This window comes from Ranitomeya imitator, chromosome 6 (assembly GCF_032444005.1).
Source record: "Ranitomeya imitator isolate aRanImi1 chromosome 6, aRanImi1.pri, whole genome shotgun sequence".
NCBI classification, from domain to species: domain Eukaryota; kingdom Metazoa; phylum Chordata; class Amphibia; order Anura; family Dendrobatidae; genus Ranitomeya; species Ranitomeya imitator.
The window spans coordinates 529,903,267-530,047,445 of NC_091287.1; the positions used below are offsets into that span (position 1 = coordinate 529,903,267).

Here is a 144,179-nt window from a genome sequence, read left to right on the forward strand (position 1 = left end):
TTACTAAGCAGGAGGTACCCGTGCTAAAAAGCACTACCAAGGACCGCCTGACGTTGGCGGAACTCGGATACCCAGAAGGAGGCACCTAAGCCAAAGGCTCTGCCCGGAACCAGCTGACGTTACTGGAACCAGGATGGGGAGCAGAAGGTACAAGAGCAAAAGACACTGCCGAGAACCAGCTGACGGTACTGGAACCCGGATGGGTAGCCGAAGGTCCAAGAGCCAATGGAACTACCGAGGACCAGCTGACGTTACTGGAACCCGGTTACTAGGGTTGAGCGAAACGGGTCGAACATTTTCAAAAGTCGCCGACTTTTGGCTAAGTCGGGGTTTCATGAAACCCGATCCGACCCCTGTGCGGGGTCGGCCATGCGGTACGCGACTTTCGCGCCAAAGTCGCGTTTCAATGACGCGAAAAGCGCCATTTCTCAGCCAATGAAGGTAAACGCAGAGTGTGGGCAGCGTGATGACATAGGTCCTGGTCCCCACCATCTTAGAGAAGGGCATTGCAGTGATTGGCTTGCTGTCTGCGACGTCACAGGGGCTATAAAGAGGCGTTCCCGCCGACCGCCATCTTACTGCTGCTGATCTGAGCTTAGGGAGAGGTTGCTGCCGCTTTGTCAGAAGCAGGGATAGCGTTAGGCAGGGTCCATTAACCACAAAACCGCTTGTGCTGCAGCGATTTGCACTGTCCAACACCACCCTCGGTGTGCAGGGACAGTGGAATTTTTTTTTTTTTTTTTTTTCCCCTCAGCGCTGTAGCTCATTGGGCTGCCCTAGAAGGCTCCCTGATAGCTGCATTGCTGTGTGTACGCCGCTGTGCAAACCAACTGCTTTTTTCAAAGCACAAATCCTCTTGTTCCTTCCTTTCTGCACAGCTATCTTTTTTGTTTGTCCACACTTTTTATTTCATTTGTGCATCAGTCCACTCCTTATTGCTGCCTGCCATACCTGGCTGAGATTACTGCAGGCAGGGAGATAGTAGCTGCCTGCCATACCTGGCTGAGATTACTGCAGGCAGGGAGATAGTAATTGTAGGACATTCCCTGTTTTTTTTTTTTTTTTTTTTTTGGTGGGAGATTAAGATTGGCAATTTGGCATTTCTGCTAGAGTGCCATCCCTGTGTGTGCCATCTCTCTCACATAGTGGGCCATAGAAAGCCTTTTCATTTTTCTGTATTTTTTTTTGTGGGGTGTATAAATTCTCCCTGATAAAAATACAGTGGGAGATTAATATTGGCCTTTGGGCTTGTGTGCCAGTCCTGAGTGTGCCATCTCTCTCACAAATAGTGGGCCATAGAAAGCCTATTTTATTTTTTTTTGGGTTTTATAAATTCTCCCTGAAAAAAAGGGAGATTAATATTGGCCTCTGGGCTTCTGTGCCAGTCCTGAGCGTGCCATCTGTGCCAGTCCTGAGCGTCCCATCTCTCTCACAAATAGTGGGCCATAGAAAGCCTATTTAATTTTTTTTTTGGTTTTATAAATTTTCCCTGAAAAAAGGGAGATTAATATTGGCCTCTGGGCTTGTGTGCCAGTTGTGAGCGTGCCATCTGTGCCAGTCCTGAGCGTGCCATCTCTCTCACAAATAGTGGGCCATAGAAAGCCTATTTAATTTTTTTTTTGGTTTTATAAATTTTCCCTGAAAAAAGGGAGATTAATATTGGCCTCTGGGCTTGTGTGCCAGTTGTGAGCGTGCCATCTGTGCCAGTCCTGAGCGTGCCATCTCTCTCACAAATAGTGGGCCATAGAAAGCCTATTTAAATATTTTTTTGGTTTTATAAATTCTCCCAGAAAAAAAGGGAGATTAATATTGGCCTCTGGGCTTCTGTGCCAGTTGTGAGCGTGCCATCTGTGCCAGTCCTGAGCGTGCCATCTCTCTCACAAATAGTGGGCCATAGAAAGCCTATTTAAATATTTTTTTGGTTTTATAAATTCTCCCAGAAAAAAAGGGAGATTAATATTGGCCTCTGGGCTTCTGTGCCAGTCCTGAGCGTGCCATCTGTGCCAGTCCTGAGCGTCCCATCTCTCTCACAAATAGTGGGCCATAGAAAGCCTATTTTATTTTTTTTTTGGGTTTCAGAAATTCTCCCTGGAAAAAAAAAGGGAGATTAATATTGCCCTTTGGGCTTGTGTGCCAGTACTAAGCGTTCCATCTCTCTCTCTCTCTCAGTCAGTGGGCCATAGAACGCATATTTTTGGTTTTATTTGTTTTCTAAATTCTCCCTGAAAAAATCATTTTATTTTATTTGGTTTCTAAATTCTTCCTGATAAAATCATATTTTTTTTATTATTTTTATTTCTAAAGTCTCCCTGAAAAAAAAAAAAAAAAAAAACAACCAAAAAAACAGTGGGAGATTAATATTGGCCTTTCTGCTTGTGTGCCAGTCTTGACTCCTGGGTGTGCCATCTCTCTCTCTCTCTCTCTCTCTCTCTCTCTCTCTCTCTCTCTCTCTCCAATTGTGGTCCATAGAAAGCCTATATTTTTTTTCCTTGATTTGGGTTCTAAAATCTACCAGAGAAAATAACTACATCAATCATTGGTAGAAAAATATTGGCCTCTGGGTTTGTGTGCCACTCCTGACTCCTGTGTGCGTCATCTCTCAGTCAGTGGGCCATAGAACGCCTATTTTTGGTTTTATTTGTTTTCTAAATTCTCCCTGAAAAAATTATTTTATTTTATTTGGTTTCTAAATTCTTCCTGATAAAATCATATTTTTTTTATTATTTTTTTTTCTAAAGTCTCCCTGAAAAAAAAAAAAAAAAACAGTGGGAGATTAATATTGGCCTTTCTGCTTGTGTGCCAGTCTTGACTCCTGGGTGCGTCATCTCTCAGTCAGTGGGCCATAGAACGCCTATTTTTGGTTTTATTTGTTTTCTAAATTCTCCCTGAAAAAATCATTTTATTTTATTTGGTTTCTAAATTCTTCCTGATAAAATCATATTTTTTTTATTATTTTTTTTTCTAAAGTCTCCCTGAAAAAAAAAAAAAAAAAACAACCAAAAAAAACAGTGGGAGATTAATATTGGCCTTTCTGCTTGTGTGCCAGTCTTGACTCCTGGGTGCGTCATCTCTCAGTCAGTGGGCCATAGAACGCCTATTTTTGGTTTTATTTGTTTTCTAAATTCTCCCTGAAAAAATCATTTTATTTTATTTGGTTTCTAAATTCTTCCTGATAAAATCATATTTTTTTTATTATTTTTTTTTCTAAAGTCTCCCTGAAAAAAAAAAAAAAAAAAACAACCAAAAAAAACAGTGGGAGATTAATATTGGCCTTTCTGCTTGTGTGCCAGTCTTGACTCCTGGGTGCGTCATCTCTCAGTCAGTGGGCCATAGAACGCCTATTTTTGGTTTTATTTGTTTTATAAATTCTCCCTGAAAAAATCATTTTATTTTATTTGGTTTCTAAATTCTTCCTGATAAAATCATATTTTTTTTATTATTTTTTTTTCTAAAGTCTCCCTGAAAAAAAAAAAAAAAAAAACAACCAAAAAAAACAGTGGGAGATTAATATTGGCCTTTCTGCTTGTGTGCCAGTCTTGACTCCTGGGTGCGTCATCTCTCAGTCAGTGGGCCATAGAACGCCTATTTTTGGTTTTATTTGTTTTCTAAATTCTCCCTGAAAAAATCATTTTATTTTATTTGGTTTCTAAATTCTTCCTGATAAAATCATATTTTTTTTATTATTTTTTTTTCTAAAGTCTCCCTGAAAAAAAAAAAAAAAAAAACAACCAAAAAAAACAGTGGGAGATTAATATTGGCCTTTCTGCTTGTGTGCCAGTCTTGACTCCTGGGTGCGTCATCTCTCAGTCAGTGGGCCATAGAACGCCTATTTTTGGTTTTATTTGTTTTCTAAATTCTCCCTGAAAAAATCATTTTATTTTATTTGGTTTCTAAATTCTTCCTGATAAAATCATATTTTTTTTATTATTTTTTTTTCTAAAGTCTCCCTGAAAAAAAAAAAAAAAAAAACAACCAAAAAAAACAGTGGGAGATTAATATTGGCCTTTCTGCTTGTGTGCCAGTCTTGACTCCTGGGTGTGCCATCTCTCTCTCTCTCTCTCTCCAATTGTGGTCCATAGAAAGCCTACATTTTTTTTCCTTGATTTGGGTTCCAAAATCTACCAGAGAAAATAACTCCATCAATCATTGGTAGAAAAATATTGGCCTCTGGGCTTGTGTGCCACTCCTGATTCCTGTGTGCGTCATCTCTCACTCAGTGGCCCATAGAAAGCATATAGTTTGTTACATTTGTTTTCTAAATTCTCCCTGCAAAAATCTATTTTTTTTTTTTTGGGGGGTTTCTAAAGTGTTCCTGAAAAAAATAAAAATAAAAAAAAAATAATAGTGTGACATTAATATTAACATTTGTGCTTCAGTGACAGTCCTGCGTGTGGGGCATCTCTCTAATTTGCAGCCACCAAAAAAAGAGTGTGTAACATTGGGCCTGATTTTCGCTGTGGTCTCACCAACCTGTAAAGGGGTAGCTAAATCATACAGAAGTTATAGCTCACCGTGTAAGTTGTGTGACTGCAACAAATAACGTTAGTTTGGTTACGTTTTTAAAACAATGAGGAAGTCTAGTGGAAGAGGTCGTGGCCGGGGGCGTTCATTGTCAGCTGGTAATGAGGGTAGTGGTAGTGGTGGAGCATCAGGTGGTCGTGGGGGAAAAAATATTGCACCTAAGTCTGGAGCTGTGGAGCCAGGTTCGTCGTCCGGCTACACAAGGCCTCGAACGCTCCCTTTTCTGGGATTAGGAAAACCGCTTTTAAAGCCGGAGCAGCAAGAGCAAGTTTTGGCTTATCTTGCTGACTCAGCCTCTAGCTCTTTTGCCTCATCTCGTGAAACTGGTAAAAGTAAAAGCAGCGCGTCGTTAGTGGATGTTCACGGTCAGGGACAAGTCACTTCCTTGTCCTCTTCAGCAAAAACAACAACAGAGAAGAATGCAGCAGGCGACACAACGGGTTACTCCATGGAGCTCTTTACACATACCGTCCCTGGCTTAGAAAGTGAAGCAGTTAACAGTCCATGCCCATTACAAATTGAATCTGACATGGAGTGCACTGACGCACAGCCACAGCCAGACTACTATGCTGGTCCTTTGACTCAGACCACAACATTGCCCTCGCAGGGTGCTGATCAAGAATCAGACCCTGATGAGACTATGTTGCCCCATCACGAACGCTATACCACCGAACGACACGGTGACACAGACGAAGTTGCGCAGGAGGTACAAGAAGAGTTATTAGATGACCCAGTTCTTGACCCCGATTGGCAGCCATTGGGGGAACAGGGTGCAGGCGGCAGCAGTTCTGAAGCAGAGGAGGAGGAGGGGCCGCAGCAGGCATCAACATCGCCACAGGTTCCATCTGCCGGGCCCGTATCTTGCCCAAAACGCGTGGCAAAGCCAAAACCTGGTGGAGGACAGCGTGGCCATCCGGTTAAAGCTCAGTCTGCAATGCCTGAAAAGGTATCCGATGCTAGAAAGAGTGCAGTCTGGCATTTTTTTAAACAACATCCAATTGATCAGCGCAAAGTCATCTGTCAAAAATGTTCTACTTCCTTAAGCAGAGGTCAGAATCTGAAAAGTCTCAATACTAGTTGCATGCATAGACATTTAACCACCATGCATTTGAAAGCTTGGACTAACTACCAAACGTCCCTTAAGGTTGTTGCACCCTCGGCCAATGAAGCTAGTCATCAACGCAACATCCCTTCCGGCAGTGTAGGACCACCATTTAGCGCACCACCTGCTGTATCTGTGCAGGTATCTTTGCCAGGCCAAAGCAGTCAGGGTCAGGGAATCACCAGTTTCGTAGTAGGAAACACTGCATCTAGGGCACCGGCGGCAACAATACCATCTCCCACCGTCTCTCAGTCTGCCATGTCCACCGGCACCCCCGCTAGTTCCACGATCTCCAGCTCTCCAGTCCAGCTCACCCTACATGAGACTATGGTTAGAAAAAGGAAATACTTAGCCTCGCATCCGCGTACACAGGGTTTGAACGCCCACATAGCTAGACTAATCTCGTTAGAGATGATGCCCTACCGGTTAGTTGAAAGCGAAGCTTTCAAAGACCTGATGGACTACGCTGTACCACGCTACGAGCTACCCAGTCGACACTTTTTTTCCAGAAAAGCCATCCCAGCCCTCCACCAGCATGTTAAAGAGCGCATCGTCCATGCACTCAGGCAATCTGTGAGCACAAAGGTGCACCTGACAACAGATGCATGGACCAGTAGGCATGGCCAGGGACGTTACGTGTCCATCACGGCACACTGGGTAAATGTGGTGGATTCAGGGTCCACAGGGGACAGCAAGTTTGGGACAGTTCTGCCTAGCCCACGGTCTAGTAAACAGTTGTCTGTAGCCGTTCGCACCCCCTCCTCCTCCTCCTCCTCGTCCTCCTGCAGAAGCAAGAGCTCGTCCACAGACCGCAGTCGCACAAACACTCCATCCGCACCTGCCACTGTTGCACACCAGGTCTCCCATTATGGGGCAGCTACTGGCATACGTCAGCAGGCTGTATTGGCTATGAAGTGTTTGGGCGACAATAGACACACCGCGGAAGTTCTGTCCGAGTTCTTGCAGCAAGAAACGCAGTCGTGGCTGGGCACTGTAGATCTTGAGGCAGGCAAGGTAGTGAGTGATAACGGAAGGAATTTCATGGCTGCCATCTCCCTTTCCCAACTGAAACACATTCCTTGCCTGGCTCACACCTTAAACCTGGTGGTGCAGTGCTTCCTGAAAAGTTATCCGGGGTTATCCGACCTGCTCCTCAAAGTGCGTGGACTTTGCGCACATATCCGCCGTTCGCCTGTACACTCCAGCCGTATGCAGACCTATCAGCGTTCTTTGAACCTTCCCCAGCATCGCCTAATCATAGACGTTGCAACAAGGTGGAACTCAACACTGCACATGCTTCAGAGACTGTGCGAACAGAGGCGGGCTGTTATGTTTTTGTGGGAGGATACACATACACGGGCAGGCAGTAGGATGGCAGACATGGAGTTGTCAGGTGTGCAGTGGTCGAAGATTCAAGACATGTGTCAAGTCCTTCAGTGTTTTGAGGAATGCACACGGCTGGTTAGTGCAGACAACGCCATAATAAGCATGAGCATCCCCCTAATGCGTCTGCTGATGCAAAGTTTGACGCACATAAAGGATCAGGCGTCTGCACCAGAGGAAGAGGAAAGCCTTGATGACAGTCAGCGATTGTCTGGTCAGGGCAGTGTACATGACGAGGTACCGGGCGAAGAGGAGGTGGAGGAGGATGATGGGGATGAGTATATTTTTAATGAGGAAGCTTTCCCGGGGGCACGGGAAATTGGTGGCGTGGCAAGGCCGGGTTCTGGTTTTTTGAGGGACACAAGTGACGTAGATTTGCCTGCAACTGCCCCTCAACCAAGCACAACCGCAGATTTGACAACGGGAACTTTGGCCCACATGGCGGATTATGCCTTGCGTATCCTCAAAAGGGACACACGCATTACAAAAATGATGAACGATGACGATTACTGGTTGGCCTGCCTCCTTGATCCTCGCTATAAAGGCAAATTGCAAAATATTATGCCACATGAGAACTTGGAACTAATATTAGCAACAAAACAATCAACTCTTGTTGACCGTTTGCTTCTGGCATTCCCTGCACACAGCGCCCGTGATCGTTCTCACACGAGCTCCAGGGGCCAGCAGACCAGAGGTGTTAGAGGGGCAGAAATCAGAAGTGGCGTTGGACAGAGGGGTTTTCTGACCAGGTTGTGGAGTGATTTTTCTATGACCGCAGACAGGACAGGTACTGCAGCATCAATTCAAAGTGACAGGAGACAACATTTGTCCAGTATGGTTACAAACTATTTTTCATCCCTTATCGACGTTCTCCCTCAACCGTCATTCCCATTTGATTACTGGGCATCCAAATTAGACACCTGGCCAGAATTGGCAGAATATGCATTGCAGGAGCTTGCTTGCCCGGCAGCTAGTGTCCTATCAGAAAGAGTATTCAGTGCTGCAGGTTCAATACTAACAGAAAAAAGGACTCGTCTGGCTACCCAAAATGTAGATGATCTAACCTTCATTAAAATGAACCACAACTGGATTTCAAAATCTTTTGCCCCACCCTGCCCGGCTGACACCTAGCTTTCCTATGAAAAGGTCTTGCCTGTGGACTATTCTGAATGACTTTTCCAATCTCGTAATTTTCTTCACCTGATTGTCCAGCATACGACATGTTTCCACCTCACGAAATGGCCAAACTCCCCACACGGGGCCGTGCTATCGCCACTTTGCGCTTGGACCCTTGAGAGTGCTGTTTGTCTGAAGAGGTGGGTGTGGCCGCTTTTGGTCGACGGCACTGCCACTGGGTCCCTCATAGTACAATAAAGTGTCTCTGGCGGTGGTGGTGCGCACCCAACGTCAGACACACCGTTGTAATATGAGGGGCCCTGTGCCTGTACCGCCGGCCACAAGACAGTTCCCCCCCCCAGCTCAAACAGTGCTGTACCACTAGCAAAATTATCTCTCACAGCTTCACCAATGTGTAGTCTAGCCGCTGACATCCTTCAATGCCTGGCACTGACAATACCATTGTTTTGACATTTTTGTTATGTTAGGCCTTCGAAGCCTGTCTGCGGTCCCTTCTTTCTACAACTACTACACTGACCAGGCCACTGCTGGCCGTGTTACCCTGGAACCAATTTAAAAGTGCCTACAGTCAGCCCAATTTTGTTATGTTAGGCCTTCGAAGACTGTCTGCCGTCACTCCTTCCACTAGACTTCCACTGACCATACACTGCTGCCCATGTACCCCTGGAACCAATTTAAAGTGCCTACAGCCAGCCCAATTTTGTTATGTTAGGCCTTCGAAGCCTGTCTGCGGTCACTCCTTCCACTAGACTTCCACTGACCAGACCACTGCTGCCCGTGTACCCCTGGAACCAATTTAAAAGTGCCTACAGCCATGTGTTATTATTTTAGGCCTTCGATGCCTGTCTGCGGTCACTCCTTCCACTAGGCCTCCACTGACCACACCACTGCTGCCCGTGTACCCCTGGAACCAATTTAAAATTGCCTACAGCCAGCCCAATTTTTTTATTTTAGGCCTTCGATGCCTGTCTGCGGTCCATTCTTTCAACTACTACTACACTGACCAGGTCACTGCTGCCCGTGTACCCCTGGAACCAATTTAAAATTGCCTACAGCCAGCCCAATTTTTTTATTTTAGGCCTTCGATGCCTGTCTGCGGTCCATTCTTTCAACTACTACTACACTGACCAGGTCACTGCTGCCCGTGTACCCCTGGAACCAATTTAAAATTGCCTACAGCCATGTGTTATTATTTTAGGCCTTCGATGCCTGTCTGCGGTCACTCCTTCCACTAGGCCTCCACTGACCACACCACTGCTGTCCGTGTACCCCTGGAACCAATTTAAAATTGCCTACAGCCATGTGTTATTATTTTAGGCCTTCGATGCCTGTCTGCGGTCACTCCTTCCACTAGACTTCCACTGACCAGACCACTGCTGCCCGTGTACCCCTGGAACCAATTTAAAAGTGCCTACAGCCAGCCCAATTTTTTTATTTTAGGCCTTCGATGCCTGTCTGCGGTCCATTCTTTCAACTACTACTACACTGACCAGGTCACTGCTGCCCGTGTACCCCTGGAACCAATTTAAAATTGCCTACAGCCAGCCCAATTTTTTTATTTTAGGCCTTCGATGCCTGTCTGCGGTCCATTCTTTCAACTACTACTACACTGACCAGGTCACTGCTGCCCGTGTACCCCTGGAACCAATTTAAAATTGCCTACAGCCAGCCCAATTTTTTTATTTTAGGCCTTCGATGCCTGTCTGCGGTCCATTCTTTCAACTACTACTACACTGACCAGGTCACTGCTGCCCGTGTACCCCTGGAACCAATTTAAAATTGCCTACAGCCATGTGTTATTATTTTAGGCCTTCGATGCCTGTCTGCGGTCACTCCTTCCACTAGGCCTCCACTGACCACACCACTGCTGTCCGTGTACCCCTGGAACCAATTTAAAATTGCCTACAGCCATGTGTTATTATTTTAGGCCTTCGATGCCTGTCTGCGGTCACTCCTTCCACTAGACTTCCACTGACCAGACCACTGCTGCCCGTGTACCCCTGGAACCAATTTAAAAGTGCCTACAGCCAGCCCAAGTTTGTTATGTTAGGCCTTCGATGCCTGTCTGCGGTCCATTCTTTCAACTACTACTACACTGACCAGGTCACTGCTGCCCGTGTACCCCTGGAACCAATTTAAAATTGCCTACAGCCAGCCCAATTTTTTTATTTTAGGCCTTCGATGCCTGTCTGCGGTCCATTCTTTCAACTACTACTACACTGACCAGGTCACTGCTGCCCGTGTACCCCTGGAACCAATTTAAAATTGCCTACAGCCATGTGTTATTATTTTAGGCCTTCGATGCCTGTCTGCGGTCACTCCTTCCACTAGGCCTCCACTGACCACACCACTGCTGCCCGTGTACCCCTGGAACCAATTTAAAATTGCCTACAGCCAGCCCAATTTTTTTATTTTAGGCCTTCGATGCCTGTCTGCGGTCCATTCTTTCAACTACTACTACACTGACCAGGTCACTGCTGCCCGTGTACCCCTGGAACCAATTTAAAATTGCCTACAGCCATGTGTTATTATTTTAGGCCTTCGATGCCTGTCTGCGGTCACTCCTTCCACTAGGCCTCCACTGACCACACCACTGCTGCCCGTGTACCCCTGGAACCAATTTAAAATTGCCTACAGCCAGCCCAATTTTTTTATTTTAGGCCTTCGATGCCTGTCTGCGGTCCATTCTTTCAACTACTACTACACTGACCAGGTCACTGCTGCCCGTGTACCCCTGGAACCAATTTAAAATTGCCTACAGCCAGCCCAATTTTTTTATTTTAGGCCTTCGATGCCTGTCTGCGGTCCATTCTTTCAACTACTACTACACTGACCAGGTCACTGCTGCCCGTGTACCCCTGGAACCAATTTAAAATTGCCTACAGCCATGTGTTATTATTTTAGGCCTTCGATGCCTGTCTGCGGTCACTCCTTCCACTAGGCCTCCACTGACCACACCACTGCTGTCCGTGTACCCCTGGAACCAATTTAAAATTGCCTACAGCCATGTGTTATTATTTTAGGCCTTCGATGCCTGTCTGCGGTCACTCCTTCCACTAGGCCTCCACTGACCACACCACTGCTGTCCGTGTACCCCTGGAACCAATTTAAAATTGCCTACAGCCATGTGTTATTATTTTAGGCCTTCGATGCCTGTCTGCGGTCACTCCTTCCACTAGACTTCCACTGACCAGACCACTGCTGCCCGTGTACCCCTGGAACCAATTTAAAAGTGCCTACAGCCAGCCCAAGTTTGTTATGTTAGGCCTTCGATGCCTGTCTGCGGTCACTCCTTCCACTAGGCCTCCACTGACCACACCACTGCTGCCCGTGTACCCCTGGAACCAATTTAAAATTGCCTACAGCCAGCCCAATTTTTTTATTTTAGGCCTTCGATGCCTGTCTGCGGTCCATTCTTTCAACTACTACTACACTGACCAGGTCACTGCTGCCCGTGTACCCCTGGAACCAATTTAAAATTGCCTACAGCCAGCCCAATTTTTTTATTTTAGGCCTTCGATGCCTGTCTGCGGTCCATTCTTTCAACTACTACTACACTGACCAGGTCACTGCTGCCCGTGTACCCCTGGAACCAATTTAAAATTGCCTACAGCCATGTGTTATTATTTTAGGCCTTCGATGCCTGTCTGCGGTCACTCCTTCCACTAGGCCTCCACTGACCACACCACTGCTGTCCGTGTACCCCTGGAACCAATTTAAAATTGCCTACAGCCATGTGTTATTATTTTAGGCCTTCGATGCCTGTCTGCGGTCACTCCTTCCACTAGGCCTCCACTGACCACACCACTGCTGTCCGTGTACCCCTGGAACCAATTTAAAATTGCCTACAGCCATGTGTTATTATTTTAGGCCTTCGATGCCTGTCTGCGGTCACTCCTTCCACTAGACTTCCACTGACCAGACCACTGCTGCCCGTGTACCCCTGGAACCAATTTAAAAGTGCCTACAGCCAGCCCAAGTTTGTTATGTTAGGCCTTCGATGCCTGTCTGCGGTCACTCCTTCCACTAGGCCTCCACTGACCACACCACTGCTGCCCGTGTACCCCTGGAACCAATTTAAAATTGCCTACAGCCAGCCCAATTTTTTTATTTTAGGCCTTCGATGCCTGTCTGCGGTCCATTCTTTCAACTACTACTACACTGACCAGGTCACTGCTGCCCGTGTACCCCTGGAACCAATTTAAAATTGCCTACAGCCAGCCCAATTTTTTTATTTTAGGCCTTCGATGCCTGTCTGCGGTCCATTCTTTCAACTACTACTACACTGACCAGGTCACTGCTGCCCGTGTACCCCTGGAACCAATTTAAAATTGCCTACAGCCATGTGTTATTATTTTAGGCCTTCGATGCCTGTCTGCGGTCACTCCTTCCACTAGGCCTCCACTGACCACACCACTGCTGTCCGTGTACCCCTGGAACCAATTTAAAATTGCCTACAGCCATGTGTTATTATTTTAGGCCTTCGATGCCTGTCTGCGGTCACTCCTTCCACTAGGCCTCCACTGACCACACCACTGCTGTCCGTGTACCCCTGGAACCAATTTAAAATTGCCTACAGCCATGTGTTATTATTTTAGGCCTTCGATGCCTGTCTGCGGTCACTCCTTCCACTAGACTTCCACTGACCAGACCACTGCTGCCCGTGTACCCCTGGAACCAATTTAAAAGTGCCTACAGCCAGCCCAAGTTTGTTATGTTAGGCCTTCGATGCCTGTCTGCGGTCACTCCTTCCACTAGGCCTCCACTGACCACACCACTGCTGCCCGTGTACCCCTGGAACCAATTTAAAATTGCCTACAGCCAGCCCAATTTTTTTATTTTAGGCCTTCGATGCCTGTCTGCGGTCCATTCTTTCAACTACTACTACACTGACCAGGTCACTGCTGCCCGTGTACCCCTGGAACCAATTTAAAATTGCCTACAGCCAGCCCAATTTTTTTATTTTAGGCCTTCGATGCCTGTCTGCGGTCCATTCTTTCAACTACTACTACACTGACCAGGTCACTGCTGCCCGTGTACCCCTGGAACCAATTTAAAATTGCCTACAGCCATGTGTTATTATTTTAGGCCTTCGATGCCTGTCTGCGGTCACTCCTTCCACTAGGCCTCCACTGACCACACCACTGCTGTCCGTGTACCCCTGGAACCAATTTAAAATTGCCTACAGCCATGTGTTATTATTTTAGGCCTTCGATGCCTGTCTGCGGTCACTCCTTCCACTAGGCCTCCACTGACCACACCACTGCTGTCCGTGTACCCCTGGAACCAATTTAAAATTGCCTACAGCCATGTGTTATTATTTTAGGCCTTCGATGCCTGTCTGCGGTCCATTCTTTCAACTACTACTACACTGACCAGGGCACTGCTGGCCGTGTACCCCTGGAACCAACATCAGAAAATATAAAAATAAGTATTTTGCTTATAAAAAAGAAAATACTGGTGAGATATCAAATGCAGACATTTTAACATTAAAAACAAACACACAACTCTAATCTGGTACAGTACTAAAAATGGCCACCAGCTACAATTACTTTCTCCTGCAAGTAGTTAACTGAAAGTTTTTTTAAATTGAAAACACACATATGGCATCCACCGAGTGTTGTCCTGTCGCGTCTTCTTTATATTATTGCCGAGAAGATGCAAAATAATGAAAATAATAAAATCATTAATTACCAAAATAATAGAGAAAGTCAACACCACATTGCAAATAAACATTCATTCCAAATAAAGAAGCAGGGCGCGTCCGAGGGTGAGTATATACCTAATAAGAATATAATCACCCTCGGACGCGCAATGCTTATTTCCAACAGCCTTCCTTCCTAAGAATCAGCCCTTCCGTCGTGTAGAGAGACGTTGTGTTACACTCCAAGGTGTTCCCCAGGTTGCCTTTCCTGAGCTTCGATCTTCCGGCTCTCGTTTAGTAGTTCTTGGAAACTACTCTGCATTAGGCCTTCAAATTGGGTATGGGGTGTAGAGAGATGGTGTGTTCCACTCCAAGGTGTTCCCCAGGTTGCCTTTCCTGAGCTTCGATCTTCCGGCTCTCGTTTAGTAGTTGTTGGAAACTACGCTGCATTAGGCCTTCAAATTGGGTATGGGGTGTAGCGAGAGGGTGTGTTACACTCCAAGGTGTTCCCCAGGTTGCCTTTCCTGAGCTTCGATCTTCCGGCTCTCGTTTAGTAGTTCTTGGAAACTACACTGCATTAGGCCTTCAAATTGGGTATGGGGTGTAGAGAGAGGGTGTGTTACACTCCAAGGTGTTCCCCAGGTTGCCTTTCCTGAGCTTCGATCTTCCGGCTCTCGTTTAGTAGTTGTTGGAAACTACGCTGCATTAGGCCTTCAAATTGGGTATGGGGTGTAGCGAGAGGGTGTGTTACACTCCAAGGTGTTCCCCAGGTTGCCTTTCCTGAGCTTCGATCTTCCGGCTCTCGTTTAGTAGTTCTTGGAAACTACACTGCATTAGGCCTTCAAATTGGGTATGGGGTGTAGAGAGAGGGTGTGTTACACTCTAAGGTGTTCCCCAGGTTTCCTTGCCATTGCTTCGGTCTTCCGACTCTCGTTTAGTAGTTGTAGAAAAGTACACTGCATTAGGCCATACAAAATGGGTATGGGGTGGAGAGAGATGGTGTGTTACACTCCAAGGTGTTCCCCAGGTTGCCTTTCCTGAGCTTCTATCTTCAGGCTCTCATTAAATTGTGGTTAAATGGAACAACTGCATTTGGCGTACTAGTTGGTTTGGGGCCTACTATCGGTGTCTGCCACTCCTTGCTGTTCTCCTCCACTGAACAAAGCTGTGCCGCCTGTTTACTACGGTTGCCAATTTTGAACTGCATTTCGACTACTTACTGATTTGGCCCTACTCTCTGTGTCAGCCTCTCATTCCAGTTGTCCTCCACTGCAATGCCCCCTGGTTATTCCTGTGTTACCAATTTTGAACTGCATTTAGCCCACTTTCTTCTTTGGGCCTATATCTGTGTTTCCACTTCATCGTGCCCATTGCCCAGCCAGTGATAGATGAGTCTGCTGGTACATTGACCCATAACGCAACATTCCCCGTGCACGCTACACAACAACATTGTGACCCTGCTGAAAGTCAGGTTGCTCTTCCCGCATACCATACCACCTTACACGGGGACAAAGAGGAAGGTGCAGATGAAAGTGCAGGTTCCTTCATCAGGTGGGGGGAGGAATACTAGTTGGCGACGTCACTGGCACAGGGCCTCTCATAGTACGCAAAAGTGTTGCTGCCGGTGGGAGGCGCCCCCGCCGTGCAAACACACCGCTGTACTTTGAGGGGCCCTGTGCCAGTGCCAATGCCAACGAGTGGGCCCCCCCTGCTTGCTCAGGTTCACAGCACTTGCAAAGTTGAAATACTTACCTCTCCCTGCTCCACTGCCGTGACGTGGTCCAGATTTCCTGGGCCCACTAATTACTTGAACCAGCCCTACCCCCCACAACTTTAGCCAAATGACCCCCAATTTCAAATGCCTTCCAATTATTATAAGGTAAATTACGCTTGACAAGCTTCATTAAGAAGAATGGATGGTTTTGACATTAAAATGGCCACTCTAGGTGTTTTCCTGGCCCCCACTCACTGCCGACTATGCTGCCCCATTGACTTGCATTGGGTTTCGTGTTTCGGTCGATCCCGACTTTACGTCATAATCGGCCGATTTCACTCGACCCGACTTTGGACATAGTCGGGTTTCGCAAAACCCGGCTCGACTCTAAAAAGGTCAAGGTCGCTCAACTCTACCGGTTACTAAGCAGGAGGTACCCGTGCCTGAAAGCACTACCAAGGACCACCTGACGTTGGTGGAACTTGGATACCCAGAAGGAGGCACCTAAGCCAAAGGCTCTGCCCGGAACCAGCTGACGTTACTGGAATCAGGATGGGGAGCAGAAGGTACAAGAGCAAAAGACACTGCCTAGAACCAGCTGACGGTGCTGGAACCAGGTGGTGGACCCGAAGGCCCACAGGAGAGGAGAGAACAGCTAGGCCGCGAGGCAGCCGCAGTTACCGAACCCCAACAGTCCTACAGGGGGAGCTGGGCCTACTGGCACTACAGAACCAGCCTTGACTACCAGTTCACGCAGCCCACATAGGAAGCTCCTAAACTGGAGGCACCCTGGAGTTGGCTAACTCGACCGCACCACGACGGGGCAAGCATAGGCGTCTCAGTGAAGTTGACACAACCCGGAAACAGCTGACGGTGCTGAAACCAGGCTTGGCACGAGGGAGTACCTGTGACAAGAACACTGCCGAGAACCAGCTGGCGGTGCTGGAACCCAGATGCGTTGCCCCAGTGTGCAAGAGCCAATGGCACGACCGAGGACCAGCTGACGGTGCTGGAACCCGGTTACTAAGCTGTAGGTGCCCGCGCTTAAAAGCACTACCAAGGACCGCCTGGCGTTGGCGGAACTCGGATACCCAGGAGGAGGCACCTAAGCCAAAGGCTCGGCCCGGAACCAGCTGACGGTGCTGGAACCAGGTGGTGGACCCGAAGGTCCACAGGAGAGGAGAGAACAGCTAGGCCGCGAGGCAGCCGCAGTTACCGAACCCCAACAGTCCTACAGGGGGAGCTGGGCCTACTGGCACTACAGAACCAGCCTTGACTACCAGTTCACGCAGCCCACATAGGAAGCTCCTAAACTGGAGGCACCCTGGAGTTGGCTAACTCGACCGCACCACGACGGGGCAAGCATAGGCGTCTCAGTGAAGTTGACACAACCCGGAAACAGCTGACGGTGCTGAAACCAGGCTTGGCACGAGGGAGTACCTGTGACAAGAACACTGCCGAGAACCAGCTGGCGGTGCTGGAACCCGGATGCGTTGCCCCAGTGTGCAAGAGCCAATGGCACGACCGAGGACCAGCTGACGGTGCTGGAACCCGGTTACTAAGCTGTAGGTGCCCGCGCTTAAAAGCACTACCAAGGACCGCCTGGCGTTGGCGGAACTCGGATACCCAGGAGGAGGCACCTAAGCCAAAGGCTCGGCCCGGAACCAGCTGACGGTGCTGGAACCAGGTGGTGGACCCGAAGGTCCACAGGTGAGGAGAGAACAGCTAGGCCGCGAGGCAGCCGCAGTTACCGAACCCCAACAGTCCTACAGGGGGAGCTGGGCCTACTGGCACTACAGAACCAGCCTTGACTACCAGTTCACGCAGCCCACATAGGAAGCTCCTAAACTGGAGGCACCCTGGAGTTGGCTAACTCGACCGCACCACGACGGGGCAAGCATAGGCGTCTCAGTGAAGTTGACACAACCCGGAAACAGCTGACGGTGCTGAAACCAGGCTTGGCACGAGGGAGTACCTGTGACAAGAACACTGCCGAGAACCAGCTGGCGGTGCTGGAACCCGGATGCGTTGCCCCAGTGTGCAAGAGCCAATGGCACGATCGAGGACCAGCTGACGGTGCTGGAACCCGGTTACTAAGCTGTAGGTGCCCGCGCTTAAAAGCACTACCAAGGACCGCCTGGCGTTGGCGGAACTCGGATACCCAGGAGGAGGCACCTAAGCCAAAGGCTCGGCCCGGAACCAGCTGACGGTGCTGGAACCAGGTGGTGGACCCGAAGGTCCACAGGAAAGGAGAGAACAGCTAGGCCGCGAGGCAGCCGCAGTTACCGAACCCCAACAGTCCTACAGGGGGAGCTGGGCCTACTGGCACTACAGAACCAGCCTTGACTACCAGTTCACGCAGCCCACATAGGAAGCTCCTAAACTGGAGGCACCCTGGAGTTGGCTAACTCGACCGCACCACGACGGGGCAAGCATAGGCGTCTCAGTGAAGTTGACACAACCCGGAAACAGCTGACGGTGCTGAAACCAGGCTTGGCACGAGGGAGTACCTGTGACAAGAACACTGCCGAGAACCAGCTGGCGGTGCTGGAACCCGGATGCGTTGCCCCAGTGTGCAAGAGCCAATGGCACGATCGAGGACCAGCTGACGGTGCTGGAACCCGGTTACTAAGCTGTAGGTGCCCGCGCTTAAAAGCACTACCAAGGACCGCCTGGCGTTGGCGGAACTCGGATACCCAGGAGGAGGCACCTAAGCCAAAGGCTCGGCCCAGAACCAGCTGACGGTGCTGGAACCAGGCGGTGGACCCGAAGGTCCACAGGAGAGGAGAGAACAGCTAGGCCGCGAGGCAGCCGCAGTTACCGAACCCCAACAGTCCTACAGGGGGAGCTGGGCCTACTGGCACTACAGAACCAGCCTTGACTACCAGTTCACGCAGCCCACATAGGAAGCTCCTAAACTGGAGGCACCCTGGAGTTGGCTAACCCGACCGCACCACGACGGGGCAAGCATAGGCGTCTCAGCGAGCTTGACACAACCCGGAAACAGCTGACGGTGCTGAAACCAGGCTTGGCACGAGGGAGTACCTGTGACAAGAACACTGCCGAGAACCAGCTGGCGGTGCTGGAACCCAGATGCGTTGCCTTGCCTATTAAAGATTGTCTTCCTAGAGCCCCAACTAGCGGTGTTGGAGCAAAGGGTAAGCAGGGGGAGATGAGTGTAGGCCGAAGCCTGCACTGGAGGCAGCTTTGTGTCTGCGTTGCGTTTGCAGGACACTTTGCCGGCTACACACTGGGGGAACAGCTGGCGTTGCTGAACCCCACTAACACAATGGCGTGTGTTTTTCTCTGTGCAGCTAGCACTTGCGGGCAAAAACTAGCGATGTTAGAGCCCGTGTTGAAGCAGGAGGAGGAGGAGAGGAGCAGAGTGTAGGCCGAAGCCTAGTTGAACCAATTTCAAAGGAAACCTTTAACCCCCCCCTCAGGTGTTACAAAGTACAAGAGACACACCTTGTGCAGTATTAATGCTGCACAAGTGAAAGGTTGCTCTATTAATTTGTCTACTTGCACACGCTGAATGAAAGACATACACAATTTACCCCATTCTACAGTCAAACTGTAGTGGATGCGTGACTTGGTTTTTTGATGAGACGCAGCACAGGTGTCCCAAATAACGCCTTGGTGCTTGGTGCAGCTTCCTGAGCGTTGTTATTTGCTGTACAGGAGTCTGCGCTCTTGTGTTATCCCTTGGCAATGCCCTGTTAGCGCTGCCCATCTTATGACATCATTTCATGTTGGCCGGTGCGGTTAACGATGGCCATAAATCCCAGACCCACAGTGTCTTTTCATAAAGCCACACTGCGGTGCTGGGATTCGTGGCCTTGAGCAGTAAATATTTTGGCCGCTCACACACGTCCTTACACCTGCTTCAGACTGGGCGGCCTCTGCTGATCCCTTCTCGCATGCCGCGGCCATGAGGCTGCACAGTCTGAAGAAGGCGGAAGGAGATGAGTTAAGACAGGCGAAGATATGCACTGCTCGTGCCCATCAATCACACCCTCGCAGTCAAAATAATTAAGACAACGAGGAGCATTTTATTCAGGCAGGGCGGACGAACAGGCGCAAGTAGCCAACCAATGATGTCAGAAGACGGGAAGCGCTACCAAGGGGGGTGCTGCGTATCATTAGAAAGGAAAGTCACACCTCAGGGACAGTGGAATGGTCTCAAAGAGACACATTTTGTACGTGTTGAGTTCCACGTGGGCAAGGAGAAAACATCAGCCACCTTGTACAAATGCAGCAGTACTGCTGTACAAGGTGGCTGTTATACATAGAAACACCTGGGGGTGGGGGCCAGGCTCCCTTCAATTTCAGTTCATGTGCCTGCGTGGCGTTTGCAGGTCACGTTGCAAGCTGCACAGCAGGGGAACAGCTGGCGTTGCTGAACCCCACTAACACATTGGCTGGTGTTTTTCTCTGTGCAGATCGCATGTCCGGGCAAAAACTGGCGGTGTTTGAGCCCAGGGTCAGCAGGAGGAGGAGAGGAGCAAAGTGTAGGCCGAAGCCTGCACTGGTGGCAGCTTTTGGTCGGTTGTGCCAGCGTGGCTTGTGCTGGACACGATGCCGGCTACACAGCGGGGGAACAGCTGGCGGTGCTGAACCCCACTAACACATTGGCTGGTGTTTTTCTCTGTGCAGCTAGCATTTCCGGGCAAAAACTAGCGTTGTTAGAGCCCAGGGTCAGCAGGAGGAGGAGAGGAGCAGAGTGTAGGCCGAAGCCTAGTTGAACCAATTTCAAAGGTTACCTTTAACCCCCCCTCAGGTGTTACAAAGTACAAGAGCCACTCCTTCTGCAGCATTAATGCTGCACAAGTAAAAGGTTGCTCTATTAATTTGTCTACTTGCACAAGCTGAATACAACACGTACACTATTTAGCCCATTATACTGTTAAACAGTAGTGGAGGCGTGACTTGTCTTTTTAAAGAAAAGCAGCACAGGTGTCGAAAACAACACCTTTTTGCATGGGCGCAGCTTCCTGAGCGTTGTTAGTTGCTGTACAGGAGTCTGCGCTCTTGTGATCCTTTGGCCATGCGCTGTGAGCGCTTCCTGTCTTATGACCTCATTTCATGTTGGCCGTTGCGGTTAGCGATGGACATGAATCCCAGACCCACAGTGTGTTTTTAAAAAATCACACTGCGGTGCTGGGATTCGTGCCCTGGTGCACTAAATATGTTTGCCGCTCACACATGTCCTTACACCTGCTTCAGACTGGGCGGCCTCAGCTGATCCCTTATCGCATGCCGCGGCCATGAGGCCGCACAGTCAGAAGAAGGCGGAAGGAGGGGAGTGAAGACAGGGGAACATATGCACTGCACATGCCCATCAATAACACCCTCGCATCCAAAATATGAGACAACGAGGGGCGTTGTGTCGGGCAGGGCGGACGCACAGGCACAGGCAGCCAACCAATGATGTCAGAAGACGGGCAGCGCTAACAATGGGGGTGCTGCGTGTCATTAAAAAGGAAAGTCACACCTCAGTGACATTAGCATTGGTCTCTAATGAGACACATTTTGTACGTGTTGAGTTCCACGTGAGCAAGGAGAAAACATCAGCCACCTTGTACAAATGCAGCAGTACTGCTGTACAAGGTGGCTGTTATACATAGAAACACCTGGGGGTGGGGGGCAGGCTCCCTTCAATTTCAGTTCATGTGCCTGCGTGGCGTTTGCAGGTCACGTTGCAAGCTACACAGCAGGGGAACAGCTGGCGTTGCTGAACCCCACTGACACATTGACTGGTGTTTTTCTCTGTGCAGATTGCATGTCCGGGCAAAAACTGGCGGTGTTTGAGCCCAGGGTCAGCAGGAGGAGGAGAGGAGCAAAGTGTAGGCCGAAGCCTGCACTGGTGGCAGCTTTTGTTCTGTTGTGCCAGCGTGGCTTGTGCTGGACACGTTGCCGACTACACAGCAGGGGAACAGCTGGCGTTGCTGAACCCCACTAACACATTGGCTGGTGTTTTTCTCTGTGCAGCTAGCAGTCCCGGGCAAAAACTAGCGGTGTTTGAGCCTAGGGTCAGCAGGAGGAGTAGAGGAGCAGAGTGTAGGCCGAAGCCTAGTTGAACCAATTTCAAAGGTTACCTTTAACCCCCCCCTCAGGTGTTGCAAGGTACAAGAGCCACACCTTGAACAGCATTAATGATGCACAAGTCAAAGGTTGCTCTATTCAATTTTGCTCCTTGCACACGCTGAATTAAACACGTACACTATTTAGCCCATTATACTGTCAAACAGTAGTGGAGGCGTGACTAGTCTACTAGTCTTTTTAAGGAGACGCAGCACAGGTGTACAAATTTACACCTAGGTGCTGTGCGCAGATTCCTTACCGTTGTTATTTGCAGTACAGGAAACTGCGCTCTTGTGTTATCCCTTGGCAATACCCTGTTAGTGCAGGCCGTCTCATGACCTCATTTCATGTTGGCCGGTGCGGTTAACGATGGCCATAAATCCCAGACCCACAGTGGCTTTTCCTAAAGTCACACTGCGGTGCTGGGATTCGTGGCCTTGTGCAGTAAATATGTTCGCCGCTCACACATGTCCTTACACCTGCTTCAGACTGGGCGGCCTCAGCTGATCCCTTATCGCATGCCGCGGCCATGAGGCCACACAGTCAGAAGAAGGCGGAAGGAGGGGAGTGAAGACGGGAACATATGCACTGCTCGTGCCCATCAATCACACCCTCGCAGTCAAAATATATGAGACAACGGGGGGCGTTGTGTCGGGCAGGGGGGACGCACAGGCACAGCCAGCCAACCAATGATGTCAGGAGACGGGCAGCGCTAACAATGGGGGTGCTGCGTGTCATTAAAAAGGAAAGTCACACCTCAGGGACATTGTAATGGTCTGTAATGAGACACATTTTGTACTTGTAGAGTTCCACGTGTGCAAGGAGAAAGTCAGCCACCTTGTACAAATGCAGCAGTACTGCTGTACAAGGTGGCTGTTATACATAGAAACACCTGGGGGGGTGGGGGGCAGGCTCCCTTCAATTTCAGTTCATGTGCCTGCGTGGCGTTTGCAGGACACGTTGCCAGCTACACAGCAGGGGAACAGCTGGCGGTGCTGAACCCCACTAACACATTGGCTGGTGTTTTTCTCTGTGCAGCTAGCATGTCCGGGCAGAAACTGGCGTTGTTTGAGCCCAGGGTCAGCAGGAGGAGGAGAGGAGCAAAGTGTAGGCCGAAGCCTGCACTGGTGGCAGCTTTTGGTCAGTTGTGCCAGCGTGGCTTGTGCTGGACACGATGCCGACTACACAGCAGAGGAACAGCTGGCGGTGCTGAACCCCACTAACACATTGGCTGGTGTTTTTCTCTGTGCAGCTAGCATGTCCGGGCAGAAACTGGCGTTGTTTGAGCCCAGGGTCAGCAGGAGGAGGAGAGGAGCAAAGTGTAGGCCGAAGCCTGCACTGGTGGCAGCTTTTGTTCTGTTGTGCCAGCGTGGCTTGTGCTGGACACGTTGCCGACTACACAGCAGGGGAACAGCTGGCGTTGCTGAACCCCACTAACACATTGGCTGGTGTTTTTCTCTGTGCAGCTAGCAGTTCCGGGCAAAAACTAGCGGTGTTTGAGCCCAGGGTCAGCAGGAGGAGTAGAGGAGCAGAGTGTAGGCCGAAGCCTAGTTGAACCAATTTCAAAGGTTACCTTTAACCCCCCCTCAGGTGTTGCAAGGTACAAGAGCCACACCTTGAACAGCATTAATGATGCACAAGTCAAAGGTTGCTCTATTTAATTTTGCTCCTTGCACACGCTGAATTAAACACGTACACTATTTAGCCCATTATACTGTCAAACAGTAGTGGAGTTGTGACTACTAGTCTTTTTAAGGAGACGCAGCACAGGTGTACAAATTTACACCTAGGTGCTGTGCGCAGATTCCTTACCGTTGTTATTTGCAGTACAGGAAACTGCGCTCTTGTGTTATCCCTTGGCAATACCCTGTTAGTGCAGGCCGTCTCATGACCTCATTTCATGTTGGCCGGTGCGGTTAACGATGGCCATAAATCCCAGACCCACAGTGGCTTTTCCTAAAGTCACACTGCGGTGCTGGGATTCGTGGCCTTGTGCAGTAAATATGTTCGCCGCTCACACATGTCCTTACACCTGCTTCAGACTGGGCGGCCTCAGCTGATCCCTTATCGCATGCCGCGGCCATGAGGCCGCACAGTCAGAAGAAGGCGGAAGGAGGGGAGTGAAGACAGGGGAACATATGCACTGCTCGTGCCCATCAATCACACCCTCGCAGTCAAAATATATGAGACAACGGGGGGCGTTGTGTCGGGCAGGGGGGACGCACAGGCACAGCCAGCCAACCAATGATGTCAGGAGACGGGCAGCGCTAACAATGGGGGTGCTGCGTGTCATTAAAAAGGAAAGTCACACCTCAGGGACATTGTAATGGTCTCTAATGAGACACATTTTGTACGTGTTGAGTTCCACGTGTGCAAGGAGAAAAAGTCAGCCACCTTGTACAAATGCAGCAGTACTGCTGTACAAGGTGGCTGTTATACATAGAAACACCTGGGGGGGTGGGGGGCAGGCTCCCTTCAATTTCAGTTCATGTGCCTGCGTGGCGTTTGCAGGACACGTTGCCAGCTACACAGCAGGGGAACAGCTGGCGGTGCTGAACCCCACTAACACATTGGCTGGTGTTTTTCTCTGTGCAGCTAGCATGTCCGGGCAGAAACTGGCGTTGTTTGAGCCCAGGGTCAGCAGGAGGAGGAGAGGAGCAAAGTGTAGGCCGAAGCCTGCACTGGTGGCAGCTTTTGGTCAGTTGTGCCAGCGTGGCTTGTGCTGGACACGATGCCGACTACACAGCAGGGGAACAGCTGGCGGTGCTGAACCCCACTAACACATTGGCTGGTGTTTCTCTCTGTGCAGCTAGCATGTCCGGGCAGAAACTGGCGGTGTTTGAGCCCAGGGTCAGCAGGAGAGGAGCAGAGTGTAGGCCGAAGCCTAGTTGAACCAATTTCAAAGGTTACCTTTAACCCCCCCTCAGGTGTTGCAAGGTACAAGAGCCACACCTTGTGCAGCATTAATGCTGCACAAGTAAAAGGTTGCTCTATTTGTTTTGCTCCTTGCACACGCTGACTAAAACACGTACACTATTTAGCCCATTATACTGTCAAACAGTTGTGGAGGCGTGACTTGTCTTTTTAAGGAGACGCAGCACAGGTGTCAAAATTTGCACCTAGGTACTGGGCGCAGATTCCTGAGCGTTGTTATTTGCTGTACAGGAGTCTGCGCTATTGTGATCCCTTGGCCATGCGCTGTGAGCGCTTCCTGTCTTCTGACCTCATTTCATGTCGGCCGTTGCGGTTAGCGATGGACATGAATCCCAGACCCACAGTGTGTTTTCAAAAAATCACACTGCGTGGCTGGGATTCGTGGCCTTGTGCAGTAAATAGGTTTGCCGCTTACACATGTCCTTACACCTGCTCCAGACTGGGCGGCCTCAGCTGATCCCTTATCGCCTACCACGGCCAGGAGGCCGCACAGTCTGAAGAAGGCTGAAGGAGATGAGTTAAGACAGGCGAACATATGCACTGCTCGTGCCCATAAACCACACCCTCGCTGACAAAATAAATATGACAACGAGGGGCGTTGTTTCTAGCAGGGCGGATGCACAGGCGCAGCCAGCTAACCATGATGACAAAAGACGGGAAACGCTACCAAGGGGGGTGCTGCGTATCATTAGAAAGGAAAGTCACACCTCAGGGACAGTGGAATGGTCTCAATGAGACACATTTTGTACGTGTTGAGTTCCACGTGGGCAAGGAGAAAAAGTCAGCCACCTTGTACAAATGCAGCAGTACTGCTGTACTAGGTGGCTGTTATACATAGAAACACCTGGGGGGGTGGGGCCAGGTTCCCTTTAATTTCAGTTCCTGTGCCTGCATGGCGTTTGCAGGTCACGTTGCCGGCTACACAGCAGGGGAACAGCTGGCGTTGCTGAACCCCACTAACACATTGGCTGGTGTTTTACTCTGTGCAGCTAGCACTTCCGGGCAAAAACTAGCGGTGTTTGAGCCCAGGGTCAGCAGGAGGAGGAGAGGAGCAGAGTGTAGGCCGAAGCCTGCACTGGTGGCAGCTTTTGTTCTGTTGTGCCAGCGTGGCTTGTGCTGGATACGTTGCCGACTACACAGCAGGGGAACAGCTGGCGGTGCTGAACCCCACTGACACATCACCTAGTGTTTTTTCTGTGTAGACAACACTTCCAGGTGGCAACTGACAGTGTTGAAACCCAGGGAATCAAAGAGAAGCAGAGTGTAGGCCGAAGCCTGCAGTGGAGCAAGTTGAAAGGGAACCTTTAACCCCCCCCCCCCCCCCCCCCCAGGCATTTGTTGCTGAAAGAGCCATCTTGTACAGCAGTAATACTGCACATGGAAAATGGTGGCTCCGAAAATCATGCTCCTTGCAAACGCTGAAGTACACACTCATATAATGTGTCCCCTCACACCGTCAAACCATCCCGGAAGTGGGACTTTCCTTTGTAATGTGACACAGCACAGCCGTCATTCCAACCCCCTTGGTGCCGGGCGCCACCTCCTCAACGTTGTTTGGTTCTGTCACGGAGCCCGCGCTGTAATGTTATCCCTTGGCCATGCACAGTTAGCGGTGCCCGTCTTCTGACATCATGTAGGTGTCAGGCTGGCAGTGCCTGTGCGTCCAAGCTGCCCGAGATCCAACCTTGCAGTGTCATCTAATGTAGTCCCACTGCGGGCCAGGGATCCATGGGCATGCGCAGTGCATATCATCGCCTCTCACTCACCTCCTTCCTGCTTCTTCAGACTGTGCGGCGTCACGGCCGTGGCATGCTATTAGGGATCAGCTGACGCCGCCTAGTCTGAAGAAGCGTGAAGAAGGGGAGTGAGAGGCTAGTATATGCACTGCGCATGGCCATGGATACCAGGCCCACTGTGGGATCACATTAGACGACACTGCGAGGTGGGATTTCGGGCAGCGTGGACGCACAGGCGCAGCCAGGACGACAACAAATGATGTCAGAGGACGGGCAGCGCAAACTGTGCATGGCCAAGGGATAACATAACAGCGCAGGGTCCATGACGGAATCAAACAACGCTAAGGAGGCAGCGCACGGTGCCAAGGGGGTAGCAATGACGGCTGTGCTGCGTCACATTACAAAGGAAAGTCCCACCTCCGGGACGGTTGGACGGTGTGAGGGGACACATTACATGAGTGTGTAGTTCAGCGTTTGCAAGGAGCATAATTTCAAGAGCGACCTTTCCCTTGTGCAGTATTAGTGCTGCACATGGTGGCTCTTTCAGTAACAAACGTCTAGGGGGGGGGGGGGGACAGGTCCCCTTACATTTAGGTTGTTGTGCCAGCGTGGCGGTCGCAGGACACATTGCCGGCTACACAGCTGGGGATCAGCTGACGTTACTGAAACCCAATAACACTGGGTCGTATGTTTTTACTGTGCAGCCTGCACTTCTGAGCCGCAACTGGCGGTGTTGGAGCCCAGGAATAGCAGTTCAGGTGGTAGAAAGATGAACACAGCAGGAGACCTGGATGACACCCAATTACTTAATCAGGCAGAGGAGTGGCAAATTCCTGCGAGATCCAGGCCTGGTTCATTTTCAGGAAAGTAAGCCGGTCAACGTTATCGGAGGATAGTCGCATGCGACGGTCTGTTAGTACACCACCTGCGGCACTAAAGACACGTTCCGATAAGACACTAGCCGCAGGGCAAGCCAGCACCTCCAATGCATACTGGCTTAGCTCTGGCCATGTATCCAGCTTAGAGACCCAAAACTTGAACGGGGAAGAGCCGTCTGGGAGTACAGTAAGAGGGCAAGCCATGTAGTCTGTCACCATCTGACGGAACCGTTGCCTCCTGCTGACTGGAGCCGCCGGTGATGGTGTAGACATTTGGGGCGGGCACACAAAAGTGTGCCAGAGTTGTGCCATACTGGGCTTGCCTTGGGCAGAGGCACTGCTTATGCTCCCTCTTTGGGCAGAGCCTCCCCCACTGCCTCGACGCACTGAGCTGCTTTGCAAAGCACTAGCAGCACTCCTCTCAGTTGGACAGGAGAAGATGATGGAATTCACCAGTGTGTCGTGGTACTCCCGCAATTTACGCTCCCGGGTCAACGCAGGGATGAGGTTTTGGACGTTGTCCCGGTAGCGAGGATCGAGGAGGGTGAACACCCAATAATCAGGCATGTTGAGAATGTGGTCGATGCGGCGGTCGTTTCTCAGGCACTGCAGCATGAAATCCACCATGTGCTGCAGAGTGCCAACTGGCCCAGAAACGCTGTCCCCTGCTTGAGACATGATCTCTGCCCGCTCGTCATCACCCCACCCTCGCTGTACACACTGACCACTGGACAATTGTGTCGCTCCCTCCTCTGGACGGAGCTCTTCCTCCTCCATTGACTCCTCCTCATCCTCCTCACAAATTGGCCCCTGCGTACCCCTTTGTGAGGAACCACGTGGCGCTGACTCTCCAGAAGCTGATGGAAAAGGTGACTCCTCATCCTCCACCTCTTCCACCACATCATCCCTTAACCCTTGCAAAGTTTGCTGAAGCAGGCAGATAAGGGGGACAGTCATGCTGACTAGTGCATCATCTGCACTTGCCATCCGCGTGGAATAATCAAAAGGACGCAAAACCTGGCAGACGTCCTTCATAGTGGCCCACTCTGTGGTTGTGAAGTCTGATCGGCGCTGACTGCGACTTCTTTGCGCCTGATGCAGCTGGTACTCCATAACTGCTTGCTGCTGCTCACACAACCGCTCCAACATATGTAACGTGGAATTCCACCGGGTAGGTAGGTCACATATGATGCGGTGTTCCGGAAGGCGGAATCGGCGCTGCAGAGCAGCAATGCGGGATCTGGCCAAGCTGGAACGCTGCAAGTGAGCACACTCTAGGCGGACCTTGTGCAGCAGGGCATCAAGATCCGGATAGTCCCTCAGAAAACTCTGCACAACCAAATTGAGCACGTGCCAGACATGGGATGTGAGTGAGGTTGCCAAGGGCCAAAGCTGCCACCAGATTTCGGCCATTGTCACACACTACCATGCCTGGCTGGAGATTCGCTGGCAGTAACCACACATCGCTCTCCTGCTTTATGGCATTCCAGAGCTCCTGCGCTGTGTGGCTTCGATGCCCCAATGAAACTAGTTTCAAGACGGCCTGCTGACGTTTGGCCACGGCTGTGCTCATGTCGGTCATAGGTAAACGTTCACGGGTCCATGTGGGGGTGGACTGTGACGGATCCTGCAGAGAGGAATCAGAGGAACTGGTGTAAGAGGAGGAGTCGATGCGTACAGACTGGATTCCTGCAATCCTTGGAGTGGGCAGGACACGTCCTGCGCCACTCGCATGATCTGTACCTGGCTCAACAACATTAACCCAATGGGCAGTGAGGGAAACATATCGCCCCTGTCCATGCTGACTGGTCCACGCATCGGTGGTGAGGTGGACCTTGCTACTGACGGCGTTCAGTAGCGCATGTTTTATGTTTGCCTCAACATGCCTGTGCAGGGCAGGGACAGCCTGCCTGCTGAAGTAAAAGCGGCTGGGCACCTTGTACTGTGGGACTGCCAATGCCATCAAGTCACGGAAGCTGTCAGTCTCCACCAGCCTGAACGAGAGCATTTCCAGGGACAACAGTTTGGCAATGCCTGCATTCAGAGCCTGTGCTCGGGGGTGGTTGGCCGAGAATGCCCGCCTTTTCTCCCATGCCTGTACTACCGATGGCTGTAGAGTAGACTGGGAGTGTGAGGATGACTGGGAAGGTGGTGCTGTGGGTGGAATTACACAAGGTCTCTGGGAGGAAGCCAAACGAGCTGTGCGTGAGCTGGAGGAAGAGGCAACACGAGCTGAAGAGGTGGTAGCTGCCGCTGTTGGTTGGCCTACATCTTCAGTGTGTTTCTGTAACTCCACCGCGTGCCTGGTCCGCACATGTTTCCACATATTTGTGGTATTGAGGTTGCTGACATATTTCCCTCTTTTTACTTTATGATGACACAGCTTGCATTTGACAAAACAAATGTCATCTGCAACTGTGTCAAAAAAGGACCAGGCACTGCAAGTCTTGGGAGCGCACTTTTTGGCTTTGGAAAGAGACAGGCTCCTAACGGGTGCCAAAGTGGAGGCTACAGGCTCCGCAGTCTTCCCCCTCCCTCTCCCTCTTTGGCCCGTAAGAGGAAGCTCTTCCTCTGAGCTGCTCCCACCACCTTCCTGTTCCTCACGCCACGATGGGTCAAGGACCTCATCATCTCCACTACCCTCTGCCACCAACTGCTCCTCCTGGGTAGTCTCAGCAGCACAGTACGCACGAGAAAGCGGCACCTGAGTTTCATCATCAGATGCGTACTGCGCTGTGGTCACCGGAGGCACTGGCCCACCCGCCTCTTCAGAGTCAGAGAGAAAAAGGTGTTGGGCATCACTGCACACTGCCTCTTCTTCCATTTCTCCAATGCTGCTTGGCTGGCCCCCTGTTTCCAAGCCAAGAGATTCAGAGAACAGAAGTAGAGACGGCTCCTGTCCTGGGCTCTCTGACTGCCTGGCCAATTTGGCAGGTGGTGAAGAGACAGATGGCTGCTCTCCAGTGCTCTGTGCCTGAGAGGATGTGGCACTAACTGAAGTCGATGCCGAGGCGTTAGCTGCCATCCACCCGACAACGGCTTCAATTTGGTCTTCACGCAGCAGCGGTGCACGGCGCTCTCCGACAAAGCTGCGCATGAAGGACTGTTCCCTGCTGAAACTGAGTGACGACGAGTCACCGGCGCCCGCAGCAGGCACAGAATCACCACGTCCTCTCCCTGCTCCGCGCCCACGCCCACGTGCCTTACTCCCTGCCCTCTTCATCTTGGTTGACAGATAAAGATAAGCAGAAAAGTACTAAGGCCTTAGTGTGCTTATTCCTGTAATGCTCCTCCTAACAGGTGTAAGAAACACTAATGTTGTAAATTGTGGACTAAACTTTATTATTTTTCAAATGTGGCCTACACAAGTGTTAAGTTGTGTTTGGTGAACTTAACCTTTTTTTTGGTGCAGATCGGGCTACAGAGCTAGTTTAAATCACACGGAGACCGTGCAGACAGCCGTAAACGGCGCTGCAAGGCCAAAAAACCCTCCTCTAGGTTATCCTATATAGTGTTTTTCCACTATTTAGCTGGATACAAGTGGAAAGACACTAATAGGAATTTTTTTTTTCAAATTTTAAACTGGCTGCACTATTTGAAAAAAAGGAAATTGTTTTTCAAGGTATGAGGCAGTAACGCACCCTGAGCTGAATCCAACCGGCTATGGCTGCACACAGACTACAGGGCGAGCTGCGCTCACACAGAGACCGTGCAGACAGCCGTAAACGGCGCTGCAAGGCCCCAAAAAAACCCTCTAGGTTATCCTATGTAGTGTTTTTCCACAATTGAGCTGGAGACTGGTGGAAAGACACTAATAGGAATTTTTTTTTTTTCAAATTTTTAACAGGCTGCACTATTTCAAAAAAAGGAAAATTTTTCTCAAGGTATGAGCCAGTAACGAACCCTGAGCTGAATCCAACCGGCTATGGCTGCACACAGACTACAGGGCGAGCTGGGCTCACACGGAGACCGTGCAGACAGCCGTAAACGGCGCTGCAAGGCCAAAAAACCCTCCTCTAGGTTATCCTATATAGTGTTTTTCCACTATTTAGCTGGATACGAGTGGAAAGACACTAATAGGAATTTTTTTTTTCAAATTTTAAACAGGCTGCACTATTTGAAAAAAAGGAAAATTTTTCTCAAGGTATGAGCCAGTAACGAACCCTGAGCTGAATCCAACCGGCTATGGCTGCACACAGACTGCAGGGCGAGCTGGGCTCACACGGAGACCGTGCAGACAGCCGTAAACGGCGCTGCAAGGCCCTAAAAACCCCCTCTAGGTTATCCTATGTAGTGTTTTTCCACAATAGAGCTGGAGACTGGTGGAAAAACACTAATAGGAAATTTGAGAAAAAATGTGCAGCAGGCTGCACTAAGAGCAAAAAAGAACAACTGTGTGAGGCAGTGTGAACCCCCCCTGAGCTGAATACAACCGGGTATATGGCTGCACACAGACTACAGAGTGAGCTGCACACACACACACACACAGAGACCTTGCAGAACGCTGTTAAAACAGCGCTGCAAGGCAAGAGCAAGGTGAACAGTGAAGAACACACAGCGTTTTGCTAAATTAGCCTTTGGAAAGGAAAATAAAGCAATTAGCAAGCTCAACTGGCCCTCAGTTAGAACACAGCGTCCTGTCCCTAACTGAAATCACAGCAGAGTGAGCGCAAAATGGCGGCAGCGCTTTTTTATAGTGCAGAGTGACATCATTTCAGCAGCCAATCCCAGCCTTGCCAGTACTTACATGCCCACCATGCTAAACAGGATGTGCCCACACTTTCATTCATTCCTCATTGGCTGCTGCGTTCAATTTGAATTCTGGGAACTTCCGATTCCGGTATCCGATACGCGGGAAGTATCGGAATTCGGTATCGGAATTCCGATACCGCAAATATCGGCCGATACCCGATACTTGCGGTATCGGAATGCTCAACACTAGTGGCAACACTTTCAGCCATGACTAGACAACATATATTTATCACATGTTGGATATCTTTTATTTAAAGAAGGCACAGAAACTAACACTCCATCTTTTCGGCAGAAGATGGCTACGATATTCAGCCATCATATGCGTCTAACAGCCACGATTGCAGAGGTGCTACATCTGCTGCCTGTAACTCCTCACAGCACTTGCTCAGGGGCACCCCATTCCACAAACCCCTTAGCTCTACTAATCACAGGGTGTCGGATGAGTTGGCAAAACCGCCAGCCCATGCCTGTCATAAAGGTACACCTATGAAGACCAGTATGTGACGGGCGTTCTGAGAATACAGTGATTTTAGCCATAAACTGCATATTTGTGGTATAAGTGCGCTAAGGCGACTACAAAGTACAGTGAAAAGTAAAGCAAAACTGTTTTTAAAACTATGAAATATATATAAAAATCACCCTTTATTTGTTTCATTTAAAAAAAAAAAAATGTAATAATCCATCCCCCAAATTTGATATTTTCCACGTCGTAAAAGTCTGATCTACAGAAATAGAAATTTAATTAAGCTGATTTGGAAAACGGCGTAATGAGAAACTAGATCAAAATGCGGGAATTGCATTTGTTTGGTCGCTGAAACAATACAAAAAAAAAGACAATGAGGAGCGATCAACACATCATAGCTACACCAGTATGGTATAAGTAAAAATATCGGTTCGGCATGTAAAAAATAAGCTTCATCAACCAAATATTGAAAACGTTACAGGTCTTTGAACATGACGACAAGCGAAATTTCCATATTTTCTTTTATCGTCACAAATTAGAAAAAACAAAAACTATTCACCAGTTTAATAATCGCCATAACCATACTGACACGGAGAATCGTATTTTTAGAGCATAATGAATGTTGAAAAAACGAAACTGATAAAACGAAATCGTAGAATTGCCTCGTTTCATACTATACTTGGAATTTTGCTCCCAGTTTTCCAGTGCGTTGAATAGTAAAATGAATGGCGTAGTTCAAAACAACAACTTGTCCAGAAAAAGTAATAACTGTATGGCTTTTGGAAGAAGGGGAGGGAAAAAAAATGAAAGCGACAAAAAAAGGAAAATTGCCCGGTGGTGAGAAGCTCCAGATAGGGAGTAGACAATGACCGCGTCAGAAGAGAGAAGATCCTGAAGGCTGAAGAGGAGCCGATCAAAGGATCGGGTGGCAACGAGACAAGTATGAGTAAGACCAACAAGAGAAGCCTCATTCTAGGCCTTAGAATCCAGCAAAATGGCACAACGTCCGGAAAATCCTGAAAAATTGGATTCTGGTGAATCTGAAATTTTTTTTGTAAATTTTTTTTAACTGATTAGATTAAGTACAAATCAATTGGAAGAACAATTTTTCTAAAAAAAAAATAAGAAAACACATGTCAATGTCATGCCATGTCAAAAAATGGTGTCAGTCACAAGGAGAGCACATGATCCTCTCCATCACACCTTAACAAAAATAGTCTCCCTCCAAACCCCTAAATAAATGTCAGCAAAAGGATGTAGACCTCAGACCAGAACCACAAACAATGTGCTCAGCAGGCTCCCAGGACCTGTCCTCTAGGCCATGACCCTTCCCAATCCACCAAATAAATTTTTTGCCACGTACCACCTTGCACCCCATGATGGTGTTCACCTCGTAATCATCCATGGACGAACCCGATGTCCTGGCAGATGAGTCGGAAAACCGGGACATGTGAACGGGCTTTAAGATCTAAGACTAGACCCCCAAATAGATACCAGAAGAGTAACACAGACCAGACCCTCTAAACAAAAAAACCCAGACCAGAGCCAACAACATATCCCTAAACAAAGGCTGACATAGACCAGAGCCCCTTAAGCATATACTGAACTCATAGCTAGTAACAAACTCCATTGGTTAACGGACTCCAGACCCCTAAATAATAGGATGTCAGAAAAGTAATAAAGACCCTCTGAACAAATACAGACCCACTGAATATGGACTCTAGTTTCAAAACATAGACACCCATAGGCCAGACCCCCTATAGATATAGAGGACCAACACCCCCTAATGGCTAATAGAAACCACACCAAAAAAAATTGATGCCAGAAAACAGGCGCATTATACAGACCCTAATTAAATAATAGAAATGTAATACACAGAAGGCCCAGACCAGACCGTCAAACAGAGAAGGCCCAGACCAGACCGTCAAACAGAGAAGGCCCAGACCAGACCGTCAAACAGAGAAGGCCCAGACCAGACCGTCAAACAGAGAAGGCCCAGACCAGACCGTCAAACAGAGAAGGCCCAGACCAGACCGTCAAACAGAGAAGGCCCAGACCAGACCTTCAAACAGAGAAGGCCCAGACCAGACCGACATTAGACTCTTTAAAAGCAAAGGCAGATATAGACCAGACCTCTCTCCCCGACCCCCCAAACATATACAGAACAGACATCTCAAAGGCTAACAGACCTCAGATCAGACCCCATAAAAAATACAGACGCCAGAAAAACAGTCACATCAGGCCCCCTAAATAAACGCAGCCTCCAGACAGGATTCTCGGGACCTTCATGTCTACTTCACAACTCCAGCAGCTTTTACTCACCCATGGGTGCGGCTAGAGACAAAGATGCAGTGGTGGCAGCACTAGAGAGATTATCTGTGATTTCTCCCAGGATTGGAAGGTCAGAAGAATTGAGGAAGGTGCCTGGGAGACTCGCCTGCTCTTCCAAGGCAGTCACCATGTTCTTGATAGAGTAGGCAAGCATGACCCCAGTGTATAACCCCTGGCCCGCCATGCCGTTTACCTTTACTAATTCTCTCACTAATTCTCTCTCTTTCTCTCTCTCTCTCTCTCTCTCTATATATATATACACATTAAATTTCAATATCTTCTATTCTTCATGAGAAGGACCCGTGGAGGAGATAGATTTGGAGTCTCATTGCAGATGCTCGGAGCTTATACCGGAGCAGACATGTTTCTTATAATGTTGGCGTTTTGCAAAGCACACAGCACTTCATACATAATAAATGGGGATGTAAATGTTACAGCTTATTTAACAAGTAAACCACATGAGTTTCCCTGATAACGACATAGTGGAGCCCAGGAGAACTTTCCTCGGCTCATCAACCCAGAGGGCTGCGTATTAAAGGGACATTAATGTAAAAGAGCTCCATAAAGTTGCAGATGAAGCATTGTTTATGGATGAAACTTAGAATATATTAAAAAAAAAATGCTGGAAACGGGCAGAAATGACAGAGATCGCAATTTGCTCCAGTCTCAGCTATTTGACCCCTTAAGGCCGGTTTCACACGTCAGTGGCTCCGGTTCGTGAGGTGACAGTTTCCTCACGTACCGGAGACACTTACACACGTAGACACATTGAAATCAATGCATCTGTGCAGATGTCATTGATTTTTTGCGGACCGTGTCTCCGTGTGCCAAACACGGAGACATGTCAGTGTTCGTGGGAGCGCACGTATTACACGGACCCATTAAAGTCAATGGGTCTGTGTAAAACATGTACCGCACACGGACATTGTCCGTGTGCAGTCTGTGTGCCGTGCAGGAGACAGCGCTACAGTAAGCGCTGTCCCCCCCACTGGTGCTGAAGCCGCGATTCATATCTTCTGTGCAGCAGCGTTTGCTGTAGAGAAGATATGAATATTCCTTTTTTTGTGTGGTTTTTCGTGTATAAAATAAAGGTCCAGGACCCCACCCCCTGTGCTCCCCCCCGCTGTTCTGAAAATACTCACCCAGCTCCCTCGTTGGCTGTCGCTGCTTCCTCTGCTGGCCGCACCTTCTACTGTATGCGGTCACGTGGGGCCCCCGATTACAGTCATGAATATGCGGCTCCACCCATAGGGGTGGAGCCGCATATTCATTACTGTAAATGAGCGGCCCCACGTGACAGCATACAGTAGAAGGTGCGGCCTGGAGAGGAAGCAGCGACAGCCAACGAGGGAGCTGGGTGAGTATTTTCAGAACAGCGGGGGGGCGCACAGAGGGTGGGGAAATGGACCTTTATTCTGCTGCACAGAAGATCTGAATCGTGGTTTCAGCACGATGCAGGGGACAGCGCTAAACTTTAGCGCTGTCTCCTGCATGCTCCGTGTGGAACCCAGTGGGCACACGGGCGGCACACGTGTGCCACACTGATGTGCCACAGAAACGCAGGGGCACACGGACACGGATAATTCCGGTACCGATTTTTTCCGGTACCGGAATTATCTGGACGTGTGAGACTGGCCTAAGATGCAGCAGTCAATAGCTTTTGACTGCAGCATTTAGGCGGTTAGATGGGAGGGGTCTCACTTTTCACTGACAGGCATAATATATGGCAATATTACATTGTATTATTATTAGCGATGAGCAAACGTGCTGGGTGCCGAGTGTCTTCGGTGTGCTCGAAAAATATGCAACCGCGGAGATTCGATCATATTTTTCGATCAGGCCGAAGACTCTCTGTTAGCCCCCGAGCATGCTCGGATAACACCTTATTTGAGCATGTTTGCTCATCACTAAGTATTGTCAAAAGCATTTAAACTAAACAAAAATTTAAAAAATAATAAAAAATTGGGTGAAAATAAGACGAAAAATATAAATAAAGCACGCACAAAAATAAAATAAAAAAATGAATAAAAAATGCATATTTGGTATTGGGAACAACAGGATTATTACATGATTTTCTAAGGTGTACATGATTTAAAAAATAAAATAAAAAACTAAAAAAAATGCACTTTTTTGCTCACTTTAGCTCACACAATTTGGAAAGAGGTGATGTAAGAAAGTCATTATATACGTTAAATGATGGCAGTGAACACTACTAGCTGCAACAAAAATAAAAATTGAAGCCCCTCAAATCTCCATTAAAGGAAGCACAAAGTAATTAGGCTGTGGCATTAAATGAAAATACAGAGAGAACAAGTTGCAAGTATAAGGTCTAATTTATATATTTTATCAGACAACTGTTAATATATACAATTCTTCATAAAAATGAGAAAACTAATAAAGCAGTTAACAAAAAAAAAAAAAAAAATTCCCCGCCTATAACAACATTACAGCATAAATGGTTAGAAACAGGAAACGTTGTTCGTTTGAGGCTTCAGTAAATCTCGCTAGTTTTATATATCGCTTACATATGTTCACGCAAATTTGAGTTCGGCAAAGCCTGGGAAGATGAGCTTATAGTATTCATCCGAAAAAAGAAAAAAAAAAAATCTGACTACTCGCTAAACTACCATAATCCAATCGGCGGTTGTCAGCTCCGCCCATTTCTTGTGATTGGTTAGCTTTATCTGCAAGGATGTTAGTGCAACCAATCACAAGAACAAAAAGGTACAGTCAAGAAAAAAACAAAAAAAACAAAAACAAAAAACTAAAAAAGGGACTGGGCTGAATCAAAAGCACCTTCACCTCCCCCCTCCAAAAAAATTCACTTCCCACATCCATTGTACGACCACCTACAAAAATCACTGCCACTATACCCGTGTATTTAATTCTGCTACATTTGCCCCGTCTTCAATAAAACTGGCTGGTAAACATTGAATTTTTTTCTTCTTCATTTTTAGGATTAAAAAATATTTTTTTAACGAAAAAAAAAAAAAAGAAGCAAATTCTTATCCTTCCCTAAAAAAAAATAAAAAAAATTATTATATGTAGATCAGTCCCATGTAAGCCATGCCCATGTGAAAAACACTATAAAAAAAAAATGCAAAAAAACAAACAAACAAAAAAAACAAACACACCCCCAAAAATGGAAGTCATGACTGTATCATAGTTTTATATATAGGGAGAACATCTATTAGGATATTGCAACATTCGGCTTAAGACCAGATTGCAGTATTTTATGGGACTTTTTATGGGCCTCAAGTGTCAAAATAGTTTTTGGGGGGGTTTTTAACAAAATCTATCAATTCATAACCAGAATCTTCGCCATGAAAAACAAATTTTGATACATGAGGTCCAATAGAGATTGGAAGCCCGAGAATTATCTCCAGTTTTCGGCAAAGGTCAACAAAGACAACCAAGTTTCTTGAAGGAAAAGTTCCAATTTATTCCAAACCAGAAGTTCTGCAGAAGGAAGGAAAACAGTGAATATGTCTTTGTGCGTCGTAGACAAGTCCGATGGTTCCTTCATGCGTTCCGAGTACATGGAAGCCAGGAATCGGTGGGGTCGGGTCATGCTGAACATCGGATTGTTCCCAGATATAAGTGTCCTCTAAGTATCTCTGCGTACTTGGCTGAGGTATGAGTTTTACAAAACAGCATCACTTTTTCTTTTTTTCGGATTTCTCCTCGTCATCCCATTTGAAAAACAAGAGGGGGAACATTCCCAAAATGCAGCCAATGGCGACTCCTATTGCTTTTCCCTAAAGAGATAGGAAAACAAAAAAATAACTTACTTCAATAACACACTTAAAAAAAATCTCTTGAAGTTAAAATGACTTAAATGCGGGTCAAAGGCACAGGAGAGGCAACAGACTGTGCCATGTGCAGCCGAACGCGCGTCGCAGCCATTGTGTAAAACTAAAGATTACAGCAGGTGGAAAGAACATGATTACAGGGTTATTCCTAATTATCTTGTATTAACCTCAGAGCTGCATTCCAAATTCTGCTCCCCATAGAGAAGACAGAGATGGTTTGTTACCGTTTCTGCCTTCTCGACTGCTGTGTACACAATGCTAAACAAATAGTATGTGTACAATAACAAGGAAGTGCTGAAGTGCTGAACGTGCTTTCTCCCCCAGACCCAGCAGTACAATCGGTGTACGGAGTAAGCACTTGGTTCTTCGAGACCCTGCTCTGCTACGCAGCTTGCAGGCTCCATTTCCACTGTAACTTGGGTGAATATTCCTGCCCCAATTACAACCCCTTTAACAGTGGGTCCACTGGTTACGCCACACGTCTGCAGCCAATCAGCTGCCGCTGAACAGCCGGTGCCAGTTCTTCTGTAAGCGCGTATGCTTGGGCTACTATGTAGCGCATCAGAAACACGTTCACATTGTCCGCAAGTTCCAAAGATGAAGATGAGGGATTCGGCAAGAGCGGATCCCGGCCATAAATGATGGATCCACCGGAGGAGGACGACAACGAAGGAAAAGGATTCTGTATGCACCATCATATCATCATACTGGCGTGAATATCATGGGGCCCTTTGTTTTATGCAAGAAAAACTGTATAATTTTTTTGGGAGCTTTTCTGGCGTCCATGAAAATACCAGTAACTAATTTGCATAATTATTTTTGTGACAAATAAAGAAGAAAGCTATTTTTTGGGTAATTGTATTGTTTGTTTGTTTTTTTTTACTGTTCACGTTACATACTAATGAATTCATTCTTTATGTGGATACCAAAATTAAAAGTTTTTTTTTTTAATCTATTTATTATCATCAAGTATGAAAAATTATCTTTTTTTTTTTTTTTTTTTTTAGGAGGGGAGTGGAGGTTGTGGGTGTTATAATTTTTCAATATTTTTTAAATGTATTTTAAATTTGTCCATAATTTTTTTTATATGTGTTTAAATATAGGCACGTGTTATATTTATTTTTACAGAACTTATTGCTCAAAAGATCACAAATGATCTCCGGAGAACTTTTTTTTTATGGTATGTTGTATTTTTTTTGCCCACTGTTACTGGGGCATCTTCAGGAGTTCCAGTTACAGGGGAAATTAGTTCTCTACAGTGGCACAAGTCACTGTCAGAGCTGCGGCGAGTCGGCCTGGAAGGCACCCGGTGATCACAGAATAGCCGGGTCCAATAATTCATCCACCAGACAGACAGTCTAAAATCAGCCTATGTAATTTACGTATATGCCCCCCATGTGTCTTATACAACAAGGTAGGTTATGTAACAACACATTGACAGAAACCTCAATTTAACTGGTTTTAGAAAAATCTGATTAATAATATGATATTAGAGCTGTGTTATGTTTTTTTCCCCCATCTGTGCCACCGAACATTGTTTCTTAATTAGATTTCTTCTGGAGGCATCTCATAGGTGAGATATGGACAGAATACATCAAGCAAACACTCGTAGTTATAATGATTTCTCGGAACTGTGATCAAGAAGCTGGAAAATCAGAAATTACAGTCAAAGGCACAAGAGAGGCTGCAGACTGTGCCCTGTGCAGCCGCACGCGCGTCGCAGCCATTGTGTACACTTCAGTTTACTGCAGGTGGAAATAATACGATTACTTAAAGGGTTATTCCTAGAATCAAATGTTACCTTTTATTCACAGAATAGAGGATTGCGTGGGGTCCGAAAACTAAGATCAGGTCTCGTTGGTGCAGGTGAAAGGCTAGAACAGTGCTGAGCTATTTTCGCCAATCCGAGAAACAGAGTGGTGGTCAAGTATGATAGTCGCCAATAAACAGGAAATAAGTTTTGATTCTGGGAATAGCCCTTTAAAGGGGATCTATCAGCAATTTTTTGCCATTTTATCTGAGGGCAGCATGATGTAGGGGTAGAGACCCTGTTTCCAGTCATGTGTCACTTGCTAAGCTGCTTGCTGTAGTTTCAATACAATCAGTGTTTTATAAGCAGGAGATTATCAGGGCAGGACAAGGTAGTGCCAGGCAGTCCAGCTAATCTGTGTAACCCCGCCTTCACCACTGATTGTGTACGGTCAGCAAGCTGCCAAACAGTGAAGTGGGCGGGGTTATACAGAGTTCAGTATTCCGACCACTGCTACATCTTACAAGAGGGAAAACAGGGATTCTAACAACACTGCCCCAAGCAGCCCAGTAAGAGATACATCGATGGAATCAGGGTCTCTGCCCCTACATCATGCTGTGCTCAAACAAAATAGCAAATACCTGCTGACAGATTCCCATAGCCCTGTAGATCTATCTATCCATCCATCTATATATAACAATATATATGGTACATATATTTATATATTTCTGGCACCATGCAGGAAGATAAATAAGGTGGAACATAGGAAGCAACGTACCATGTGTGCACTAACACGTGTCTGCCACATATCGGCTTGTTTGGGTGATAAATCTGGAATCGGTAAACCCAACCGAGAAGATATTGCTTCCACGTAACCCGCCAGCCTATAGCAAAAATAGGTGTTAAATATCAAACATAAAATCTTTAATATATGACATACAGTAGAATAATATGCAATGACAAAAAATTGAATCTCACAAAAAAAAGTTATAATCAGTTGATATTATAAGCAGCTTTGTGACAGCTCACCTCCTCCTCCTGTATAATGACTGATAACTCCTCTATATACAGTAGATGACACCGGATCCATCATTCACAACAGGTGATGTCACAGCTCACCACCTCCTCCTGTACAATGACTGATAACTCCTCTATATACAGTAGATAACACAGGATCCACCATTCACAATAGGTGAGGTCACAGCTCACCTCCTCCTCCTGTACAATGACTGATAACATCTCTATATACAGTAGATGACACCGGATCCATCATTCACAATAGGTGATGTCACAGCTCACCACCTCCTCCTGTATAATGACTGATAACACCTCTATATACAGTAGATAACACAGGATCCACCATTCACAATAGGTAATGTCACAGCTCACCTCCTCCTGTACAATGACTGATAACACCTCTATATACAGTAGATGACACAGGATCCACCATTCACAATAGGTGATGTCACAGCTCACCTCCTCCTCCTGTACAATGACTGATAACACCTCTATATACAGTAGATAACTGTTGTGAATTCTGTGGCAGAGTTCACTCCTGTGGTCACAAGTGGTACTTCGGCTGATTCTCTCTGGGATCTTCCGTTTGTGGAGGAAAGTGGTACTGCAGCTTCTGAGTTTCCTCCCTCAGGTGATCTGGTGAGCTCGTTAGCTTCTTCTCTACTTAACTCCACCTGATGCTTTGATCTATGCTTCCTGTCAATGTTTCAGTGTGGGACTTGTTTTTTCCCTGGATCATTCCTGTGGCCTGCTGCTCTGCAAAGCTAAGTTTTGCTTATGTTATTTTGTTGCTATTTTTCTGTCCAGCTTGCTTTATTGGTTTTTCTCGCCTGCTGGAAGCTCTGAGACGCAGAGGGACCACCTCCGTACCGTTAGTCGGTGCGGAGGGTCTTTTTGTCCCCTCTGCGTGGTTTTTTATAGGTTTTTGTGCTGACCGCAAAGTTATCTTCCCTATCCTCGTTCTGTTCAGCTAGTCGGGCCTCACTTTGCTAAATCTGTTTCATCTCTATGTTTGTGTTTTCATCTTACTCACAGTCATTATATGTGGGGGGCTGCCTTTTCCTTTGGGGAATTTCTCTGAGGCAAGGTAGGCTTATTTTTCTATCTTCAGGATTAGCTAGTTTCTCAGGCTGTGACGAGGCGCCTAGGTTCTGGTCAGGAGCGCTCCACGGCTACCTTTAGTGTGGTTTGATAGGCTTAGGGATTGCGGTCTGCAGAGTTCCCACGTCTCAGAGCTCGTTCTCTTATTTTGGGTTATTGTCAGTTCACTGTATGTGCTCTGACCTCCATGTCCATTGTGATTCTGAATTGCCTTTCATAACAGTACAGGAAGCCAAAAGTGCTAATGATTCTCAATAGAGGGAAAAAAGAAGTTCTGAGACCATTTTTTTTTTCTTTGCACTGTGTTTTGCCTTTTTTTTCCCCTAGACATTTGGGTGGTTCAGGACACAGGTGTAGAAATGGACATTAAAGGTCTGTCTTCATGTGTGGATCAGCTCATGGCAAGAGTTCAAAATATTCAAGATTTTGTGGTTCAGAATTCTTTGCTTGAACCGAGAATTCCTATTCCAGATTTGTTTTTTGGAGATAGAACAAAATTTCTGAGTTTCAAAAATAATTGTAAACTATTTCTGGCTTTGAAACCTCGCTCTTCTGGTGACCCAATTCAACAGGTTAGGATCGTCATTTCTTTTTTGCGTGGCGACCCTCAGGACTGGGCGTTTTCTCTTGCGCCAGGAGATCCTGCATTAAGTAATATCAATGCGTTTTTCCTGGCGCTTGGATTGCTGTACGATGAGCCTAATTCAGTAGATCAGGCAGAAAAAAATTTGCTGGCTCTTTGTCAGGCTCAGGATGAGATAGAGGTATATTGTCAGAAATTTAGAAAGTGGTCAGTGCTCACTCAATGGAATGAATCTGCGCTGGCAGCAATATTCAGAAAGGGTCTCTCTGAAGCCCTTAAGGATGTCATGGTGGGATTTCCTATGCCTGCTGGTTTGAATGAGTCTATGTCTTTGGCCATTCAGATCGGTCGACGCTTGCGCGAGCGTAAATCTGTGCACCATTTGGCGGTATTACCTGAGCTTAAACCTGAGCCTATGCAGTGTGATAGGACCTTGACCAGAGTTGAACGGCAAGAACATAGACGTCTGAATGGTCTGTGTTTCTACTGTGGTGATTCCACTCATGCTATCTCTGATTGTCCTAAGCGCACTAAGCGGTTCGCTAGGTCTGCCACCATTCGTACAGTACAGTCAAAATTTCTTCTGTCCGTTACCTTGATCTGCTCTTTGTCATCATATTCTGTCATGGCATTTGTGGATTCAGGCGCTGCCCTGAATTTGATGGACTTGGAATATGCTAAGCATGTGGGTTGCTTTTGCCCTTGCCGGTCCCGAAGAGGCCTTGGACACATATCTCTATGGATTTTATTTCTGACCTTCCCGTTTCTCAAAAGATGTCAGTCATTTGGGTGGTCTGTGATCGCTTTTCTAAGATGGTCCATCTGGTACCCTTGTCTAAATTGCCTTCCTCCTTTGATTTGGTGCCTTTGTTCTTCCAGCATGTGGTTCGTTTGCATGGCATTCCAGAGAATATTGTTTCTGACAGAGGTTCCCAGTTTGTTTCGAGGTTTTGGCGAGCCTTTTGTGCTAGGATGGGCATTGACTTGTCTTTTTCCTCGGCTTTCCATCCTCAGACTAATGGCCAGACCGAGCGAACCAATCAGACCTTGGAAACATATCTGAGGTGCTTTGTTTCTGCTTATCAGGATGACTGGGTGTCCTTTTTGCCTTTGGCTGAGTCCGCCCTTAATAATCGGGCCAGCTCGGCTACCTTGGTTTCACCGTTTTTCTGCAATTCTGGGTTCCATCCTCGTTTCTCTTCTGGACAGGTTGAGTCTTCGGACTGTCCTGGTGTGGATACTGTGGTGGACAGGTTGCAGCAGATTTGGACTCAGGTAGTGGACAATTTGACCTTGTCCCAGGAGAAGGCTCAACTTTTCGCTAATCGCAGACGCCGTGTGGGTCCCCGACTTCATGTTGGGGATCTGGTTTGGTTATCTTCTCGTCATATTCCTATGAAGGTTTCCTCTCCTAAGTTTAAACCTCGTTTTATTGGTCCGTATAGGATTTCTGAGGTTCTTAATCCTGTGTCTTTTCGTCTGACCCTTCCAGATTCTTTTTCCATACATAACGTATTCCATAGGTCATTGTTGCGGAGATACGTGGCACCTATGGTTCCATCTGTTGAGCCTCCTGCCCCGGTTTTGGTGGAGGGGGAATTGGAGTATATTGTGGAGAAGATTTTTGATTCTCGTGTTTCAAGACGGAAACTCCAGTATCTGGTTAAATGGAAGGGTTATGCTCAGGAGGATAATTCCTGGGTTTTTGCCTCTGATGTCCATGCTCCCGATCTTGTTCGTGCCTTTCATGTGGCTCATCCTGGTCGGCCTGGGGGCTCTGGTGAGGGTTCGGTGACCCCTCCTCAAGGGGGGGGTACTGTTGTGAATTCTGTGGCAGAGTTCACTCCTGTGGTCACAAGTGGTACTTCGGCTGATTCTCTCTGGGATCTTCCGTTTGTGGAGGAAAGTGGTACTGCAGCTTCTGAGTTTCCTCCCTCAGGTGATCTGGTGAGCTCGTTAGCTTCTTCTCTACTTAACTCCACCTGATGCTTTGATCTATGCTTCCTGTCAATGTTTCAGTGTGGGACTTGTTTTTTCCCTGGATCATTCCTGTGGCCTGCTGCTCTGCAAAGCTAAGTTTTGCTTATGTTATTTTGTTGCTATTTTTCTGTCCAGCTTGCTTTATTGGTTTTTCTCGCCTGCTGGAAGCTCTGAAACGCAGAGGGACCACCTCCGTACCGTTAGTCGGTGCGGAGGGTCTTTTTGTCCCCTCTGCGTGGTTTTTTTATAGGTTTTTGTGCTGACCGCAAAGTTATCTTCCCTATCCTCGTTCTGTTCAGCTAGTCGGGCCTCATTTTGCTAAATCTGTTTCATCTCTATGTTTGTGTTTTCATCTTACTCACAGTCATTATATGTGGGAGGCTGCCTTTTCCTTTGGGGAATTTCTCTGAGGCAAGGTAGGCTTATTTTTCTATCTTCAGGATTAGCTAGTTTCTCAGGCTGTGACGAGGCGCCTAGGTTCTGGTCAGGAGCGCTCCACGGCTACCTTTAGTGTGGTTTGATAGGCTTAGGGATTGCGGTCTGCAGAGTTCCCACGTCTCAGAGCTCGTTCTATTATATTGGGTTATTGTCAGTTCACTGTATGTGCTCTGACCTCCATGTCCATTGTGATTCTGAATTGCCTTTCATAACAGATAACACAGGATCCACCATTCACAATAGGTGATATCACAGCTCACCTCCTCCTCCTGTACAATGACTGATAACACCTCTATATACAGCAGATAACACAGGATCCACCATTCACAATAGGTGATGTCACAGCTCACTTCCCTCCCTTCTCTGCACAGGGACCTCTGCACAGATAACAGAATATGCCCACCACACTCTCCCATAGAAGTCAATGAGTCAGGTCTAGACTCCAGATTTAATTTGTCAGAACAACCAATAGGAAAGTTTATACAATTACTTCATTCATTCCTCTAAGATAGGCGCAGGGGATTGTGAGTTCTGTAGGCGTCTTTTCAGGGACAGGTCTACATGGGATCTAAATGAATAGAGGGGAATGTGACAGAAGAGAGAAGCGGCTTCTATAACTGTCATGTGTGAACTGTGAGGAATGGAAGTAGGGCGGTGGGCAGCAGCTGGGGGTCCGGATCACAGTTTGGATGAACAAAGGGTGGGTTATCGCTAGATATGGACGGAGCAAAGTTCCCTTGTTAGTAATGTGATCATTGGATAAGTGAAGCCGATTTCATTTGGTTCCGGCCCATTGTTTGCATCTGACTAAAAACCAATCTCAAATTATAGCGACATGTCATCCGAGCCGAGAAATTCATGTCTGATGACAAAGTACAACTACGAGCAAAACTGGTCCTACCTATAGGATGTGGAGAGGGGACCCTAGTACGTGGGCCCTGGTCAGGGGCGTAACGATGGTGGTCAGAGGGTGGCATGTGCAGGAGGGCGGACCACCGAGACCAGCGTCTATTTCACCTGGATGTGAATCCATCCGAGGAACAGAGACCTGACGAATCCCTGAACTGCAATACAAGCGACTGGCCAATCAGAGGCCTGCAGCTGATGTCGGCGTGCCTGTCACTGCCTGCGCATGGCAGCAAAGTCAAGCGCTGCCATTAGCTGGGTCGCAAGTCAGCTGCCGGCATCTCCGCCAGCTATGGTGGATACCGCACTTTGTGAGAGAGGAGCATGTTAAGAGGAATCATTTATTTTTTTGAATGTTGGAATAATGGTGGACATTACAATAGGGAGTAGCCCAGGATGGGGGACATTATTACAAGCTGCAGCCCAGAATGGGGACATTATAGTAGGAAGGGGCTCAGGATGGGGGACATTTCTTACAGGATGCGGCCCACGATGGGAGCATTATAATATAATATAATACAATACAATATAATAAGATGTCAGATGTGACATCATTTGAAGTGACACCTTTTAAGTGTATCGTCAGAAATATGCCAGAAATAGTCCAGGAATCAGCCAGACGGTAAGACTAATCACTGTATTCTAATTTTACTTGCTTCTACTTCTTCCCCTGCTATTTAACCATGCTCACATTTGCCCGCACTATTTTCACTCCACTAATCCTCACCCCTATCTTTCTCACACTAAGAGAAACTACCGCAATCCCTCACACTTAAAAGCTGTGCTTCCTCTCTCTGGGGCACTCTGGAATGCCCGCTCTGTCTGCAACAAGCTCCACGTGATCCACGACCTCTTTACTTCCCGCAACCTTTCCTTCCTGGCCCTCACTGAGACCTGACTGACGCCCCCTGACACGGCCTCCCCTGCTGCACAGAGTTACGTGGCCTCCACTTTACCCACACTCCTCGCTCTGGCAACAGACATGGCGGAGGAGTGGGTTTCCTTTTTTCTAAAAACTGCTACTTCAACCCTATCCAACCCCCATCCTCCCTTATCCTCCCTTCTTTCAAGGTTCACTCTGTCCGTATCTACTCTCCCTCTAATCTCCAAATGGCTGTCATATACCGACCACTGGGCTCAGCCACTGCCTTCATTGACCAATTCTCCACCTGGCTTCTTCACCTTCTCTCTGCTGACATCCCCACTATCATAATGGGTGACTTTAATATCCCTACTGACACCCGCCAACCAGGAGTCTCCAAGCTCCTGGCCCTTACCTCATCCTTTGGACTTACTCAGTGTTCCTCCACAGCCACCCACACAGACGGACATACGCTAGACCTCATCTTCACCCGCCTCTGTTCCTTATCTAATCTCACAACCTCTCCCTTCCCTTTATCTGACCACCATCTACTCACCTTCTCTTCCTTGTCCTCCTCACCCGCCCGCTCACGTCCAGCCAGTACCACATCCTCGCAGAAACCTTGCACACCTAGACATTCACAGACTCTCAAGACTCTCTTCTACTGTCCTCCACATCTTCGCCCCACCGCTTTCTATAACTCCACCCTCACATCAGCCATAGACTCATTCGCCCCTCTCGTGCATGGAAAAGTGCAACAAATCAATAGGCAACCCTGGCATAACAACCTCACCAAAAAACTCTGACCAGCATCCAGGGTCGCGGAGCGGCGTTGGAAAAAAACACGCCTGCCAGACGACTTCACCGCTTTCAAACAAGCTACACTTGCCTTCAAACTAGCCCTCACTTCTGCTAAACAGACCTATTTCACTAACCTTGAATCTTCACTATCCTACAACCCAAAACAACTGTTCAGCACATTTAACTCTCTCCTCCGCCCCCCACTGCCACCTCCAACTCCCCTCATCTCTTCTGAGGACTTTGCCACCTACTTCAAAAACAAGATAGACCAAACAAGGCAAACCTTTACTGTTCCACCACCCCAAACATTCCATATACCAGACCTCTGCCCTTCCCCAATAACTTCCCTTTCCAACATCACTGAAGTAGAACTTGCACGCCTCCTTTCGAAATCACACCTCACCACCTGTGCACTTGTCCCCATCCCTTCCCACCTGCTCCCCAACCTCACTAACACGCTCATTCCAGCCCTAACCCATCTCTTCAACCTATCGCTATCTTCTGGTACTTTCCCCTCTGCTTTCAAACATGCCACCATCACACCCATCCTTCAAAAAGCTAACCTTGACCCAACTGCTATGCCCAGCTATCGCCCCATATCACTGCTCCCATTTGCTTCAAAACTCCTTGAACAGCATGTCCATGGTCAACTTTCCTCCCACCTCTCATCTAACTCTCTCCTTGACAACCTTCAATCTGGCTTGCGCCCCCACCACTCCACCGAAACTGCTCTGACCAAAATTACTAATGACTTACTCACAGCCAAAGCTACCAGACAGTTCTCCATCCTCCTTCTCGACCTGTCCTCTTCTTTCAACACAGTCGACCACTGCCTCCTGCTACAGATTCTTTCTTCCCTCAAAGACCTTGCCCTGTCCTGGATTGTGTCATACCTTTCCGACCGCACATTTAGTGTTTCTCACTCCCACACCACCTCCTCATCCCGCCTTCTCTCTGTTGGTGTCCCTCAAGGCTCTGTCCTAGGGCCTCTACTTTTTCCCATCTATACCCTTGGCCTAGGACAACTCGAAGATATTGGGAGATTAGTTCAGAGATATAGGGAGGGGACAGGTTGTGGATGGCTTTGTAGATCAGTGTTAGTAGTTTGAACTGGATTCGTTGGGGAATTGGGAGCCAGTGGAGGGATTTGCAGAGGATTGAATCAGGGGAGTAGCGAGGAGAGAGGTGGATTAGCCGGGCAGCAGAGTTGAGGACAGACTGGAGCGGTGCAAGAGTTAGCGGGGAGGCCACAGAGGAGAGTGTTGCAGTAATCGAGGCGGCAGATGAGGGCATGCACAAGAGTTTTAGTAGATTGTGGGCTGAGGAAGGGACGGAATCTGGCAATATTTTTGAGTTGGAGGGGACAGGAGGTGGCAAGAGTTTGGACGTGCGGTTTGAAGGACAGGGCAGAATCGAGAGTTACCCCGAGGCAGCGGATTTCAGGTGCGGGAGAGAGCGTGATGCTGTTTACCATAATAGATCAGATTAGGGTGATACGCGAGATGGGGGAAAGATGATGAGTTTGGTTTTGTCTACATTGAGTTTTAGGAAGCGAGAGGTGAAGGAGGATATGGCTGACAGACACTCCGGGATTCTGGAGTGTAGAGAGGTGACATCTGGGCCAGAGAGGTAGATGTGAGTGTTGTCCACAGATAGGTGGTACTGGAAGCCATGGGACTGTAATCTTCGATCCTCCCAAGACCTCCTACACACTTATTCGTTCCTCACACAACCGCACAAACACCAGAGCTGCCGCATCGCCAGAGCTGCCGCCTCACCAACCACCCGAGCTGCCGCCTCACCACCACCAGTGCTGCAGCACACCGACCTCCTGCCTCTTCCCCATTATCCCGAAGGATGTAAGTCCGCAAGGACAGGGTCCTCTCCCCTCTGTACCAGTCTGTCATTGTAAATTTGTTTACTGTTATAACCCTGTATGTAACCCCTTTTCACATGTACAGCACCATGGAATTAATGGTGCTATTTAAATAAATAATAATAGGAAGGGGCACAGGATGGGGGACATTATTACCAGCTGCGGTCCAGGATGGGGACATTATAATAGGAAGGGGCCTAGGATGGGGTACATTATTACACGCTGCAGACCAAAATGAGGAAATTCTAATAGGAAGAGGCTCAGGATGGGTGACATTTCTTACAGGATGCGACCCAGGATGAGGAACATTTCTTACAGGATGCGACCCAGGGTGGGAGCATTATAATAGGAAGTGGCACAGGACGGGGGACATTATTACCAGTTGTGGTCCAGGATGGGGAAACTATAATAGAAAAGGGCCCAGGATAGGGGCATTATAATAGGAAGGAGCCCAGGATGGGGTACATTATTACACGCTGCGGTCTAGGATGGGAAAACTATAATAGAAAAGGGCCCAGGATGGGGAAATTATAATAGGAAAGAGCCCAGGATAGGGGACATTTCATGCAGGATGCGGCCCAGGATAAGGGACATTTCTTACAGGATGTGAACCAGAATGGGGACATTATTATAGGAAGGGATGAAGGATGGGGAAAATTTATTAAAGGGGACAGGACAGAGGATGATATTACAGGAAAGGTCCCATTATAGGGAGATGATTACAGGAAAGGGCAAGGAAGGAGAACATTATTACAGGAAGGGACCCATCATGAGAGAAATGATTACAAAATGGGGCCAGAACAGGGGACATTAGTACATGGAGGGTGAACACGTATGTCTTTATAGGATCTAGAACGCGGCAAGGGTCCATACATCTAACCAACATGCTAATTGGGCTCAGGTCCTAATTTAGCATCGGGACCCATTGGACTCTAGTTATGCCACTGGCCCTGGTGCCTGAAGATGTACAAAGCGACAGCGCCCACATAGACAACAGAAATATAAATGACGCCCCTGTTCCAGATTTTGGCATTGGGACAGACAAGTTTCGCCTCTGGCTGAAATTAGCCTTCTCCAGCACATCCCTGGCTTGGGTAGCCAAAAACTGATTGACCCTTTTTCTTCTACATTATGGTGCCCATACTCACTAGATATCAATCAATTGCTTACATCGGGAGCGGACAACTTTTTAATTTGTTGGAATGTGTTCTGAATCTCATCTGATGGTAGATATTAGAAGGAATGGGCATGCTGGAGTTCAACATGTCCAATCCTGAGCTTCTTTAGGAGATAAGTCACCACCAGAGAAGAGATGGCAGGTTTACGGTTACCTTATTGGCTACATAGCAGACAGAAAGGAATCATAGATTCAGCTGAGTCTTAAGGAACTTACCCAAGACCGGCAAGATCTGACACCAGGTTTCCTAGAGCAGCAGCTGCAAACAAAAAAAAAATGATTACATGGGAAATTAAACACATTTATACAATTCAACAATCTGCCAAGCGACGCTCTTTCTGGTCATTAGATGACTTGCATCCTGCATTTATAACCAGTTTTCCTCTCTGCAGGCTCAACATTTTATATTCAGTTGTCTCTGAGCTACTGGGAAGAGACAAGCCATTATGATGTCTCCCATACACCTCACACACAGGATTCCTGTTCTCCTGCCTTAATGTACCACATGTACAGAAACAGCAGCAAGTTAAAGAACAATATAGAGCAGCACTGAGCAGTGTAGCTGCGAATCCAGCACAGAGGAGAGAAACGCTTACTAGAAAGCACTACCCTCCTGTGAGCTCACCGATTGGCTGTCTTCAGCTCAGGAGCTCTGAGAGGAGTCTGTGCCGTCCCTGTGGACAGAGCTCCAGGTAACTCAATCTAGGGTATGCGGTGAGCTCCCTCAAGTGGTGGCTGGAGGCCATCAAAATGTTGTGTCCAGGCAGGAGATCCGGAGCTCTGTATCAGTGAAGATGGTCGGGAGGCCCTGTCTTTGCATTACTTGGTCGGCCATTTATCTGACCGATCAGCGTGTGATACTACGTCTCCCCTCTTCCGGGAATGTAATTAGCCCCCATTCTCAGTATATTCTCTTATTATTTCCTGTCCTACACAATCTTGTAAAAAGTCATCACAGCATTTCACCGACCCAGAAACTGCAGCCGCCTGAGACGAGATCAAATCATGACTCATTTATGACCCCCCATCCAGCGCGCTCGCTGCACGGCGTCCCCCCGGGAGCATCAGCCCTGGAAGTCATTATCAACCCGAAAAAAAAAAGATGCCACCCACCACCTTTCCAGAAATAGCTGCACTTTATTATAAAAGCTCCAGAGCTGAGCACCGAACGGTCACACTCAGATCTACGCTGCGGGAGCACTCGATGGATTCCGGGTCAGGCTGGATTAGAACATTAAAGGGGGTGTCCAGAGGCACAAAAAAGGTTTGATCATTGCCTTTAAAAACTAAAAAGTTTGCTAATGAATTTCCATTAGTAAAGACGCCTGATCTTGGAAGCTGTAGCCCACCATAAAGCTGTCATGAAGGACCAGTTACGGAATTGTATGTTCTGTCCCGTAACTGGACCAGAACACAACGAGGCATAAAGTGTCATCCCATCAATGATCATGTGGGTAGACAGGAGGTACAAGTGTAAGAAAGGGAGAAGAAGAATGCCGTTGTCTTATAGAAAAATGAGAATTCATACAGACCTCTCCAGGGAGTGGACATGTCCCCCTCACACTGAACATATGAGATGAGAGAAAGAACGAACACTTCCCTTGAAGTTGAACACTGAACTTATGGGATTAATTATAGCTGGGAAGAGAAAAACAAATTAAAACTAGGGAAGAGAAAGAGAGCCAACACTTCAACCTCCATTGAAGTAGGGGCCTCCTGCAGTGACCAGATAATTACAGGAGGGAGATTTGCTGGGAAAAAGGCCACAAGACTGAGATCTGTTTACGTAGAGATGGCGAAGTACTTAACCCCTGTATAGGGCTTCCTCTGATCAAAGAATCTTCTTAGACGTTTTGGAACCAGTGGTTAGTGATGAATATTGGGGTTTGCATCGATTCTATATTTATGGGAGATATGTTTTTTTTCAGCGTCGCAGCAAAGGGACGGATATAAAGCATTCACTCACATCCCCGTAAGGCCATTATAACCGGCCTAGTAGTGGAAGCAGACGCGGCCTCGTCCATCACTCGTCAGCCAATTGCATAATTGTCGTAACGATTGGAGGCAGCGGAGTTGCATCCCCTTAACAACTGGTGGCAGCGGTGGGATCTGTGTGACCCCCCCTGCGTTATCTTCGACAGTCTGGACCATATATGCTGAGAGAAGGCAATCTGAAATATGACTAACCGGCCGGTATGACGAGTCCGATCCTCCATTCAGGAGATTACGGCTTCTGCTAATGGGCACTAATTAGTATGAGCATTTTGATGCCGCAGAACCATCCTTTTACATGCTTCAGAAATTTAAAAAAGTGACCGTAAGCTATAATGTATCCAGTATAATGTATCCAAGCCTGGAGTCTGAGCAGCTAAACTTGCACCAGACTCTTTATATGGGATACAGTTATGATAAATTCTAAAGAATGTTCCTATTCAATGACAGCAAGTAGAGTCTGTGAAATCGTTAATGCAGTAAAAAAAGTATATTAAAGAGAAGAACATTTTATTATATACGGAGCTTTTCAGGAGCTGTGCTGCTTGCAGGTGAGGTTATCGCTCGGTGGAATGGAGGACTGGGCATGTTGGATTTCAATATGTCTGATCCCCTGATGTGGGAAAGGATTGCAGATCGTCTGTTTTACCTGGCACTATAAGTGCCAGCATGCCACTGCTCCAGAAACTGCACAGGCAAGCCAACTTTATTGCAGTAATTCATGTAAATTACGATTTAGAGAGGAGGGAACCGATTGGAAATTAAATGAAAATGATACAAAATTCCACAAATTCTGACAAATCTGGAACTTTTGGGATTCAACATCAGTTGGCCGCCATTTTGCTGAATTTTTAGGAGTGTTCAGAAAGAGTTTAAAAAAAAAAAAAAAAAAAAAAGCTGTAAATTCACAGCGTAAATGGAGATGTCAAATTCCAGCGCAGAGATCTCATATCCGCAATGCTACAGATTTACACCTGGAAAATCTGCAAGAAAGAAAAAATCCGCTTGCAGACTCTTACCTGCCATTGTGGAAATTCCTAAGAGAGCTCCAATATGGAATTCTATCTGTGTTCCCTGCAAGTAGCATAAAACAAAGAATTAGCGAAACAGTTATAACCTGCAACATAAAAAAACAGAAATCGGCGTGGAGTGAAGTATCTACAGAGAGGAAAGAACCAGTGCGATGTAGGGGAGGCTAAGGTAACACATGTATGTAAAAAATTCATTTTATACATTCTTTAAAGAGGTTCTGCAGCGCTACAAAACAGTTGATGTTTTTATTTAAAAAAAAAAAAAAAAAAAAAAGCTTTTACCGTTTTCAGTTAATATAAATATTTGCTCTGATCAGTATCAAAATCCTTTATTTGTATCTTGATGTTTACAAAGAAACGATAAACAAGTTCCTGGTGACGGATCCAATAATCCACGCGGATATCAGTGACTCCTATTGTATTTGTAATAACCAGTTCAAGACCCTCATCCCATCCAACCTCGTTCATGATCAGGCACATTGTCATAAAATTTGTTGCCATATATGAGGCAATTGGAGTTCTATATTCTTTCTTGTTTGTTTATTGAAACAATTTGCCCTTTCCCTTTTTTAAGAGAAACAAACAAAAAAAACCTACGGTATCTATATACGAGTTATCTTTATCTATCTCTATATACTGTGTGTGTAGATAGATAGTAGATAGATAGATAGGATTGAGGGAAAGTGTTTTTCATAATTAAACCACTAAAATATATTTTAAAATTGTGCTGAGGAGTTTTAGACTACAAAGGGCTGCTTGCTGATGGTTTCCAAGTGGCGATTTTTTTTTTCTTCATGTTCTAAAAACTAAGGGAAAAAAGAAACAACCTTTAACAAAACCCCTAGTATTTGGACGATGATGGATTTTGCTGCCCTCAGTACTCGGGTACAATGGATGCGAGATTGATGTGGACCCCTCAGCCGTAATGTGAGGCTCGGAGACCGACGTCTGAAGCACAGGGACGTCTCCCAAAACAGAGTTCCCTCTCGCGTGAAGCAGCGCCAGGTCGGCTGAACAGGAGGATTAAAAAAAAGTGGAGTTTCGATTTAATTGTTGTAGAAATGATTTTTTCTTTTTCCAATCTACCATTTTTATCACAATTTTCAAAATCTCTGCTCCCTGCGCCTCGGTGTCCCAGGATCTAAACAATGAAGGTCCCTCCGCCCCCGACCGGCAGCGAGCAGAGATTGTGAAACGCGTGAGAATTTAATTAGTGTGTTGGGACATGACATCATTTCTGCACTTTATAATCAGTAAGTTTTATTTTATGAACACAGAATATCCCTTTAACAACCTGACAGACAAGGATTCATAGTTACAGGGGTCAGGGATGGGGGGGGTTTATTTAACCATTTACTGGCAGGAGGCGACTGGGATGTTCGGTACAGGGATTAACATCTCATGTCAGGAGGCGGCCGATCAGCTGCGCACACGATATACAGAGACACAGACTCCGCAGAGATAATTGGCGGGTAGAGCAGTATAATAACCGCCCTCGGGGGCCGCCTCCTGCGCCAGAACACCGAGCTGCAGAAAAACTAATACCCAAGTCCACCTTGTTACCAAGACAATGCCGGCGAGCGCCAGAGAGCTGGGCACAAGCCAAAAAGCGAGCATGTGGTGAACGTGTGTGTGTTACACATGTATACACAAATATATATATATAATTGTGGCCCGATTCTAACGCATCGGGTATTCTAGAATATGCATGTCCCCGTAGTATATGGACAATGATCATTCCAGAATTCGCGGCAGACTGTGCCCGTCGCTGATTGGTCGAGGCAACCTTTATGACATCATCGTCGCCATGGCAACCATTATGACATCTGCGTAGATACTGTGCCCGTTGCTGATTGGTCGAGTCCTGGCGGCCTCGACCAATCAGAGACGCGGGATTTCCAGGACAGACAGAAAGACAGACAGACAGACAGACAGACAGAAAAACCCTTAGACAATTATATATATATACTAGATTGTGGCCCGATTCTAACGCATCGGGTATTCTAGAATATGCGTGTCCCCGTAGAATATGGACAATGATGATTCCAGAATTCGCGGCAGATTGTGCCCGTTGCTGATTGGTCGAGGCAACCTTTATGACATCATCGTCGCCATGACAACCATTATGACATCATCGTCGCTGTGCCCGTTGCTGATTGGTCGAGGCCTGGCGGCCTCGACCAATCAGAGAGCAGGGATTTCCAGGACAGACAGACAGACAGACAGACAGACAGACAGACGGAAAAACCCTTAGACAATTATATATATAGATAGATATATACACATATATACACGTGAAACAACTCGGTGCTATATGTTGTCAGAGAAATCTGCTTCTTTCTCCTCCTGGACGGATCGTTCATTCTCAATTCAAGTGTAAAATCTGTATTTAATGAACACCGATTTTCCCATTATCGAGATGACAGTTGGTGCTCATAACATTCTATGGAGAGGGGAGGAGCTAGAGGAAGAGACGGGCATTCTATGGAGAGGGGAGGAGCTAGAGGAAGAGACGGGCATTCTATGGAGAGGGGAGAAGCTAGAGGAAGAGACGGGCATTCTCTGGAGAGGGGAGGAGCTAGAGGAAGAGACGGGCATTCTATGGAGAGGGGAGGAGCTAGAGGAAGAGACGGGCATTCTATGGAGAGGGGAGGAGCTAGAGGAAGAGACGGGCATTCTCTGGAGAGGGGAGGAGCTCGAGGAAGAGACGGGCATTCTATGGAGAGGGGAGGAGCTAGAGGAAGAGACGGCCATTCTATGGAGAGGGGAGGAGCTAGAGGAAGAGATGGGCATTCTATGGAGAGGGGAGGAGCTAGAGGAAGAGATGGGCATTCTATGGAGAGGGGAGGAGCTAGAGGAAGAGACGGGCATTCTATGGAGAGGGGAGGAGCTAGAGACGGGCATTCTATGGAGAGGGGAGGAGCTAGAGGAAGAGATGGGCATTCTATGGAGAGGGGAGGAGCTAGAGGAAGAGATGGGCATTCTATGGAGAGGGGAGGAGCTAGAGGAAGAGACGGGCATTCTATGGAGAGGGGAGGAGCTAGAGACGGGCATTCTATGAAGAGGGGAGGAGCTAGAGGAAGAGATGGGCATTCTCTGGAGAGGGGAGAAGCTAGAGGAAGAGATGGGCATTCTATGAAGTGGAGCTAGAGGCAGACGGACATTCTATGGAGAGGGGAGGAGCTAGTGGAAGACATGGACATTCTACTGAGTGGAGAAGCTACAGGAATATTACATGGGCATTCTATTGAGAGGAGTTAGAGGAAGAGACGGCATTCTATGGAGAGGGGAGGAGCTACAGGAATATTACACAGCCATTCTATGGAGAGGGGAGGAGCTAGAGGCAGAGACAGGCATTCTATGGAGAGGGGAGGAGCTAGAGGCAGAGACAGGCATTCTATGGAGAGGGCAGGAGCTAGAGGAATACACGGACATTCTATGGAGGAGAGGCGCTAAAGGAATACATGGACAGTCTATGGAGATGGGAGGAGCTAGAGAAATACATGGACATTCTATGGAGAGGGGAGGAGCTAGAGGAATACATGGACATTATATGGAGAGGGGAGGAGCTAGAGGAATACATGGACATTATATGGAGAGGGGAGGAGCTAGAGGAAGAGATAGGAATTCTATGGAGAGGGGAGGAGCTAGAGGAAGAGACGGACATTCTATGGAGAGAGGAGGAGCAAGAGGAAGCGATGGACATTCTATGAAGAGAGGAGGAGCTAGAGGAAGAGACGGACATTCTATGGAGAGGGGAGTAGCTAGAGGAAGATATGGACATTCTATGGAGAGGGGAGGAGCTAGAGGAAGATATGGACATTCTATGGAGAGGGGAGGAGCTCGAGGCAGACATTAACATTCTATGGAGAGGGGAGGAGCTAGAGGAAGAGACAGGAATTCTATGGAGAGGGGAGGAGCTAGAGATAGGAATTCTATGGAGAGGGGAGGAGCTAGAGGAAGACATGGATATTCTATGGAGAGGGGAGGAGCTACAGGAATATTAGACATTCTGCTGCAGGTTCTACTGAAATGACAGTGTAGATTCTAATGCTGCAAATAATAATAAACACGTTACTAATATCCACAGTCCACCAGTATTCTGTTAATGCCGGACGAGAGCCCTGTGAATCGCTTCCTACCTGCACAGCTCTATTGATTAGCTGGCTTTGCATCATGACATCATTGTGATATAATCAAACTCACAGAAAAAAAACATGGGTACCATATAGCTTAAAGTACATTAATCTAAATCGATATTAAGGATAAGGACAGCGAGTGTATACTCCCAATATTATAAGAACCTGAAAAGACGGAGTTCTATACACAATTTATAAAAAGTAAAAAAAAAAACTTTATTACATATAGTAATCACACAACAATATAGTTTAATGAAGCACAAACACAGGACATAAAACCCTAGTAAAGAGCACATGGGTCCAAGGCATTAAAAAGTAATAGTAAACCATCATGATATTAGGAAAAAAGGCGCTTTAAATATTAAGTATATCAGTGTGTCTAATTATCAGCCATGTGTATTTGTAATTAGGCTTGGGTATCAATGTGGTCCCGTAGTGCTGATACGCATATGTGAAAGGAACACCCCAATGGGGTGGACTTGGCTCCTCGGCACTTGGTTACTTCCATCATGGGTAAGCGCACTTTATTTTTTTCTTGTGGGGGCGTAATGTCACTATGGCAGCCCTAGGAAACTCTTTATAATAGGTGTTCCTTTCACATACGTGTATCAGCATTACGGATTAAACCATTGGACCCATGTGCTCTTTACTAGGGTTTTATGTCCTGTGTTTGTGCTTCATTAAACTATATTGTTGTGTGATTACTACATGTAACAAAGTATTTTTTTGACTTTTTATAAATTGGGTATAGAACTCCATTTTTTTCAGGTTCTTATGTCATCATTGTGACGTGATGCGCACCAGGCCGGCTGACCTAAAGGAAAGGCGGGAATGACGGCAGCCATGGTATACGGATGTAGACGCTGGGCCATGGAGCTGCAATTCGCTCATCCCTAATTACTACTACTTATAACGTGTAGTGAAAATGTGAAAAACAAACAAACATGATTAAGAAGAAAAAACAAATAAAAGAAAAAAAACTGAAAGATTCTAAAATAAATCTGGAAAGTTTAAAAGAAAATAAAATTATAAATCAAACACTAATAAAAGTAAATAAAGTGTATGGCCTTAGAGAGGTGTTTGTATGCCTGCATTGATCCGGAGTGTGCGAAGTTGTCCATAAGCGGCCACTTATGGAGACAAATGTACGCTTATTGTGGGAAATCTCTTTACTTTCACTGCTCTGCATTATTAATGGAGTGTTCAACACATTATAACATGTGGTTGAACCCCGAGTGAGCCCAACAATGGGGGCCGATCATTCGCTAGTGCTGAACTCTCAAATCTGCCAAGGAAAGCCAGCTGCTGGGAATAATTCTAAGGGTAGGTGATAAGGCATCTTATAGACGCGGGAGAAGAACCCGCTGAGCTTGTGAAGGAGAAGACGCTTCGGGAAAACCCAGTCCGTGCTGTTCCTTTAGCGTCGTCTTTGGCGTTTGGTCATTTTTGTTGCATTTTTTAACTAAAAAAAAAAGTGTGTGTGTGTGTGTATATGTGTGTGTGTGAGAGAGTGTGTGTGTGAGAGTGTGTGTGTGTGTGTATATGTGTGTGTGTGAGAGAGTGTGTGTGTGTGTGAGAGTGTGTGTGTGTGTGAGAGTGTGTGTGAGTGTGAGAGTGTGTGTGAGTGTGTGTGTGTGTGTGAGAGTGTGTGTGTGTGAGAGTGTGTGTGTGAGAGAGAGTGTGTGTGTGTGTGAGAGAGAGTGTGTGTGAGTGTGTGTGTGTGAGTGTGTGTGTGTGAATGTGTGTGTGAGAGTGTGTGTGTGTGAGAGTGTGTGTGTGAGAGTGTGTGTGTGAGTGTGTGAGTGAGTGTGTGTGTGAGTGTGTGTGTGAGAGTGTGTGTGAGAGTGTGTGTGAGAGTGTGTGTGTGTGAGAGTGTGTGTGTGAGAGTGTGTGTGTGAGTGTGAGAGTGTGAGAGAGAGAGAGTGTGAGAGTGTGTGAGAGTGTGAGAGAAAGTGTGTGAGTGTGAGAGTGTGAGAGAGAGAGAGAGAGTGTGAGTGTGTGTGAGTGTGTGTGAGAGTGTGTGAGAGTGTGTGAGAGTGTGTGAGAGTGTGTGAGAGTGTGTGAGAGTGTGTGAGAGTGTGTGAGAGTGTGTGTGTGTGTGTGTGAGTGTGTGTGTGAGTGTGTGTGTGTTCCCGCCGGGAGCGTCATGCAGCCGTACATCACCAAACACAATGCTGAGCGTCGGATGGAGTCATGTAAGGCAACGTGTTCAGTTCAGTGACGGATCGCACTTCTCTTTATGGTGTCAGTACGGTTTGGTGGAGGAGGATAATGCTATGGGCATGGTTTCAGGGTTCTAGTTCTAGAGAAAAGCAGAAAGTGACTATATTAAATGTGGCCTTACTCCCGCCACACTGACATCTGTGAAAAGTCATCAGTATCATCTATCAGAAGATTCGTCCGGAGGCCCGGGCTATTCACGTGTGACATGTCCCAGCGGGATCTCCTTGGAGTCCGACCTTCCAGGAGAGAAAGTCAACTGTGTTACTAAAGAAAGGATGGAAGAAGTAGCGGCGTGACGGCACACTCTCCACGCTGCCCACAATTGTTATGGAGCAGAGTCACACACACACACAGCGCCCTGACGACTTGTAAACATGACGATTTTATGGAGTTTCCCACATGACTGGATCTACGTGGTAAGAGCACAGATTATCTCCACGAGGAACCTGCTCACATTTCTGGGGAGATCTTACAAGGACCGAGGGAAAACATTACATTGCGATCAGAGTTTTACATCTTTTTTTTCTTTCTTCCCAATGTGTCTAATTTTCCTTTGCGCACTTTAGATGCAACCAAAAAAAAAACAGCAACTCTGACAAAATTCATTTTTTTGCCTTCTTACATAATTTTGTAGTTTGATAGATTGGACTTCTACAAACACGACAATATCAAATAGGCTTTATTTTTCTTGGTTCATTATTTTTTTAATTGGGAACATGAGGGTTATTCAAACTTATTAAATTTTTTTCAACTACCGTATTTGATATTAACATTTCTTTTTTTTTTTCAAAATTGAACTTGCTTGTTCTATGTACTATCATATCACATCATTGCAGGAGAGAGTAGAAATCATGATCCCCTATGAGATGACAAGATAGGAGTAATGGGGGCCTTCATCGACTGACTGGCAACCCACCCGCACCATAGGATTTCTTCTGAGATTGACAGTGGGATTTTAATGGTTCACCAGCAGCGAGCAGAGAACTCTCCGGTCACTGCTATTAGAAGTAGGTACTGGCTGAATAACACAGGATCCCTTTAAGAGTTAAGTGCTCCCTATTCAATAGTTCATGTAGGGAGTAGCTCCAGTGTCGGGTGCAGGGAAAAGAAACCCTTTAATTTCTAACCTGTTTAAAGGCCACCTGTCGCCAGATCAAAAATAGTCAGTTTTCGCTCTTATTTTATTCCCATGACTTTTCCTGCTTTGTTTATTTTTTTTTTTGGAAATATGCCATATGGTTCAAGAGATATGGGCCCAAGAGATATGGGCCCCACTTTATTTAGTGGCCCCTTTTTATGATCAAGGAGCAGGGAATGTGTATGGCAAGATCCTCTAGGGTGTGTCTTTATGCTGCTCTGCATAATTACTCTAAGCCACGCCCCCGAGGAAAGAAAAAAAATTAAAAAAATAATGCTGACCTCCATTTAGGTGCTGATGTAAATCCTCCCAAACAAGTACTTTAATAAAAGGAAAAGACATATAAAGTAGGCAGGACTAAAATGGTAATTAGAGTAAACCTCGGTTATGCGTATCAGAAAATGGTAAACTAAATTTTTTTTTTTTTATTTATTTTTTTTTTAAATAAAGTTCAGAACTAATTCTAACCACTAAAAAGAAAACTACAGCAGTTTGGTAACCAAGTAATTGTAATGACCCAACTGTATGTCCAGGTCAATTTTACAATTGCTGTTAAAACTAAACCAAAAAAAAAAAAAAAAAAAAAGGGTCGGAACTGCATTTTTCATTAAGTCACCGCGGTAGGAGGTTTTTTTCCCCCAATTTTAAGTACATTACATGGCATCATCCAAAACTACAACCTGTTCGGCATAAAACAAAGCCTCACATGGTCATGTCAATGGAAAATAAACAAAAAATTAAAAAACAAAAAAAAACAAAAACAAACTGGTCCTGAAAGAGTCATAAAAGGTTTAGCCAATGTTGTTAATTGGAAACCGTCAACAAGTAGCTCACATTGGAGAAGTCGAGAAGCAAATTTAAAGGTCCGTACACAGCACCTTGTTGACAGTTTCCAGCACTTATCAATCTGTTCAATACGCTGAACAAAGACAAACAAAATAATAAAAAGTGAAGAAAAAGGAAAACATATTACAAAGATTCATCCAAAGGTGAAGATTCCGAAGAAGAGAAATAAAAGAAAACAAAGCCCTTACCGCAGCGATCATAATGGCGTTATCCAAGAAGCCGAAGCCAATAAACGGTAGTGCGTTGTGGACGAAAACTGGAATACAAAGAGGAAAAATCAGAAGGGTGACAAGAACAGGTCGCACTACAGCCTTACTATGGGATTAATGGCGGGACAGAATTAGAAAAACACGGCTGTTTAAAAAAACATCGCCACACATGACCAAAGGTCGCATCTGGTACTGCAGGACAGACCTATGGAAGTCAATGGATCTAAGCTGCGACACCGCCCAGAACCTGTGGACAGCAGTGGCGCTGTTTTTGGAAAGAAAAAAGCAGCCAGGTACATACAGCCGAGAACTAAAAGATGGACAAACCCACTTTAAAAATGTTATTCAGCTACTTCATAGGTTTAGAACAAATCTAGTCCCCCATCCTGACTCCTGCACCCAGCTCTCCCTGGACCCTGCATGACGTGATCCCCATAGAGGATTATGGAAGAGCAGAATTACAACCCCCTTACTAATAGGTTAGGTGGTTTAGGTGAAGCCTTTATATAAAAAATAAAAATTAATCGATACTACATATAAATTATGCTCATTTTTGTCTTGTTGGAAATTTAATGACAAATGTCAGCAAATTGAGAATGTAAATACCGCGACATTTCTGTCCCGGTGACCTTTAGAAGGTAAAAAGCCATCATTATTACATAGTAACATGTGGGTGCGGATTTGTGGCAAAGTCACATTTAATTTTCCCATTTAAACGGATAATTAACCATAGATCTCCTGGAGTATTACAGTGATATTACATGAGGCAGCACCCACATGAGCGTTCTGTCGGTAGGAGGTGAGCTGTGACATCTCCTATTGTGAGTGGTGGATCCTGTGTTACCTACTGTATATAGAGGTGTTATCAGTCATTGTACAGGAGGAGGAGGTGAGCTGTGACATCACCTATTGTGAATGGTGGATCCTGTGTTACCTACTGTATATAGAGGGGTGATCAGTCATTGTACAGGAGGAGGAGGTGAGCTGTGATATCATCTATTGTGAATGGTGGATCCTGTGTTATCTACTGTATATAGAGGTGTTATCAGTCATTGTACAGGAGGAGGAGGTGAGCTGTGATATCATCTATTGTGAATGGTGGATCCTGTGTTATCTACTGTATATAGAGTTGTTATCAGTCATTGTACAGGAGGAGGAGGTGAGCTGTGACATCACCTATTGTGAATGGTGGATCCTGTGTTATCTACTGTATATAGAGGTGTTATCAGTCATTGTACAGGAGGAGGAGGTGAGTTGTGATATCACCTATTGTGAATGGTGGATCCTGTGTTATCTACTGTATGTAGTGTGTTATCAGTCATTGTACAGGAGGAGGAGGTGAGCTGTGACATCACGTACAGTTGCTAGAGAGAAAACTGCAAGGATTTTTTAATTAAATATAGTGACTTGGCAAATTAGAAAAAAAAAATGGTGAGTTTTTAAAAAACATAAAACCTTGTTTTACGATGACACATTGCCTTGATATACTTATGTCTAGGCCTCGGATGTACACGCCCCATAGTGCCCCCGCCCGTAACATAATACAATCCTATGGACGTCTTACCGTGCTTCAGCTGTTTGGAGGAAGGTGGGGCGGCTTCGAGTTGTTCTGGGAGACAATAAAAAGATTTATTAAGAAGCTGCTGCAGCAAATTCTACATTATAATACAGAGCGATCTGCTGGAAGGGCTGCACAGTAATTACACTGCCGGCTGCCAGCGTCTCCACCCGGCCCATGGGAAGCCGTCCCCTGACTCAGCGCTGGGTAATTATGTGAACATCTCAGCCGCGGCTTCAGCTTATGACAAAACTATGGAGAACTAAACCGGTAGAAAAAGGTTCAGTGTACAAAGAAAGGGATGTATCACACCGCCATATAGCGCCACATACAGCCGCCATCAGGGAATCAGGCCTCTTCCTACTGACCTTTCAATCCTTGGAGGGGTTTTCCTCTTTCTAAAGAACAATTTGTGGACTAAGGATATTGATTAGCTATAATTGTGGTGGGTCATCAATAGCTGATCTGTGGGGGGATCGGATACCTGGCTCCCCCACCGGACAGCCTATCACAGGTCCCGCGGGGGCCGGAAGTACAGTGTCTGCAGAACAGCGCCGTACACCAAGTAGTGGCCATTCCTGGGTACTGCAACACAGCTCCCATTGAGGTAAACATGAGTTGAGATGCATTAAGCGAGAACGGCCACTGTCTGGATGGAGCTGAGGACACTGTTTCCAATGGCAAAATGAGCTGCCAAAAGCTGATCCATGGGGGGGTGTCGGATTCCGGACCCCCACGATCTTATATTGATGACATTAGGACAGATCATCAATAGAAAAATCATTGACATCCCCCACTTTAAATGCAACTAAATGATAAGAATATATTCATTCGGAGCAAATACATATCGTCTTTGCTCCAGAATCATTGGCAAAATTCTAAGACGGAATTTTAGCTTCACTTTTAATGAAGTTCATCCGAAAATTAAAATATCAGCATATCCCAATGATGCAGAGAAAAAAGCGATATAAAGCCCTTCCTGAACTGATTGGGCGTTACATGTCAGCAAAATGTGGATTCCAAGCAGCCAGATCATTTAGTGCAGCTTTGGATGTGAGTAGAGCAGAACACTTTTTTATGTTCCGACGTCTCCGGTTATTCTTGGCCAAGTAATCAGATTCCCGGCACAGAGTCAGAATGTAAATGGCTCAGAATTATGAGCAGCTGATAAAGATCCAAGTCATGTAATGTCCGGCAGTGACCGGCTGCCGATCTACAGCAGCGAGTCGGAAAATAAATGCAGAACTCTGGACTGGAGGTGGCGGAAAATCAGGAGGATGCGGACTTCAAGTCATTCAGCGGCTGCCAATCTCTAGACAATGGCCACTAGAATATGACATGAGTGCGACTAGTCCAGGAAAAGCAGATCCCAACACTATCAGGTGCTCAATTTACTATTTTTTAACATAAAATATTGGTGAAATGTAACTGCCACGAATTTACAATTTCGGCAAATTAGAAGCATTTTCCGACACCTTAATTAAAAATTAACTTTTCATTATTATTGAACAGCTTTAGCAAAGTTTTGCATGATATTTTCCTTCCTTTTTGCTGAAAAGTGCCGTTTTACCTGCCTAGTTCATGCTCTTTTAGAAGCTGCTTTGAACTGCTGCTATAGCAAGAATCTATGCTCAAACGCTACTTGCAAAAAGACAGTCGCGATGGGAGCTTCTGTGCTCCCCTCCCCCGTGCTCAGACTGCAAATTAGTCTGTAAAATGTTTGAGTGCAGATTATTGCTAGAGCAGCAGGTCAAAGCAGCTTCTAAAAGAGCCTGAATAACACAGGTAAAACAGCACTTACAGCATGGTATTCGAGAGAGAAAGAAGCAAAATAAGGTAATGGCGTGTATTACAAAGATTTATGACTTTAGAAAGTCTGATCAGTATTAAAAAAAAAAAAAAAAAGGTACGATACTCAAGTATTTAATAATATTAATACTTCTGCCCCAATATTAAACTATTTGTGAAGTATGACAATAAGCTAATTACAAGGTATCCCACAGCATACCCCCCAGTTCGTCAGTGTGAGCAGGGCTCAGGCAGCAAATGGGTGAAGAAAAGTTTTACTATGGCTCAAATACGACGATAAATCTGAAGATGAGGAATGGTAAGGAATACTCTGCTGTAATAGTATTACAATAGGATAAATATACACGATTGTGGGTTTTATTACCCGGATTAGTTATGTCCGGCATCAGCACATTACTGGGACAAGTTGCTTCCTGCTTGCTATGAATCCTCTAAATCTGACATTTGAGGAGATCGTACAGACCGGACACTACATGCTTTCTGGTCATCCATAACGTTTTATAGCCAACAATACAATTATCACTATATTTCCTGTGATCTAAGGGGTTAACATTTCTCCTTGTGGAAAGTAACAATGTATGCCTGGCATGTCAGAGTGAGGAGACTTATAAGCCATGAATGAGCCTCTGGGAAATTAAATAACTATCGCCACCTATTGGAAGCCGTGATCCTAAAAGTCGATATCGACTCTTTAAGAAACTACCGTATTTAATTTCCCAGAGAAGCATGCATGACTCATAAGTCTCCTCACTCTGATATGCAAGGCTTGGCTTGTCACTCTGCACAAGGAGAAAAGTTACCCCTTACACCCCAGTCTCATCTAGCCAAATTACCTGTCATACTTTTCACTGATGAGGGGCAACACCCCAAAACAACGTGACTGCAAATTGAGATTTTGGTTTGGCTTTTATCACACGTGATATTGCAAGGCTCGTTAAAAAGTCGATATCGACTTTTAGGATCGCCTCTTCCTATGGGTGGCGCTAGAGTTCTAGTCCTCTTCCTCTCTGAAGAGACAATTTACATATTTAACAATTTTTTGCTAAAGTTTTCTTATTTTTGTAAATATATTTCGCTCTTTTTTGGTTTTCTCTATTGAGGTCAACATCCCAGACCCCAAATCAGCTGTAATCTGTGGCTAATCCTGAAAGGGAGCCACCATCGGAGAATTAAAGCATTACACAGTGTCTTACTGTGGACTTTTTTCTGCCTAAATGTAATAATTTTTGCAATTGAATTTCATTGAAAAAAAAAAAATGTTGCCCCGTTTTGCTTTTACAGGCTCTTTGTTTTCCTGTACATTCAACTGTGACGCGGTCTGCGGTCAAATCTGCTCTGCAAAAGACGCATAAGAGAGTTCCAAACTCTGTCGGAACGAGGTCACTGATGGATTCTAAGTTGACTCATTCTGAAACCAGCAATAGACAGAATAAGCTGGAAACAGTTAGGAATCTAGATTTAGGGGCAAAAACGGTGCCTGGCAGGGTTAGGGTTCGAAAAAAGGTCACGTTCTGAAAACTAAAATTCTTCAGGAGGACAATCTCTAAAAGTTGGCAAATATGTATATTAATATTGCCAACCACCACTCTCGGCAGTCCTGACAATCACATTGCCGCTGTTGTATTTGTAAAGCAGGCTGTGAAATGATGCAACACCATGATTGGTTATGAACATTTTCAGAAGAGAAGGAAAGTTGTTAAAATTGAGCTTTGTTTTTTTTTTTTTTTTATACCTGATGGCCACAGTCATTTAATCTCCTGTGAATAAAAAGGGACAGAGGCAATTAATTGCCACAATTAGCATTAGTGTCAGCTTTAGGGAGCAGACACTGTCCATGAGCAATTAACCCAGCACAGAGCGAAGCGCCAAAAAGCCGAGAAACTGCAGAGTCAGGGCGATATCAGAAAGGACGAGGGACGGAAATGCTGACATGTGTCCCATACGGATTACCACTAGAAATGCTCAGAACTTGTAGATTAACCAGATAGGGGGCAATTCTAAAATGCACAGTGGGCAAAATACAATATACAGGTGACATGGCTGTAGAAGACGACATGGGCGCACATCCGAGAAGCCTACATCGATCTTGTGCCGCTAAGGAAAAAAGTTACAGAACTGAACACAAGATTCTTAGCTTTAACACTCAGATCAGACTGTATTAAGCCCACCGCCATGTGACGGAAGAACCTCAGAGGGTCCCTAATCTTAAAGGGCCTGTCCAGGCTTGGAGCTCAAGTTTGCAGTCACTCGTAGTGCGTGTACTGTCAGAATTCTCTGATGTCATCGACGCGGCCGCAAGTATGTGATTTGAACACATGCGGTCACATACCGACTAGACAAGTGGATTGAGCGAGGCCGGACACGTCTAGTTGGAATGTGGCCGGCTGTGCGCTCCGTGTCTTTCTTCTACAGTCACAGCACACACTGTACAGGTGAGACCGCTTTAAGCTGAACAAGTTTTGAATTTGAAATTCAAACTGTCAGTAACTGCCCCTGTTGCCCTTAGCAACCCATCACCACTTAATTTCAATAGAACAGTTTAAAAGATAAAATCGAGGTTTCAGTTGCTACAGGCAACAAGGTGTAGTTATTTTAGACAGTTTTGCTAAAAGAAGCCAATTGATTGGCCTGATATAACAACACAGGCTTCTGGTTTAATATTTTGTCATTGAAGTAGAAAAAAAGAACATGGCGGCATACTGGGTTTGATGCACTACGGATATCAAAGACACCCGTACTGTTATGGCGTCTGTCATTTTGACAGGAAGAATAGTGATGCGGACACTGCCTCTGGATCTGTGCATGCTTTTCTAGTTGCAGCTAGGTGAAGCGATGATGAGAATATTTCCCAACAGAGTGACATGAAACTGTCACAGGAGGAGACTATTCAACTTTACTGTGTAGCTTGTGGCATGGTCAGCAGAGTCATCTCATTGTTAACAGAAAGCAGCGCCAGGGGAATAATGTCATTATTAATAGAGAGCAAGGTAAGATAAGTAATCTCACAATAATTCTAGTGTATGGTGGGTAGAGACATCACATCGGGCATGGTCAACACAGTCATGTTACAAAAAGAGGGCAGGAGCAACAGAGTCATCGCATTATCATTCAAAGGCATGGTCAGCAGAGACATCCCATATCAATAGAGGGCAGGGTCAGCAGAGACATCCATATCAATAGAGGGCAGGGTCAGCAGAGACATCCCATATCAATAGAGGGCAGGGTGAGCAGAGTCATCCCATATCAATAGAGGGCAGGGTCAGTAGAGTCATCCCACATCAATAGGGGGCAGGGTCAGCAGAGTCATCCCGTATCAATAGAGGGCAGAGTGAGCAGAGTCATCCCGTATCAATAGAGGGCAGGGTCAGCAGAGACACCCCATATCAATAGAGGGCAGGGTCAGTAGAGACATCCATATCAATAGAGGGCAGGGTGAGCAGAGTCATCCCATATCAATAGAGGGCAGGGTCAGTAGAGTCATCCCACATCAATAGGGGGCAGGGTCAGCAGAGTCATCCCGTATCAATAGAGGGCAGGGTCAGCAGAGACACCCCATATCAATAGAGGGAAGGGTGAGCAGAGTCATCTTATCATTCAATGGCAGGTTTTTCAGAGACATCTCATTTTCAACAGGGGCCAGAGTAATCTTATTATCATAAGCAGGGTTAGCAGCATCCTCTAATTACACCACTCCCATCAAAACTGCTATCCTTTTAATTAGCCGAGTAGAAAGGCAAAATGAGCAACTGTAAGTGCACAGTGCGATATAATATGAGGACTGCAATATATGACGAGAATAAAAATCTTGATGGGAGAAGGAGTCGTCGGAGGAGAAGGAGGAGTAGGACAAAAAGGAGGAGTCGGAGATGGAGGAGGAGGAGCGCTTCTTTACTGACCGCTGCATTGTCCTGCTAGAGGACTAGATCAGGACAGCCATTGTACATACATTATGCCGCTCCCAGCTCACATCTGTACTCAATCTCTTCCTGGACACTTTTCATTTCCTGACCATTAATGTCAGTATACAGTGCATGTTCTCAGTCCGCCAGTGCACAAACGGGACTAGTCCTCGGGTCTCCGTCATTCCCAAGGATAAGAACAGAGGATTACAATGGGGGCCTAAGGACGTATGACATACAGGTCTGGGGATACTAAAGGTGCATGCTGCAAATATCAGTGTGAATAGATCTAATAGATCTATAGATTATTATTTTTTTTTTTTACAATTGCCATAAAGCATTCGCAATCTGCCGCATTGTCTATACAGACAAAACAGGACGGGGTGTTTGCTGCCAATATAGCCGACCCAAAGGGAATTGGAAAATCTAAAAAAAAAAAAAAAAATATTCTTTTTTATTTTTTTCTTCAAAAAGCATCAACCCAGCACATTTCATTTACAGACTTACATGGAAGTGAAAATCCTAATTTATTACATGTGACTTTCCCTTTAACTGGCGTCCAATAATCTGATGTGACCCGGTATAAATGGCGTCTGGAGACCACGGGAGGAATCCTAGTAGTTCTGAGCGTTTACACAGATCCTGTAAGTGTGAAGTCTATTTCTGTCCTCGTCGCGGCATTGATCCATGCATTTCATTTTTTCGGAGACTTTTTGCCAGATGGGCTGCCAGGACGGCGGACGATGTATCCGCCTAATTACAACAGCCGATCAATTCCCGCTGTGCGAGAAGATACAGGAGAACCTGAGGAGCGTGACACCGTAACCTGTGTACAGGAGAAACGGCGCCAAACAACGCGCCTTAAAGGGATCCTGCCACCAGACTATAGCGCATACACAAGAAAGGGGGGCAGGAGCCTTGTCGTGGCTTAATCCGACCAGAATTAAAGGGGGTGTTACCTTTCAGAAAATCCCGTTCCCCGGGAGCAGTTCACTCGCCCTCCCTGTGTCCATGATCAGCTACAGCGCTGACATCATGCGGACAGCGCTGCAGCCAATCAGTTAGCTTAGTGGCCTGTGCAGACAGAATGCGCAGTCAGCGCTGCAGCCATTAACAAACAGGAGGAAAAGCAGCATAGACTAGGGTCGGACCTGGGGAGGGCGAGTAAAGCATTGTCATCACTCCCCATGATGAGCGCTCGTGTATGTCGGAAGTCAGGAAAGTGTGCAGGTACCTAAAGGCTGATAATGTAAAGAGGTTGTTACTTTTTGATTAAAGAAGTCATCAATTAAGAAAACTAAAAAAAAAAATAAAAAAATTAAAAAAAAAAGTCAGGCTTTAACTGATGAAATTCCATCGGGAAAATGCTGGATTGTAGATCAAAATATCAACTGCAACAAATATGAAGATCCAGAAGTGGATGTGAAGCCAAGACGCGGCCAAGTCCTCGAGCCACGGAGCCGCCAAGCCCAGAAAGGAGATAAAGATAATAAGATGCGTGTAATTACTAATAGAAGGGCAAAAATGGCTGAAAAAAGTGACCCATGGGCGACACCGCGCCCCCGCGGCTATATATGACCCCAGGAAGCAGTGAGTACATTGGGGGAGGATGGAGAAGTCGGCTCCTTCTTCCACCAATCAGCATGTGACAGCAGGCCGACACGATGACATCACTACTTGACATCTACTGCGCGGAGAGGCAGCGCACCGGAGCAGAGCAAAACGGAGCCGGAGTGAGGGGAGTATTCTATATGTGTATAAGAGGTGTGCCTGTATACAGGGGCTCGTATAGTACACAGGACCGCGGGGGGCTCACACTGTACACATGGAAACCACGGTGAGGCTGCCTATATATATGGGGACTGTGTGGGGGCTCACACTATATACACTGGGGCGGTGTGGGGGCTCACTATATATACGGGGGCTGTGTGAGGGCTCGCACTATATATACGGGGGCTGTGTGAGGGTTCGCACTGTATATACGGGGACTGTGTGGGGGCTCACAATATACAGGGACTGTGTGGCGGCTCACACTATATATACACAGGGGCTGTGTGGGGGCTCACACTATATATACAGGGGCTGTGTGGGTAGCTCACTATATATACAGGGGCTGTGTGAGTGGCTCACACTACTCACTATATACGGGGGCTGTGTGAGGGCTCACCAGTACATATGGGGACTGTGTGGGGGCTCACACTATAAACGGGGGCTGTGTAGGGGACTAATACTATATATGGGGGGGTCAGTACTTAATTCTGTTCAAAATTATACGGGGCTGTGTGGGGGCTCACACTACTCACTATTTATACGGGGGCTGTGTGAGGGCTCACACTATATATGGGGACCGTGTGAGGGCTCACACTGTACACAAAGGGCCCGTGTGGGGCTCACACTGTACACAAGGGGACCGTGTGGGGCTCACACTGTACACAAGGGGACCGTGTGGGGCTCACACTGTACACAAGGGGACCGTGTGGGGCTCACACTGTACACAAGGGGACCGTGTGGGGCTCACACTGTACACAAGGGGACCATGTGGGGCTCACACTGTACACAAGGGGACCATGTGGGGGCTCACACTGTACACAAGAAGACTGTGTGGGGGCTCACACTGTACACAAGGAGACTGTGTGGGGGCTCACACTGTACACAAGGGGACCGTGTGGGGGCTCACACTGCATGCACAATTCATTTCTTTTTATGCCAGCATTCATCTAATATATAAAGCTGTGTGTGTGTGTGTGTGTGTGTGTGTGTGTGTGTGTGTGTGTGTGTGTGTGTGTATGTCCGGGATTGGCATGCGCACCGTCGCAGCTACAGCCACAAAACTTTGCACAGTCACACGTCTGGACCCGGAGAGCGTCATAGGCTATGTTGTGAGGCGAAATTTTAACCCCGCGCTTTCCAATTCACCAAACAATTTTGCCCCTATCTACATAATGGTGAAAAAGTGAAAGGAAAAGTGTTGGAAGCGTTGCAGCTACAGCCACAAAACTTTGCACAGTCACACGTCTGGACCCTGAGAGTGTCATAGGCTATGTTGTGAGGTGAAATTTTAACCCCGCGTGTTCCAATTCACCAAACAATTTTGCCCCTATCTACATAATGGGGAAAAAGTGAAAGGAAAAGTGTTGGAGGCAAATTGACAGCTGCCAGATGTGAACAAGGGGGACTTAAAGAGTATATACCGTACAGTTGCTAAGGTGGGGCCCCGACATGGGATACTCACCACACACGGGGATATGAACACACACACAAAGTGCACCACACACTACCACGTGCTTGAACACATATACCACCCTCAGCACACACATAAAAGTCGAAACACAAAAGTCGCCGCTCAAAACTCACCACATGCAAAACTAGGCTCGCGCAAAACTCACCTCATGGAAAACTCGCCACACGCAAAACTTGCACACGCGGAAAAATTGCCACATGCACAAAAGTTGCAACACATGCAAAAGTTGCCTCACACAAAACTTGCACATACTCAAAACGCACCACACATAAAACTCGCCACGCTCAAAACTCGCCATGCGCAAAACTTGCTGCACACAACTTGCTACACTAACCTGTCACATGCAACTCGACACACAAAAAGTTGCTACACGCATGTCGCCACACAAAACTCATCTCACAAAAGTTGCTACATGCATGTCGCCACACGCAACTCAACACACACAACTTGACACATGAAACTCGCCCTAGAACACACACAAGTCTGGTATTATCCTTCAAAAATAAAAATCAGATTAATAAGCAGACAAGCTACAAGAGCAACAAATGTACAATATAGGAAATCCGGCAGCTGTCAGTCACATGACCTGTCTATTATGTGTATGTGTGAGCTAATATATACTGCCAGGGGGGAGGGCTTCCTGTTGGCTGGGGATTTATCAGGCTGCCAATTTAGCTTACAAATACTGAGGTAAAAATACTGACCAAATAACGTGTGAACGAGGTCTAATACAGGAGGAGATGACATACAGATATATACTATATACAGGGGAGATGACACACATGTATATACTATATACAGGAGGAGATGACACAGGTATATACTATATACAGGAGAGATGACACACAGTTATACACTATATACAGGAGAAGATGACACAGGTATACACTATATACAGGAGAAGATGACACAGGTATACACTATATACAGGAGAAGATGACACAGGTATATACTATATACAGGAGGAGATGACACGTATATCTATAATATAACGCTGGGAGCGTCACTCTGTCCGAAGCCTTTATAGACTGCGCAAGCGCCGGCGCAGTCTGGTCCTCACAGAGTGACGCTCCCAGGAGATCGCGGTATGCGTAAACACTGAACGCACACCGCGATCTCCACCGGAGAGTCAGAGACCGCCAGGAGGGTAAGTATATTCACCTGTCCCCCGTTCCAGCGTTGCGTGCGGCTCTGTCTCCCGGGTCCTCTGCTGTGACGTTCCCAGTTCAAAGGGCGCGATGACGCGCTTAATGCGTGCCGGCGCCGCCCTCTGACTGAACAGTCACAGCCAGAGGAGCCGGAAGATGGCGGCGCGCAGCGCTGGAACGGGACAGATAGGTGAGTATAGCAAGTGCTGGGGGCCTGAGCTAGCGGTGACTGGCACCTGACCCCCACAGCCTGCTCAGGCCCCCAGCACTCGGCGCCCAGCGACGATAGGCGAGTATGGTATTTTTATATTTTTTTTTATATATGGCAGCAGCATACGGGGCATATATAATGGAGCATCTTATGGGGGGCATATAATACAATGGTGGCACAGGATGGGAGCAGCACATGACAGAACAGGCGCAGGATGGCAGCAGCACATGACAGAACAGGCGCAGGATGGCAGCAGCACATGACAGAACGGGCGCAGGATGGCAGCAGCACATGACAGAACGGGCGCAGGATAGCAGCAGCTCATGACAGAACGGGCGCAGGATGGCAGCAGCACATGACAGAACGGGGGCGCAGGATGGCAGCAGCACATGACAGAATGGGGGCGCAAGATGGGAGAAGCACATGACAGAACAGGGGCGCAGGATGGGAGCAGCACATGACAGAATGGGGGCGCAAGATTGGAGCAGCACATGACAGAACGGGGCACAGGATGGTAGCAGCACATGACAGAACGGGCGCAGGATGGGAGCAGCACATGACAGAATGGGGGCGCAAGATGGGAGCATCACATGACAGAACGGGGGCACAGGTTGGCAGCAGCACATGACAGAACGGGCGCAGGATGGGAGCAGCACATGACAGAACGGGGGCGCAGGATGGCAGCAGTACATGACAGAACGGGGGCGCAGAATGGCAGCAGCACATGACAGAACGGGCGCAGGATGGGAGCAGCACATGACAGAACGGGGGCGCAGGATGGGAGCAGCACATGTCACAATGGGGGCGCAGGATGGAAGCAGCACATGACAGAATGGGGGCGCAGGATGGGTGCAGCACATGACAGGATGGGGACGCAGGATGGAGCAGCACATGTCAGAATGGGGGTGCAGGATGGGAGCAGCACATGTCAGAATGGGGGTGCAGGATGGGTGCAGCACATGTCAGGATGGGGACGCAGGATGGAGCAGCTCATGACAGGATGGGGACGCAGGATGGAGCAGCACATGCCAGGATGGAGACCATATACCAATATAGATGCTAGCCACCCGGGTGTAGAACGGGTTCAATAGCTAGTATTATATACAGGAGCAGATGACACAGGTATATACTATATACAGGAGGAAATGACTTACAGGTATATACTATATACAGGAGGAGATGACACAGGTATATACTATATACAGGAGGAGATGACACACAGGTATATACTATATACAGGAGGAGATGACACAGGTATATACAGGAGGAGATGACAGGTATATACTATATACAGGAGGAGATGACACAGGTATATACAGGAGGAGATGACAGGTATATACTATATACAGGAGGAGATTACACAGGTATATACTATATACAGGAGGAGATGACCGGTATATACTATATACAGGAGGAGATGACAGGTATATACTATATACAGGAGCAGATGATACACAGGTATATACTATATGCAGGGCAGATGATACACAGGTATATACTATATACAGGAGGAGATGACCTACAGCAGGTATATACTATATACAGGAGATGACATACAGGTATATACTATATACAGGAGGAGATGACACAGGTGTATACAATATACAGGAGGAGATGACACACAGCAGGTATATACTATTTACAGGGGAGATGACATACAGGTATATACTATATACAAGAGAAGACATACAGGGGTATACTACATATAAGGGAGATGACAAACATGTATATACTGAGGTGAAAATGAGGGGTGTGAGATGAAAAGGTGTGAGAAAATAGTGGAGTGATCGGAAAATGACAGATGTGAGGTCGAAATGACAAGTGTTAGAGGGGAATGAGAGGAGTGAGGGGGAAAATGAGAGGTGTGAGGGAGAAAATGAGAGATGTGATGGGAAAATAAGAGACGTGACGTGCTATAACTAACCACAGATATTTACTATGCCCAGGCAACGCAGGGCTCTTCAGCTAGTCTAACATAAAAATGAAACAACTTTTGACAATAGCCGATGTATCAACTTGGCAAAAAAAGTCTTCATTATTTTAGATGCTACAATGCAAAAAAAAATTAGCAGAAGTATGCATTAATAAACCAGAAAAACCACACGTGGCGGCCGTGATGCACAAGTCATGCGTAAATCAATGTCAATCTTTCAGCTACCAAGCCACACACCAAAAATCACACCACCGTACCACAGTCATCTTCTGCTGCCACCTCCTGAACATCAGGCGCCTGCACCGAGTACGGAGGGGTTTTAGGGTATCGAGAGGCTAGAAGGAAATGTGAGAGTAAATAATGTTATACCTGTCAGTACGAAGACGATCAATATCAGGAGACGGAACAGAAATAATACACAGGTTAACACGTTTTTGAGGAGGAGTTTGAAGAGTTTCTGCTCCAGAAATTCAGCAAAAAAGTCGCAGTGTGAACACACACGGAGGTCCTAGGGGCGTTTTCAGCGTCTGGATCTATGCATCAATTTAACTCCCAAACTGCGTACAACTCCCTTTAAACATACATGGAGGATCAGGTTGTATTTCATAGGTAGAGATTTGTGACATTTGCTTTTTTATATCCACTCCTGACATGATAAACCAGACGGGCATTTGTTCCTCACCGCCACATGAGTCACAATGAAGAAGACATTGGTTACAAACTAGTGAACGCCTTTACGTTCTGAGATCTGGTATTCAATCTTTTAAAGAAACATACACCCAATATAAAAATCCTGGAATTGATACTTTAAGGAATAAAATGACTTTTTGCATACATTTTCCCTACGAGTATGAACATATCTGAGAAATGAGGCATAAACGTCGGCGGTAACTGTCAGCGCGGCTGCGGTGTTTATGCTAGAAAATCCAACATGGAGCTTGTACCCAGGAAAGTGCCAGCGAGACATTCCAGACGTCCCACAGCAAACACAGAAGGAAACTGAAGGGGCCGATCCCCCCTGCAACAAATATCAGCGGCATGAACAACAGGCTCATGTTAAAGGCCTACAGAACATTTAAAGGGCCAACCATATAGAGTTATCCTCTATTTATGGAGTAAGAGATAACCCTCTGATCATGGGGGGCCCTGCCGCTGGGACCCCCAGTGTACCCAAGTGCAACTAAACATTGCATCATTTGTCCTGTCCAATCAGAGCTGACTGTAGGGACACGCCCCATTGACCAGAGGAACGCCGACACCCATTTGTCTCTTTGGAGCATTTGAGTTACTATTCACTTACAGCAATCAGAGATCTTAGAAACAGGAAGGACATGTAACAAAATATTAAAAATAAAGTTTAGGAAGCCGGACAGAAAAGATGGAGATGGTAACCCGTCTATAAATATGTGCACCCTTGGGTGTAGACGAACTGTAAATCTGCAGATTTCACAATATTCACTTTCCTGCAGGGAGAGGCGCTGATGTTTCCTGCCATCGCTATCACCAGGCTTCATTTAACACAGACATGATAATTCAGCTTTCGGTTCTGCATCCAATCAGGAGCTCGGCTGTGCGCAACTTTTTTTTTTTTTTAATATATTGTCCTGCAGGGAAAGGTATGGAACTTTGCCATTGACGTCATTAGGGGATTTTCCCCCATTCCTGTAATATATCGTAAGTGAACATCTTCTAATCCCCGGCTTTTCCCCGTCTGTTTTCTGCCTTTACCTGCACTGATAGCAGAATGTGCTGATTCGGAGAGCAGATGATGGCGGATCCGCTCCTGTCTCCTCCTCTGAGGACTCTGCCTATCAACGATCTCCTGCAGCCGCTTCTCCCCACCATGTAACTTGGGCGAGGGCTAGAGACATCATTTTGACAGACAGCACTCATCCCTTGTTATTCATTCAATGAGGCCGTGCACGTCTGATTTTTCCGAACAGTCCAAGGGAGAAAAAAATTAAAAAAAAAATTACAGCATGCGCAGTCTGCCTCCGATAATTAGATGGCACTCGGCCATTCAAGTCTATAGGTCCATGGAAAACATCGGGATGACAGTGCAGTCTGATTTTCATAGGCAGACTGAATGGAGAAACTTTTTTCTTTTTTTTCCTATACCTCCCCCCCAAAACAATAGAACACTCAGCGCGGGCACACACTCTTAGCGCGGGCACACACTCAGCGCGGGCACACACTCTCAGCGCACGCTCTCAGCGCACGCACACTGCTTTATCAAGGTACCTAACCAGCGGATCTGTTGTGTATTTCTGTGACCGACCATGTGTGAACATCGGCCTCCATGATCACACCCCACACTACCACCGCCCTCTGCAGAGAGGCCCCCGACTACCAAACACCATTATATAGAAATTGTTGGATCTTCTATTTTTGTTTCTCTCATTCTAATATACAAATACTCCCGAGTTTATTTCTTTCGTGTGATTTTTACAGCAGAGACGTCTCCCGGAGCCGCGCACCGACTCTGCAGTGTTTAATCTGGCACCAGCAGGAATTCCACATAACGGAGCACATTCATCGCCACACGTCAGATCAGGAAGGCTGATCATGTGAATCAGGAGCGCTGCTAGTCACGCAGGACGCCGGAATACAACTATTTACCTTGCAAGAGATGAAATATGAATATGAGGAGCTACAAGAAGTAACCTCTTAAAGTGAACTCGCCAGTAACGTTTCCACTGGTTTCCTTTTCCCAGTGCAGAGCGCCATGGCTATTACGGCCTCTAGGGGGCGATCTGGATGTAGATTTTATTCAGGCCAATCGGTGTCATGTATTCCTATATAGGTAGATCTCCCCCTAGTGGTGACAAGTAGAAGATCGTGTGAGGATTTACACATCACTACAGAAGGGCGAGCCATGTCTGAAGGCCTGGTAGGACTAAAAGGTACCCCCTCATCCCTATAGCTGGTGCCCAAAACTTCTGAGGGTCTGCTAGACCCCCTTTGTGGAGTTGAAACTATTTGACAATTGTTTCTATTTTCCAGCTTTGGGCCATTAGTGAACTCTCTCAAATGGGCCCCATGTGGTCCTATTACTTGGGCAGTGTAGGTCTACTACTGGTTCTATTAATTGGGCCCTCCATGACTATTATTGAATTAATCGGGTGCTCCCAGACTGCAATTGTCCAACGGTTCCAGACATCATTATTGCCCAGAGACGGCATCTATCCGGGAGCCCCAGAGACGGCATCTATCCGGGAGCCCCAGAGACGGCATCTATCCGGGAGCCCCAGAGACGGCATCTATCCGGGAGCCCCAGAGACGGCATCTATCCGGGAGCCCCAGAGACGGCATCTATCCGGGAGCCCCAGAGACGGCATCTATCCGGGAGCCCCAGAGACGGCATCTATCCGGGAGCCCCAGAGACGGCATCTATCCGGGAGCCCCAGAGACGGCATCTATCCGGGAGCCCCAGAGACGGCATCTATCCGGGAGCCCCAGAGACGGCATCTATCCGGGAGCCCCAGAGACGGCATCTATCCGGGAGCCCCAGAGACGGCATCTATCCGGGAGCCCCAGAGACGGCATCTATCCGGGAGCCCCAGAGACGGCATCTATCCGGGAGCCCCAGAGACGGCATCTATCCGGGAGCCCCAGAGACGGCATCTATCCGGGAGCCCCAGAGACGGCATCTATCCGGGAGCCCCAGAGACGGCATCTATCCGGGAGCCCCAGAGACGGCATCTATCCGGGAGCCCCAGAGACGGCATCTATCCGGGAGCCCCAGAGACGGCATCTATCCGGGAGCCCCAGAGACGGCATCTATCCGGGAGCCCCAGAGACGGCATCTATCCGGGAGCCCCAGAGACGGCATCTATCCGGGAGCCCCAGAGACGGCATCTATCCGGGAGCCCCAGAGACGGCATCTATCCGGGAGCCCCAGAGACGGCATCTATCCGGGAGCCCCAGAGACGGCATCTATCCGGGAGCCCCAGAGACGGCATCTATCCGGGAGCCCCAGAGACGGCATCTATCCGGGAGCCCCAGAGACGGCATCTATCCGGGAGCCCCAGAGACGGCATCTATCCGGGAGCCCCAGAGACGGCATCTATCCGGGAGCCCCAGAGACGGCATCTATCCGGGAGCCCCAGAGACGGCATCTATCCGGGAGCCCCAGAGACGGCATCTATCCGGGAGCCCCAGAGACGGCATCTATCCGGGAGCCCCAGAGACGGCATCTATCCGGGAGCCCCAGAGACGGCATCTATCCGGGAGCCCCAGAGACCGCATCTATCCGGGAGCCCCAGAGACGGCATCTATCCGGGAGCCCCAGAGACGGCATCTATCCGGGAGCCCCAGAGACGGCATCTATCCGGGAGCCCCAGAGACGGCATCTATCCGGGAGCCCCAGAGACGGCATCTATCCGGGAGCCCCAGAGACCGCATCTATCCGGGAGCCCCAGAGACCGCATCTATCCGGGAACCCCAGAGACCGCATCTATCCGGGAGCCCCAGAGACCGCATCTATCCGGGAGCCCCAGAGACCGCATCTATCCGGGAGCCCCAGGACCGCATTTTTTGGGCGCTGTAATAGGGCATTATATTATGCTCAGCCAGGACCTCAGAAGGTACAATACTGTCCAGCTATCGAATGAACACAAGCCCATCCTTTCCAGAAGATACCACATCCGAATATATACTGGCCAGCAATGTTTGTACATTTAGCAGTATCCACAAAGGTGGGTTACACATCCAGATCTCCTGATGCATACATGACCATGTGCGCCTCACAATTCAAAGATTCCCATCTGATTAAAATGACAGTAATAAAGTTCCCCTTTAATAAGGGTCTCCAGCCCCTGTGGTTCCACGATACGTAGTGATATTATGGATAACACTCCACCGGCCGCATTCCGGGAAGGTTACAGGAATATATAGAACAGTCCGGGGCAGGGAGGTCGGCTCCTCCGGAAACTGGGAATGGTAATGGTGCAGATTAAGGATTCACATTACACCCATGGGAACATTTGGATGATTATAAGCCTATAATTGTCACGTGCTCACTACTGCCCCCACCAGGCACATATTACTCTGCATAAACAATTCTCTTGGTCACCATTTTGCATTTTCTATTATGGAGCCGAGTCATAGTGGGTGAGCGGAAGAAAAGCTATCCAGACACCCCAAGTTAATAGGAGGATAAGGGTAGTGGGGGTCTTCTAGAGTGGTGAATACTTATAAAGAGTGTCCGGAGACCTGTCTGGTCCTGGATTACACAGACATGGATGGACGAGGTGTAATTCCTCATTTCCCCTGTGGGAGTGCTGCAGGGAAACTGACTTACTGCCAGACGTCTCACATATCGCAGCGATCCAGCAGGAGGAGGACACTCTCTGATCAAGGAGGAATTGTGGAAAGTAGAGAAGTGCCGCAATAAAAAATCCTCCAGATACAAGAATCACTGACTGTTTATTCTCCCTTTTCCTGAATCCTGGGAGGCCGACATGTAACAATTATCTTTAAAATCCTCAGAACTGAGAAGCTTTGTCTCCTTCACAACCAGAAAGAAGAGAGTTGGATAGAATCCGAAAGGTGTAGGAAGAAGACATAGTTCTTACCAAGAAGAGCAAACCTACCATTACTGTGTGAGCCCCCCATTGTATCTGCCAACGCGTGATTTCTATAGAGCAGCAGATCATGGGTTACGTTAACTCTTTCCAGTCCATAGTAATTTTCTTTTCTTTTCTTTTTTTTACTATATAATGTGCTGTTGAAAAAGATACACTAAATTTTTTTTATATATAATTTTTATATATATGGTGGGCATAGGGGTCGCTCCATCATAACTTTTTTTTCCACTGAAAGATCTGTACGGAGGGTCTTTTTTTTTCTGGAGGAGGGGGATTATTTTGGAACTACTGCTATGCTTTTTCTCAGGGTAAGCTGCCCATATTAGAGCAGTGCTTACTTCATGTAAGTTTGCCCTGAAAGACTAAGAAAATTGACCACCAGACACTGTCCAAAGACAAGAGTGGGCTGCAAAACAAAATGTGTAAGAGTCTACAGAAAGCTCCCTCTAGTGGTGGCTGTAAGCGACTACAATTTTATATTTTACTCTGCCTATGCAGAGGATTCAGGACTCTGTATCAGACATGGCCTGGATTACACAGACAATCCCATAAATATGAATTGGATGTATGAGGTGTAATTCCTCATTTCTCCTGTGGGAGCGCTGCAGGGAAAGTCACTTACTGCCAGGTGTCCTCACTATACCAGACATCTGATCATTATAAACAGTCAATGATTAATCAGCTCAGAGGATTAGCACTTTCATTACGATCTCCTGCCCGTTGTTTCCATAAGATAAGATCTGACTATTACAGGTACAGTGCAGTGAATGTCACCATTGCAAATAGTAAAAATGCAAATACTGTTAAATGGAAATTAGAAGTCAGATTGTTCCTACAGTAAATGTAAAAATATACGGTAGTTTTCCAAAACTCAAAAATGAAATATGTGGAGCATGTTCACACCCAGCCAATTTATGCTGCAAATTTGAAACACGGTTTTAACCCTTTTCAAAAATTAGAGCTGCCCCTTCTATAACAGCTAAAGGGGGCGGCAGCCACGGAAATGGGAACATTAAGGTACCGTCACATTTAGCGACGCTGCAGCGATATAGACAACGATGCCGATCGCTGCAGCGTCGCTGTTTCGTCGTTGTGTGGTCGCTGGAGAGCTGTCACACAGACAGCTCTACAGCGACCAACGATGCCGAAGTCCCCGGTAACCAGGGTAAACATCGGGTTACTAAGCGCAGGGCCGCGCTTAGTAACCCGATATTTACCCTGGTTACCAGTGTAAATGTAAAAAAAAACAAACACTACATACTCACATTCTGGCGCCGGCCGTAAAGCAGAGCGGTGACGTCACCACTCTGCTTTACGGCTGGCCGGCGCTCACCGTCAGTGCAGGGAAGCAGAACGCCGGGGGACGCGACAGACACCGGAATCTAAGTATGTAGTGTTTGTTTTTACATTTACACTGGTAACCAGGGTAAATATCGGGTTACTAAGCGCGGCCCTGCGCTTAGTAACCCGATGTTTACCCTGGTTACCAGTGAAGACATCGCTGAATCGGCGTCACACACGCCGATTCAGCGATGTCTGCGGGAGATCCAGCAACGAAATAAAGTTCTGGACTTTCTGCTCCGACCAACGATGTCACAGCAGGATCCAGATCGCTGCTGCCTGTCAAACACATCGATATCGCTAGCCAGGACGCTGCAACGTCACGGATCGCTAGCGATATCGTTGTGAAGTTGTTCAGTGTGAAGGTACTTTTAGTCTCTATAAAATGTCTGTCGGCCTCAGGAGAAGGTGCAGACAAGATCACGGGGGAGGGGAGAAGTAAGGAGAGAAAGGGTTACAGGACGGCTACTAAGAAAGTCATCAGATCACGAAAACACAGAATAAAATCAGACGGCATCAATCACCCAGAGAAGAAATAAACCTCTACATTTCATCACGGGCAATTAACCAATCGCTCCCCAAGAGACAAACATCAGCTGTCATCGGTCCAGACAGCTGAGGAGATCTATGATGGAACCAATATCAGGACTACAGATTCCTAACAAATGTACAGCATAGGGGCAGTATTATAGCAGTTATATTCTTGTACATATGGGCAGTATTATAGTAGTTATATTCTTGTACATAGGAGCAGTATTATAGTAGTTATATTCTTGTACATAGGAGCAGTATTATAGTAGTTATATTCTTGTACATAGGGGCAGTATTATAGTAGTTATATTCTTGTACATAGTGGCAGTATTATAGTAGTTATATTCTTGTACATAGTGGCAGTATTATAGTAGTTATATTCTTGTACATAGTGGCAGTATTATAGTAGTTATATTCTTGTACATAGTGGCAGTATTATAGTAGTTATATTCTTGTACATAGTGGCAGTATTATAGTAGTTATATTCTTGTACATAGTGGCAGTATTATAGTAGTTATATTCTTGTACATAGTGGCAGTATTATAGTAGTTATATTCTTGTACATAGGAGCAGTATTATAGTAGTTATATTCTTGTACATAGGGGGCAGTATTATAGTAGTTATATTCTTGTACATAGGGGCAGTATTATAGTAGTTATATTCCTGTACAAAGGGGCAGTATTATAGTAGTTATATTCTTGTACATAGGAGCAGTATTATAGTAGTTATATTCTTGTACATAGGAGCAGTATTATAGTAGTTATATTCTTGTACATAGGAGCAGTATTATAGTACTTATATTCTTGTACATAGAGGCAGTATTATAGTAGTTATATTCTTGTACATAGAGGCAGTATTGTAGTAGTTATATTCTTGTACATAGGGGCAGTGTTATAGTAGTTATATTCTTGTACATAGGGGCAGTATTACGGTAGTTATTCATGTCTCACTGCCGCAAAACAAACTTAGTTCTCATCTCTCATATCCTCCCTGTCTCACAACCCTAAACAGCTTTTGAACACTTTCAATTCTCTACTCCGTCCCCCAGCACCTCCTCCCTCCCCCCTCATTTCTGCTGAAGACTTTGCCTCTTTCTTTAAACAGAAGATCGATATGGTCAGAGAAAGTTTTGGCCCACAGCGCCCATTGCCCTTCTTAGCTGCTCAACCCTGCTCCTCCAAAATCAGCTTCTCCACCCTCCTGTCAAGATCACACCTCACCACCTGCACGCTCGACCTGCTCCCGTCCCACCTCATCCCTAACCTTTCCACAGTCTTCATCCCAACCCTAACACACCTCTTCAACCTCTCACTCACAACAGGTGTCTTTCCCTCATCCTTCAAGCATGCCAAGATCACACCCATCCTCAAAAAGCCCTCCCTCGACCCATCCTCTGTGTCCAGCTATCGCCTGATATCTCTTCTCCCTTATGCCTCCAAATTGCTGGAGCAACATGTCCATCTTGAACTGTCACCCACCTCTCCTCCTGCTCCCTCTTCGACCGCTTACAATCTGGTTTCCGTTCCCACTCAACTGAAAATGCCCTAACTAAAGTCACCAATGACCTACTAACTGCCAGGAGTAAGCGACACTACTCTGTCCTCCTTCTCCTGGACCTGTCTTCTGCCTTCGACACTGTGGACCACTCCCTTCTGCTACAAATCCTCTCATCTCTTGGCATCACAGACTTGGCCCTTTCCTGGATCTCGTCATATCTGACAGACCGAACATTCAGTGTCTCCCTCCCCCACACCACCACCTCACTTCGCCCCTTGTCAGTCGGTGTTCCTCAAGGCTCTGTTCTAGGACCCCTACTCTTCTCCATCTACACTTTCGGCCTGGGACAGCTCATAGAATCCCACGGTATGCAGTACCATCTCTACGCTGATGACACGCAGATCTACCAATCCGGACCAGACCTGACCTCCTTACTTACCAAAATCCCGCACTGTCTGTCTACTATCTCGGCCTTCTTTTCTGCTCGCTTTCTACAACTGAACATGGACAAAACAGAATTCATCACCTTTCCCCCATCTCACTCTACCCCTCCACCAGACCTATCCATCAATATCAATGGCTGCTCACTTTCCCCAGTCCCACACGCCCGATGCCTCGGGGTGATCCTCGACTCTGCCCTCTCTTTCAAGCCACATATCCAAGCCCTTGCCTCCTCCTGCCGTCTCAAACTCAAAAATATTTCCCTGATCCGTGCTTTCCTTGACCGCGACACCTCAAAAACGCTTGTGCATGCCCTTATTTCCCGCCTCGACTACTGCAACCTCCTACTCTCTGGCCTTCCCTCTAGCACTCTGGCACCACTCCAATCCATCCTACACTCTGCTGCCCGACTAATTAACCTGTCTCCCCGCTATTCCCCAGCCTCTCCCCTATGTCAAGCCCTTCACTGGCTTCCTATCGCCCAGAGGTTCCAGTTCAAAACCCTCACAATGACATACAAAGCCATCCACAACCTGTCTCATCCATACATCTATGACATGGTCTCCCACTACTTACCTACACGCAACCTCCGATCCTCTCAAGATTTCCTTCTCTACTCCCCTCTCATCTCTTCTTCCCACAACTGCATCTAAGACTTCTCCCGTGCTTCCCCCATACTCTGGAACTTTCTACCCCAACACATCAGACTCGCGCCTACCATAGAAGCCTTCAAAAAGAACCTGAAGACCCACCTCTTCCGAAAAGCCTACAGCCTGCAGTGATCCTGAACTTACTGAACCACCGCACAACCTGCCCTACCCTCTCCTAGTGTATCCTCACCCATCTCCTGCAGATTGTGAGCCCTCGCGGGCAGGGTCCTCCCTCCTTATGTACCTGTGTGTTGTTTTTTGCTCATGTTTATTGTATTTGTCTATATTTGCCCCGTATTCACATGAAAAGCGCCATGGAATAAATGGCGCTATAAAAATGTATAATAATAATAATAATAATGTCCACAATTCAAACAACATGGAAGGTTTACTTGCATAACAAAGGTTTGATATATACAGTATTTCCTAATTGAAAGGATCAAAAAGAGTTGTAAAGGACCCTTTCCTATTTTAGAGTAGTTACATAGGTGAGGCCAATACGCTGATAAAGCCGTTATCAGAGACCGCACCATTATAACCTGCAGGCTGCGGACCGCCATGGAGCTGACGGTGGTCCTGGGGCGGCTGTATCCGGTCATTGATCCTCAGTGTAATCTCCCTGCAGTCGCCTACTAAGAAGCGTAGGAAGAAGCAAACATCTGGGTGGCGAAGTCTGTGATGGAGGCTTCACCACACAGAGGAATCTCAGCTCGGGGTCACAAGTAAATTAATCCACTGGGAAATCAGCGCAAGAGAATGACAATTCCCCATAAATAACAAATAAGACCCGTCCGCAGCATCTGCACTAACAAAGAAACTTTATTTAAAACAGGTCATAAAAAAAAAAAATGCAGATGAAAAATGGAATAAAAAGCATGTAAAAAAAATCTAAGGAAAGTACGGTAACCTAAATTAGTTACCGTAATTGGTGAAGAAATGCTACAGAAAATCTGCTGCATCAAAACCACACAAAATATTCATAGTGGAAGCCTAGTCTTAAAATACTCTGTGCTGCTGTGAGACCAAGCTCAGTCTTTGCTATGTGATCTGCTGATGTATATTCCTCTGCTGACACTGCCACACACAGTGGAGGGTCACTGCCTGCTGCAAAGTCAACACACTGCGCTCCTGAAATCCTCGGTGCCCCCAGTAAAGAATTGGCAGATCACATGAGAGCAGCAGTAATAACATTTTGACCCCCCCACTCCACCACCACATTTGTCATGGAGACGATATTAAGCATTTTCTCTAAGCCTTTGATGACACACTATAATATGCCAACCCCGCAGAAAAACCGCAAGGAAACCGCCCGGTGTGCACAAGACCGAAAAGAAGGAGAACAGGGAAACGAAGAGCTCAGTGTCACAAAGAACAGCGGATCGCTCCAAGATGTAAGTCGTCACCGGGCGTCAGAGCAGCATGTGATGAGCACAAAATCAATGCTGCCTCATAAAGGGACGATTTACAGAACAATTTCCTGCAATTAAATCAATCACAGCCATCAGATTAGACAGCGCAACGTGTCGCCCCCAGCAAATTATAGGGAGCTGCAAGACTATGATGAAAAGAGGAGCAAAGGAAGGCAGTCCAGAGTCAGAAGTGAAACCTTAAAGGGATGGTAATCTATATAATCGTCTAAGGGGCACTTCCATCTGTTTGTCTGTCACGAAAATCCTGAGTCGCTGATTGGCCGCGACCAATTAGTGACGGGCACAGTCCGGCCACGAATTCCCCTTCCCTACTCCCCTCCAGTCAGTGCCCCCATAGCAGTTTAGCAGTCTGTTAGACTGCTTGAAGCTCATCAAGAGAATGCCAAGAGTGTACAAAGCAGTCATCAAAGCAAAAGGTGGCTACTTTGAAGAACCTAGAATATAAGACATAATTTCAGTTGTTTCACACTTTTTTGTTAAGTATATAATTCCACATGTGTTAATTCATAGTTTTGATGCCTTCAGTTTGAATGTACAATTTTCAAAGTCATGAAAATACAGAAAGATCTTTAAATGATGTGTGTCCAAACTTTTGGCCTGTACTGTATGTGTGTGTGTGTGTGTGTGTGTGTGTGTGTGTGTGTGTGTGTGTGTGTGTGTGTGTGTGTATATGTCTGTATGCGTGTTCATATGTGTATGTATCTGTATGCGTGTGTGTATATGTGGATGCGTGTGCATGTGTCTGTATACACACAATATATACAGTATATATACATTTCCCTTACTAATCTCTCTAACTCACCCCTCCCCCTGTCTGACCACAACCTACCAACATTTTCTTCTCTCTCCCCTCCTAGCGCGCAACCTGCACTCCACAAACTCACTCAACCTCGCAGAAATCTCGAACACCTCAATTTACAATCACTCTGAGTCCCTTCTCCCTCTTACAGACATAGCTTCCTTCCATGACACAGATGCTGCTGCCTCTTTTTATAACACCACAATAGCAGCAACACTCGATTCGGCCGCCCCACTCATGCATAGCAAAACTTGTAGAATCAACAGGGAGCCCTGGCTAACCAGCCTGGCCAAAGAACTGAGACGGGCTTCCAGGATCGCTGAACGGCGATGGAAGAGATTTCGTTCTGCTGAGCACTTCACTGCATACAAGCAGTCCCTTGCCAGCTTCAAGTCCGCGCTCACTGCCGCAAAACAAATTTACTTCTCATCTCTCATATCCTCCCTGATTCACAGCCCTAAACAGCTTTTCAACACTTTCAATTCTCTACTCCGTCCCCCAGCATCTCCTCCCTCTCCTCTCATTTCACCTGAAGAATTGGCCTCTTTCTTTAAGCAGAAGATGGATAACATCAGACAAAGCTTTGGCCCGCAGCCCCCAATGCCCCTCCTCTTGACTTCTCAGCCCTGTTCCAAAGCCAGCTTCTCCACCATGACAGACAATCAGCTCTCCATCTTTCTATCAAGATCACATCTCACCACTTGCACCCTTGACCCGCTCCCGTCCCACCTCATCCCTAACCTCGCAAAAGTCTTCATCCCAACCCTAACACACCTCTTCAACCTCTCACTTACAAACGGTGTCTTCCCCTCATCCTTCAAACACACATCAATCACACCTATCCTCAAAAAACCCTCCCTCGACCCATCCTCTGTGTTCAGCTATCGCCCGATATCCCTTCTCCCTTATGCCTTAAAACTACTGGAACAGCATGTCCATCTTGAACTGTCCTCCCACCTCTCCTCCTGCTCCCTCTTTGACCGGTTACAATCTGGCTTCCAAACACATCACTCAACTGAAAGTGCCTAACTAAAGTGACCAATGACCTACTAACCGCCAAGAGCAAGCGACACTACTCTGTCCTCCTCCTCCTGGACCTGTCTTCTGCCTTCGACACTGTGGACCACTCCCTCCTGTTACAGATTCTCTCATCTCTTGGCATCACAGACTTGGCCCTATCCTGGATCTCATCATATCTAACAGACCGGACATTCAGTGTCTCCCTCTCCCACACCACCTCCTCATCTCGCCCCCTGTCTGTCGGTGTTCCCCAAGGCTCAGTTCTAGGACCCCATCTCTTCTCCATCTACACCTTCGGCCTGGGACAGCTCATAGAATCCCACGGTTTACAATATCATCTCTACGCTGATGACACACAGATCTACCTATCTGGACCCGACCTCCCTTACTGACCAAAATCCCACACTGTCTGTCTGCTATTACATCCTTTTCTGCTCGTTTTCTAAAACTGAACATGGACAAAACAGAATTCATCATCTTTCCCCCATCTCACTCTATCCCTCCACCCAACCTATCCATCAATGTCAATGGCTGCTCACTTTCCCCGGTCCCGCACGCTCGGTGCCTCGGGGTGATCCTTGACTCTACCTTCTCTTTCAAGCCACATATCCAAGCCCTTGCCTCCTCTTGCCGATTCCAACTCAAAAACATTTCCCGAATCCGTGCATTCCTTGACCACGAAACCACAAAAACACTAGTAAATGACCTCATCATCTCCCGCCTCAACTACTGCAACCTCCTACTCTCTGGCCTCCCCTCTAGCACTCTGGCACCACTCCAATCCATCCTAAACTCTGCTGCCCGACTAATCCACCTGTCTCCCCGTTACTCCCCAGCCTCTCCTCTCTGCCAGGCCCTTCACTGGCTTCCTATTGCCCAGAGGCTACAGTTCAAAACACTAATGACGACATACAAAGCCGTTCACAATCTGACTCCTTGATACATCTGTGACATGGTCTCCCGTTACCTATCTACACGCAACCTTCGATCATCTCATGATCTCCTTCTCTACTCCCCTCTCATCTCTTCCTCCCACAACCGCATCCAAGACTTCTCCCGTGCTTCCCCCATACTCTGGAACTCTCTACCCCAACACATCAGGCTCTCACCTACCACGGAAACCTTCAAAAGGAACCTTAAGACCCACCTCTTCCGACAAGCCTACAACCTGCAGTGATCCCCATTTTACTGAACAGCCACATGACCAGCTCTACCCTCGCCTAGTGTATCCTCATCCATCCCCTGCAGACTGTGAGCCCTCGCGGGCAGGGTCCTCTCTCCTCCTGTATTTGTGTGTGCCTTGTTTTACTCATGTTTATTGTACTTGTCTATATTTGCCCCGTTCACATGTAAAGCGCCATGGAATAAATGGCGCTATAAAAATGAATAATAATAATAATGCACAAATATTAATATGAAGCACTCTGGGCCCGATTCACCAAGTCTGCCACTGATGATCAGTCCTCTGGAGCAGCAAACAATAAATCCATCAATCCATCAAGAACGTTACTCCCATCACAGCCTGGAATAATCTTCAGCCATTTTTTTTTGCTGTAAACAAATGATGAATTTGACAGCCACGCCCCCATTGCGCTAGGCTCCTCCTACTTTTCAAAAAGTTGATGTAAAAATGCTAAAAAAACAAACCAGCAACTCGTTTTTACATGAGTTGCAGAAAACTTCTTGCCTAAAGTATCAGAGAGTCCATCTGTAATATTTAAAAAAAAAAAAAATAAATAAATAAATAAATTGGGGCTTATTTAAAGGGGAGGTACTGCAAACAAATTAAACACCATAGCGCGCTCCCCAGAAACTGGAGCATGTGCAGTTTGCTGTGCCTGGTGTGTGCGGATACAGAGCATGTGCAGAGGAGACGTGTTCTCAGCCCACAGAACAGAACATAGGCTGCGCCTGCGCCGGACCCCGCTGCAGCTATATAACGTAAGAGTTGGAGCGTCATCTACATCGATCAGCAGAGAGGCCCTGACTAATTCTACAGGACATTTAGAGGTCTGCTAACGCCCAGCGGACACTTGAGACCAAATTTGCATTTAGATCCTTCCCCCATGGCAGAAAATGTGCATCCATCAACAGGACCCAGGGAGACCCAGTGGCCATAGTATTGGCCACTATCTACTTGTGAGACCCAAAATTATGTGTTGTCAAGTTTTTGTAAAATTACTCATGTAGAGCGCCATGGAATAAATGGCGCTATAAAAATGTATAATAATAACTCTATAGAGGCTATAGTATTAATAAACCCCGCCCACTCCAGTAAACTCCTCCCACATGGCAACTGGCCTTGCTCCTCCACTTTCAGCTCTGGATCCTTCCCACTGGTCTCGTGAGATAAGCAATGTCGCGTGACCGCTGCAGTCCATCAGTCTCTTTACGTTATGGTAATAAAAAGAGATACAAGTGCCGATTCCTCAAAGCTTTTACTCCCAAAAACTGGAATTAAAAGTTTTGAAAAGTCAAAATGTTTTAGATTAACAGGGAGTTGGGCAAATATTTCAAAATTTTTGGCTTTTTCACCCCAGCCTGAATCGGCTCCAGTGCTGGGGGAAGAGCCATGTCGGGGTCTGGCCACCAAATTAAAAGTGACCGCGCTCTTTGTACCCCAGAAAGGTTACTCCCAGCATCAAAGGTACGGCGCAAGGAGGAGCGAACAACTCAGAACAGCAACCTAATTGATTATATAGCACGCCCCTTTTTTATGAATTAAGCCCTTTGTAACTCTAGTAAGAGAAAAGAGGACACTAAAGATTTGGCGCAAATTACGCCATTATTGATAATAGGGGGGGCCAGGGAGTCTCTGAGAAGGATTGAAGACTAAATAGGTCAAAAAAACTTAATCGTCACCCCTAGCAACAGAACGCATTTTTAAATCTTTTCCCATACAGGTTAACAGAGGAAAGTTCTGCCTTGTTGCCATGGCGACTATTTATGTTCTTTCCACTGGTTTTAGTATAGGAGACACTTAAATAATATGACAGGAACCCCCCGGCCCACCAGGAGCACTGATTTCAGTCATCTAGAGAAGCAGACACGTTCCGAAACCCAGCCATGACTGATGGCCGCCGCTCGGTGGATGACTACTGTAGGTTTAGCGCGGTTTTAAGAAATCAGACTGGGTCCCGTGGCCGGGGGGAGGCCGCCTGACACGTTTCCAGCACACATGAATCACTGCTGTGATACCGGGGACTCGCCTCATTCATGGAGGAGCACATGAGGCGACTCCCTGACTGCCAGGCCCAGGACGACGCCTCACATTTTCCATAGAACGTATGGAGCCGACTGAAAACTGAGAAGAAACGGCAGCGGATACAAAGAGCGAGTTATTTCTGGCCGGAAAACAGATGGAGCACAATGACGCCTCAGACAACCAGCCTGATTCTCCTGCAGCACATGCTGGGACTTGTAGTTCTCCTCTAGTCACCAGTTCACTAGAGGAGAACATCACATCTGGCAGTATTTTACCGCAACGTCCAAATGAAACAGAATGCCGAGATTAATGGGGTAAAACATGGGGGAAGAGCAAAACTTAATAGCACTCAATCACATCACACAATATGATTTGTTTTTGTACTTTTATGCTTTTCTTAAAGGGGTTGTACGACGTGAGACGTATTGCAATTCTGTACCTGTCAGGTGAAGGGAAAAAACAAAACAAAACAAAAAAACAGGCATTGGAACCGGTTAGGCTTTGAATGCCTTCACATAGATTAGTTTTTACTTTCTAAATGGAAAATTAAGCAACTTTGTGTTTAGTCTTTATCTGTCAGGGCTCTTGGTTTTGAGGCTCTCTCTGCTCCCCCTTCCTTCTCTGTTAGAGGAAGCAGCAGGGGAGAAGGAAGGGGTCGAATACATAAGATTTCCAGTGTGGAGAGGAGGGAAAGCATATATAGTCTCAGGGAGGGTAAAACAGACTAGGAGGAAAGCACAGGGAGAGGAAATGAGTGCCTTATCTGTCAGATCTCCTAGATCTGATGCTCTCTGCTAACATCCCTTCTCTGTTACAGATAGCAGTCAGGGAATGGGCAGGGTTTCTACACACATTTCCTACGTGGAGAGGGGAGAAAGCATGTATAGTTTCAAGGAGGGTAAAAGACTAGATTAGGAGGAAAGGACAGAAAATGTGTGCAATAATGATATAGACAAGACCAGTTCAGCATTGTAGACTACTAGAAACTTCTCAGCATGGAGAAAGCCATTCCAGCCCAGTATGGCACAACAAAGATTCTCAAAAATGAGGAAATGAATGCCTTATCTGTCAGATCTCCTGGATCTGAGGCTCTCTCTGATCACCCCTCCCTTTTTTAAGTGTTTTACATAGCAAGGCAGGCAGTGGTTGTATACAGATTTACAATGTGGAGATGAGAGAAAGCATTTATAATTTCAGGGAGGGCAGAACAGGCTCCAGATTAGGAGGAAAGCATGTGGAGAGGAAATGAGTGCAGGGTAAAAGCTGATGTGAGAGCTAACAGAGAAAATCCACAAGAAATGTTTGCTCTTCCCATAGCAGATGTATGCAGAAATCCACACTGCCGGATGATTTCTACAGGACGTGGATCTCAATCTGCTTCTAATGTGTTTTGAACTGAAGGGAGTTGGAGTTTGGCAGCCACCATGAGAGCAAACCAATGTATTAGACAATTGCATATATGACAATTCCATAATACTGTATGTCCAGACAATCACATTCCATTTTATCATCCTTTGCAGCGGAGACGTCGGCTGTTTTATGGCTACCTGCATCTGCTCCTGCATAGTCTACCTCAATGCTTTGGTACCAATCGATGCCACTTAATGGCAGATAATGGGCATCTCTCTGCTCTACAGGTTCTTCTCCAAAAGCAGCAGGAGCCATTTAAATCATGGATCATTTAAAGGGCCGGATCACTATTAATCGATTTGTCTTTGCAGCTTTATCATATATGAAAGAGAACAAGCAATAACTGACAAGCAGCCATCGATTGATTTCTTCTGTATATGGGATATAAAGCACAGACTGGCTATAAATTACATAGATGGAGCGGTGTTTGTCATGTGGCACAATGCACAGCGACATCTCCTAGTATTACACGGGAGGAAACCTTCTACATTGTCTCATTAGGATGGCAAACAATGCGGTCCGTACAGCGTTTAATGACAAGCTGACATTCCATTATATGGATGTGCAGATGTAGCAGAGCTGAATGTGTCTGTCGACTCTTTTGGCATAAGAATGCAGTTAAAAAAAAAAAAAAAGATTCCTGGAAACTATTCATTAGGGAGCGTCCCAGGAGACTGAAATATATAGAAGAGGTGTCAAGAGGTAAACCCTCATCATCTGGTGCCTGGTCAAATGACAAACTCAGCTCTGCTGCATCCATAAACACAACATCCCTCCTGAGATCACACGATTATGATCACTGATGGATTTTTCCTCGCTCTCAGTGTCCGCTATCACCGGCCGCTGACGATCACTGTCAAAACTTTGGACAAGACGTTTTGGCAGGTTCCATCTCCAACATTACATGACCGAGTCTATAGGCGACACCTGTGACTATTCCTGACCATCCGCTCTTGCGGAGCTCTTTGCATTGGCTTTAAAAAATGAATATTGTGTGTGTTTGAAGTTGTCAGATGTAGCAGAGCCGAGTGTGTATCACTTGTAAGAAAAACATGTCAGCAGAGCTAAATGTGGTGGGGGCGCAAGTAATAATAATAATATTTATTTATATAGCGCCAACATATTCCGCAGCACTTCACATTATAGAGGGGACTTGTACCCCACGTACCGTATATATATTATATATTTTATATAAACTTTTATTGTGAGCAGCTGACGCTCCGGAATGTTTGGTAATCCGGCAGTTACTGGTTCCCATTGATGTTGGGTCAGTGGACACAGTAGGATTTGGGGATTGTTCACACGCTGCGTTTTTGCAGATTTTACAGCACCAGCAAAGTGAAAGATTTGTGAAGCCTCGCGCACATGCTGATGATTTTTTCCTTGCAGATTTGAACCATCTAATTAATGGGGGGGCATGTAAAATCGGATTAAAAACCCACAGATTTTACGCATTTTTTTCTGACAATCTCGTTTTTACATCAGAAAAAATCTGCGGCAAATATTTATTGTGTGCACGAGGCTTTAATCAATAGCGCGGCCCACATGGATCCCGTCACCGCGCTTCCTGCGGTCAGTAACACACAATGTCACCTCCAGAACGAAGAACATTTCCCATCTGGGACCCAGGAAAGTTGTGTGACAACCTCCATGGCATCAGTACTGGGGTCGGATTGGTAACAGAACTACTTAATAATATCAGACGAGGAGAAAGGAAACTGATACAAAGGGATACAAAGCTCCATCCTCCTCTACAGATGCCACCAGGGCTGGTTTACACTCCCTGAGGTTCCCTAGTTTCCTCCCACACTGACATAGGACTGCTTCCTCCCACTCTGACATAGGACTGCTTCCTCCCACTCTGACATAGGACTGCTTCCTCCCACTCTGACATAGGACTGCTTCCTCCCACTCTGACATAGGACTGCTTCCTCCCACTCTGACATAGGACTGCTTCCCTATATCATTATCCCACATGTGTAAGTAGATGGAAAGCCCCAATGTATAGATAACAGACTAATGCAGCGCTACGGCATAGGTTGGCGCCACATACGCGACCGCCATCTGTTGCGTCTTACCTTGTGCAATAGCTATGGACTCGAATCTGTGCAGCTCCCTCAGCAGGCAGGTCCGCTCGGTGGAGTGCAGGCTGTAGATGAAGTCTCGGGCTCCTTGTGCCGTGTTCAGGGACTCCATAGGCTCCTTCCTCGGGTGCGTGCCCAACAGCCGGCAGCTTCGGAGCGAGACGGGGCAGCTCCCGGGATGTTTCCTGACGCTCGTCCCCAGACAGCTCCATGGCTTGGGAGAGATAGCGGGACGCAGAACAGTCCGGCTCCACAGCGCAAGCATGGACATTGTCCTTGTAGTGCTAATAGTCAATACACAGGTGACTGCCTGGGCCAAGATAGGCAAGCTTCACCGATAAGAATAAACCTCGGGCTGTCAGCATATATCAATGTTTAGATGATTGCCTGGGCCAAGATAGGCAAGCTTCACCAATAACAATAAACCTCGGGCTGTCAGCATATATCAATGTTTAGATGATTGCCTGGGCCAAGATAGGCAAGCTTCACCAATAACAATAAACCTCGGGCTGTCAGCATATATCAATGTTTAGATGATTGCCTGGGCCAAGATAGGCAAGCTTCACCGATAACAATAAACCTCGGGCTGTCAGCATATATCAATGTTTAGATGATTGCCTGGGCCAAGACAGGCAAGCTTCCTCGTAGGAGTGAACCTGTGTGTCCGTCAGCATATATCAACGTTCATGTGATTGGCGGCTGGATCAAGATAGGCAAGATTCCTTGTAGGAATGAACCTGTGTGTGTCCGTCACTATATATCAATGTGCAGGTGATTGGCTGGGCCAAGATAGGCAAGTTTTCCAGCAGGTACGTATGAGCCTTGATGTCGCAAGTTTCACGGGTAGGAATAAACCTTGGTGTGTTGGTCAGCATAGATCGAAGAGTAGGTGACTGCTTGGGCCAAGATAAGCAAGCTTCCCAGAAGGTATGAACCTCGGTGGCTCCGTCCGCCGATAGCAATGATCAGGTGTCTGCCTGGACCGAGATAGGCAGGCGTCACCGATATATACGACCCTCACCGGTAGGTCGGTTTGCATAGATCAATCTTCAGACGACTGCCTGGGCCAAGATAGGCAAGAATCCAAGAGTGAATGACCCCGGCCGGTCCGGTCAGCACTCGTGAATGAGCATAGGTCGGGGAATAACGACCGCTCATCGGGCTCTAGGGGTAATGTTCCGGCATTTCAGAGGTTAATGGCTGATAATCGGGAGATACAGTGCGGGATTAATACACCCGCCTATAAATAGCGCTGTGCACACGGGGGCACGGGCTCCGTACGGCAGACACTCACCCTGCCCCGGGCACCGTGCAGCCGGCACGTCCTGGTCACCTCGGAGGATCAGGAGCGGCAGCAGCAGGGTCAGGAGCAGCGGGCAGAGCGCCGTCCCCGGGAGAGAGGCGTGGAGCAGTCCGCACCTCTCTGTGTGCCCCAGCAGTAATGTCAAACTGAGCGCATGCGTGCTCCGGGCGATCTGCCAGGATGACGCGGACACGCCGGGCGCGTCCGCGATGATTGACGCATGCGCAGTGCGCGTTGTGCTGTTTAGAGGGGCATTTGAGGGTCAGTGTGTACCGGAGAGGGTCGTAATCACGAGCAGGAAGGAGATGGTCACTAATTAGAGTGCTAAAACTTATAGTATGCAATATCTGGGGTGGAAAAATACACTAAATCAACTTGAGAGGTGCATAGGGTTAACCGTTTCATGACATTCCTCCCCCCTCCCCCCCAAAAAAAAAAAAAAAATTCTTGTTTTTACATTTAATTTTTTTTTTGTCCAAGAGCCAAAACTTTTTTTTCACATTTTTATTTTTCCGTCCGCTCACTAATACGAGGGCTTGTTTTGTTTGTTTTTTGGGAATTGTATTTGTGAACGCCGCTGTTCACTTTACCCTATAATGCATTGAAAAATGGGAAATGCGGTAAAATGGGGGGGGGAAGGGGAAGCTCAATTGTTTATTGGGGTTTAGTGTTCGCCGGCGTTCATTGTGCGGTAATAATTACATGAAAATAGGATTCTTCGGGTCAGTCCGATTACAGCGATGCCACGAGGGTTTATTTTAAAAAATTAGTTTAGTGGTGACAAAAATTTCAGACCTTCGTAAAATATTAAGAATAATTTGTTGATATTTTTCTGCCGATGGACCTGTCGAATTTTGTGCGCTGAGCCGTAGTTATTATTGATGCCATTTTGGGGCACATACAGGGTCGGATTGGCCCACTGGGGAAGCGGAGGATTCTCCGGTGGGCCCATGCGTTTACACCTGCTGGCATACAGGGCCGGCAGCTGCCTAGGGCCCCCGCAGCTCCAGGGGCCCGCAGCCAGTGGCGTGTCGCTAATAGCGGCACACCCAGCTGTTAAGGGGCCCGTGACCCCCTGCTAAAGAGAAATGAATATTCACGCTTCCCCATGGGCGTGGAGAGGGGTGAAATATTTATTTCACTTTAATAGCGGGTAGTGTTAGCTGCAGTCTGAGGCTAACACTGCCCACATGTAAAGCCAGAGCGGCTGCATCGGGCCCCCCATAGCGGGCCCCTGCAGGGCGGCTAACACTGAGGGCAATCGGCGGGCAGGGAGCGATCCCTGCAGCTCCGCTGCCTACAGGAGAGAGTGGCAGTGGAGCAGAGCTGCAGGGATCCGATGCCTTCCTGCCCTGCGCTTCATGTCTGACACAGCGCGGCTGGATGACATCATCATTCAGCACGTGGCTGTTTCAGAGAGAAAGCTGCCGGCGACAAAGATGCTGCCGGGATGTGGTGTGGCCGTGGGGAAGGTGCGGAGAGGTGAGTGGTGCTGTTGTGTGTGTGTGTATTGGAGAGGGCAATGATGTGGGTGATGGAGAGAACAGTGGTGGGCAGAAGGCAATGTTGATGGTGGTGGAAAGGACGATGGGGGTGGTGGAGGAGAAGGCTATGATGGTGGTGATGAAAAGGACAATGATGGTGGTGGGGGGAGGCAATGATGGAGGTGTTGGAATGGGCAATGATGGGGTGGTGGGGGAGAAGGCAATGATGGAGGAGATGGAGAGGGCAATGATGGGAGTGGTGGGGGAGAAAGCAATGATAGAGGTGGTGGAAAGGGCAATGATGGGGGTGGTGGGGAAGAAGGCAATGATGGGGTGGTGGGGGAGAAGGCAATGATGGTTGTGGTGGAAAGGACAATGATGGTGGGGAAGGAGTCCATGATGGAGGTGGTGGAATGGGCAATGATGGGGTGGTGGGGGAGAAGGCAATGATGGAGGTGGTGATGAGGACAATGATGGGGATGGAGGGGGCTGCATTATACCCTATGAGGGGAGCTGTATTTTACTGTATAAGGGGGCTGAATTATACCCTATGAAGAGGCAGCATTATACCCTACGAGGGGGGCAGCATTATACCCTATGAGGGGGCTGCATTATATTCTATGAGGGGGCTTCATTATATTCCATGAGGAGGCTACTTTATATTCTATGAGGGGGCTACCCCAACCCCTGCTTCATAATTAAGACCTGTACTACCTTATATTATACCCTGATATTAGCGTGTTTTACGACACAATTGATGGTCTTGAAGTTATTTCTATGTAGCTACATAGTGTACCCCAAGAATGATTTTCTCTGGTGGGCCCAAGGTGCTCCGGTCTGACGCTTGGTACATGCAATATTTCAATGGCTTTTATTGCATTTTGGAAGATCCTCTTTGGAAGGTCGGGGCAGGGTCCTCCTGTACCAGTTGGTGACTCGTTTTTTTCAAGATTATTTGTTTTTGTTATGTATACCTCTTTTTACATGTAAAACGCCATGGAATAAATGGCTAACTATAATAATAGTTTATACGCAAATTGTGGGCTTAGAGTTGTTCATTTTATCAATTCCCTGTCACTTTGTAGTATGTGCCAGTTTTTTCTTACTGCCGCATAGATTATTTTGACAATTGGAGTCCAAAGTGACAGGGAATTAATAAAATTAACAACTGTAAGCCCACAATTTGCGTATAAACGTACCAAAAACTTGGGAGATTTATTGGCGCACAATAGATTATTACCAACACAAAACAATTGGCTAACAAAAGACCTACCTAAAGGAAATTTTAAATGTAAAAACTGCAGGTTTTGCCATCTACATAGATTAGACAATCCACTGAGAATTGGAAGTGTAAATCATAAAATTCATCACGATTTCATATCATGCAAAAGCAAATTCTTAGTCCACGTGATTTTTTTGTCCTTGCAATTATTTTTATATTGGGAAAACAATATGGCCTTTAATAACAAGATTTCGCGAATACTACAATTCAATAGTATAAATAGTATAAGGTAAGGGCTGCATGCGGCTTGGGCCGGTTTCACACGTCAGTGGCTCCGGTACGTGTGGTGACAGTTTCCTCACGTACCGGAGACACTGACTCACGTAGACACATTGAAATCAATGTGTCTCTGCACATGTCAGCGTGTTTTCACGGGCCGTGTGTCCGTGTGCAAAACACGGAGACATGTCAGTGTTCGTGGGAGCACACGGATTACACGGACCCATTAAAGTCAATGGGTCCGTGTAAAACACGTACCGCACATGGACGCTGTCCGTGTGCAGTCTGTGTGCCGTGCAGGAGACAGCGCTACAGTAAGCGCTGTCCCCCCACGTGGTGCTGAAGCCACCATTCATATCTTCTCTCCAGCAGCGTTTGCTGGATAGAAGATATGAAAAATCCTTTTTTTTTTTGTGTGCGCCCGCCCGCTGTTATTTAAATACTCACCCGACTCCCTCGCAGCGTCCTCTCAGCGCCAGCTTCTCCTGTATGAGCGGTCATGTGGTGCCGCCGATTACAGTCATGAATATGCGGCTCCACCTCCCATAGGGGTGGAGCCGCATATTCATGACTGTAATGGACGGCACCATGTGACCGCTCATACAGGAGAAGCTGCGGCGAGGGAGCCGGGTGAGTATTTTAGTAACAGCGGGCGGGCGCACAAGGGGTGGGAGGGGGGTAGGGACAGGGATCTTTATTTTAACCCCTTTCTGACCTCGGACGGGATAGTACGTCCGAGGTCAGATCCCCTGCTTTGATGCAGGGCTCCGCGGTGAGCCCGCATCAAAGCCGGGACATGTCAGCTGTTTTGAACAGCTGACATGTGCCCGTAATAGGCGCGGGCAGAATCGCGATCTGCCCGCACCTATTAACTAGTTAAATGCCGCTGTCAAACGCAGACAGCGGCATTTAACTACCGCTTCCGGCCGGGTGGCCGGAAATGATGTCATCGCCGACCCCCGTCACATGATTGGGGGTCGGCGATGCGTCAGGATGGTAACCATAGAGGTCCTAGAGACCTCTATGGTTACTGATCACCGGTGGCTGTGAGCGCCACCCTGTGGTCGGCGCTCACAGCACACCTCCATTTCTGCTACATAGCAGCGATCAGCAGATCGCTGCTATGTAGCAGAGCCGATCGTGCTGTGCCTGCTTCTAGCCTCCCATGGAGGCTATTGAAGCATGGCAAAAGTAAAAAAATAAAAAGTAAAAAAAAATGTGAAAAAAATAAAAAAATATAAAAGTTTAAATCATCCCCCTTTCGCCCCAATCAAAATAAATCAATAAAAAAAAGAATCAAATCTACACATATTTGGTATCGCCGCGCTCAGAATCACCCGATCTATCAATTAAAAAAAAGCATTAACCTGAGCGCTAAACAGTGTAACGAGAAAAAAATTTGAAACGCCAGAATTACGTTTTTTAGGTCGCTGCGACATTGCATTAAAATGCAATAACGGGCGATCAAAAGAATGTATCTGCACCAAAATGCTATCATTAAAAACGTCATCTCGGCACGCAAAAAATAAGCCCTCAACCGACCCCAGATCACGAGAAATGGAGACGCTACGAGTATCGGAAAATGGCGCAATTTTTTTTTTTTTTTTTTTTTTTAGCAGCGTTTGGAATTTTTTTTCACCACTTAGATAAAAAATAACCTAGTCATGTTAGGTGTCTATGAACTCGTAATGACCTGGAGAATCATAATGGCAGGTCATTTTTAGCATTTAGTGAACCTAGCAAAAAAGCCAAACAAAAAACATGTGTGGGATTGCACTTTTTTTGCAATTTCACCGCACTTGGAATTTTTTTCCCGTTTTCTAGGACAAGACAACGGCAGATATTAATAGCCTGGAGAGGGTCCACGGTTATTGGCCCCCCCCCTGGCTAAAAACACCTGCCCCCAGCCACCCCAGAAAAGGCACATCTGGAAGATGCGCCTATTCTGGCACTTGGCCACTCTCTTCCCATTCCTGTGTAGCGGTGGGATATGGGGTAATGAAGGGTTAATGTCACCTTGCTATTGTAAGGTGACATTAAGCCAGATTACTAATGGAGAAGCGTCAATTATGACACCTATCCATTATTAATCCAATTGTCTGAAATGGTTAAAAAAAAACACAAACAAATTATTAAAAAGTCTTTTAATGAAATAAAAACACAGGTTGTTTGAATATTTTATTATTCTGGTAATCCACCTGAAGACCCTTGCTCTGTGACAAAGAAAAAATAATAAACCAACAATATCCATACCTTCCAAGGATCTGTGACGTCCCACGATGTAAATCCATCTGAAGGGGTTAATTTTTTTTACAGCCAGGAGCTCTGCTATAATGCATCTATGCTCCTGACTGTAAAACCCCAGCGAATGAATGGAAACTAGGTCAATGACCTGTAGTTACATTCATTCGCGGTGATGAGCCCTCTGCTGGATGTCCTTCGAGCGTGGGAAAAAATCAGAAAAGCTCCCAGGCTCGAGTTCATATGAGGACAACCAGCAGAGGGCGCCTCACCGCGAATGAAGGTAACTACAGGTCATTGACCTAGTTTCCATTCATTCGCTGGGGCAGTACGGATGCCATACGGATTACATACGGAGGATGCGCAAAATACGCTGACACCCCCTGCCTACGGAGGAGATACGGACCACTATTTTGGGGACTTTTCAGCGTATTATGGCCGTAAATTACGGACCGTATTTTTATACGCTGAGTGTGACGCCGGCCTAAGGGTTTATTAACCTGAGCCCATGAGATATGAATGAGTCACATATAATTTTGGCTGCATTTCCCCTGTAACCAGTGCAGGACACAAACAAGCTGATATACTTTACTCAGTCGATCTGTTTCCCTGACTCTCGGTGAAGCGATTCTCCCACTTGTGGGATTGTTTTGAGTGTTTTCCATTGTGGAATGTACATGGTGCAGCCTCCACCCTCCACGCCTCATCCACAAGACGCTTTGTGCTGCTGTTTCCCGCATGTGAATATAAGGGTTGTTATCTTTGTTCTAAATTCTGAACTGTTTGTATAAGTTACTTTGCCAATCGGCAGAACTAACCTGCTAAAATCAGCTACTGTACAGTGCATAAAAGGTAACTCCAGAAGAGAAGACATCAGAAGTCAATATTTTGGTTTTATATGAGCCACATTTTTTTTTATATAATTCTAATATAATGACTCCCAAATTCAGTGTGTCCAATCCCCTGTCAATCACTGTTGTCCCCATTATCTAAAAATCAGCGTCCACCTAACTTGATCATCCTCCCTGTGTCACTTACAGGTTTTACAGTTAAGTCCATATATATTTGGACAGAGACAACATTTTTCTAATTTTGGTTATAGACATTACCACAATGAATTTTAAACAAAATAATTCAGATGCAGTTGAAGTTCAGACTTTCAGCTTTCATTTGAGGGTATCCACATTAAAATTGGATGAATTGTTTAGGAGTTTCAGCTCCTTAACATGCGCCACCCTGTTTTTAAAGGGACCAAAAGTAATTGGACAATTGACTCCAAGGCTATTTCATGGACAGGTGTGGGCAATCCCTTCGTTATGTCATTCTCAATTAAGCAGATAAAAGGCCTTTCAAAACTAGAACCCGTCCCACATAAAAACAAGGCAGAAAAATAAAAAAGTTATGGCTCTTGGAAAATGGTGAGGAAAAATGCAAAATCAAAATATATCCAAGTTCGGAAAAGGTTAAAAAAAAAAAGAAAGTGTTCACTACAGTGAAATCGGAAAAAATAAAATGGAAAAAGAAATAAATAGTTGTTTCTGGGTCTTGTTATTATTCCTGCATGCAGCAAGCGATCACTGGGTGTGTGACATAGAAATCCTGACTTGTCAGGTCGCCAACATCTCTTTACACCAGTTCGTCCCTTGAAAACGGCTGAGGTTACAGTTCTGGAACTGGTTGTGATGCAAGGTTTTAATGATGTGCCAAATAAATGCGGCTCATGTCATTGTAGCTGTGTAAAGTGGTCACGGGCGGTACCATGACCGAGCTGCTGCTCCATGACACCCCGGAACTTTACAGGAAGACCGAAGCCCAGTCCCAATGTGCCGTCATGTGTGGGGTGTATCACACTCACGTGTAGGCCACAGGCCTCTGCCGTCTCCAGGCTTCTGTCTTCCGGAGCCACCCGCACATAACTCAGAGGCTAAGTTACGTGTAAAAAAGGACCAGTAAACAAGACTGTTTTACAATTAGTCTACATGTATATCTGGGCCACTGCGACCGTTTCTGCTTGTGAGCACTGTTTAAGGTGGCTGAATAGTTGATTTATGAACCACTGAAAGTCTTTGGAGGATCCTACACCTTGAGGTTTACAGTACTCCAGAGTCACCAGGAGATTCAAATACCCGTTTGCTGCTTTGTAATGGTATTTTAGTAGCTGCTATCTTAATCCGATGAATTTGTGTGTCGGAGACCTTCCTCATTATGCCTTTATCTGCACAAACCCATCTGTGCTATCAGCCACAAATCTCATCACAGTACGATGATCACGCTTACGTTTTTGTGACATATCTAATGACATATCTAATGTTTTCATACCTTGTGAAAGGCATTGCATTATTTGACGCTTTTCAGCAGGAGAAAGATTCTTTTTCTTTCCCATATTGCTTGAAAGCTCCAGCTTCAGAGGATGAATGCAGTGAGGGACAGAAGCCGCGCATATGCGTGAGATAACTATTGCACTAGCGATTATGCCGACCCTTGTAGGTTATGCTATCATGCCCACAGTGACTTTCCTACATACCCCCCTCTGCCCAAAGCCGAGGGGATGGACAATGTCTGCCAACCCTAAGTGCCTATAGGGGGACAATTTTGTATGGCCTCTTATGAAGCTATGTCCCGGTGGGCCTCAAGAACCCTACATTTTTTAAAATTCACCCTAGCGTGAGGCTCATGCTTGATGACACGAGGGTAACCTAGCAACTCAGAGAACCTGACCCTATTATTGATACCTTTTTCCGATAGTGTTTTTTTAGGGAATGTAACAAAGTTTCTGCCCCTGTAACAACCCCAATTTTGACTTCTGACTGGGCCAACAGGCAAAGTATTTTGAGCTGGTCCCTATCCTTCCAGTGTTTTAGTAGATTGCCATAATATATGGGGAAGGGCTTCCTTTTCCCTGGTCAGTATATTTTGTAGTTGACCTCTACCACTTTTTACACCACCTCATTGGGTCCCTGCCACTTGGTAAGGAACTTGCTCTCGACTGTGGGAACTAACACAAGTACCCGATTCCCAGCTCTAAATTGTCTCACTGGGGCCGATTGATTATAACTCTTGGATTTTTCCTACTGGGCCTTGAGGAGTTGCTCTTTTACCTGGCCCCTCACATTGGACCCTCAACACAAGAGATCACTATGATTTTCAAATTGCGGCTAACGATTATCGGCCCGGTTCCCGAGGAACATCATTTAGCACACTTATATTTTCCAGAGAACCTTTAACTGTTAAGTCCCTGAGCTGGGCAGTCCCAAAGTTGTCCTTGGACTCCTCAAGGTCAGGGACATTGGCTTCAGGGGATGCTTCCTCATCCTTTCTGGCCAGTATAGGGAAAGGAAATTCACCATTTACATCATGTGACCTTGTTACCAAAGCCAACTCCCGGTGGCATAGATGACTATTTGGTGCTATAGCTTTAGCCCACAAGTCCCAGAACGACAGAAAGTCATGGCCGACAATAATAGCATGCAATAAATCTTTGACCACTCTTCCTTCATGGGGGATGGAACCACATCTGTGCGTATGTTGACTCAAGCCATAGGATAGTTCTTGGCTTCTCCATGGATACACCTTACCTACACCCCCTTCCCAGGGACCAGCAGACGTGCAACTGTGGTTCTTAATAGGGTCACCAAACTTCCTGAGTCCACGAGTCCAGACACACGTGAGGTCCCTCACCAGGATGAGGTACTGCACTGCACGCGGGATGTGCAAAAATGAAAAGCATCAGCTTATGGAGCAGTCCATCGGTTCTGAGACTAGAGGACAATACTCTGATATATGGTATGAGATGTACCCCTTGAACCCGGCTCTGACCCCTTCTGGGTCTTTGGGTGCCTCTCAGAAGTGGTCTTAGTATCTTCTTTTGCATATCCCAGAAAGGTGACCTCAGGCTCCCTTGATTGCTCAGGGAGTTCTCCACAGCCAAGTATCTTTCCACAAAGTCATCTGCATTCTGGGGGATCTCCTTGGGCAACCAGCTTTGCATGGATTTAGGTAGTGAATGGATAAATTGGTCTACTCCCACTCTTTAGTCCATCTGTGCAGGACAGCAGGTTTCAGGCTGCTACCATTTTTGCACCAGGAGTGAGAGGTAGAATGCCTGGGACCGGGGAGGCTTCTCCCTTTGGTATAGTTAGAAGTGCACCCATTGCCCTCTGACTGCCAGGGTTACATCCGAACGTGCCATAATCTCTACCTTCAGCGTGTCGTACTCCTTGGCATCCTGCAGAGGCAACATTATAGTAATCTGCGATTCCATAGTAAGTTAAGACCTCTGTCCATTGCTGTGGGTGCAGTTTATCCCTCTCAAAGACAGTTAAGAAAGCTTTCCACAGTCATTTTCTGCAAATCCTTGCCTACTGGTCACCTCACACAATTACCTTCCTTTGGCTGGCGTGAAGAGGTGCTGTCTCTCTGACCTGGACAGTTTCTACCAAGAGTGCTATCTGCTGCTGATGCAACTGCTGGACCAAGAGTTTGTTGGTTTCTTGTTGGGCCTCCTGCTGCCACTCTTTCTGCTTCTGTTGCTGCAGATTGGCCTGTAACAGCTGCTTAACAAGTTACTTTATTTTAAGACTGTGTTTTCAATACCATTGCTTCCTTTACCCAGGATATTCAGTCTTTAAACTGTAATTACCTGTGCTCTTTGGAACTTGCTGCCCGCATCCAAACACCAATTGTAGGGGTTCACGCTCTCGGGCAGCCACTTGGAACATGAAGCCACAGGGTTTTAATATCGCACGCAGCATAATGTTTATTTCCAGTGGTTGAACAATGGTGAAAATAAAACATAAACATAGAATTCCTAGCCTTGTCCATGCGCCAGCTAAACAATATAGACCCTGGCTACTTCAGACACGGCTGAGCTAGTCCTAGTTCGGTCATGCAAAACCGCTGACGTCCAAAGCAACCAGAAATACTTGCAGTTTAATGCACTCGGACAGTGCAGTCTCTTCTCAGAGAGGTTCTAGCTTGTCCCTCACAAGTTCTAACACAACCCGCTCTGCTCAGCTTCTCCAGCCGACTGACCAGTGGGCACATGGCCTGGTTCTTAGTCCTAGCTATCCAGGCGCACCTAATCATCACATGTAGTGCTAGATGAATTGATTGAATGAATGATTGAGTGATAGACAATGAACCTGGTTATATATAACCTATAGATTGCTTCTCTGAAGTGCAGAGATTACAGAATTTTGTTTCTAGATACAAGAAACCATAAATCTATCACAGGAGCCGAAAGCTTTGTCTGTGATTTACAATAAGACACAAAATAAGCCTCTCAGCTGGATTAAATAAAAGCAGCTCCGAATATAAATGTAAATCTCCCCATGTTTCTTCCCCATGCTGAGGAATTGATGGCTACTACTTTTATTTATTGAGATATATCACTCAGAGATTGGATTATATTGTGAGGAATTGGACACATTAAAGCAATTTATAGAATAACAGTATTTCTGAATAATTTTTAATTCTAGCTGCTTCAATTACGTCGACATATTCCCTGGGGTGTACAGAGATTGTCACCATTCATCTCAGTCGCGGCTCCAGTCGCTGCACTTATTTTGAGGTGTGGAAAGAAATCCATACAAACACAGGGAGGACAGGCAAACTCCAAGTATATGTGGTCCTTGGTGGGACTAAAAATGATAATGATAATAATTTAACTAAATAATTTAAGTAAATCGGTGAGGCAAGACAATTCTTGAAATGCACTCTGAGAAAATCATTAGTAGTCTCTCATTGGAAGGAAAGACAAAACCAGGGTAGGAACTGGAAGTTTGACAAGACCCAATGAGAGAAGCAGGAGGTGGACGGAGAGATGCATGAGATTGACCCGAACCAGAATAGAAAATTTGAGATCAACTAAAGTAGGAAGAAGGAAATGGACAATGGAGTGGGTGGTAGAAGGTAGACCACAACCAAGTTAGAAAGCAATACAATAGAGAAGAACCAGTGCAAAAATCAGGAAATGGACCAGAGAAACAGTAGAAAGTCAGTGATTATCCAGAGCAACAGTCAACCCTTGGAGATGGAACTGATCTGGTGTAAATGGCAAGAAATGGTTCAGGACCAGAGGAGAGCGTAGTCGTGGATCCAAAGCAGAGTGTGTAGCAGAAAATATATAAACACTAGGGTGAAAAGCAGAAGATAGACCAAAACCAGTGAACCAAAGCTGGAGATGGACCAAAGCAACAGTAGGATGGACCAAGACCAGACTAGAAAATAGGAAATGGAACAGGACTAGAATAGACAGAAAGAGACTGTTTAGGCACAGAAGTAGAAAGCAAGAGATGTACCAGAAATATTATGTATGTGGCAGAAAATGGACCAAAGCTAAGGTTGAAAACAAAAGATAGACCAGAAGCAACGACCAAAGCGGGAGGTGAATGGATGGGCCAATACAACAGTAGGACAATTGAGCTGAACCAGAACAAGAGTAGGCAATGCGAAATGGAGCAGATATGGAATAGACTGCAGGGGATGGTTTAGGGCCAGGGAAGAAAGCAGAAGATGGACCAGATTAAAGTCGAAAGTTGGAAATGGAACTGATCTGACTTAACAGTAACAGGCAGTTCAGAACCAGAGTTGAAAGCAGGAGATAGACTAGAAGCAAAGTGTGTTGAAGAAAATAGACAAGCAATAAAGTAGAAAGCAAAAGCTGGACTTGAATGGGTGTAATAAGCAGAAGATAAACCAAAACAGCTGTAGGATATTAGAGATGGACCAGAACCAGAGTAGAAAATGGGAAATTAAACAGACCTAGAAATGACAATGAGAAATGGTTCACGGACAGAGTGAAGAGACGGATATGGACTGGAACCACATTAGGAGCTGGAAGATGGAAGAGACCTAGAGTCATGAGACCTAAAGCATGACATGCACCAGAACCATAGTTTGGCGGGGAAGCTGTTCCAGAGAAGTGGACTAACAATCGATCGGACACTTGTTAAACTGAGGTGCCAAAGCAAAGGTATCTACTTGTTCTTCAAATCTTAATACATGCCAGGAGGTTTGGACTTGAATGTTCAGATTTTCAGGTTTGAGTACACAGCTTAGTCACCTCTTGGTGGTGAGCCATACAATGAGACTGAGACGCAGTATGAGGATAGACCAGGGCTCAGAAACAGGAGATGAACTCCAGGTTTGAGAGAAGGTCATATTTAATTTCCCAGAAGAGTATTACATGGCCAGTAAGCCTCCTTACATTGACAGGTCAGGGCCGGTATGTCACTCTCCACAAAGGTAAATGTTACCCCTTAGACCTCAGTCCAAAGCCCATCACCTAGCCAGATCAGATCTCATACTTTTCACTGACGAGGGGCAGTACCCCGAAACATCGTGTCTGCAAATTGAGATTCCTCTCTGAAAAAAAACAATTTGCAGGTTTGAAAAAAAGGAATCCAAAAGAAATGCAGGAGAGGAATTCAATGGTAAAAACCAAGATCAGGATCACAGTCAGAGGTAATGCAGTAACAATCAATATTAACCTTGCATTGCACCCAAGGGACACAGTCTGGATGTCATTTACAATGTAAATGTGGCTATTGCCCAGGGGCAGAGAAGGCAGCTGCGAGCAAGGGAACAATGCTGCAGCATGGAGGGGTGAGATGAATTGCTTAGGAATAAACTGGGGAAACGCCACTGGGGCATTGCAGAGATTAAAGGGCATCACTAAATATCTACATAGCGAGTACTGTAGACAGCTTTTAACTCATCATTCATCTTACTTAAGAGTGGAGAACTTGACTTGAAGCCAACATATGTCTGTATATCTGTATGGTACCAGATGTGACCCTAAGTCTTGGGCAGACAATTGTGGAATTTGAAGGTTTTAAACCAGGGTATATGAAAGTTTCCTTCGTCTTCTGAATTCACAAAGGCCAGGGAGGATTTGTGACTTCCCTTAGAGATCAGAGACACTGGTAAAAGAAATGTAATTTTGGAGAAAGGCAGAGTCAAGTGCAAAGTGATCTAGATTTGGAAAATTACTGAAAGTTGGGAAGGATAAGACTAGCAATGGGCACGTTTTTTCCTTTTTTTGTGATCTCTCCTGTAAACGAAGTGCAACTTTGGTTGTCACATAAATTGATTAATTATGGAGAAAGATTACAACCTGCTAATTTATCTTTTATATGGCCAGCTAATTATACATCGAAGCCTACATCGCAGTTTATTAACTCTTAGGCTATTTTAGATATAGTTGAGGATGGACTTTTCCTTCGAGTTCATTGAAGTCACATTGGGACATGAGAGGTATATCTGGTTGGGGGATAGAGGGAATTGATTGTAAACTGTTGTGCTGTACCACAGGCGAGCCTGTACGTTACACTCATATAATTGTCACATTTCCCAGGGTGGTAACCAGCGTCGGACCAGAGCACCTTGGGCCCACCAGAGAAAATCATTCTTTGGGTCCACTATGTAGCTACATAGAAATAAATACAAGACCTCCAATTGTGTGGTAAAACACGCTAATAGTAATAAATCACTTGGAACTCAAATGGTTTCTCTCAGATGAAAAAGTGAACATCACATTTATTTGTGCATCCAGTTCAAAGATTATTTAAACGTTTTCGGTCAAATCACAAGACCTTCATCAGAAAGCGGCCCCCGGGACTACTCCACACAGCGTGACGGACCGGACGTCTATGAGCGCCATATGCAGCGGCGGATACACGCCCCCCTTCTCCCTTCAGGATCTGTGAGACGTTCCAGGTGCGCTTTCCAGCATGGGTTGCCTAGGCTCATATACCCCATTGTCCTATGCTTCCAGTTTTGTTAAAGATATTTCTGATGAAGGTCTTGTGATTTGACCGAAAACGTTTAAATAATCTTTGAACTGGATGCACAAATAAATGGGATGTTCACTTTTTCATCTGAAAGAAACCATTTGAGTGCCAAGTGATTTATTACTATTGGATTGACGGGCTGGAAACCTGACTTGGGCACCACACAGGATCCTTGAGTGCAGTGTGTTTTGTCTTTATCTGTAAAACACGCTAATATCAGGGCATAATATAAGGTAGTACATGTCTTAGTTATGTAGCAGGGGTTGGGGTAGCCCCCTAATAGAATATAACCTAGCCTCCTCATAGAATATAAAGTAGCTCCCTCATAGAATATAATGTAGCCCCCTCATAGAATATAATGCACCCCCTATAGAATATAATGCAGTCCCCTCATAGGGTATAATGCAGCCCCCTCATATAGTATAATGCAGCCCCCCACAGAATATAATGTAGCCCCTCAGAGTATAATGCAGCCCCCTCATAAGGTATAATGCAGCCCCCCATAGAATATAATGTAACCCCCTCAGAGTATAATGCAGCCCCCCTCAAAAACACCAAAGAAAGCATCCTTCACACAAAGAGAATAAAATCCATGTAAACTTTATTAACAATTATTTAAACAAATCAGCAGTAATGGGTAAAAACCACAGCACAGGAGAAAATAGGTGGGTTGTCCAGGAAAACAAACTCCAAATATGGTAACAGTTACATCCTAATAAAAACATAGCATAACAGTGTGCCAAGTGACCATGTACATACATGCAAAAAGGTAACAATAGCAGTCAAGGTAAATACAAGTGTATATATTAAAAATTACCTATGGAGCACTCCTGGAGACCCACCACACCCGACGCGCGTTTCGCAATGAAATGCTTCGTCCAGGAGTGGTTGGGTACTGGCCAGTGAAAGTATATGTGTCCCTAAGGACCAATGAAAACGGTGCTTGAGTTAATTACTTAATGGAATGCTCCTGTGTCCACACACACACACACACACACACACACGCAGTGGAATAAACAGAAACAGCTGACCAATAAAAAACAAGGAACAGAGCATACGTCAGAGACAAAAGGCCGTAGCCATGATCACCCCACACGATCCAGCAATCGCTCCAAGCATCCGAAAAAAAACGCCCACCCTCCATGTTGCGGCCGCCAAACACAATAACATACAGCTGACGAAATATCAGGTGCGCCTCCCACAGTAACCATGGCCACCTCATATAGAATAATGCAGCACACTCATAGGGTATAATGCAGCCCCCCCACAGAATATAATGCAGCTCCCTCATAGGGTATAACGCAGACCCCCTCATAGGGTATAATGCAGCCCCCTCATAGGGTATACTGTAGCCCCCTCATAGGGTATAATGCAGCCCCCTTATAGGGTATAATGCAGACCCCCTCATAGGGTATAATGCAGCTACCTCATAGGGTATAATGCAGCCTCATAATAGGGTATAATGCAGCCCCCTCATATAGTATAATGCATTAACCCATAGAATATAATGTAGCCCCCCCACATAGGCTATAATGCAGCCCCCCCCCACATAGGCTATAATGTAGCCCCCCCTCATAGGGCATAATGCAGCCCCCCTCATATAATATAATGCAGCCCACCTGTAGGGTATAATGCAGCCCACCCATAAAGTATAATGCAGCCCGCCTCATAGGGTATAATTCAGCCCCCTCATACCATATAATGCAGCCCCCTCATATAGTATACTGCAGCCCCCTCATAGGGTATAATGCAGCCACCCTCATAGGGTACAATGCAGCCCCCATAGGGTATAATGCAGCCCCCCTCATATAGTATAATGCAGCCTCCCCCCACAGAATATAATGTAGACCCTCATAGAGTATAATGCAGCCCCACATAGAATATCATGTAGCCGCGCCCCCATAGAATATAATCCAGCCCCGCCGTCTCACAGTCTTATGGCCACCAGGACTCACTCACTGATGGGTACATAATGAAGTGACGTCATCACGCACCTGCTGTTTCAGAGGCATAGAGGAATGATGGGAAAGGGAGTCTCATCTGATGCTCTCTTCTCCATTACTGCTTTCAACTGTATTGGCATCTGGGGGGGCAGCGCTGGCGCCAGGCCTCTCTGACTTATGGGCCCCATAGGGGCCGCGTAGGCTGGATTACTCGGGGGGGAATGGGGGTCTTAGTCTGCTGGCCCTGTTAGCGGACAATGTTAGCCGCAGCCTGAGGCTAACACTACCCACTATTAAAGTGAAATGAATATTCACTCATCTCTATGCCCGTGGGGGCGTGGGGAGCAGTAAATATTAATTTCTCTTTAGCAGCGAGGACAGTCTTTAGCCGCAGCAGCCGGCTCCTGCCTCTTGTCACCCGTTGCTGCTTCGCTGGCACCGGGTGGGCCTCCCTGACACATGGGCCCCATTGCTGCTGCATGGTGTGACACGCCACTGGCTGGGGCCCCTGGAACAGCGGGGGCCCTAGGCAGCTGCCGACCTGTATGCCAGCAGAATCCTCCGGTACTCCAGTGGGCCAGTATGACCCTGGTGGTAACAAGTAACAGACGGCCGTTTACACAGGCACACTAGTAGGTAGATTTATAGAAAGGATAGTAGGTATAAATTGTTTGGGTATCACGCTGCACAGCACAAGGGTCTCAGCTACCCTGTTGAATGTCTGTATAATGTTTTGAATGTTTTATATTTTCAAGTTGAGTCATCCACCTCTGATTCATACACACAGTGTGAGGAGTCAAGAGGTCTTTTGAAAACCTCTTAAATACATCTCAGCATAGGATGTACCTGTACTTCGAGTGTGGGTGTATGTAGTAGAATGGGCTCAGTAACTTGTGTTATAGATATAGCCTGCACCTGCCTCTAATAGCAGCGACTACAGATCTCTGACGCTGCCTTTAAAACAGTTGTGATTCTTGTGGTGCCCATTCAGTAGCCCGTTGCCTACTGTGCCCTGCGAATTAGGGTGCTGATGGGTTAACATGAACCCAGGAACCTGCTAAAGGTCCAATTGCCGCCATCTTTGTACTCCCATGAAGTCCAGCCTGTTGTCAGTTTCACTACATACCGCAATATTGTAGTATTTCAGTGTACAGTACAAGTGATCAAATAATTGCATGTTCCATAGAAGGACTAGATAAATAAGTGAAAAGTTATACACATAAACCATTATTTAACCCATAAGGCAAACACCGAAAAGAAAAAGAGTTGAAAAACACCTGAGTTGATGTTTTTCGGTCATCTCGCATCCCCCCAAAAACTAAAATAAAAAGCAATAAAAAAAGTGTATGCACTCGAAATGGTATCACTAAAAGCTCACCATACACAAAGCAAGCCTTCACAGCCCCAACCAACGGTAACATAAAAAAGCTAGATGAAAATGGCGACACAAACCTACTTTATTTTTTACAAAGTTATGAATTTTATTAAGATACTAGATGGTGGCCCGATTCTAACGCATCGGGTATTCTAGAATATGTATGTCCACATAGTATATTGCCCAGTCACGTAGTATATTGCCCAGCGACGTAGTATATTGCCCAGTCACATTGCCCAGCCACGTAGTATATTACCCAGTGACGTAGTATATTGCCCAGCCACGTAGTATATTGCCCAGTACCTTAGTATATTGCCCAGCCACGTAGTATATTGCCCAGCTACGTAGTAGATTACTCAGCCACGTAGTAGATTACTCAGCCACGTAGTATATTGCCCAGCCACGTAGTATATTGCCCAGTACCTTAGTATATTGCCCAGCCACGTAGTATATTGCCCAGCTACGTAGTAGATTACTCAGCCACGTAGTAGATTACTCAGCCACGTAGTATATTGCCCAGCCATGTAGTATATTGCCCAGTCACGTAGTATATTGCAGTCACTTAGTATATTGCCCAGCCACGCAGTATATTGCCCAGCCACGTAGTATATTGCCCAGTCACGTAGTATATTGCCCAGCCATGTAGTATATTGCCCAGTCACGTAGTATATTGCCCAGCCACGTAGTATATTGCCCAGCCACGTAGTAGATTACTCAGCCACGTAGTATATTGCCCAATCACGTAGTATATTGCCCAGCCACGTAGTAGATTACTCAGCCACGTAGTATATTGCCCAATCACGTAGTATATTGCCTACAGCACAGAGCCACGTAGCATATTGCACAGCCCATGTAGTATATTGCCCAGCTATGTAGTATATTGGCCAGCCACGTATGACACAGGTTAAGAAAATAAAAAATAAACACATACTTACCTTCCGCCGGCGCGTTGTAGCACTGTCCACGGATTATCGCTGGCGGCGGCCATCTTCCGGAGGTCGCGCGTGCGCAGATGGTAGTGCTCGGCTTCCCGGGGCTTCAGGAAAATGGCCGCGGGATGCCGCGCGTGCGCAGATGGAGATCGCTGTGGCCATTTTCCTGAAGCCGAGTTCCATTGCAAGTCCCAGGGCTGGTGTGAGCAGGACCTATGATGACGTCGCGGTCACATGACCGTGACGTCACGGCAGGTCCTTGTCGCACACCAGCCCTGGGAGCGGACCAGAGGCTGGCGCTTGCAATGGAGCTGTCCGGGGAGTGTGGCGAGGAGCGGGAAAGGCGGCGGAGGGTGAGTATAGCATGTTTTTTTTGTTGTTTTTTTTTTATTATTTTTAACATGCATATTTTTACTATTGATGCTGCATAGGCAGTAAATAGTAAATAGTTGGGGGACACACAGGGTTAATAGCAGCGGTAACGGAGTCTGTTACGGGATTACGGAGCGGGCGCCGGGCAGTGAGTGCAGGGGAGTAGGGGAGGGACTAATCGGACTGTGGCTGTCGCTGATTGGTCGCGGCAGCCATGACAGGCAGCTGCCGAGACCAATCAGCGAACGAATAACCGTGACAGAAGGACAGACGGAAGTACCCCTTAGACAATTATGTATATAGATAAAGAAAAATCTATAGAAGTTTGGTATCACTGAAATCGAACTGACCTGGAGAATTTTGTAGCCAGGACATTTTTGCCGCACATTGAACGCCGTAAAAAACAATACCCCAAAAACAATGGCGGGATTGAAAATGTTTCACCATTACTGTCACGGGTGTGTCACGTACGGATGTGACTCCTGGAGGATCTGGGATCAGTAAGTCACGGTAAACTAATCGCAGGTCCTATTTAGGATCCCTTTGTCGTTTACCTTGACTTGGAGGGGCTTTACTTTTGTTCAGTGTTAAAAGGGTTAAGGACCCTTTCTCTAATGGCTGTGAACTTGGAGCTTGAGTTCTCAGTGCAGCACCTTGTGACCACTCTCTTTCACTAAATAAACCCAAAGCTAGCTTCATTCCTTGCTGGTTATAGTTCATCTATACTGACCTCTTTGAAGGAGCCTGTCCCTGGATAATCGGAGGTGTTTGTTCCTGTTGCAGCAGTGAAGTTTCCTGTTGGAGAAGCTAAGGATAGTGTTATTTGTTGTCTTTTCCCGCCTTTTGTCGTACCTTTCTGTCTTTTGAAGTAGTGGAACTAGTGTCTCGCTGGCCTACGCAATAGGGTAAGTTCAGAGCCAGTGAGGGCTTAGGCACATGATCGCGTATGGGGGGAAGGACCCGTCTAGGGACGATAGGTAGTGCAGTAATCAGACTCAGGTTTATGTTAGGACGTGACCCCTCTCCCTATTGCCAGGATTTTCCTTGTACATACTCCCTGTTGTTCCTTTCATGTTGCGCCGCATGCTGGGCGTCCTCTCGCCCCCAGCATGACAATTAAATGCCACTTGGATTTTTTTCCCCATTTTTCTGTAAAGTAAAAGGTGGCATTCAAAACTACAACTGCAAAAATAAGGTGCTTATGCAGCTATATTGACAGAAAATGAAAATGTTTGGGGGCTTTTTGGTAGAAGGATGGGGGAGGGGAAAGAAAACATAAATTTTTTTGCTGCAGTGGTAAGAGGTTATAGTGTCCTTTATGGCATACTTTTCCAGCTGGTCTGACATAGGGCATGGAGAAATGTCACTACACGCTGCGCAGTAGAGTTGCAAAAGCAAGTGTGCAACTTCTTTAGAGTTTAATGCTTGGGTCACATTCTAATAAAATAATGGGGGAGAGATGGGGAGTCTTGGGTCCAACCAAAACCAATAGGGGGCCCTATTTTAATTTTATGGATCCTCCATTCTCTATGTATACCAATAGTCACAAATGAGTTGCAGTGGAATATTACTGCTATACAGGTTTGCCAAAGTTGTAGTCATCGGCAGCTCTTGCATGGCTTGGTGTCCCAGCTGCAATGGCACTTTATGCATTCCTAGGAGACCAACTATCCTGTAATAGACACATCAGAAAGAAAGCTGGGGGCCATTTACAGACGGGTTATTGACTCATTACAGGAGATTTATTAGAAAAATCTACAATTCTATAAATAACCGATGATGTGGAGCAGCTGCAGTCGATCACCTGGGAAAACTCCCATTAGAAGAAAGTCCAAGATGAGCTCCTCGCTGAGAGTCTTTAAGGGACATCTCTACTTTTCTCCGCGACTCGCTGTGCTCTCTTGTGACTAATTTGTGCACAGCTCATGTCTTCTATCCTGAAAAGATGGGTTTGACTCAAATCAATGCTAGTTCCCCATTGCGCTATGAAGAAAGCCTTTCATTACAATCTTGCTCAATCCTTCAATGCACTTATTGTAGAGCGTTAGATCCACAATCGTCAAGAGAGGCCTGGTATGTCCGTGATCTGTAGAAATATGCTTCAAGGAGGTGGGAAGATGAGGAAATTCATAGATTGTATCATGCACATAATGTCATATTCAGATAAGAAAACCATGGTCCGTGTCTATTAGTTGGGCCAATGTGGGGCAATGAGAAAATCAAGTGCATTTTTTGGACGATAACATTCAACTTAAAATTCTCACAAAAAAAAGTTTTCAAATTTTAGAATTAAATTTAAAAATGAATAATTTTGTAGAAATGCAGGAAAGTCACTTATCTTTGTCTCCCCTGACTCTCTCTTTTTTTGGTTATGCATTGATAAAGTTGGCTATAGACATAAGGTAATAAACGTTGCTCTAGCCTCTTGCTACACATTCGATGACTGTCAGCCAAATTATGCTTCGGCCGATCGTTTGGTCAACAGCCATCTTGGCCATCTCTCTCACACATGAGTGCTTGTTCGGCCAAGATGATGCTTCGAATGATCGTTTGGCCAACAGCCATCTTGACCATCTCTCTCACACATGAGCGCTTGTTCTACCAAGATGATGCTTCAGACGATCGTTTGGCCAACAGCCATCTTGGCCATCTCTCTCACACATGAGTTCTTGTTCGGCCAAGATGATGCTTTGAAAGATCGTTTGGCCAACAGCCATCTTGACTATCTCTCTCATACATGAGCGCTTGTTTGGCCAAGATGATGCTTCGGATGATCGTTTGGCCAACAGCCATCTTGACCATCTCTCTCACACATGAGCGCTTGTTCTACCAAGATGATGCTTCAGACGATCGTTTGGCCAACAGCCATCTTGGCCATCTCTCTCACACATGAGTTCTTGTTCGGCCAAGATGATGCTTTGAAAGATCGTTTGGCCAACAGCCATGTTGACCATCTCTCTCACACATGAGCGCTTGTTCGGCCAAGATGATGCTTCGGATGATCGTTTGCCAAGCAAAAGCCATCTTGGCCATCTCTCTCACACATGAGTTCTTGTTCGTCCGAGAAAGTCGCTGGCCGACATGTCAGCTAGGAGAACAATGAGATTGGCTGTCCAAAATTGGATATGCCCTATCGACATCTCCCCCCCCAGATGATCAGTTGGCTATTTCCAACCTCACATTAGACTGTCGGTCGATCCTGTTGATATTAACCAACATTAGTCTTGGGTGTATGGAGACCTTTAACGTTGATTAACGTCTTATGTTGGATAATCTGATGCCGAACCACAGTTGTTTGGCTTCACTACTTATATATCACTAAGTTATGACCTTAGAATCAGAATCAGTTGTAAAACGTTTATGCAAAAAAGTTAGTGTAGGTCTCAATTCTACAAAAAAAAATGGAAAAATGTGATACTTTTTTTCTGAAATTTATAAGTCTATTTAATCTCCTTTTGTGGCTGGAGTAAATTCTATAAGTAAACCACTTTCTAAATATGAAGGTTTTTGAGACCATTATTGGTGGTGGGACAGTATTATTTGAAACAGTGGTAACAGGATTTTAAATTAGCCTCTATCGAATTGAAAATCTTTATACCCGGTATACCACGAGATAAAGGAACCAAAAGTATACATTAAATACTTTCTAGTATAGATAAGAGCCCTCAATATGTAGAGTTCATCTGTGATGCACTTAATTTCGTCTTGACCCACAAAGAATTTAGATTTTCTGACAAATGATTCCGTGAAAAACAGAAATCGGACCTCTCTGGCGATGCCCGTAGCATGTACATTGCTAAATGTTATCTTGTAGGTTTTGAAGAGAAATATATCTAGATAACAAATAATCCTTATATTCAAAATATCAAGTTGATATTATTTTTTATTTTTAAGTCGCCCCTAATTCCAGGGTGCTGTACTCCTATTTCCTATATAATCTGGGTCCTGACTGACACACATCGTCAGAGCTAGCTTTTGCTGCATGACTGGGAGGATAGTAGCTGGTGGTTATATGAGAAGATGTTTGGTGGGTTTATCTGTGACTGTTGCTTGGTTTAGTAAATGTGATAATTCTCTGTACTTCACCTACATTGATTTTTCCCCATCCTTCACTCCCGGTTGCATTCCTCTGTTATATGTGAGTGAATATTTGTATGCCTGGTATTTTCTGTTTCCCCTGATCGTGTTAACTTGCTTGTCTGGTTGGTGTACTACTGTACACAACTACTCACCTCTTCCCTGGGTGGTGGAAGTGTACAGACGGAGGGAGGATTCAGGAGCTAAGGCAAAGTACGTGGCCCTGGCATCTTCACCTTCAGAAGTAACATGGGGAACAGGGCACTCCCTAGGGTTAGGGACAGGGAAGGAGCCCCTGGTCCTGGGTCACTCGACAACAGAGTCATGACATTTTGCTTCACCTTCTATTTGGCTTAGCTCCAACCAGGTGTCTGGTTAGATCATCAGTTATTCCTGACTTCAATCCAGCTGCAAGTGTTTACTACCAAATTCAGTCTAAAGGTACCTTCACAGTGAATAACATTACAACGATAACGATAGCGATCCGTGACGTTGCAGCGTCCTGGATAGTGATCTCGTTGTGTTTGACACACAGCAGCGATCAGGATCCTGCTGTGACATCGTTGGTCGGAGCTAGAAGGCCAGAACTTTATTTCATCGCTGATCACCCGCTGACATCGCTGAATCGGCGTGTGTGACGCCGATCCAGCGATGTGTTCACTTGTAACCAGGGTAAACATCGGGTTACTAAGTGCAGGGCCGCGCTTAGTAACCCGATATTTACCCTGGTTACCAGTGTAAATGTAAAAAAACCCAAACACTACATACTTACATTCCGGTGTCTGTCACGTCCCTCGGCGTCAGCTTCCCTGCACTGTTGATGTCTTCTACAGTTGTGTTGTCAATGTTGCAACCAATACATAAAGACTGGAGCAGTAGCAGAGAATCAGCACTTGACCCGGGTTGGGGGAGAACCATTTAATGGTATTTTGTTTACACAGCAAAGGCCAATAGAGCAGAGAAAACTTAAATCAAAGATCCCCTTTAAATGATCCCTGTGCCTTCAGACAACTTGAAATCTTTTGACAGATAATGTGCTAAATATATAGTCAGCAAATAACTTTATTTATCAATTACCTCCTAAAAACAAATCCCCCGACATTGCTGGCAACTAGGTGTCTCCATTCTAAGTGACTTTCCGCTCACTGCCTGTTGTCAAGTGTAATCCGTCTCTGGCAGCAGAAACACCGAGACGGACTAGAGGAAGTGCGGGTGGGGATTTGCCTCTACAGGAAAAGGGTGCAAGGTTTTTCTCTCTCTACAGTATGTGGGGGCGAAGCTATGCCTCTCTACAGGAAGTTGGGCTCGGTCTTTGTGTCTCCTTTCGTGCTCTTCGGTCAATTTCAGGAGGAATGTTGTTACCTGTCACAGATCCGGGCTTTGCTCCCCTCACCTCTGTCCACTGCCTCTGTTGTGCTCCACGCCGGGCCTTTCAGGATGTCAGAGGTGTGACATCATCTCCCTAGGCCTTTTAAAGCCCATCAGGACACACACCTGTGTCTCCAGATTGTTATTCCAGACTCTATTTTAGTATTCTCCTGCTCCTGCACACACCATGCTAACCTTATTCTATCCCTGCTGCCCTTATTTTGTTATTCCTGCTGTTCTTGAGACTCCTGTATGTGCCTTGTCCGCGCTGCCCACGTGCCATTGCCAGCTGCACCGACGAACGAGTTTGGTGTACCCACTCAGACCTGGGAATTAGCGATCCACGTCACAAGGTGAGCTTCACAAATGCATTCTAGGAAAGCAAGTTCCAACACCTATAGTGCTGACAGTATAAGGAGAAACCTCCCAGTCCAAAAGAAACCAAGTTACATAAGAATAGGGACAGTTCCTGGACATATTAGAATTTTTTTGCTCCAAAAGCTTGATATGGGGGAAGAAGGCAACACGATGGAGCTGTTTTCTTCCATTTTGCATTGCCCTGATTCTGTCCCCTATGAAGGATTCTCTCTCCCTCCCTGGTACCTGGCAGGGGCGAGCTGTTTATTATTAGTTACGGAAAGGTCAGTCGTCTCGCAGTGTATCGACAGTAGAGGACGTGCCGCTGTCTATGACGTCCCGTTCTCCAGCAATTCCTGTCTCCTCTGCCTGTCTGTCTCCCGTCCTACTACTACTAAGATTACACTTCTACTATTCTGAGCAGCCATTATTCCTCCTGAGACCTGGCAGCGACAGAGTGAGGACCTGGGACATTTCACCTTAAGTTATAGGAGTCAAGACAGTTCTGCCACCATCTTGGTCGCAAACCTGGGTCACATAAGGAGATGGCATCCAATACACAATTGTTTTTTTGGGTTAATTTTTGCAGCCTTCATCGTAAAATAAAAATGATCTGACAATATGATTCTCCAGGCCCGTACGATTATGGTGATACCAAATCAATAGAACTAGGGGCGCCTTAGTCTATCCCTGTCCCCCATATTATTCCTGAAGGTGGAGCCGCCGGGTTCACGTGCTTTGCTATGCTACTATATCAACCCTTATCCATCTCCTCCTCCCCCCAGGGGAAAGGAAGCCAAAGTGTATAAGATAACACTAGCCAGACAAACAAGGAAAGACAGAAAGGGATAAATGAAAATAGCAATAATACAAAATACACTCACCAAACAGAATGGAACACATGGGAGTTAAAGGATGGAAAAATAGGAGAGGATGAAGATGTGCACACAAACAAAACTCCAAGCAACTGTCTTCTGAACAAATCTCAAAACGCCAACTCCAACCACGAACTACACCTCCAACTGCAAACCAGGCAGTAAGAGTTAGCACTGGCAAATTGCTAAGTGCCAGATGTGAGCATATATAGCGAAGGGGAGTGTCCAACACTGAACAGCTGAGACAATCCAGGTAAGAAAATTAAAGGAGCTTCAACTGAACAGATTAACCTTTGCACTGCCAGCAAGGAAAAAAAAAACTGCCCTGTTTAATAAGATGGTGAAGTACAGTACTTCTAACCAGTGCAGGGGTTCGTGAAACCATACGCTGCAATCTTCTGTCCCCTCTCTGTTGCAATATCCCCGTGACACATGTGTTGCTAATGTCACTGTCACAGTTTAATAGCAGCATTTAACAGGTTAAGAGCCACGGACAGAGCTCCACTTCACCCACAGATGTTAGAGTCAGATAATGGCAGAATAATGCAGCCATTATCTGCCGGCAAAGGTGCGGGCTCAGTTCATGTGCCTGCATAAAATTAAGGGAGCCGACAGAGATGCAGCACAGCATCCTCCTCTTTCCTCCAGTTTTCTCTGTTACTCAACACATCAGGTTCCCATTATTGCTCCCAGATCTCAAGGGTTCGTTCAGGCAGCAGGATGCCTCTTGAGTATTCAGGTTGTTAGCATCCATTCTGCTACCATAAAATCATTCCTTATTCTACCTAGAACTAGCTGACAAACTCTGCTTTGCTACATCGGTAAGTAATGATACTATAGTGCTGGCCGGTTCTGCCTTTGACTCTATGACAAACCTAACTCTACGGCTGGGGTCACACTTGCGAGTGCAATGCGAGAGACTTGCGCGAGTCTCTTCCATCAATACCCGGCACTTGGGACCGGAGCGTTCAGCTTCATAGAAATACATGCAGCCGCACGCTCCGGTCCCAAGTGCCGGCGGCAGTGCCGGGTATTGATGCGACAGACTCACGCGAGTCTCTCGCATTGCTCTCACAAGTGTGACCCCGGCCTACTACTAGCGTTACTTCATTGGGTAACTATTTCACTGCCAGCTTTGCATTGCACTAAGTCAATAATGTCGTACTGCTGCCAGCTCTGCATTGCACTCTGTGACAAACTCAGCTCTGCTATCTCTCTGAGTCAATTCATCTCTGATCCACCGATTCCTTATTACGTGAACATCCATTTACCTGAATGCCTGCCCTGTAATACTACATTTCCATTTCACATTTTTACTTTATTGCTGGTGCTACAATGTGCATCTCGCTGGTAAAACAGGATGAGGAACTTGTAGTGACGATGCACTGGGACAACAAAAATATAATATGCATTATAATTCTGAGTAGGTGTAACCGTGTCCTAAATGAAAAATACTGGGTGTGTATGGCATCGTAATAACACCCTGTATGCCTCTTATCTGCAGATCGATGGAAAGAGGACATGGTATCAACAATAAATGTCAAGAGATAGTAATAATAATCTTTACCTGCTGCACAGCATGTAGATGGAGGAGGGAAAAATGAGGAAAAGTCTTAATGGCCTCCTAAAAAAATGCATGTTATGGTGGGCTCAAAACCGCTGATGTTGGAATGTAATTTGATTGTCTAGGAAAGGGCAATCTAGACAACTAGTGCAGCACGAGCAAAGTCTTGGAGACAGGAGTGTGGGGTTTGTATTATGGAAGGTGTTAGTAGAATGTTAAGGGGAACCTGTCACCTGAATTTGGCGGGGCCGGGTTGCGGCCATAGGGGCGGGGTTTTCGGGTGTTTGATTCACCCTTTCCTTACCCGCTGGCTGCATGCTGGCCGCAATATTGGGTTGAAGTTCATGCCTTGCGCAGGCGTGTACTTCGGAGGACACAGCATGAACTTCAACCCAATATTGCAGCCAGCATGCAGCCAGCGGGTAAGGAAAGGCTGAATCAAACACCCGAAAACCCCGCCCCTATGACCGCAAACCTGTCCCGCCAAATTCAGGTGACAGGTTCCCTTTAAGCAATGAATAAAACACTAGCATTTGTAGAGAAGATGAAAAAGCATCAAAAACACATACAAAATGCTAAAAAAAAAGAAAAACCCGGACGTCTTTGTGGAGCTTTTGTAACCTTCATATTGACTTCATTTATACAGTATTGAGGGGCTTCAGAGCGGAGAACACCTGAAGAATGGAAGAACGGTCGGGTCACTTATTTTAACCATCTTTGAAAAGCTGAAGCTAATAGAAAAATAATCAAAAGCCGGAACGTATGATCCGCAAAGTCGTTTTCCAATACAAATGAATAGGAAAAGGCTTTCAAGCAGTTTTTCAGCAATTATTAATGCGTCAATTTTTTTTTATTAGTGGACTTGCTCCAGAAGACTCTTAAAACCCTCGGTGTTCAGATACTCTAAGGGTGCCGACGAGTGATGAGCAAACGTACTCGGAAAAGGCGTTATCTAAGCATGCTCATGTGCGAATCGAGTGACTTTGACGTGCTTCAAAAATAAGTTTGAGCGCCTGCGGCTGCATGTCTCACGGCTGTTCGACAGCCACAACACATGGAGGAATTAACTAATAGCCACGAGAACGAGATATGCAGCCGCGGGAACTCGAACGTATTTTTCAAGCACCCGAGCATGCTCAGATAACACCTTTTTCCTGCACATTCGCTCATCACTACTGCCGACCTAGGACACTAAATGGCCATGCAATCAGATGCTTGTATGTTGATTCGCGGTCGTTTAGTATCCTGTTATTCTGGCAGACTGCTCTTCAAATTAACAATAGATCGCTCGGTGTGCATAGGCTGCCATTGTCCTGAGAAGCATAAATCCTGGTTACACAGCACAATGTGCTGCTGAGAACGATGATATTTTGTGCAGCATACAAGATCATTTCACCCGAAGAACGATTAGATTATAGTGAGACGAGAGTTCCTAGGAATAATCCCGATAATAGTGGTAGAGACCCTGATTCCAGCAATGTGTCACTTACTGGGCTGCTTGCTGTAGTTTTGGTAAGATATCTGTTTTATCTGCTCTGACAGCCGGCTGGGATATGACCGCTGCTGTTAATCTTTGGCAGCAGCATTTAAAGCATGCTCTATGGAGGCGAGGAGGGGTCGCTTTTCTGCAACAAGGTGCCTATGGATTGCTATAATAGCTGAGGGTCTCCTACAGGCCCCTATCGCTGCCATGTTAATTCTCCTGGAAACCAAGGGAAATGGATTTATTCCAACATGTGGTTGTCCTGAAGGAGTCAGATTGACTTTGAAACGCGTTGACAATAAACCACTTTTCTTTAATCTTGGTCTCTGATCCTGATTTTTGGAGATCCAGCAGCGCAGAATAGATCCGCTTTCCATTTCGTGGATGGTGCAGCATCAGGTCCCTTCACAATACTAGAGGTTACGTCACACACAACCCCATCAGGGGAGCCGGACACATGGCCCCCGCCTGTATAACCTGGGTAAGACCCTACTGCGCTTTACGGCCCTCCTGTGAATCCCTGATGAAGGCAGGTCTTCATGCGAAACCACGACTTTTACTATCACAAGAAATTCAATGATTGTAGGTCCAAGTCTCCTTCGGGAACTAAAAAAAAGTAGTAAAAAAAGGTTTAAAAAATATTAAAATTAACTTCTAAAAATTAGACTCACCCCTCCCCTTTTCCCCAGCGAAAAAGAAAAACATATTTGATATCGCGAGTACTAAAAATCTGATATATTAAAATATAAAGTAATTTAACCAGTATGGTAAACACATCTTAAAAAAAAAATTGGAATGCAAAAATTTACATTTTTGATCACCCCCTATAATTAAGAACTGTTTTCTCTGCTGCAGATCTAGCAGAGCTCTGGACATTGAGCCGTGTATAGCCCCGCCCACAACACTGCTTGGCAGCTTTCTGTGTACACTGTGCATAGGCAGAAAGCTTCGTTCTAATCAGTGGTGAAGGTGCGGTTACACAGAGCTTATGTATATAGAGGAGTACATGGCAGCAGCATTTCTAGTCCTCTAGTGATAATCTCCTGCTGATAAAACAGTGATTTGATCAAAACTGTAGCAAGCAGCCCATTAAGTGATAATAACGGGGGTCACACTGTACGCAGGCTCCAGAGCGATATAACATAATAAAGGTCAGGGTTATAATAATGTTATATCAGTACAGCTAGGGTCACACTGCACACAGGCTCCAGAGCAATATAACATAATAAAGGTCGGAGTTATAATAAGGTTATATATCGGTACAGCCGGGGTCACACTGTACACAGGCTCCAGAGCGATATAACATAATAAAGGTCAGGGTTATAATAACGTTATATCGGTACAGCCGGGGTCACACTGCACACAGGCTCCAGAGCGATATAACATAGTAAAGGTCGGGGTTATAATAAGGTTATATATCGGTACAGCTGGGGTCACACTGTACACAGGCTCCAGAGCGATATAACATAATAAAGGTCAGGGTTATAATAATGTTATATCGGTACAGCCGGGCTCACACTGTACACAGGCTCCAGAGCGATATAACATAATAAAGGTCAGGGTTATAATAATGTTATATCGGTACAGCCGGGCTCACACTGTACACAGGCTCCAGAGCGATATAATATAATAAAGGTCAGGGTTATAATAACGTTATATCGGTACAGCCGGGGTCACACTGTACACAGGCTCCAGAGCGATATAACATAATAAAGATCAGGGTTATAATAACGTTATATCGGTACAGCCGGGGTGACACTGTACACAGGCTCCAGAGCGATATAACATAATAAAGATCAGGGTTATAATAACGTTATATCGGTACAGCCGGGGTGACACTGCACACAGGCTCCAGAGCGATATAACATAATAAAGGTCAGGGTTATAATAACGTTATATCGGTACAGCCGGGGTGACACTGCACACAGGCTCCAGAGCGATATAACATAATAAAGGTCAGGGTTATAATAACGTTATATCGGTACAGCCGGGGTGACACTGCACACAGGCTCCAGAGCGATATAACATAATAAAGGTCAGGGTTATAATAATGTTATATCGGTACAGCCGGGGTGACACTGTACACAGGCTCCAGAGCGATATAACATAATAAAGGTCAGGGTTATAATAACTTTATATCGGTACAGCCGGGGTGACACTGTACACAGGCTCCAGAGCGATATAACATAATAAAGGTCAGGGTTATAATAACGTTATATCGGTACAGCCGGGGTGACACTGTACACAGGCTCCAGAGGGATATAACATAATAAAGGTCGGGGTTATAATAATGTTATATTGGTACAGCCGGGGTCACACTGTACACAGGCTCCAGAGCGATATAACATAGTAAAGGTCAGGGTTATAATAACGTTATATCGGTACAGCCGGGGTGACACTGTACACAGGCTCCAGAGCGATATAACATAATAAAGGTCAGGGTTATAATAATGTTATATCGGTACAGCCGGGGTCACACTGTACACAGGCTCCAGAGCGATATAACATAATAAAGGTCAGGGTTATAATAATGTTATATCGGTACAGCCGGGGTCACACTGTACACAGGCTCCAGAGCGATATAACATAATAAAGGTCGGGGTTATAATAACGTTATATCGGTACAGCCGGGGTGACACTGCACACAGGCTCCAGAGCGATATAACATAATAAAGGTCGGGGTTATAATAATGTTATATCGGTACAGCCGGGGTCACACTGTACACAGGCTCCAGAGCGATATAACATAATAAAGGTCAGGGTTATAATAACGTTATATCGGTACAGCCGGGGTCACACTGTACACAGGCTCCAGAGCGATATAACATAATAAAGGTCGGGGTTATAATAACGTTATATCGGTACAGCCGGAGTCACACTGTACACAGGCTCCAGAGCGATATAACATAATTAAGGTCAGGGTTATAATAACGTTATATCGGACAGCCGGAGTCACACTGTACACAGGCTCCAGAGCGATATAACATAATAAAGGTCAGGGTTATAATAATGTTATATCGGTACAGCCGGAGTCACACTGTACACAGGCTCCAGAGCGATATAACAAAATAAAGGTCAGGGTTATGATAATGTTATATCGGTACAGCCGGGGTCACACTGTACACAGGCTCCAGAGGGATATAACATAATAAAGGTCAGGGTTATAATAACGTTATATCGGTACAGCCGGGGTCACACTGTACACAGGCTCCAGAGGGATATAACATAATAAAGGTCAGGGTTATAATAACGTTATATCGGTACAGCCGGAGTCACACTGTACACAGGCTCCAGAGCGATATAACATAGTAAAGGTCAGGGTTATAATAACGTTATATCGGTACAGCCGGGGTGACACTGTACACAGGCTCCAGAGCGATATAACATAATAAAGGTCAGGGTTATAATAATGTTATATCGGTACAGCCGGAGTCACACTGTACACAGGCTCCAGAGCGATATAACATAATAAAGGTCAGGGTTATAATAATGTTATATCGGTACAGCCGGGGTGACACTGTACACAGGCTCCAGAGCGATATAACATAATAAAGGTCAGGGTTATAATAATGTTATATCGGTACAGCCGGGGTGACACTGTACACAGGCTCCAGAGCGATATAACATAATAAAGGTCGGGGTTATAATAAGGTTATATCGGTACAGCCGGGGTCACACTGCACACAGGCTCCAGAGCGATATAACAAAATAAAGGTCAGGGTTATGATAATCTTATATCGATACAGCCGGGGTGACACTGTACACAGGCTCCAGAGCGATATAACATAATAAAGATCAGGGTTATGATATCTTATATCGGTACAGCCGGGGTCACACTGCACACAGGCTCCAGAGGGATATAACATAATAAAGGTCAGGGTTATAATAACGTTATATCGGTACAGCCGGGGTCACACTGTACACAGGCTCCAGAGCGATATAACATAATAAAGATCAGGGTTATGATATCTTATATCGGTACAGCCGGGGTCACACTGCACACAGGCTCCAGAGGGATATAACATAATAAAGGTCAGGGTTATAATAACGTTATATCGGTACAGCCAGGGTCACACTGTACACAGGCTCCAGAGCGATATAATATAATAAAGGTCAGGGTTATAATAACGTTATATCGGTACAGCCGGGGTCACACTGTACACAGGCTCCAGAGCGATATAACATAATAAAGATCAGGGTTATAATAACGTTATATCGGTACAGCCGGGGTGACACTGTACACAGGCTCCAGAGCGATATAACATAATAAAGATCAGGGTTATAATAACGTTATATCGGTACAGCCGGGGTGACACTGCACACAGGCTCCAGAGCGATATAACATAATAAAGGTCAGGGTTATAATAACGTTATATCGGTACAGCCGGGGTGACACTGCACACAGGCTCCAGAGCGATATAACATAATAAAGGTCAGGGTTATAATAATGTTATATCGGTACAGCCGGGGTGACACTGTACACAGGCTCCAGAGCGATATAACATAATAAAGGTCAGGGTTATAATAACGTTATATCGGTACAGCCGGGGTGACACTGCACACAGGCTCCAGAGCGATATAACATAATAAAGGTCAGGGTTATAATAATGTTATATCGGTACAGCCGGGGTGACACTGTACACAGGCTCCAGAGCGATATAACATAATAAAGGTCAGGGTTATAATAACTTTATATCGGTACAGCCGGGGTGACACTGTACACAGGCTCCAGAGCGATATAACATAATAAAGGTCAGGGTTATAATAACGTTATATCGGTACAGCCGGGGTGACACTGTACACAGGCTCCAGAGGGATATAACATAATAAAGGTCGGGGTTATAATAATGTTATATTGGTACAGCCGGGGTCACACTGTACACAGGCTCCAGAGCGATATAACATAGTAAAGGTCAGGGTTATAATAACGTTATATCGGTACAGCCGGGGTGACACTGTACACAGGCTCCAGAGCGATATAACATAATAAAGGTCAGGGTTATAATAATGTTATATCGGTACAGCCGGGGTCACACTGTACACAGGCTCCAGAGCGATATAACATAATAAAGGTCAGGGTTATAATAATGTTATATCGGTACAGCCGGGGTCACACTGTACACAGGCTCCAGAGCGATATAACATAATAAAGGTCGGGGTTATAATAACGTTATATCGGTACAGCCGGGGTGACACTGCACACAGGCTCCAGAGCGATATAACATAATAAAGGTCGGGGTTATAATAATGTTATATCGGTACAGCCGGGGTCACACTGTACACAGGCTCCAGAGCGATATAACATAATAAAGGTCAGGGTTATAATAACGTTATATCGGTACAGCCGGGGTCACACTGTACACAGGCTCCAGAGCGATATAACATAATAAAGGTCGGGGTTATAATAACGTTATATCGGTACAGCCGGAGTCACACTGTACACAGGCTCCAGAGCGATATAACATAATTAAGGTCAGGGTTATAATAACGTTATATCGGACAGCCGGAGTCACACTGTACACAGGCTCCAGAGCGATATAACATAATAAAGGTCAGGGTTATAATAATGTTATATCGGTACAGCCGGAGTCACACTGTACACAGGCTCCAGAGCGATATAACAAAATAAAGGTCAGGGTTATGATAATGTTATATCGGTACAGCCGGGGTCACACTGTACACAGGCTCCAGAGGGATATAACATAATAAAGGTCAGGGTTATAATAACGTTATATCGGTACAGCCGGGGTCACACTGTACACAGGCTCCAGAGGGATATAACATAATAAAGGTCAGGGTTATAATAACGTTATATCGGTACAGCCGGAGTCACACTGTACACAGGCTCCAGAGCGATATAACATAGTAAAGGTCAGGGTTATAATAACGTTATATCGGTACAGCCGGGGTGACACTGTACACAGGCTCCAGAGCGATATAACATAATAAAGGTCAGGGTTATAATAATGTTATATCGGTACAGCCGGAGTCACACTGTACACAGGCTCCAGAGCGATATAACATAATAAAGGTCAGGGTTATAATAATGTTATATCGGTACAGCCGGGGTGACACTGTACACAGGCTCCAGAGCGATATAACATAATAAAGGTCAGGGTTATAATAATGTTATATCGGTACAGCCGGGGTGACACTGTACACAGGCTCCAGAGCGATATAACATAATAAAGGTCGGGGTTATAATAAGGTTATATCGGTACAGCCGGGGTCACACTGCACACAGGCTCCAGAGCGATATAACAAAATAAAGGTCAGGGTTATGATAATCTTATATCGATACAGCCGGGGTGACACTGTACACAGGCTCCAGAGCGATATAACATAATAAAGATCAGGGTTATGATATCTTATATCGGTACAGCCGGGGTCACACTGCACACAGGCTCCAGAGGGATATAACATAATAAAGGTCAGGGTTATAATAACGTTATATCGGTACAGCCGGGGTCACACTGTACACAGGCTCCAGAGCGATATAACATAATAAAGATCAGGGTTATGATATCTTATATCGGTACAGCCGGGGTCACACTGCACACAGGCTCCAGAGGGATATAACATAATAAAGGTCAGGGTTATAATAACGTTATATCGGTACAGCCGGGGTCACACTGTACACAGGCTCCAGAGGGATATAACATAATAAAGGTCAGGGTTATAATAACGTTATATCGGTACAGCCGGAGTCACACTGTACACAGGCTCCAGAGCGATATAACATAGTAAAGGTCAGGGTTATAATAACGTTATATCGGTACAGCCGGGGTGACACTGTACACAGGCTCCAGAGCGATATAACATAATAAAGGTCAGGGTTATAATAATGTTATATCGGTACAGCCGGGGTCACACTGTACACAGGCTCCAGAGCGATATAACATAATAAAGGTCGGGGTTATAATAACGTTATATCGGTACAGCCGGGGTGACACTGCACACAGGCTCCAGAGCGATATAACATAATAAAGGTCGGGGTTATAATAATGTTATATCGGTACAGCCGGGGTCACACTGTACACAGGCTCCAGAGCGATATAACATAATAAAGGTCAGGGTTATAATAACGTTATATCGGTACAGCCGGGGTGACACTGTACACAGGCTCCAGAGCGATATAACATAATAAAGGTCGGGGTTATAATAACGTTATATCGGTACAGCCGGGGTCACACTGTACACAGGCTCCAGAGCGATATAACATAATAAAGGTCGGGGTTATAATAACGTTATATCGGTACAGCCGGAGTCACACTGTACACAGGCTCCAGAGCGATATAACATAATTAAGGTCAGGGTTATAATAACGTTATATCGGACAGCCGGAGTCACACTGTACACAGGCTCCAGAGCGATATAACATAATAAAGGTCAGGGTTATGATAATCTTATATCGGTACAGCCGGGGTCACACTGCACACAGGCTCCAGAGGGATATAACATAATAAAGGTCAGGGTTATAATAACGTTATATCGGTACAGCCGGGGTCACACTGTACACAGGCTCCAGAGGGATATAACATAATAAAGGTCAGGGTTATAATAACGTTATATCGGTACAGCCGGGGTCACACTGTACACAGGCTCCAGAGGGATATAACATAATAAAGGTCAGGGTTATAATAACGTTATATCGGTACAGCTAGGGTCACACTGTACACAGGCTCCAGAGCGATATAACAAAATAAAGGTCAGGGTTATAATAACGTTATATCGGTACAGCCGGGGTCACACTGTACACAGGCTCCAGAGCGATATAACATAATAAAGGTCAGGGTTATAATAACGTTATATCAGTACAGCCGGAGTCACACTGTACACAGGCTCCAGAGCGATATAACATAATAAAGGTCAGGGTTATAATAATGTTATATCGGTACAGCCGGGGTCACACTGTACACAGGCTCCAGAGCGATATAACATAATAAAGGTCAGGGTTATAATAACGTTATATCGGTACAGCCGGGGTCACACTGCACACAGGCTCCAGAGCGATATAACAAAATAAAGGTCAGGGTTATAATAACGTTATATCGGTACAGCCGGGGTCACACTGCACACAGGCTCCAGAGCGATATAACATAATAAAGGTCAGGGTTATAATAACGTTATATCGGTACAGCCGGGGTGACACTGCACACAGGCTCCAGAGCGATATAACATAATAAAGGTCAGGGTTATAATAATGTTATATCGGTACAGCCGGGGTCACACTGTACACAGGCTCCAGAGCGATATAACATAATAAAGGTCAGGGTTATAATAACTTTATATCGGTACAGCCGGGGTGACACTGTACACAGGCTCCAGAGCGATATAACATAATAAAGGTCAGGGTTATAATAACTTTATATCGGTACAGCCGGGGTGACACTGTACACAGGCTCCAGAGCGATATAACATAATAAAGGTCAGGGTTATAATAACGTTATATCGGTACAGCCGGGGTGACACTGTACACAGGCTCCAGAGGGATATAACATAATAAAGGTCGGGGTTATAATAATGTTATATTGGTACAGCCGGGGTCACACTGTACACAGGCTCCAGAGCGATATAACATAGTAAAGGTCAGGGTTATAATAACGTTATATCGGTACAGCCGGGGTGACACTGTACACAGGCTCCAGAGCGATATAACATAATAAAGGTCAGGGTTATAATAATGTTATATCGGTACAGCCGGGGTCACACTGTACACAGGCTCCAGAGCGATATAACATAATAAAGGTCGGGGTTATAATAACGTTATATCGGTACAGCCGGGGTGACACTGCACACAGGCTCCAGAGCGATATAACATAATAAAGGTCGGGGTTATAATAATGTTATATCGGTACAGCCGGGGTCACACTGTACACAGGCTCCAGAGCGATATAACATAATAAAGGTCAGGGTTATAATAACGTTATATCGGTACAGCCGGGGTCACACTGTACACAGGCTCCAGAGCGATATAACATAATAAAGGTCGGGGTTATAATAACGTTATATCGGTACAGCCGGAGTCACACTGTACACAGGCTCCAGAGCGATATAACATAATTAAGGTCAGGGTTATAATAACGTTATATCGGACAGCCGGAGTCACACTGTACACAGGCTCCAGAGCGATATAACATAATAAAGGTCAGGGTTATAATAATGTTATATCGGTACAGCCGGAGTCACACTGTACACAGGCTCCAGAGCGATATAACAAAATAAAGGTCAGGGTTATAATAACGTTATATCGGTACAGCCGGGGTCACACTGTACACAGGCTCCAGAGGGATATAACATAATAAAGGTCAGGGTTATAATAACGTTATATCGGTACAGCCGGAGTCACACTGTACACAGGCTCCAGAGCGATATAACATAGTAAAGGTCAGGGTTATAATAACGTTATATCGGTACAGCCGGAGTCACACTGTACACAGGCTCCAGAGCGATATAACATAATAAAGGTCAGGGTTATAATAACGTTATATTGGTACAGCCGGGGTGACACTGTACACAGGCTCCAGAGCGATATAACATAATAAAGGTCAGGGTTATAATAACGTTATATCGGTACAGCCGGAGTCACACTGTACACAGGCTCCAGAGCGATATAACATAGTAAAGGTCAGGGTTATAATAACGTTATATCGGTACAGCCGGGGTGACACTGTACACAGGCTCCAGAGCGATATAACATAATAAAGGTCAGGGTTATAATAATGTTATATCGGTACAGCCGGAGTCACACTGTACACAGGCTCCAGAGCGATATAACATAATAAAGGTCAGGGTTATAATAATGTTATATCGGTACAGCCGGGGTGACACTGTACACAGGCTCCAGAGCGATATAACATAATAAAGGTCAGGGTTATAATAACGTTATATCGGTACAGCCGGGGTCACACTGTACACAGGCTCCAGAGCGATATAACATAATAAAGGTCAGGGTTATAATAACGTTATATCGGTACAGCCGGGGTGACACTGTACACAGGCTCCAGAGCGATATAACATAATAAAGGTCGGGGTTATAATAAGGTTATATCGGTACAGCCGGGGTCACACTGCACACAGGCTCCAGAGCGATATAACAAAATAAAGGTCAGGGTTATGATAATCTTATATCGATACAGCCGGGGTGACACTGTACACAGGCTCCAGAGCGATATAACATAATAAAGATCAGGGTTATGATAATCTTATATCGGTACAGCCGGGGTCACACTGCACACAGGCTCCAGAGGGATATAACATAATAAAGGTCAGGGTTATAATAACGTTATATCGGTACAGCCGGGGTGACACTGTACACAGGCTCCAGAGCGATATAACATAATAAAGGTCAGGGTTATGATAATCTTATATCGGTACAGCCGGGGTCACACTGCACACAGGCTCCAGAGGGATATAACATAATAAAGGTCAGGGTTATAATAACGTTATATCGGTACAGCCGGGGTCACACTGTACACAGGCTCCAGAGGGATATAACATAATAAAGGTCAGGGTTATAATAACGTTATATCGGTACAGCCGGAGTCACACTGTACACAGGCTCCAGAGCGATATAACATAGTAAAGGTCAGGGTTATAATAACGTTATATCGGTACAGCCGGAGTCACACTGTACACAGGCTCCAGAGCGATATAACATAGTAAAGGTCAGGGTTATAATAACGTTATATTGGTACAGCCGGGGTGACACTGTACACAGGCTCCAGAGGGATATAACATAATAAAGGTCAGGGTTATAATAACGTTATATCGGTACAGCCGGAGTCACACTGTACACAGGCTCCAGAGCGATATAACATAGTAAAGGTCAGGGTTATAATAACGTTATATCGGTACAGCCGGAGTCACACTGTACACAGGCTCCAGAGCGATATAACATAGTAAAGGTCAGGGTTATAATAACGTTATATTGGTACAGCCGGGGTGACACTGTACACAGGCTCCAGAGCGATATAACATAATAAAGGTCAGGGTTATAATAATGTTATATCGGTACAGCCGGGGTGACACTGCACACAGGCTCCAGAGCGATATAACATAATAAAGGTCGGGGTTATAATAACGTTATATCGGTACAGCCGGGGTGACACTGCACACAGGCTCCAGAGCGATATAACATAATAAAGGTCGGGGTTATAATAATGTTATATCGGTACAGCCGGGGTCACACTGTACACAGGCTCCAGAGCGATATAACATAATAAAGGTCAGGGTTATAATAACGTTATATCGGTACAGCCGGGGTGACACTGTACACAGGCTCCAGAGCGATATAACATAATAAAGGTCGGGGTTATAATAACGTTATATCGGTACAGCCGGGGTCACACTGTACACAGGCTCCAGAGGGATATAACATAATAAAGGTCGGGGTTATAATAACGTTATATCGGTACAGCCGGGGTGACACTGTACACAGGCTCCAGAGCGATATAACATAATAAAGGTCGGGGTTATAATAACGTTATATCGGTACAGCCGGAGTCACACTGTACACAGGCTCCAGAGCGATATAACATAATTAAGGTCAGGGTTATAATAACGTTATATCGGACAGCCGGAGTCACACTGTACACAGGCTCCAGAGCGATATAACAAAATAAAGGTCAGGGTTATGATAATCTTATATCGGTACAGCCGGGGTCACACTGCACACAGGCTCCAGAGGGATATAACATAATAAAGGTCAGGGTTATAATAACGTTATATCGGTACAGCCGGGGTCACACTGTACACAGGCTCCAGAGGGATATAACATAATAAAGGTCAGGGTTATAATAACGTTATATCGGTACAGCCGGGGTCACACTGTACACAGGCTCCAGAGGGATATAACATAATAAAGGTCAGGGTTATAATAACGTTATATCGGTACAGCTAGGGTCACACTGTACACAGGCTCCAGAGCGATATAACATAATAAAGGTCGGGGTTATAATAACGTTATATCGGTACAGCCGGGGTGACACTGTACACAGGCTCCAGAGCGATATAACATAATAAAGGTCGGGGTTATAATAACGTTATATCGGTACAGCCGGAGTCACACTGTACACAGGCTCCAGAGCGATATAACATAATTAAGGTCAGGGTTATAATAACGTTATATCGGACAGCCGGAGTCACACTGTACACAGGCTCCAGAGCGATATAACAAAATAAAGGTCAGGGTTATGATAATCTTATATCGGTACAGCCGGGGTCACACTGCACACAGGCTCCAGAGGGATATAACATAATAAAGGTCAGGGTTATAATAACGTTATATCGGTACAGCCGGGGTCACACTGTACACAGGCTCCAGAGGGATATAACATAATAAAGGTCAGGGTTATAATAACGTTATATCGGTACAGCCGGGGTCACACTGTACACAGGCTCCAGAGGGATATAACATAATAAAGGTCAGGGTTATAATAACGTTATATCGGTACAGCTAGGGTCACACTGTACACAGGCTCCAGAGCGATATAACAAAATAAAGGTCAGGGTTATAATAACGTTATATCGGTACAGCCGGGGTCACACTGTACACAGGCTCCAGAGCGATATAACATAATAAAGGTCAGGGTTATAATAACGTTATATCAGTACAGCCGGAGTCACACTGTACACAGGCTCCAGAGCGATATAACATAATAAAGGTCAGGGTTATAATAACTTTATATCGGTACAGCCGGGGTGACACTGTACACAGGCTCCAGAGCGATATAACATAATAAAGGTCAGGGTTATAATAACGTTATATCGGTACAGCCGGAGTCACACTGTACACAGGCTCCAGAGCGATATAACATAATAAAGGTCAGGGTTATAATAATGTTATATCGGTACAGCCGGGGTCACACTGTACACAGGCTCCAGAGCGATATAACATAATAAAGGTCAGGGTTATAATAACGTTATATCGGTACAGCCGGGGTCACACTGCACACAGGCTCCAGAGCGATATAACAAAATAAAGGTCAAGGTTATAATAACGTTATATCGGTACAGCCGGAGTCACACTGTACACAGGCTCCAGAGCGATATAACATAATAAACGTCAGGGTTATAATAACGTTATATCGGTACAGCCGGGGTGACACTGCACACAGGCTCCAGAGCGATATAACATAATAAAGGTCAGGGTTATAATAATGTTATATCGGTACAGCCGGAGTCACACTGTACACAGGCTCCAGAGCGATATAACATAATAAAGGTCGGGGTTATAATAACGTTATATCGGTACAGCCGGGGTCACACTGTACACAGGCTCCAGAGCGATATAACATAATAAAGGTCGGGGTTATAATAACGTTATATCGGTACAGCCGGGGTCACACTGTACACAGGCTCCAGAGCGATATAACATAATAAAGGTCGGGGTTATAATAACGTTATATCGGTACAGCCGGAGTCACACTGTACACAGGCTCCAGAGCGATATAACATAATAAAGGTCGGGGTTATAATAATGTTATATCGGTACAGCCGGAGTCACACTGTACACAGGCTCCAGAGCGATATAACATAATAAAGGTCGGGGTTATAATAATGTTATATCGGTACAGCCGGGGTCACACTGTACACAGGCTCCAGAGCGATATAACATAATAAAGGTCGGGGTTATAATAAGGTTATATCGGTACAGCCGGGGTCACACTGTACACAGGCTCCAGAGCGATATAACATAATAAAGGTCAGGGTTATAATAATGTTATATCGGTACAGCCGGGGTCACACTGCACACAGGCTCCAGAGGGATATAACATAATAAAGGTCGGGGTTATAATAAGGTTATATATCGGTACAGCTGGGGTCACACTGTACACAGGCTCCAGAGCGATATAACATAATAAAGGTCAGGGTTATAATAATGTTATATCGGTACAGCCGGGGTCACACTGCACACAGGCTCCAGAGCGATATAACATAATAAAGGTCAGGGTTATAATAATGTTATATCGGTACAGCCGGGGTCACACTGCACACAGGCTCCAGAGGGATATAACATAATAAAGGTCGGGGTTATAATAAGGTTATATATCGGTACAGCTGGGGTCACACTGTACACAGGCTCCAGAGCGATATAACATAATAAAGGTCAGGGTTATAATAATGTTATATCGGTACAGCCGGGGTGACACTGCACACAGGCTCCAGAGCGATATAACATAATAAAGGTCGGGGTTATAATAATGTTATATCGGTACAGCCGGGGTCACACTGCACACAGGCTCCAGAGCGATATAACATAATAAAGGTCAGGGTTATAATAATGTTATATCGGTACAGCCGGGGTCACACTGCACACAGGCTCCAGAGGGATATAACATAATAAAGGTCAGGGTTATAATAACGTTATATCGGTACAGCCGGGGTGACACTGTACACAGGCTCCAGAGCGATATAACATAATAAAGGTCAGGGTTATAATAACGTTATATCGGTACAGCCGGGGTCACACTGTACACAGGCTCCAGAGCGATATAACATAATAAAGGTCAGGGTTATAATAACGTTATATCGGTACACCCGGAGTCACACTGTACACAGGCTCCAGAGCGATATAACATAATAAAGGTCAGGGTTATAATAACGTTATAGCGGTACAGCCGGGGTGACACTGTACACAGGCTCCAGAGCGATATAACATAGTAAAGGTCAGGGTTATAATAACGTTATATCGGTACAGCCGGGGTGACACTGTACACAGGCTCCAGAGGGATATAACATAATAAAGGTCGGGGTTATAATAATGTTATATCGGTACAGCTGGGGTCACACTGTACACAGGCTCCAGAGCGATATAACATAATAAAGGTCAGGGTTATAATAATGTTATATCGGTACAGCTGGGGTCACACTGTACACAGGCTCCAGAGCGATATAACAAAATAAAGGTCAGGGTTATAATAATGTTATATCGGTACAGCCGGGGTCACACTGTACACAGGCTCCAGAGCGATATAACATAATAAGCGTCAGGGTTATAATAACGTTATATCGGTACAGCCGGAGTCACACTGTACACAGGCTCCAGAGCGATATAACATAATAAAGGTCAGGGTTATAATAACGTTATATCGGTACAGCCGGGGTCACACTGTACACAGGCTCCAGAGCGATATAACATAATAAAGGTCAGGGTTATAATAACGTTATATCGGTACAGCCGGGGTCACACTGCACACAGGCTCCAGAGCGATATAACATAATAAAGGTCAGGGTTATAATAATGTTATATCGGTACAGCCGGAGTCACACTGTACACAGGCTCCAGAGCGATATAACATAATAAAGATCAGGGTTATAATAATGTTATATCGGTACAGCTAGGGTCACACTGTACACAGGCTCCAGAGCGATATAACATAATAAAGGTCGGGGTTATAATAATGTTATATCGGTACAGCCGGGGTCACACTGCACACAGGCTCCAGAGCGATATAACATAATAAAGATCAGGGTTATAATAATGTTATATCGGTACAGCTAGGGTCACACTGTACACAGGCTCCAGAGCGATATAACAAAATAAAGGTCAGGGTTATAATAACGTTATATCGGTACAGCCGGGGTCACACTGTACACAGGCTCCAGAGCGATATAACATAATAAAGGTCAGGGTTATAATAACGTTATATCGGTACAGCCGGGGTCACACTGCACACAGGCTCCAGAGCGATATAACATAATAAAGGTCAGGGTTATAATAACGTTATATCGGTACAGCCGGGGTCACACTGTACACAGGCTCCAGAGCGATATAACATAATAAAGGTCAGGGTTATAATAACGTTATATCGGTACAGCCGGGGTCACACTGTACACAGGCTCCAGAGCGATATAACATAATAAAGGTCAGGGTTATAATAACGTTATATCGGTACAGCCGGGGTCACACTGTACACAGGCTCCAGAGCGATATAACATAATAAAGGTCAGGGTTATAATAACGTTATATCGGTACAGCCGGGGTCACACTGTACACAGGCTCCAGAGCGATATAACATAATAAAGGTCAGGGTTATAATAACGTTATATCGGTACAGCCGGAGTCACACTGTACACAGGCTCCAGAGCGATATAACATAATAAAGGTCAGGGTTATAATAATGTTATATCGGTACAGCCGGGGTCACACTGTACACAGGCTCCAGAGCGATATAACATAATAAAGATCAGGGTTATAATAACGTTATATCGGTACAGCCGGAGTCACACTGTACACAGGCTCCAGAGCGATATAACATAATAAAGGTCAGGGTTATAATAATGTTATATCGGTACAGCCGGGGTCACACTGTACACAGGCTCCAGAGCGATATAACATAATAAAGGTCAGGGTTATAATAACGTTATATCGGTACAGCCGGGGTCACACTGTACACAGGCTCCGGAGCGATATAACATAATAAAGATCAGGGTTATAATAACGTTATATCGGTACAGCCGGGGTCACACTGCACACAGGCTCCAGAGCGATATAACATAATAAAGGTCAGGGTTATAATAATGTTATATCGGTACAGCCGGGGTCACACTGTACACAGGCTCCGGAGCGCTATAATATATTACAGGTATCTTAATACATTATGTATATCCTGATGAATAGCGCAGCTGTATACTCCGTATGTTACACTGCTATATCCGCTGCCCTCACTGGCTGACATCAATCTATGGATTGTGCCCATCATCAGCATGTAATAACTAGATTCATGGCGCCATCTAGTGTTCTTTTCATAATATTACATGTATACTTCGGTTTCAGTCATATTCATTCTGTGAAACGTTTGGCATTTTATTAATAGACTTATTATCGTGTCAAACAAAGATCTTGTAAGAGCAGGAGTTATTTATCTATCCTAGCTCCAGTTTGGTTATTGTACGGGCATCTCCTTGCTTTCCAAAATGGAGTCTGTGTATGTTTTGAGATAAGGGATTCTCAGGAATTTTTTTGTCTAACAGACTTAGAGATCGCACAGAGCAAATTGGACGTAAAGAAGTGATAGAGCCACACCTACACTATTCAGCTGGGTATGCACAGTATTAACTTTAGCCGATTTGACGTATGCCAGCACATATGTAAAGATGAGTTGAGCCAATTCTATTAAAACAGTGTATGTCCAGAAAATGCCTATATAAACACTGACCTACGATGTAATAATGAGAGATCTGCCATGATGCTCAATGTATAAGCGTGGCTCTTCCGTGCACGTATTTGAATTTACAATTTAATGTGGAGCAGGCACAACGTCTCAGAACGCCCCACATTACGTGGCGACGATAAAACCTGGCGCCCGCACAAGGAGCCGCTAGTTTAAAGGACCGCGCGATTCTAACGTTTTGCTTCATTGTTATTGCCCCATAAACCATTTGTCTCAAGTGCTACCCGCCCCCTAAGTCTCGGCCGTGCCTCCAGTTAATATGCCAGCACTGGATGGGACCATCACCTCTTCGGGACCTGCCCTGACCTCCAGCCCCTCTCCTGACACAATCCAATATGTCTAACATATACTCTTGAGTTTACTCTTCTCTTACAGATCCAGATTCTGTGGAATTGAGATGCCTGGAGACTGGGTTGTGGACAAAAGACATGTCGGAAGAGCCCTCGAGCCTCAATTCGATGGGTCCTTCCAAATTCTGCTGACAACAGAGACGGCCGTAAAGCTTGAGGAAAAGCCCAACAGGATCCATGCCTCACACTCCAAGACGACAGCTGAGCCCAAGAAAGTGACGCGGATGCACACCCTGTGCCTTATCCTTTTTTGCCTTGAGAAATGGGTGCACTTCGAGGGCTATGTCCCAAGAGATAAAGAATGAGGAGCCAGATACCACTTTCTGGTTTAATACCTCAGACCTTTGTAACACGGTCTCCTGCCCTAGGGTGGAGTGACAGCATGGAGACACATGGACTCACCTAAAAGTATACGAGCATGCTTCACCACTAAGAAACTAGAGGTACCATAAGATACGGTGGGGTGAAATATCTCCAACAATTCTTATTTTATCACACTGAAAATCATCTTTTATTGAAAAGCAAACTAGCTTTCAAAGTGCACTGGGGTTAGTATATTGCACTTGCCGCCCTCGGCTCCTCTTAGCATCTCCACGTGGCCCTGAACTCACGTCGTGATAGACAGAGGAG

The 144,179-nt window shown here is 46.1% G+C and overlaps 1 protein-coding gene across 1 annotated transcript; it reads right to left on the reverse strand.

Annotated features, from left to right (window-relative positions):
* Window positions 1-37,002: 37,002 nt before the first annotated feature.
* Window positions 37,003-97,798, reverse strand: TMEM65 (transmembrane protein 65). Its single transcript, XM_069731868.1, has 8 exons — window positions 96,859-97,798; window positions 96,350-96,704; window positions 64,125-64,169; window positions 62,540-62,607; window positions 53,994-54,048; window positions 51,199-51,241; window positions 41,020-41,125; window positions 37,003-38,437 (listed from the first exon to the last, which is right to left on the reverse strand). Exons 2-8 carry the CDS (start codon window positions 96,624-96,626, stop codon window positions 38,336-38,338), a joined length of 696 nt encoding a protein of 231 aa, XP_069587969.1. The 5' UTR covers window positions 96,627-96,704; window positions 96,859-97,798; the 3' UTR covers window positions 37,003-38,335.
* Window positions 97,799-144,179: the final 46,381 nt, after the last annotated feature.

Excerpts from the sequence above, each read along its gene's own strand:
- TMEM65 (XM_069731868.1), bottom strand. The coding sequence starts at position 96,626 with ATGTCCATGCTTGCGCTGTGGAGCCGGACTGTTCTGCGTCCCGCTATC. Across the intron at positions 64,170-96,349 it reads GTCCATAGCTATTGCACAAG|AACAACTCGAAGCCGCCCCA; the intron begins GTAAGACGCAAC and ends ATTGTCTCCCAG. Across the intron at positions 38,438-41,019 it reads CACGTGTTAGTGCACACATG|GGAAAAGCAATAGGAGTCGC; the intron begins GTACGTTGCTTC and ends CTATCTCTTTAG.